Source organism: Pseudorasbora parva, chromosome 13, assembly GCF_024679245.1.
Source record: "Pseudorasbora parva isolate DD20220531a chromosome 13, ASM2467924v1, whole genome shotgun sequence".
Classification (NCBI taxonomy): domain Eukaryota; kingdom Metazoa; phylum Chordata; class Actinopteri; order Cypriniformes; family Gobionidae; genus Pseudorasbora; species Pseudorasbora parva.
Window position 1 is genome coordinate 7,182,066 of NC_090184.1, and position 123,891 is coordinate 7,305,956.

A 123,891-nucleotide genomic window follows, 5' to 3' on the forward strand; every position below is an offset into this window, starting at 1 on the left:
CTAATTAAATAAGTTAATATAATTTTTTTTTCACAACATTTACCTGTATCACTTTGCATCTGTAAATTTCCTATGAAAATGATATATATTTTATTACTCATTTTGAGACGCCTATGACATCCAAATGTGCATTTTTTTCTTTTAAAACTGACATTTTAAACAATATTTTTTTGGCACTTTGACAAATTGTTCATTTTTATTTTTCTAGATTATTCCATGCTGATGGACTGCAGGTCCTATCTCAGAGGTCCTATGTAACGGTACGTATGTAAAATCTCAAACATGCACTAGTACCATTCAAAAGTTTGGGGTTATGTTTTTTTTAATAGTTATTTATATAGCGCTTTACTGGGTACTTAAAGTGCTTTACATATGGAAGGGGGGAATCTCCTCCACCACTAATGTGCATCATCCACCTTGATGACACGACAACAGCCACATTGAACCAGAACACCCCAGCTTATTGTTGGAGAGGAGACAATCAGTTCTCTTTGTCAAAATAGTATTTGTTGATGTTTTGCTCTGGAAGCAGTCTCGTGCTAATATAATTACAGATCCTGCAACATCCATTTTTGGATTAAATCAATGCTTTGTTTATAATGAGGAGGATGTTTTAAGCTATGAAACTTGCAGAATGCAACAAATAACTTAATCACAACTACCTCAAGTGGCCACTGACTAATCCAACATTTATCTTCTTTCTTGTTTCAGATGCTGCCATAGAACGGCATGAGAAGGCAACGGTTTGATAGAACTGAGGTTCCAATATAAGAGTATGCACATGATGTCCCAGTAGACGGCGTGTAACTGTATTACACCAACTGAGTGGCAAAAACACTGAGTGGCAGGATTGGTGTTCAGCGTGAATGCTGCAAAAACAGCGCAACACCCAAAACACATCTGGGAAAGGGTTAGGTACAAATAGATACAGTTGATTGCACATTCAACAATAAATCAGAGCAATCTTTGTACAACCTTCCGAAAGCTACAGAAAGACAAACAAATAAATTGCTGCTATTCTCAGAAACAACCTGAATCCAGACATTTTATGTTAGATATGTAAAATTTTGGGCTAAAATCATATACTAGGTCATATACTGTATTGACAACTCACCAATTAAATATTTATATTTTTGTTAGCGTTTATTAAAAAATATCCATTGTAATGAGCATTGTGTTCTACAAAGGTAGATGGTTAAATAGACAAACCCAGTTTTTCTTCGAAAGCTAATGTGTACAGTGCAGAACTCTGTATTTCACCAATAAATCCCAACTAGAAGTATGACCACACATCAAGTCAGATGTTATGTCTGAAATGCCTTATTGCGTTAACAATTTTTAAGCCTGGGTAATATGACGATTATATAATCATCTGGATTTAGAGCTACCTAAACTGTATTTATTGTATTTGTTTAGCAGATAAAGTGTTCACAGGCTTTGCTTTATATATTTCCCCGGCGTCGGAATCAGGTACATATAAATGTCTGAAAGTCCAATTCCTGGCCAAACACTGGTTCTTTGGCGAGTTGTAATAATCACTGTTGAATCCAAATACATTTAATTTATTTCAGGAAAAAAAGAAGCTTGTTTTGCTCCCATTTCTGCAATTTCTCTTATTAAAGTAAGCCCTGCTCCAGAATGTTTTGCCACTCAGTCCAGCTGAGGGTCGTGTCCCAACGGGAAAGTGACATCAGCGCACACCCTCTATTAAAGAAAAGAGACTGGCCTATTGCAAATCCAAGTTTACATTAAAGCTTTGTATTTTGAGTTAAAGGGTTACTTCAGCGATTAGCATATGGCTTTGTATCAGTAGAAACCCTGGAGTATATTCAAATGATTGTGCTTTCCCCTCTCATATCCCCCTGAGACAAGAGATTTATGCATTTTATTTCTGGAAAAATTCCTCCTATGATGCAAATTGACGATTTTTGCATCATAGGAGGAATGTTTGCCCAAAGGCTAAAGACTACAGCCAGCAGAGGGAGCTATTTCCGCATGTTTTGAATCCGGCATTGGGGGATGGAGATTACACTCAGCTTGCAGGGAGAGCTCAGTTGGCAGCTACAGGATCATTTAAACGGAGCTATGGTGAGCAATGTAAGTCTTTTAACTTCTCAAATTAATTTCTATGAAAGTTAAGCTTGCAAAGGCATGAACTGAAACGCGCCAGACTGAACTCGCGTTGTGAATGTATGCCGCGAGTGTAGATGCGATTACCTCAGCTCTCATCACTCGCGCAGTTAGTGCTGTGATACTCGCGCGGCGACTCACTCCTTATATTGAACACACACGTTCAGTTTTTAATTGTAGTGTCTTCAACTCAGTCACAGTAATCAAGTTGGTGGCGTTAGGAATGGCCTCACAGGGCAGCGAAGCATTCTGGGAATTGTAGTCTTTCATCCCCATGGGACAAAAATACATTTTCTGTCTTTTCTCAGTCTAGAAGACACCAAATTCAAAACTAATTTCACATTTCTACTGCATTGATGACCCAGTTTAAATACAGATTCATCCTCCCAGCGCTGAAGTACCCCTTTAAAGTCTATTTGTGTCTGGATTTGCAAAATTTTATTTTTTGTGCAGTTAAGTTTATACATGCTCTCTGTACTTTTACTTTTTGTTAACATCAATAAAAATCACAACCTATTGTTGTTTAGCATGTGTTCTCTCCAGACAAATTTTGATTTTATCCATTGGGTCAACATTTTTGCATTGTCTGGAAAATATGAAATTTTGACTTTTTCATTACAAATTTAATGATGTTTATAAAATGAAAATATTTACATATGAGGCACACTTATATAAAATATATTAAACTGCTGTATTAATATATAATTCAAAAGATTTACATATATAGAAAACTAATATATTAACATATATTAGAAATTAAAATATGCACATCTATTGCAAATTATTGTATTAACATATGTATAGCTAAACTTATTCACACATAAAGGAAATAAAAAATATTAATAAGGTGCCAATCTATTTTGATTTAAGTCATTTTAATATATGAAAATCTATTATTAAAATATTCCACACGGTGTAACTTCTTTGTGGGTATTTATGTGCTGAAATGCGTATTGCAATAAATGTTTCTATCACTTCTCTTCTTGGTATTTACTGCAAGTCCTCGGGTAGTGTTGCACAGATTTACAGGAGTGAAAATTATTTTCATCCCGTTTGTACACAGATTATAGCATGCACAATGCGAGGGTAGATAAATAAATGGATTTTTTAATATCTAATTTGTCACCAAGCCTGCAGTCTCCCTCTCATTTACTGAAGCTTTCGCGCCTCGATCGCCCCCCGGTGACCGGTCCCAGTATAGCCGCCCCTCTGTGTTTTCTAATGGACGCGAGGCAAACTAAATAATAAAATTACACTTCAAAAATTTTTCCCCAAAGTTAGTTTATGTCACTGAAGGCAGTTATCATCACGATGATTTCATTTCAGGTGTTCGTTTTAAAAATAAGTTTAGTTTGAGTTAGTTATTTATGCTATAAAAACGGGGGGTGTGACGTCATGATTGACAGCTAAGACTGACGGCTTCTCTGAGTGAAGTTGTCACTGAGGCACTAACAGACTTTTTTCGAAATTTTTGGGAGCAGATTAGAGCTTTAGCTTTAATTTCTACATTTCCATAACTGTTTATTTCACACCAACATTATTAATTGTTCTGCATCTGCGAGAGTGTGGGCGGGCTTTTGATATCGCGACTGTACTTCCTGCTCTACTTCCTGCGCTCTACTGCGCAACTCCGGTCCCGAAATCGCTACTGCGCAGACTCGGTCCCAAGATGTCCGCGCCGTGCAAGGCCGCCTGAAAGCTTCAAATCTGCCAAGCGGAAACGGATGATGTCGAGTCGTCCATATTTTTTTACGGTCTATGTTTGTCACATGTTAACCCGTTGACAAGCTATTTAGTCCTACAATAAAATATGAACCTTTAAAACTATAAATTACACATACATAGCCCCACATATTTTATTAACAGGAAAAGACTTTATACCGCTTTAGCACTTTATACAATTGGACAACAATCTCGTTTAAACGATTGATCAGGCTTTAAACTAAAATTAGCCGTTTGTGTTCGGAGGTGTCCAATACTACAGTTAATAATGAATTATCATTTGCCTAAAATCCGGGTTTGTGCTGATCCACCGAACCTGATGAAGAAGCCAAATGTTAAACAGCTCTATTAGCCTTAATTATGCCAGAGGTACCGTCACCAAGCGCTCGTTTTTGCGTTTTGTTTCATTTAAAACAGTATATGAATCTATTCCGTGTGGTTCATTCATAAAATCGCACATTAAGGAATGCGCATGCGCAGGCTTGAAGCGTCTACGCCAATAAGATTTGTTGTATTGTAAACCAATGAAATTGCATGTGGGCGGAGCGACACGTGTCGCCCCGCCCCAATGTGACGCCCCGCCCCATCGTCCAGACTGCACTCTGGGGTACTTGAGAGGTCTTGGCAGGGTAGCAGGAGTAGACGGTAGGCTACATGGAAATCCCTATATGTGAATTGCTTTAACAAAACAAACACAAAACCACTTTTAAACTACAGTATTATTGTTTAATCATGCCCTTACACACTACAAGGTTTTTAATTCAGTAATAAGCCCAGCATTCAAACAAAACAAAACAGTATAAAAAGTAAAATGAAAATATAAAAAAGTAAGAATTGTGTCCAAGATGCAGTGGACCTCAAATATACAACAGAGAACAATACTCAAATTCTTATTCTAATTAAAAACTTATAATTAGTCCACAAATGAAATGACCCATGACCACCCATCTTTTTTAGGAAAGGCGACGGTTGCTTCATGGCAAAATGTTTCACAAACATATCTAAATCTAGTGCTTTTGCACACTGTTTCTCAATACTGAGAACAGCCAGATTTCTCAGACGGTCATCTGCCATGGTTGAGCGCAAGTGAGTTTTTCTCAGAAGAATAAAAGAATAAAAACATGTGGTCCAGGGGGAATTGAAGGTCTACTCTCTTCCTCTCCGTTATCTTCCTCCTCCTGATCACTCCCTACCTCTGTCCCTCTCTCTGAATCTGGAGCCTCCTCTTCATCTCACTGATTCTTCTTTTTCCTCGTCTCCTTCACTTATTTCCTCTTCTCTGTCACTTATTTCATTGTCTCCTTCTGTCTTCTCCTGCTCTGACCCTCCTGGTCTCTCCAGTTTACCTCCTGTATACTTCTTTGGATTTATTTATTTATTTTTTTGTTGCAAAAAAGCTAGTAATAACCTTACTTTTAGCCTTCCTTTTCATGGTTAGGCTCCAGCTTCTTCAACTACTTATCCTCGCCTGCAAAAGTCAATATGTGAAAACCTCTGATTATCCTTGTATTACATTACACTGTAGGGCCATGTAGCTAATAAGTAGCCTATATAACAAATATTAAATCAGAAAGATTTATCACATGCACACACCGATTATGTTTAGACTACTTAATCCTATTGTATTTATTTCCCCAATTCTAACCTGGTTTCATTGCTGTGATATCTGAGAGGAATTGGATTTAATAGGACTGCTTAGCTAAATCAAATGTAAAAAAAAAAAAAAAAAAAAAAAAAAAAATATTAGGTTTAGTTTAGGTTTAGTTGAATTTCGTAATAAGTGACATAATCTGAGAGCTGAGATTTTTTTAAAATATAAAACTCAAAAGTAAGTTAACCTGCTCTCTAGTCTGTCGGTCTCCGGCGCTGATTTTGGCTAACGTAATAGACTCGCTGTTTTTGCTGATGCTGAATCGTCTTTAGCACACAACACATTCATTACAAAAGTAATTTTAAGTTAAACGTGTGTTTAAACTACACCTGGGGAAACTCACTTCACCTTCAGGGGCTCGGTGGCAGCTCAGTCTCTCCAGTGGGTTTGTTGGGCTTTGCATCGCTGCAGACTCGCTGTGTGTGTGTGTGTGTGTGTGTGTGTGTGTGTGTGTGTGTGTGTGTGTGTGTGTGTGTGAGCCAGACTCAGACTGAGCGAACCAACGCCGCTCTGCACGTTTGAATCAGGGACGTATTTGAGGGGCGGGGGAGGGGTATTTTATATATTTTATGTATTTTAATTTTAATACATTTAAAATTAAAAATTAAATGGTTTACTTTTGGTAAATGTATTGGACATACTGGCAGTTCGGGTTGTTTGTTCAAATAGGACAGTTTTTCGAACATCAGAACCATCCACATTGCAGACCTTGAGAACGGTATAACTGTTGGGAACAGCCTACGAACTCCTTGTGAGACTTGAAGCTGGCTTCTGATTTTGAAACTGCGAACTATTCTTAAGTAAATTTTTCTTTTAATTAATTGATATTCTTCATTTCTTCACTACTGGTCCTGGGTCATAAGCTGTTAACCCCTAGTTTATACATACATACATACATACATACATACATACATACATACATACATACATACATACATGCATGAAAATTATATGTTATGTATATATGCAGTGCCTTGCGAAAGTATTCGGCCCTCTTGAACTTTGCGACCTTTTGCCACATTTCAGGCTTCAAACATAAAGATATAAAACTGTATTTTTTTGTGAAGAATCAACAACAAGTGGGACACAAGCCTAGCCTGGTTTTACCAGACTCTCGTACATTTCATTTGTACATACAGGGAGTGCAGAATTATTAGGCAAATGAGTATTTTGACCACATCATCCTCGTTATGCATGTTGTCTTACTCCAAGCTGTATAGGCTGGAAAGCCTACTACCAATTAAGCATATTAGGTGATGTGCATCTCTGTAATGAGAAGGGGTGTGGTCTAATGACATCAACACCCTGTATCAGGTGTGCATAATTATTAGGCAACTTCCTTTCCTTTGGCAAAATGGGTCAAAAGAAGGACTTGACAGGCTCAGAAAAGTCAAAAATAGTGAGATATATTGCAGAGGGATGCAGCAGTCTTAAAATAGCCAAGCTTCTGAAGCGTGATCATCGAACAATCAAGCGTTTCATTCAAAATAGTCAACAGGGTCGCAAGAAGCGTGTGGAAAAACCAAGGCGCAAAATAACTGCCTGTGAACTGAGAAAAGTCAAGCGTGCAGCTGCCAAGATGCCACTTGCCACCAGTTTGGCCATATTTCAGAGCTGCAACATCACTAGAGTGCCCAAAAGCACAAGGTGTGCAATACTCAGAGACATGGCCAAGGTAAGAAAGGCAGAAATTGGACCACCACTGAACAAGACACACAAGCTGAAACGCCAAGACTGGGCCAAGAAATATCTCAAGACTGATTTTTCTAAGGTTTTATGGACTGATGAAATGAGAGTGAGTCTTGATGGGCCCGTGGCTGGATTGGTAAAGGGCAGAGAGCTCCAGTCCGACTCAGACGCCAGCAAGGTGGAGGTGGAGTACTGGTTTGGGCTGGTATCATCAAAGATGAGCTTGTGGGGCCTTTTCGGGTTGAGGATGGAGTCAAGCTCAACTCCCAGTCCTACTGCAGTTTCTGGAAGACACCTTCTTCAAGCAGTGGTACGGGAAGAAGTCTGCATCCTTCAAGAAAAACATGATTTTCATGCAGGACAATGCTCCATCACACGCGTCCAAGTACTCCACAGCGTGGCTGGCAAGAAAGGGTATAAAAGAAGAAAATCTAATAATATGGCCTCCTTGTTCAGCTGATCTGAACCCCATTGAGAACCTGTGGTCCATCATCAAATGTGCGATTTACAAGGAGGGAAAACAGTACACCTCTCTGAACAGTGTCTGGTAGGCTGTGGTTGCTGCTGCACGCAATGTTGATGGTGAACAGATCAACACACTGACAGAATCCAAGGATGGCAGGCTTTTGAGTGTCCTTGCAAAGAAAGGTGGCTATATTGGTCACTGATTTGTTTTTGTTTGTTTTTTGAATGTCAGAAATGTATATTTGTGAATGTTGAGATGTTATATTGGTTTCACTGGTAAAAATAAATAATTGAAATGGGTATAAATTTGTTTTTTGTTAAGTTGCCTAATAATTATGCACAGTAATAGTCACCTGCACACACAGATATCCCCCTAAAATAGCTAAAACTAAAAACTAAAACTTCCAAAAATATTCCGCTTTGATATTAATGAGTTTTTTGTGTTCATTGAGAACATGGTTGTTGTTCAATAATAAAATGAATCCTCAAAAATACAACTTGCCTAATAATTCTGCACTCCCTGTAGAGTCTGGCCACTCTCCATTGACAAGGGTTTATTTCCGCGAAGGCGGGCACCCTGTTGAGGTTTAAAACTATTAGATCTGCCCTGAGCCACTCTGGATCCGCCATAACCAATAGCTAACGTTTGGTCGTGACGTATGTCATGCGCCCTTCGCCTGTTTCACTCATGGAAATCTGACAAAATAAAAGTGCACATGTGCATGCCACTTCAGTAATAAAACTATAGGATAAAACCTAAAACTCGTGCATTCGGATTGTGATTTATTCACGTCACGTTGGAGAGGAGAGTTCTATGATCGGGAACGTGGTGCTCACGTGGTCCGTAACATCATTGTATGCTGTAAATAAAATGTCGTATGCTTGGTATGATAATGAATGCTGCTATAAATAACAGACCAGTTCAAATGTTTAACTGCTTTTATTTTAATTTGTTTGAGCGGTGATGAAATATATTGCTCTTCTAAATACTTGCCAGCATTTTAAGGAAATACAAGTCTATAAATGCATCCTAATAACAGAAAAAGCAATCGTATGGTGTTCTGCAGTGGTCAAAAATGATTACAAACAGTGAATTTTGAAGTGATATATTGTTGAAAACTCAGAGATGTGGATTCGGACAGCTGTTACATCAACACGACCTTCCGTTTGTCAAAAGCAGTCGGTAACTCGGCGGGGGATTTTTCCGCGGGTGGTGAGAGACGGACGGCAATAAAATAACTGACCAGTCCCTGTAACTTAAATGATGGCAATACCTTCCGACCTGTGGGATTACAAATTTATAAATTGTTATATCAAGGTTCCAATGTAATAGTATACTAACAGTTTGTTATGTACATAATGCTTTACAGTTTGGAGGTTACAGACTGACTACATTCTAGGGAGATCAAGCTAATCAGTCTTTTGTCTTTATGCACTTCCTGATCTATAAGCAACATTGTCAGTGTGATCACATTTGCATCTATTCGTCTGATTGGTACTGTTATGCTGATAGGATTTGGATTGGTGGTCTGATTGGCACTGTTATGCTGATAGGATTAGGACTGGTGACCTGGAAATGTATGGGGTGTGTCCCTTTTACCTAAACAACATGTGCATTCCTTTGTTTAGATTGTCTCCTCCTCTACTGTGTAAATCCCTCCCCCTGAAATGTGGATAAATTACAATGTATACTGTTTAGAATTAGACTTGGACGACTGCAGCCACAGACGGCACGTGTGTTTCTCAATAAAGAGGAACGCCTGCCCGAAAGATTTACCCAAGCTCTCCTGGTATTCACTTCTGAGTTTCCAACAGTTTTGGTGCCGTGACCCGGATGGAGATCCTCACCTGAATCCAGCTCAACAAAGATTCTGACTTCGTTCCACCTGAATCCAGCTCAACAAAGATTCTGACCACGTTCCAGACTGAATCCAGCTCAGCAAAGATTCTGACTTCGTTCAAGACTGAATCCAGCTCAGCAAAGATTCTGACTTCGTTCCAGACTGAATCCAGCTGAATTGTTCTGTACAACCAAGGGTTGGTGAGTCACTCTATCCAAAAGAACCATTAAGACCAGTACAAATTTGTTATCCTCTGCACAGCCAGAGAAGAGTTATCAGACAACTGTAGGGTTTGATTAACTAAGTTATCCTCTAAAAAATGTGTTTTAGAGATGAAAGTTATCCTCTGTTTTCCAGGCAGGGAAGGTTAGCATCACAAGCTAATAGTTTGTAAGCCTCTGTTTCGGCAGGGAAGAATAGTTTATAAGCCTCTGTTTCGGCAGGGAAGAATAGTTTATAAGCCTCTGTTTCAGGCAGGGAAGAATTGGTTTGCCTCTGTTCCAGACAGGGAAGAATTAGCATCACCAGCTAATAGTTGTTCAGCCTCTGTTTTTCAGCAGGGAAGATTAGCATTGCAGGCTAATATTTGTGTTGTCCTCTGTTTTACCAAGGAAGGTTAACAGTAGTTGATCTATGTTAACAAGTATACCCTCTGTTAACTAGAGTTTTAGTGTTTTGATTGTATGGTTACAAAGAAACATGTTAAGAAAGAATGCTAGACTGTTCTCCACAATTGAAAAAGGTGGTCTTGCGACGCCTTTGTGGTCAGATAGTGAATTTAAGTCATTGTTAGGAGAGCACATGGACTCAATTGTGACTGAGTCAGTCAGATTGTATTTGACAAAGAAATATGAGATCCATCCAGACAAGACTTGGTCAATTGATGAATGTAAAAAAGTTTTAGGAGCATGTATTCGCAAGAACAATGTGAAAGGCATTATTTGTTGTCACCGAGAATTTGGTTTAGCACTAGCTAGACAACAGTCTCAGCGTATCTCAGAGCTAGAGAAACAGAACAAAGAGTTCAGTGCTAGGGTAGCATCTTTGACAAAGAAATTGAACCGCAACAAAGCTGCAGAGAAAACTGATGTGATGAAAGTTAGTCAGACTGATAACACTTATCCTGACTTACAAACTTTGTTTGAAACAGATGTAGCTATCCAAACAGTAACTGATGTGCCTGTCGATTCAGTGAAGGTATGTGGTGCAAGGAAAAGATCTGGGATTGAAAGTGTTCCTAATAACTCTGTTGAACAAGTACAAACTGTAGCTAAAGGACTAGCACCTAAAGACATAGAAAGATTATCCCAGAGCTTACCCTCAGCACGCACACATTTTTCTGATTTTAGAAGGACATTGTTATGCAAAATGCGTCTCTACGACATGTCGTTAACAGAAGTCACACAGCTGATGTCACAAATTCTAACTGAATCTGAATTCAACAGTTTTGAGTCTGCTGTTACTTCTGAACTACAACATGTCAGTAAAGGTGATATGAGAGAAGGTGTTTTGAAAATTCTAAAGAATATCATGGGACCCAAAGTAGACTGGTCCAAAATCACTAACTGTGTGCAAAGGAAAGAAGAAACTGTCAGCGAATACACTGAAAGATTTTGCCAGTCAGCTGTAACTTACAGTGGAATAGTTGATGACTCTGAATGTGTTTTAGTTGACCAGGGAGCTTTTGTTCGCATCTGGTCAGATGGTCTTTTAGCCGAGTACAGAAAAGCATTGCCATTCCTAGATCTAACTTGGTCTAACAATACTCTCAGAAGTAACCTAGAAAGGTTAGCTACATGGGAAAGAGATGCTGATGTTAAGGCAAAAGTAAGAGTAGCAGCAGCTACGTTTAGCACAATAAATCAAGACAACAGATGGCCTAAGAGAAAAGGCAAATGTAACTACTGTGAAAAATCAGGTCACTGGGAGAAAGAGTGTAGGAAGAAGTTGCAAGATAGTAAAAGAAATGCTATGCATAATTCTGTTCCTTCTCAGCCAGCCTACAATCCTGAAGTAGTTCCGCCAGGGTACACTGAAACTTTAGGACAGCTTGCTCAGGCTCTTCTAAAAGCACAAAAAGAACAGGCAAAAAACTAATTGTTGGGGCTGTGAGTGGCTACCTTTCCCCTGTAATCCATCACAATGACAAGAGAATATTTGTGAAAGGTAGCATAAAAGAGAAAGAGATTGACTTTTTGCTTGATACAGGTGCAGAAATTACAGTAATTCCTACAAAATTGGCTAAAGGTTTAAACATTCCGTACAAGAAAACTAAACTTTGTTTAACTGGTGTAATAGGTGAAGATTCGGTTTTGTATGAAACACCATCCATAGAGGTACAGTTCGGCCCAAAGACTCTGACTACAAAATTGCTATGTGCTCCATTAAATACAGGTGCAATTCTAGGCATGGATCTACTCAGACAAGTACATCTAACTTTAGACATGTCCTCAGAATCTACTAGCATAAAAATTTCCTCAGCACAAGTTTCTACCAATGGTTCAACCCCTCCTGATTATGCTTTCTTACAGAATCACCCAATTTGGGCTAAAGATAAGGATGATTGTGGGTTTTTGACAGGCGTAGAACCAGTCAAATTGACAGGAACTCCACCTCCTGTAACCAAAAAATATCCAATCAATAAGGAGGCTATACAGGGAATCAAACCTATTGTAGAAAAGTTGTTGCAGCAAGGAGTGCTAGCTAAAACCAACAGTCCCTGTAACTCACCTGTATGGCCCATAAAAAAATCCAATGGGACATGGAGACTCACCATAGACTACAGAGTAGCCAATAAACATATTGATAAAATCACCCCTCTTGTAGCTGATCCATCTACAATTTGTAATGGCTTACCATTAGATTGTAAAGTTTTTCAGTAATTGATATGTCTAATGGATTCTTTTCTGTACCCTTGCACTCTGACAGCCAGGCATGGTTAGCTTTCACAGTTGACTATGAACAATTCAAGTGGACACGGTTGCCACAGGGATTTCAGAATTCCCCAACCATATACCATCAGGCTGTCAGACGTGATTTGTGTGACCCAGAATGTCCAGTCAAACAGTCCACCATGATTCAATATGTTGATGATATTTTGATTGCCTCCACTGATCACAAGGTACATCAAACTGACTTGAAAGCATTGTTGGACTATTTGCAGAGAAAAGGACACAAATGTAGCTTTCACAAAGCTCAAATTGCTAAAAACCAAGTCACATTTCTGGGTCAAACAATTGGTGCAGGAAATAGATCTATTACACAGGATCGAGCCGCTTCTGTCAAAGCTATACCTCCGCCTAATACTATTAAATCACTCCGATCTTTTTTAGGAACAGCAGGTTACTGTAGACCTTGGATTGAAGAATATGCCTCAATTGCACAACCTCTCTATGACTTGTTGAAAGGCCAAGTTAAAGATTCTGATACTGTTTGTATGGAAGAAATTCAGCTCAAAGCTTTCAATGATTTGAAGAGAGCACTATGTCAAGCACCAGCATTAGGACTTGCCCAATCTGACAGGCCCTTTGTGCTTTATGTCCATGAACACTTAGGCTTCATGACTGCATGTCTAATGCAAGATCATGGGGGCATTTTGCGCCCAATTCATTACTATTCTGGTAAACTGGACATAGTCGCTCAAGGGATGGGCCCTTGTCTTAGAGCAGTGCAGGCAGTCATTTGGCCCTTCAGGCTTCATCAGGAATGGTGTTAGGACAGACTGTAAATGTAAGATGCCCTCATGCAGTGTCCGCACTATTGAATCAAGCAAAAGTCACCTCTGTCACCTCTTCTCGTTGGGGAAATTGGTTAACAACCCTCACAGCCCCGAACATTGTTTTACAGCGTGCACCTGTCACAAACCCATCCTCATGTATGATGTCTGCAATGACTGAAGTTTTGTTAGAGGATGAAGGAGAAATGACTCACGATTGTGTTACGCTTACATACGCAGCTACAAGTGAAATAGCAGAAACTCCCATTGAGAATGCAGATTTGGAGTTGTTTGTTGATGGTTCAGCTCAAGTGATTGTAGGTAACAGAAGAGCAGGTTATGCAGTCACTTGCACCACTGAAGTGGTAGCTTCAGGACGTCTTCCAGATCATTTTTCAGCTCAAGCTGCAGAACTAGTAGCCATAACTAGGGCATGCACGCTAGCTTCAGGATCGGTTGCAAATATCTACACTGATTCCAGGTATGCTTTTGGGGTTGGATTAGTAAAAGATCTAATGTTTGCCATGAAACTTCCAAAGAAATTAGCGGTGATCAAAGTGAAAGCACATCTCACAACTAATACTATGGAAGCTAAAGGTAATGCTCTTGCTGATGTAGCTGCTAAACAAGCTTGTTCCTATGCAACTGTACAAGTATGTTCAGGTAGTACAGCACAGAAGACGATTCTGCCTCCTGAATCAATAATTGACCTGTACAAAGATGTTCCTCTATATGAAGCATGGACATGGTTAGACAAAGGAGCCACAGTGGATTCATCTGGCTGCTGGACCAAGGGGGGAAAGTATGTTGCCCCAGAATCACTGCTTCCATATTTGGCTCAACAAATACACAATTTGGGTCACAGTGGTCCAGCAGCAATGAATCACAGGTTCTCAAATCAATGGTGGAATTCAAAATTCAGAAATGTAGCTAACGAAACAGTCAAAAGATGCGTTACATGTCAGAAAAATAATGATGTGCCAGCAGCAATTACAGCAGCAACACATACCCCAGCTCCACCAGGACCATTTCGTCACCTGCAAGTTGATTACATATCGTTGCCTCCTTGTAAGGGTAAAACTGATGTTTTGGTTGTGATAGACAAGTTCTCAAGATGGATAGAAGCTTATCCAACAGGGCGTGCTACAGCTGCACATACCGCTAAATGTCTTGTCACTGATTTCATTCCTAGATGGGGATTACCAGATTCCATTGACTCAGATCAAGGTACACACTTCACAGGACAGGTAGTCAAGGAAGTGTCTAAAATGTTGAAAGTTAAGTGGAATCTTCACTGCCCCTACAGGCCACAAGCATCAGGACAGGTTGAACATGCCAACAGAACAATCAAAACCAGACTAAGCAAAATGCATCAGGAAGGAGTATCATGGGTTGAGGCGCTGCCAGCAGTTCTGTGTAGTATGAGAGCGTCACCTAACAGATCCGTAGGACTGAGCCCTCATGAGGTTATTACAGGACGGCCAATGCAGATGCCAGGCGTGATTGATCTTAGAAATGCTGATGTTCACATTGCCTCAGATGCCCTGATCACTTACTGTGAAAACCTCACAAAGGCAGTACAGAGTGCCAGAGAGAGAGTTGAGTCATGTTGGCAGACGCCACCAGAAGGTGAACACACGATCATCCCAGGTCAGTGGGTGATGATAAAGTCATTCAAAAACAAGCCCTTAGAGCCTAAGTGGCATGGACCACATCAAGTGATGTTGATTACAGCAGCTGCAGTGTTGTGTCAGGGAAGGAAAGCTTGGACGCATGTGTCACACTGTAAAGTTGTTCCTCCACCGACAGGGATAGGTTAGGACACACGGACCAGTGAGGAGCCCAGGAAAGAACCGAATGCAACAGGCATCGGGGGCCAATCCTGCGGTGAAGATTCCCTCATAGGCTTTCCCCTACCCACTAGTCCATCCTTACCTCACTGTTCTTTAGGTGTCGCAGGAATTAAGACATAGGGAAAGAAGGAACAACAATAGCAGACTCAGATTGAACAGAGGAAACAACCCCAATGTTTGCAGTCTTTTAGAACAAATACTGCTCTGCTGTCTTTTGTTTTCTTTCTTACTCTGTGCAGATACCACTTGATGGCTGTCCCCAGATCGATACACACCGACTTCCTTACCTGCGTATGAAGCCACAACCTCTAGAGGACAACTAGACTCACTACCGAGCCAACTGTCATATAAAAAAAAATACACAACGCAGAGAATCACCTACGGGAACTTCAGTCATCTATCAACATGATCAAGATTGCCTTGCTAATAATCATCATGGACATCGCACAAAGTGTAGACTCCAGAAACAACATATTCTTAGAGCTTATGAATATGTCAAGAAATGCCATGTTTGCTGGAAAGAATGTCTGCATGCCACACCCGCCTTCAGGAGAAGCAAGAATCCCATGGGTGGCACATGATGGGAGGAACTTCTGTCTACAACATCCTACCCAGTCAATTCAACTGCAGGTTCACCCTGGTTTCTACATTATTCAGCTCCAACCACAAACCAGGAAGATGGCTGCATTCAAGGACTCGCTTATGCACAAACATGGTGGTCAAGTACTCTTGAACAAAATCCAACAAGACATTCTTGATCTTTAAGCAAAATTACATCAGATGACTGAAGATAATTCTTCATGGTTCGGAAACCTGTAAGGTTAACAAATGACTCACAAGGACTGTTCCAACCACAAAAGAACATTACCCGTAAGAACTACACGGACCCTAGTGGCATGTTTGTTTCTGTGTCAGCATGTCATTCGTCACTACAGACAATCAACACAGAGCAAGTGATATGTGCCTGTAACTTTTTCAAGTTACATGAATTGAAGATGGGGCTTATGCTAACAAACATAAGCTATAGAATGGACTTATAAAGGTTTAAATTTGTATTATGTGAGAGTTATTAGAACTCTCAAAGGGGGGACTGTGGGATTACAAATTTATAAATTGTTATATCAAGGTTCCAATGTAATAGTATACTAACAGTTTGTTATGTACATAATGCTTTACAGTTTGGAGGTTACAGACTGACTACATTCTAGGGAGATCAAGCTAATCAGTCTTTTGTCTTTATGCACTTCCTGATCTATAAGCAACATTGTCAGTGTGATCACATTTGCATCTATTCGTCTGATTGGTACTGTTATGCTGATAGGATTTGGATTGGTGGTCTGATTGGCACTGTTATGCTGATAGGATTAGGACTGGTGACCTGGAAATGTATGGGGTGTGTCCCTTTTACCTAAACAACATGTGCATTCCTTTGTTTAGATTGTCTCCTCCTCTACTGTGTAAATCCCTCCCCCTGAAATGTGGATAAATTACAATGTATACTGTTTAGAATTAGACTTGGACGACTGCAGACACAGACAGCACGTGTGTTTCTCAATAAAGAGGAACGCCTGCCCGAAAGATATACCCAAGCTCTCCTGGTCTTCACTTCTGAGTTTCCAACAGACCCCACGGGAAACTGTTACCGTCCGAATAGCTTCAGCCAACTCCTTCATCACTAACGGAGCGATCTGGAAAATCAAACTTTTCTCTCGTCTTTACCCTGTTGGATGGCAGCCAACAAACCCCAGCAAAGACTGTTATTGCTCTGGCTTTAACTTCTGGATATTCGGCAGCGGTGCCACAATGCAATGAATGGTTTAGTTTGCATCTTTCTCCGCCGCCATTACTGAACTACATCTCAAACTAGCGCTCGACATCGACGTCATCGTTCTCAGCCACTCCCTCTGTTCGCTGATTGGACCGGTAAAAATTTGTTCGGAGAAAACCTAAGACTACACAGCAGTCCCAGACGTAGTACTGAAGGAAAATGAAAATTGAGCGGAAGTACGTAGGAGGGCAGAGCCAGGCTAACACAAGCCCCTTTCACACTGTGATTCCGGCAAATACACGGATAATGCGACCCGGCATTTGTTCCCGGGCCGCTAGATTTGGTCCATTCACACTGCCAGCGATATATATACCGTAATATGTGCGCTTTCACACACAACGCTTAAAGGTGCACTATGTAGTATTTTTGCAGTAAAATATCCAAAAACCACTAGGCCAGTGTTATATATTTTGTTCAGTTGAGTTCTTACAATATCCCAGATGTTTCCAACTATTTGTAAATTGTGAGAAAATTGCTATTTTAACTAAGGACAGGGACGTTTCAGCATTGCATTTGACGGAGTCGCCTGTCAATTGCGTCATATCTGCGCTACCCTCAGTTTCGGCTTTTATTTGGCAGGAGCGCGTTACTCTTAGCAGTGTGAACAAGTGAAAGCACGGAGTAACGTCATAACATCGTTTTAAACACACTTAAATGTATCTAATATGATAAAAAGAGTTCCATTACTTCAAAATCATAACCGGAAGAGCAGATCAGTGCAAGCGCCCGGCAACTGTCTCCCGTTCCTTCATAATAAAAGTCCCGGTATTCGCGAGGCGGGTATTTGTTTAACAATCGCTCCAGCAGCTGTGCTCAAGTCCACAACACTCGGTCCTGCTCTGCTTTACACTACAGTAACGTTAATTACCGCAGTCCTATTTTCCACCGGCTGTGATGAGAAGACCACATCTCCCAAGATGCTGCGCTCCGACTTGGATCATCAAAGTACGCATTTGTTTTGAATAGGCGCCCTCCAGTGGACGGAAAGCTGCATAGTGCACCTTTAACGGTCCCGGGTCGAGTTGACACGCGACATCCGGATGTGACGTATAATGGTGAGCGATCTCAGCTTCAGCGCGGATAGTAAGGAGCTCTGTGGTCTCGACTTGAGTCCAGTTTGCACACATTTCTGCTTGTTTAATTTTAGTTTCTTTTGTATACGAACACTCTCTGCGTTTAAAACACCGACTAGCTCTTCTGGCACTGCAGGGTTGTATTATTGAAAAAAACAAGCTCTAGCAGTCGCACGATTACTACATACACGTTGCGGCATTAGTTTGGCTTTTGTTCACACAGCGCTTGTCCCGGGTCGAATCCCGCAATATTACTAGGTCCCCGACCCGGGTCGAATTTGGTAATCAATCCCGGGACGTGGTTGCTTTCACACAGAAGGCGACCCGGCAATGTTCCGGGAATATTGCGGGTCAGACGTGCAGTGTGAAAGGGGCTACAATCATGAAGTGGAATTAAATTTATTGGATATTTAAAACTTTTTTAACAAATCAAAAACTGAAAAATTGGGCAAAATTATTCGGCCCCTTTACTTTCAGTGCAGCAAACTCTCTAGAAGTTCAGTGAGGATCTCTGAATGATCCAATGTTGTCCTAAATGACTAATGATGATAAATAGAATCCACCTGTGTGTAATCAAGTCTCCGTATAAATGCACCATAGTCTCAGAGGTCCGTTTAAAGAGCAGAGAACATCATGAAGAACAAGGAACACACCAGGCAGGTCTGAGATACTGCTGTGGAGAAGTTAAAAGCCAGATTTGGATACAAAAAGATTTCCCAAGCTTTAAACATCCCAGAGAGCACTGTGCAAGCGATAATATTGAAATTGAAGGAGTATCAGACCACTGCAAATCTACCAAGACCTGGCCGTCCCTCTAAACTTTCAGCTCATACGAGGAGAAGACTGATCAGAGATCAGCCAAGAGGCCCATGATCTGGATGAACTGCAGAGATCTACAGCTGAGGTGGGAGACTCTGTCCATAGGACAACAGTCAGTCGTATACTGCACAAATCTGGTCTTTCTGGAAGAGTGGCAGGAAGAAAGCCTTTTCTTAAAGATATCCATAAAAAGTGTTGTTTAAAGTTTGCAACAAGCCACTTGGGAGACACACCAAACATGTGGAAGAAGGTGCTCTGGTCAGAAGAAACCAAAATTGAACTTTTTGGCAACAATGCAAAACGTTATGTTTGGCGTAAAAGCAACACAGCTCATCACCCTGAACACACCATCCCCACTGTCAAACATGGTGGTGGCAGCATCATGGTTTGGGCCTGCTTTTCTTCAGCAGGGAAGATGGCTAAAATTGATGGGAAGATGGATGGAGCCAAATACAGGACCATTCTGGAAGAAAACCTGATGGAGTCTGCAAAAGACCTGAGACTGGGACGGAGATTTGTCTTCCAACAAGACAATGATCCAAAACATAAGGCAAAATCTACAATGGGATGGTTCAAAAATAAACATATCCAGGTGTTAGAACGGTCAAGTCAAAGTCCAGACCTGAATCCAATCGAGAATCTGTGGAAAGAACTGAAATCTGCTGTTCACAAACGCTCTCCATCCAACCTCACTGAGCTCGAGCTGTTCTGCACGAGGAATGGGCAAAAATTTCACACTAAAGTTTTCAGTGAGGAAACACCCCTTATCACTCTGGTGATTATTTCTCCCCATTTTCAGGTACATTATTTATATAAAACTGAGTTATGTAAATGTAATATTACATGTTAAGAGTGTTGAAGCATTTAGTAACATTTTGAGTAAGTGAGAGTTAAGTTTGCAGAGTGTAAAATGTGCGTGTGTGAACGGAGCTCCCACTCGGTTACGGAGAAAAATAGCTTCGAGAGTAATCGCCATTTTATGTAAATTGTGAATTAACAGACATTCGGTAAACAATCTATTTTGTGATGTTATTTGTATAATGAGTTTCAAGCACTTTTTTTTGACATTCGTGGTAAATGTAGTCATGGTTTGCTGAGCTAAAGTTATATTTAAAAATGAGTATGTTCCAGTGAACAGCTGTTGTGACTTGAATAAGCTCTATTTCCAACAAAGCTACTTCTGTTGATCTGTAAAATGTATTGCTGTAAAAGATATAGATCTGTTGATGTATGAAATGTATTATTGTTGCAAAAATAAATAACACCAAAGTTTTCAGTGAGGAAACACCCATATCACTCTTGTGATTATTTCTCCACTTTTTCAGGGGTGTAACAGACACGACTGAGTAAACCGAGAGAACAAATCCTTATTTCGTGGTATATTTCTCATGTTGTGCATCACATGCTAGCATTATTGTGAGGAAATGGCGTCGAGAACCTCTTATTACATTAATGCAAGAAGTTTTAATGTGTCTTATCTGATTTGGTATATTAGATAGTTATGATGACGTTTCGTTGAGTTCTTTTGATCATTTTTTTTAAACACGCTTTGGTTAATTATGACATTCTGGTCGACAGACTAAACAGCAAACAAATGTAAAACTCACAGACGCTCTGCATGGGCTTGTTTTTATGTTAGAGATGTTTCAGCAGTTTCAAAATTATTTTTCATCATCAAATTAGTAGGGCTGTACTAGAATAATCGAATATTCGAATATTCGTTCGGTGAGGTGGCATTCGATTTTCAGTTTTGAGATTCGAATATTCGTTTTTGTTTTTTTTAAACACGTGACTTCCGTCGCGGACTCATTCTCACTCATGCTTGAAATAATAATAATAAATTTAAAAAAACACCGCAACATGCTTTCAATAAAAGCATCGCGCATTTTAAAGATTTAAATTAACAAAAAGTGAGAATAAGACAAAATAAATCCCTTATATAGAATAAAACTAATTGTAATAGATATTACATTTTGTGTCATTTTAAAAACAATTCATTTATTCTTATTCAACTGTTTATAAGCATGTTACCGTGTTTTTTTTTTATTACAGTTTGTTGAAATCACTGTGTTACTAATTTAATTTCTGTTTTGGGATTCATTTGTTTTAAAGAAAGGTTCGTTATTAATACCTTATTAAAGTTCTTGCTCTCAACAGACTTTGTGTTTTGTATCACTTGTGCACTGTCCGTTTTCGGAGCATAAACCTGCCCGTGTAATGCGTACCGGAAACTGTTCTATTTAAAAGATTATTAAATGTTTATTAATATTTAAAGAATGTGTGCCACCTGATCATATATATTGCAATAAACGCAACACTGTACTCCACTGGGTCTGCCGCAACACATTTACGATGCCGAAGAGTGAAACGTGAAGTCGTGAAAGATGATACAAATGCAAACCGACACTATTATTATATATTTAGCCCCACCCACTGAAGCTTCGAATATTCGATATTGATTGCCACCTAATCTTCGAAGCTCAAAAAATGGCATTCGAAACAGCCCTACAAATTAGTGAAAGTAATGATGTGAATGCAAATATTAATATTAAAATATTTGCTGTTTACTGATTATTGTTTTTTTGTGTCTTTTTTCTTAATTTCAGAATATTTAGCATGTGCATCCAGTCCTTTGTGCATTTGATGTAAATCGGTTGCAAGGGACAGAAGAGAGAGACCAACTCATGTTGTCCTGAAGTCTACTCCGTGGTACAGTTGATTTGGTGGCTTGGTTAAAGGTATAGTTCACCCAAAAATGAAAATGTGATGTTTTTCTGCTTACCCCTAGGGCATCCAAGATATAGGAGACTTCGTTTCTTCAGTTGAACACAAAATAATATGTTTAGCTCCAACCGTTGCAGTCTGTCAGTCATAATGCGTGTGAATGGAAACACTCCATAAGAGTTAATAAAATATGCACAGAGAAATCCATATCAAACACTGCGGCTTGTGATGACACATTGATGTTCTAAGACACAAAACAGGTTTGTGCGAGAAACAAAAAACAAAATTCTGGGGGAAAAAACACTGGATGGATTTTTATCAATATAGGATGGTTGTGTACCGCACTGCCAATACACATTTCCATACAATCAACTTGTAAAAATTTATGTAGCATTATATGACCCCTTAAATATTTATCATAATGCACACAGCATAGAGGAGAATGACAGTCAGCTACTTTTGAGTATCAATTAAGCATTTGGCATTGTCTAAACTAGTGCTGGGAAATGGATTAACTTCATCCAAAATAAAAGTTTATATATTATATATTATATTATATTAATTATATTATGTGTGTACGGTGTATAATTATTATGTATATATACAAACTCAACTCCGAAAATTATCAAAAAGAAACTGTACAAATTGTGAATAAAAACAGAATGCAATGATGTTGGAAGTTTCAAATTTCAATATTTTATTAAGAATACAACATAGATTACAAATCAAATGTTTAAACTGAGAAAATATATAATTTTAAAGGGAAAATAAGTTGTGGCATCCCCTCTTCTTTTTATAACAGTCTGCAAACATCTGGGGACTGAGGAGACAAGTTGCTCAAGTTTAGAAATAGGAATGTTGTCCCATTCTTGTCTAATAAAGGCTACTAGATGCTCAACTGTCTTAGGTCTTCTTTGTCGCATCTTCCTCTTTATGATGTGGCAAATGTTTGCTATGGGTGCTCTAAATCACTTCAAATTTTGATTAGTCTGACCACAGAACAGTTTTCCATTTTGCCACAGTTAATATTAAATGAGCCTTGGCCCAGAGAAAACGCCTGCACTTCTGGATCATGTTTAGATATGGCTTCTCTTTTGACCAATAGTTTTAGCCGGCCACGGCGAATAGCACGGTGGATAGTGTTCACCGAACAATGTTTTCCGGAAGTATACCTGAGCCCAGGTTGTGATTTCCATTACAGTAGCATTCCTGTATGTAATGCAGTGCCGTCTAAGGGCATCCAGTATGGTTTTCCGGCCTTGACCTTTACGTCAAGAGATTGTTCCAGATTCTCTGAATCTTTGGATGATATTATGCACTGTAGATAATGATAACTTCAAACTCTTTGCAATTTTTCTCTGTGAAACTCCATTCTGATATTGCTCCACTATTTTTTGTTGCAGCATTGGGGGAATTGGCAATCCTCTGCCCATCTTGACTTCTGAGAGACGCTGCCACTCTGAGAGGCTCTTTTTATACCCAATCATGTCGCCAATTGACATAATAATTGCAAAAAATGATCCTCCAGCTGTTCCTTATATGTACATTTAACTTTTCTGGCCTCTTATTGCTTTCTGTCCCAACTTTTTTGGAATCGGTTTGTACATAGTTGTATGTATTCAAGAAAAATGTTATTTATATATACATATATACAGTATATGCATGCAAATATTTCTTAAATATATCAACTAAGATGGAGAGAACCCATACTTATACAGGTGCCAAAAACACCCTCCTCCCATGGCATACTTCAAGGGATGCTCCCTCTCTCTTTCTGTCTTTCTTTCCCTCTCTCTTCTCCTCTCTCCTTTGTCGTTACACCTCCTTTACTGTGGAGTATACTAGCACATAGTGCACCCCTTCAACACAGAAACTCACAATCCTGTTACCAGTGTTCATTCATTACTAAATTTTATTTTTTCAAAAAAAAGTTAAACCAGTTTTTTCTCAGTTTTGTTTCGTTCATTTATACAATTATTTAATAAATTAAATTATACAAAATTATAAACTTGAGGCTAGGTACTTGGAAAAAAAAGAAAAAAATATTATATGCTTTTAAAATGGCACAAGTTTGGGTAACCGGTTTGAAAAAAACAACAACACACATTTATCTTCTGCTTAAAAACCTTGTAAAAAATGAAATACAGCTTAAAATGTAAGTCAGTGGCTGTGTTCAAAATCACCCTCATTCACTATTCCCTAGATTACTCCACTAATATATACCACTTGAAGAAATGAGTGCACCGGAAAGGTTGCCATTTTTGCATAATTGAATGCAACACTGAATAAACTTTATACGCACCTTGCCAAACCTGGACCTGATGAGACAGTTAATTCTGAAGCCACTAAAGACAAAATATGCCAGAAAGGTTTTTTTTCTTCTCAAATTTAATACAATATTATCAACCAAACAAAAAAGCATGATTTGAGAATGTTCAGACTAAACCACTGTGAGTCTGTGTATTAACTGAACCATTACAGAATATTAACTTTTTCTGCGCCTGTGATGACAGTTCATGTAAATGAAGTGAGCTCCCGGAAACATGATCTCAGATGATCTTGACTATGGGGAAGTATTTGTGTGCCGAGAAGTCAAATTCAGGGAGGGCCTACAAAGAAGAAACACAAGGTTACAATCACTTTCACAGCATCACATTTCATCTGCAAATGCAAAAAAGGAATACAAGTTAGGCTTTATAAACAGCAACTTGCTTTCTGTTACCACAAGACAAAAATGTGTCTATGGGGCATAACATTCTGAAATTCAAAGAAAAAAATGCATTTGCAGTTATTTGTGGAATTATCATCTTTACGGCGGTTGTGCACCGGCACGGCTCCTCATCGCGGATTAATCTAATGTTTTGAGGAATTTGTGTGGCTGTCAATCATTCACCGCACCGGTGTGGATACTGTACTTCAGGATCACAGATTCTACATCTTGGAGGATAACCAAAATAAGAAGTTTCAATGAAAATGTCATCTGAACAAGTAATTATGTATGCCACTTTTGTTCAGACCAACTGAGAAAAAAAGCATTACAATAAATTAGCGATGTAAGAAAATTTTCCCACCGGTTTCCCCATAGTCATAGTTTAGTTTCGGTTTAGAATTAGCGCCAATTTTGGGGCGGGTTGCTTAAATTGTGGGTTCATTAGCCTATTATACTTAATGAGAAACACAACAACAAAACAGTCCAACGACAAAGTTTAACTCCCTTAAATAGATGCTTTTACATTTCGCTTTGAAACCAAATCTTGCGCGATCATCTCAGTCTGCTCCTCACTCTTGTGATGAATGAGATCTGACTTCTGCTGCTGGTCTGTGCTAGGGGATCATGCTTTATTAAGCAGACATGTTCAGTTTTTATTTGTATTGTCTGTTTTCTAACTAAACTAAATTAATTTATTACTGAAAAAAAAAAAATCAAAGCAACGATGTAGGGGCGGTGCCACAGTGGGCAAGTGATGAAAAATGTGTTATTAATTGAGGTCGCTCCAACCCGCCGACATGGGAAAACAACCCACGGACATGGGAAAACAACCCACGGACATGGAAAACAACCCACGGACATGGGAAAACAACCCACGGACATGGGAAAACAACCCACGGACATGGGAAAACAACCCACGGACATGGGAAAGCAACCCGCGGACATGGGAAAGCAACCCGCGGACATGGGAAAGCAACCCGCGGACATGGGAAAACAACCCGCGGACATGGGAAAACAACCCGCGGACATGGGAAAACAACCCGCGGACATGGGAAAACAACCCGCGGACATGGAAAACAACCCGCGGACATGGAAAACAACCCGCGGACATGGGAAAACAACCCGCGGACATGGGAAAGCAACCCGCGGACATGGGAAAGCAACCCGCGGACATGGGAAAACAACCCGCGGACATGGGAAAACAACCCGCGGACATGGGAAAACAACCCGCGGACATGGAAAACAACCCGCGGACATGGAAAACAACCCGCGGACATGGGAAAGCAACCCGCGGACATGGGAAAGCAACCCGCGGACATGGGAAAACAACCCACGGACATGGGAAAACAACCCACGGACATGGATAACAACCCACGGACATGGATAACAACCCACGGACATGGGAAAACAACCCACGGACATTGGAAAACAACCCACGGACATGGAAAACAACCCACGGACATGGAAAACAACCCACGGACATGGGAAAGCAACCCACGGACATGGGAAAACAACCCACGGACATGGAAAACAACCCACGGACATGGGAAAACAACCCCCGGACATGGAAAACAACCCGCGGACATGGGAAAACAACCCGCGGACATGGGAAAACAACCCGCGGACATGGGAAAACAACCCGCGGACATGGGAAAACAACCCACGGACATGGAAAACAACCCACGGACATGGAAAACAACCCACGGACATGGGAAAGCAACCCACGGACATGGGAAAACAACCCACGGACATGGGAAAACAACCCACGGACATGGAAAACAACCCACGGACATGGGAAAACAACCCACGGACATGGAAAACAACCCACGGACATGGGATAACAACCCACGGACATGGGAAAACAACCCACGGACATGGGAAAACAACCCACGGACATGGAAAACAAACCACGGACATGGAAAACAACCCACGGACATGGGAAAACAACCCACGGACATGGGAAAACAACCCACGGACATGGAAAACAACCCACGGACATGGGAAAACAACCCACGGACATGGGAAAACAACCCACGGACATGGGAAAACAACCAACGGACATGGGAAAACAACCCACGGACATGGGAAAACAACCCACGGACATGGGAAAACAACCCGCGGGAAAAACGCAGAATTGGCAACACAGTGCAGTTGAGTTCTGTTGACATTTGACAACTACCGTTATGCGTCGCTTCATTGCGCTGATTGGTTGTTGGTCTTTCCAATTGATGTCTTTCCTGGTTCGGTTGAAACACGCCTCATAATCACAGCCCAATGGAGCAGTATCAGACTCATATTCTGACTATAATTGAGTATGACCACGTCAGGCTAGTGTAATGACGTAATGTGAGAGAAAATGTAATCAGTAATCATTTAGATCAGATTAAATTGGATACACAAATTTAATGCATGCTAATTAAATGCTAAATTAGAGCCAACTTCAGATTAGGGTGTAACCCAGCACAATCCATTTGTTAAGTCATGATGTAAGGAATGCTGTTTCCGGGTCAAAGCCTCTACTCGTTTTACTTGAGAATACTCAACAGCGGTTTACAAGCATTTAAACTAAGCTTTTAAAAGTGTACAGTGTACACTACACTATTATTATCAGTGACATAAGTGTACTTAGATTGGCCGAACGCATGTAAAACAACGGCAGCTGCCATTTGTAAAAAAAAAAAAAAAACATGTTAACAACACCGTTTGATGGACCGACTCCGAAGTCAATGCCTTTCTCTACCTTAAAGTAAGAAGATTTTGAAGAGACCCAAACAATGTATTCTGTTGCAGACTCTCTCCCAATAAATGTCTCTTTTAATGCCTTACTGAAATCACAATATCATTGTGTAACTGAGAGGCGAGTTAAAATGTTTTGTCCCTGGTAACAGAGGTTCATAAAGCTTAAGTCAAGAATATTCAAATAAACATTTCGCACCTTGGTCTCCTTCTTGTGTCCTCCAGCCAGAAGTTTCATTACAACAATATTGGGTTTGGCCACTTTTAGGATGCGGTTAACCTACAACAAGAAGCAGCATAAAATCAGTCACTTCTTTACACAATAAATGACTAACAATGTAACACTAGAAGTCAATATATTATTTTAAAATAGTCAATACTATTAAGTTATGTAGGCTAAATTCATTTTGGTCCAAAAATAACAAAAAATAGGACTTTATTCAGCATTGTCTTCTCTTCCGTGTTCCTCAAATAAAGATTCAAACGGTCATGAATCATGATTCGAATCGCGTGTCAAACTCCCAAACTGCTGAAATCCCGTGACATTGGCGATATGAATCACAAATCAATCCGCTGATTCATAACCGTTTGAATCTTTATTTGAGGTTTGAAAACCAACGTGGAAGAGAAGACAATGCTGAATAGTCGTATTTTTTATGTTTGGACCAAAATGTATTGTCGACGCTTCAAAAGAGTCTAACTAACCAACTGATGTCACATATGGACTACTTTGATGATGTTTTTATTCCCTTTCTGGACGTGGACTGCAAATGGGCATACACTTACATTCAAAGGACAGAAACGCTGTTGGACTAAATCTAAAATATCTTAAACTGTGTCTGAAGATGAACGGAGGTCTTACGGGTGTGGAACGACATTGGGGTGAGTCATTAATAAAAGAAATTTCATTTTTGGGTGAACTAACCCTTTAATACGATTGGACTGGCTCACAGAGCATTATAAGGACTTTTTGAAATGTACCTCTGCATCGGGACTGGTGACGTTTTCAAGTATGAGTTTGGCCTGCTGGAAATGTTTACTGGCTGCCATATAGAGATCCGCTGAGCGAGGAGGAGGATTGTACTTCTTCAGATCTGACATTTCCTACATTCACACACACACACATTAATCTTTGCACGTGATAGTTGCAGTAAACATCATCTTGAAGTGAGTAAAGCAGTGCTACCTTAAACTGGATGTAGTGCACTGGTGGTGGTGTGACGACACTGTTGAAAGGAGCGAATCGATGCTCGTAGCGAACCTGCTCGCTGTCCAGCTCAAACTGAGGTTTGCGCACCTTTCTGTCCATATCCAAAGCTATCATGGTCTGCAGAAATAAAGACAGGCAGTAGTACCAGGGTTATAAAGGCATGATGCTCATTTTTTCTATGTTTATTTAAAAATAAATTAAAAATGCAACTCACACACATACATTGACTTGAATCCACCCCTTCTATGATGAATATGTTTTTTTAATTGCAACACTTAAATTAGTTTTCATTTAGAACAAAGTCAAAATTGTGATTTAAATGATTTAAAGTTAGGGTAGGGGAGGAAAGCAGGGCAAGGCCAAGAGCTGTGGGAACAAAGGACAGAGGAGCTCCAGGAGGATAAAAGGAGGAGTGACCACAGTGCAGGAAAAGAGAGGACCAGGCCTGGACTTTACGTCGCATTTTGTTTATGTCCAACAGGCGGCAAAGGAGTCAGAGTGCAGTCCACCGAGGGCTATCCACTGCCACCGCCAGACATTACAGAGGAGTTCACCCAGCTGGAGCAGGGATTTTTTTGTCTCTCCCCTTTCTCATCTCTGTCTCTGAGTCTCTGTCCTTCAGTCTCCTTTTCTCTCATCTCTCCTTACCCCCTTTGCCTGTTTTTGATGTGTACGATGCCTCCTGCCAATTAAAGGCCATTAGTAAAGCGATGCCTTTGATTGGCTCTCTTCAGCACACCACATTTACCAATTACATCAATCCACATTGCCGCTGAAAGCTTTAGGCTACAATCTAAGAGTTGCCACCATGGCGAGTGATAAAAGGCATTTCAGTGCTGGAAACTAGAAAAGTAATCAAATGTAATCAGTTACATTACACTAAGTAATTTAAATAGTTACATTACTGATTACATTTTAAATGGGGTAACTTTTAAATTGTAACCTATTACATTTCCAAAATAACCTTCCCAAAACTGGTGGCAAGCAGACCGGGGCTGAGAGCTGGGAACAGAGCGAGTGAATGCTAATGAGCGTCACCTGCGCAGCTCACCGGCCTCAACGACAGTGAAGGACGAGAGAGGAGCAGGTCTGGATTATTTATGTTGTGTTTTAATGTTTTATTATATTTATACTTTAGTTACAGTCCTCGGTACAAACCTTGTTACAGTAGGCAATTTCGCAAAGGCTATAGCAATAGCAAGCTAACTTTGAAAGCATAAGATCCCAGCCTCCCTTCAGAGTACTTTTTTCTCTCTGCAAGGGACATAAACTCACACAGCAAAGTCTGCAAAGCGTCACAAGAGGCAGCGTTGAATTACCTCAAAGGTTCAAAGAACATTACATTACAATAATAATAAACATAAAGGTTGCCACCTCTTACTTATGGTAGTTATGATATGCTGCAAACACAGCATAAACTCATAGCATTTTCAGCAATCTCCTTAGTCAGTTTCACTGCTTGAGGCAGGCCAATAATTTGACCCTTCTGAAACAGACTAACATCTTTTTCACAGCCAAAGGATGCGTCTTCTGACATGGTTGTTTAAGAAATGAGAAGCTAATCACTGAATCAGGGTTAAATAACTTGTAATCACTGCAGTCATTATCCATTGGAAGGCTCTAACTAATTTGCTTAGTTAAATTTCAGGTGGTCAGGCTGTGTAGTTAAAAACACTAAAGCATATAAAAAAGGTGATTTGACCTGTAAAAATATTTTACTTTTGTTTGTATTTAAGATGTGTACAGGCACATGCATTCAATGTGTAAGTAAATTGTAGTCAATAAGACATCTTTTCAACAATTTCTCATTAAAATTGTTGTTGAGTTTCTCACTGAATACACAGTGCATTTTTAGCAACATGGGCTTATCAAATATCAAATCCTGATGATCATGATTTATTTCTGTTCTTTCCATCTGATTATTCTCTGTCACTGAAATATGCTACACTACAAAACTCACGTTGACAGCTTTGTGTGCTGCAGTGTGTGTGTATCAGGAGGCATTACCTTGTACATGCCAGCACACATGTTCTGGTAAGCTTGGCTCATGGTGATCTCTTTACTCAGAGGACGAGCTGAGGAGACAATGGAAACACAATGAGCGAGTCAAACTCAAACATCACAATCCTTCACAGCAAATACATTTGTTGCATGAATGTCGGACTGTGAGAACCTTTCTTCTTCTTCTTGCTCTTCTTGCTGCTTCGTACTTTCAGCTGCTCCTCCAGGATTCTCTCCTCTGCCATCTGAGAGCTGTCCGCTCGACTCAACGTGGACATGAGCCACGCATACAGGAACTCCGACAGATACCTGAACAGACATGGAGAGAAAAATATATCATACATATTTAAACCTTTATCTGCATCTTAGAATTGAACAGGGTGTTTTGCTAATGTCCCATTAAGACTACATATATGCAAATGACCTCTGTTATGATTGGCTAACTTCTTCACATGTGTAATACTAAATCCCACATTAACATAGCACTAGCACTTCTTCTTTCTTCATTTAAGGAATCTTTCAGGGATGCACCAATACTGAATCTGTGGCTGATACCGATAATCCAATAATTACATTAACATATTTACATTTATAAAATATATTTTCAAAGGTTTCTAATTTTGTTTTGTAGTACTCCTACAATAGGTCTAAGGCATCCAAAGTCAAAACACACTTTAGTTTTCTAATAACACACATTGCAGCATCACGTCTTTTTTTCAGTTTCTGAAATGGGTTGATAAAGAATTTAGTCTCTCTAAACCCCTCCTATCAGAAAACCTGCTCTACTCTGATTGGTTAGTCAACTGTTTAAAGTGTGTGTTCGAAACCAAACGGCCATATCTGAATTTCAGCTCCAGAGGCTTACTCAGGGATTGATACAATGCTATACGAACAGTAACAATGACGTAGATTTTACCGCATATATTTGAGTCCTTATCATTTGGAAATTCAGGGGAAAAAAAAGATTAGCTTTGGCAGCGCAGAAAACAGCATCTTTTCGACATGAACAACACAAGCCAAAGTCTTCCAGGCCTCAGCTAAAACTACAGTGTTTGAGGGCGGGTCAAAGTAGACGTTGTTCATCATGAGCAGCCAATAAAAAACATAAATTGGAATTATGCAAATGTGTTACAAAACTTAAAAAACTTAAGTTTGTGCAGGAAGTAGGACTGGAATTACTGATGACTCGTTTCAAACTGTTCAGAATCGATTCTTTCTTTTAGGAGACAATAACTTCATATACTACAGGACTGTTGAATGCTTTATGTGATTGGTTGATGAACATAAGGTGTGCAATCATTTTTAGGGAAACGCACGGCTAAAGTAGTTCCGGGTAGAGACATGTTGATTTCTTGAACGCAATGACCAATCAGATACATTTAAGATAGAATCCACTCACTGCTCAAAACACCAGAGTTTTTGTTCAGGGGTTAGTTCACCCAAAAATGAAAATTCTGTCAATAATTACTTACCCTCATGTTGTTCGACACCCGTAAGACCTCCGTTCATCTTCGGAACACACATTAAGATATTTTTGTTGAAATCCGATGGCTCAGAAAGGCCTTCATTGACACCAATGTCATTTCCTCTCTCAATGACACTCCTTTAATAATCCCTATAAAAGGTACTAAATACGTCGTTACAAAGCCCACCTCACTACAGTGATTCAACAATAATTTTATGAAGCGACGAGAATAGTTTTTGTGCGCAAAAAAAACCCAAAAACGAAATAACGACTTATATAGTGATGGGTCGATTTCAAAACAAAGATTCGGACGGTTATGAATCAGTGTATCGATTCATGATTCAGATCGCCAATGTCACGTGATTTCAGCAGTTTGGCGGTTTGACAGGTGATCCGAATCATGAATCCATACACTGATACATAACCCTTTGAATCTTTGTTTTAAAATCGGCCCATCACTTTATAAGTCGTTATTTCGTTTTTTTTGCGCACAAAAACTATTCTCGTCGCTTCGTTAAATTATTATAGAGCCACTGTAGTGAGATGGGCTTTGTAAAAACGTCTTTAGTACCTTTTATAGGGATTATTAAAGGAGTACGATTTGCACGCATTCTGCCATGCCAAATCATGCACGCAGTAGCCTATGCTTGCATTTATGGTAAATCAACAATGGTTTTTGCATGTTGATGCTTTAATAACAAATAATTTATCAGGAGAGTTTATGCTGGGATGTGCAAGTTGTGGCTAGATGACACGTAACTTGAAACTATTTCATGGAAATTTCATCGACATACAGATAAAAATATATATTTATACTTTAATGTGGGCTTTTGCATGCAGGAACGAAACTACATCAGTTCCAGGTAGGTATTGACTGCATTTAAGTTCCATATCACTTTGCTAAATGATTTCAGTTATTTTAAAGGTCCTTACAACCTACAATAGCAAAAGAACCAAAACAACACTGACCAAGCAAATAAATATAGTAAACAATAGGATAAAAACGACTATTCATTTCCATGCTTTTTTGCCCAAAAAAAAAAAAAAAAAAAAAAAAAACCCACCTTAACTTAAAAGCTACATGGCATTTCTCACTAGCGAGGTAATAACGGCGCTGTTTTTGAAGAAAACACATGTACAGCTTCACTATTAGTAGAGACGCTGCTGCCGAACACTAAGAGAGCAACAGACACAGGGAATTTTATCTCTCTAATAACTGCATTAGTCTGCTATCAATGGCTCAAGCGTCCATTACTAGCTCTAAAATTACATTTTGGAAATAGCAACAGAGGCGTGGGACGAGATGAGCAAGAAATTAGTCATCACTTATTCATTGTTCCTTATTTATTATGCACTTAGATCTTTGAAATAATGCAGACCTTTTACATTCACAAAGCTATAAACACACTAAATAAAAAGGTAATATCCGAAAAAGCATAATAGGGGCACCTTTTAATATGCTATTAAATCTTCTGTATAAGTGGTCATTGGTAGCTATCCCTTTAAATTAGGGCTAAATAACAATGATCTAAATTTTAAAATAGATAGAAATTAATATCAAATATTTGCTGATGGACATCTGATAAGTAAGGAATACACACCAGAGGTGGTAATGTGGTCACAACGAGAAGCGGAGTGGACATTACATTACATTATTTTACTTATAAAATCTTAAGAGCAGCACTGACATTGGCTGCGTCCAAAAACTTAGTCAGCTGACTCGTTGCCTCGCTGCCTTATCACACAATGACTTGTAAGGCAGCGTTTTATGCACGAAGGCACCTCACAAAACTAATTTCGGACAGACTTCTAAGGCAGTGTAACAGTTTAATGATCTACAGCAAAATATAGCGAGCTTTGGTGAGAACTAAACACATATTTAACTACCACATTAGTCATTTCTCGCTAGAAATGACATCAGTAGTGGAAAATATTGGTAAAAAACATACATTTACACACAAACTGACCAGAAAACGAAACTTTCGGAGGCCATCTTTTCCCCCCAGCTCAACTGTCACTGAATGGAAAGCACAGGATTGTGGGATATCAAAGGCAGTGAAGGACACATGTATGCTGCCTTCAGAAATCCATCAGATGAAGGTCTCTCAGGAGACAGGAAGAGAAGCAAACAATAGATTCGGACATGGCTTGATGCCTTCCTGCCTTCAAATGTGTCCTCCAAAGACAGCATTTTCCAGGTTTTGGACGCAGCCAACATGTTTTTGCGTGAGTGTGTGTCTGTACTGTATGTGTGTGCGTGTGTGTGTGTGTATTTGAGTGGGAGAGCACAGAGAGTGGGAGAAAGAGAGTATGTGCTATCTGTACATAATAAATGTAATTTTGTGGCAAAACATGGAAATAATTAGTCGTTTTTATCCTGTTGTTTACTATTTACATTATTTGTTTGGTCAATGTTGCTGTGGGTTGTGGTTATTTTGGTGTTTTGGACTGTAATGACCTTTGAAATCATTTGGCGAAGTGATATTGAACTGTAATGCGGTCAACACCTGCCTGGAACTACATTAGTCGTGTGTTTCCCTGAAAATAATTTGCGCACCTTAAAACATTTGTCAGCCAATCAGATGAAAGCATTCAACAGCCCCATAGTATAACAGTTGATATTAATACATTTTTTAAAAAAAAGAACTATTCTAATTTTCTGTTTTGTGTCTCTGCATTCTGATCCATCTCATTAAAAGCATGTTTGTTTAGCTGTCGTACCAGTAGATGTAATAATACTCATGCATGCTGTAGAGCTCCAGCTCAAAGCCGCTGAGCAGGTACTGGATCATGATGCGCAGGTTGTGATAGAGGATCCAGGTGCCCAAACACGCTAAATGCTGCCTTTGAGGCTCCAGCTTCATCAGAAGCCCGTGAAGAGCAGCGTCCACCTTCTCAGCCTAACAAACAACAAACACTCAATGAGGCTTTACAACTCACATGAGGGCAGCTTTCTGAAACATGTTGGTTGAGTGGACTTTCAATGGATGGACAAAAAAACATTTAAAATATCTTATATTTGGGTTTTGAAGATGGGTTTGAAATGACATAGGGAGTAAATGATGACAGATCTTTCATTTTTGGGTGAACTATCCATTACATTTACATGTATGCATTTAGCAGATGCTTACAAAAGAGGAACAAAGCAATCAATCAAATTTATTAAACACTATACGTTCTTTGTAATAACAAACACTTATGAATCGTAAGGAAATAAGATCAGAGACAATACAAAAAATTTAAAAAAAGATAGTTCACCCAAAAAATGAAAATTCATCAATCATTGTCTCACTTCAAGTTGTATCAAACCTGTTTGATTTTATTTCTTCTGCTAAACACAAAATAAGATATTATGAAGAATACTGGCAACAAACCCTATGGTGACTTCCATACTAGGAAAAAATACTATTGAGGGTCCCATTGATGTTTTCAGCAGAAGACAGAAATACATTGAAACAACTTGAGGGTAAGAAATTAATGACAGAATTTGTGTTTTTCTGTGAACCATCCCTTTAAGAATATATTAGGGTACATTTTTAACTCATGTTGACTTTAACCAATCATAAAACATCTACACACCTCGTCCTGAAGGGTGGCGAACTCCTCCAGTATGTGACCCAGTTTGTCTCGCTGGCGTGCTCTGTTGTGTCCGTGAATCTGGATAAGGCTGCAGAACGGCTGGGACACAAAAGAACACTCTTATTTCATCATATCTAATCAAAAACAATATATCACGGGTTACAATAACATGTCAAACGAAATGAATCACAAACCCGTGCGCAGTGTGTGACAAAGGAGTCAATGTAATCTTTAGCCTGGTGGTTATTGTTCAAACTGCATCTGTGAAAAAACAAGACAGCGTGGGAATAGAGGGGTGCAGGTATGGCATCACTTCGTAGGCAAAAAACACGGAATCGAGTTAGCATTTTAGCACATCTGGTTCCATTGTCCCGAAGTCAAAGGGTTTTTTGAATGGGTGTTACATATGTTTTTTTTCTTTTCTCTGTGTTTTGTTGCACGAGCCTGGTCCCCCATTGGTTCATCCATTTGCACTTGTTTCCGCCAATCGCTGCTTGTCATGTGTGACCAGCCAATCGCACAAGGGGACCTGAGATCACCCAGGGCTATAAAAAACTCAAGATGGCTGTGACACAGGAGAGACCTTTTTTGTACTGCGTGTGGTTTTGTGGTAAAGCTTTTCAGCTTTTTATCCTTTTCAGTTTTTTTTTTCCACTCCCTTTTGACTTTGTAAGGTCCTTGGACCTTTTTTGATGTTTGTTTTATTTTTGAATTGGGAAACAGGTTGGGGTCCTGCACATTTTGCAACATGTAGACCTTAACACTGTCACAGTAACATCAGGTAAGGAGTGTTTGCCACCTGCTGTAAATTTAGTTTCAGTTACAGTCGGGAGATTTACTTTGTTTTGTTTTTATTAAGCTTTTTCATACCTTTAGTTAGTTGGCCTTTTTTTTCTTATTTCTTTTTGTTGGCAACACTTTCCCTGTTCACCTTTTTGTGTTTTTGTTGGACAGTAAATATGTAAACACGTTTAATTATTTTCAGTAAAGTTTACTTATTACCATTCAAGTTTTGTTGTTGGCTTTGGTTTGTTTAAGTCTTCCTCTATTCTCTGCGTACAAGGTTGTTCTAGTTGGTTCGGTTCTAGATTATGTTGATGTCCCTTCGATATCCCTAGACCAATAGGCCCGTAAGAATGGGGTTTTGGTTAAATGGCTGAAATAAGATCTGTGGTGAACACAAGCTCAAGACACTTTTTTCTACGACATAAAATACATCAGTATTACTCCACTTGTGTTTTTGAAGCTGTTACGTGTCTTGAAAAAAGATTGATGCAAACAAGTGGCTAAATGGACTGAGAAGCTGTCGAGGACATTAAACTGTCCACATTAAGCTCAATCGGCTTTTACAGCCTCATTATGTTCAGAATAGTTTATAAGTGCACAATTATAACTCAAACGTTGTGGGAAAATGTTTTGAGATAAAAACTGAAAGAGTTGTTGGAAGCATAGTGATGGTGATGGTGAAGTCAAGGTTTAGTCCGTTTATTGCCTAACTTTAGCTTTTTTATTCTGGCGACTGCAATTAGGCTTCACAATTCATAAAAATTGTGTTCATCTGTGAGAATTATCTTGATGGACAACACGTCTAAGTATCATAAAGTTTTGTTGATCACAGGGCTTGTTTTTAGCGATAATCTAAAAGCCAATGGGAAAATCCTATTGATCCGAACTGCCGGTTGGCCTACAAAGTGACGCTATACCTGCCATCTTAAAAGAGTCCTGAAATGTCAATTTTGTAAGATAAAACTAGGCAGGAGAAATACTAATCACAAGAATAAAAACAACATTAGTTAATCTCTACAGCTGTAATGGTAAAACAAATAATTGGTAAATGTTTTCAAAAGAGTTCATCGTATCATACTTGATGCAAAAATGTTACCCAATCATAGCAGTGGGAATTACTTTGAAATATTAAAGATGCCTCTTTAACTGATGTGTTTAAATCAGAGGGCTAAAATCATGGTAGTAAAAGGGTAACACTATTTTACAGTGTCCTTGTTACACGTTACAAGTAGTTCATAACAGTAACACTTTAAAATAAGGTTCATTAGTTAACATTAGTTAACTACATTAGTTAGCATGAACTATTCATGAACTGGACTTATAAAGCATTTATTATGCTTTGTTAATTAATTTCAACATTTGCTAATAGTTTATTGAAATCTTGTTAACATGCACTGTGAACTAACATGAACAAACCATGGACAGCTGTATTTTTTTTTAACTAACATTAAAAAAGATAAACAGACACAGTAACAATGTATTGCTCATGGTTAGTTCTTGTTAGTTAATACATGAACTAATGCTAACTAATGAAACCTTATTGTAAAGTGTCCCCATAATAACTATAAATTATGCATAATTACACGCAACTAACCTGAAACCAAACCCTAACCCTATAGTAAGTACATGTAATTAATCAATATGTAAATGTACACTTAACACTGCAGCAAGGCAATCTTAAAATAAAATGTAACCAAAAATGGTCTTTATTTCTAATTTATGACAGTTTTTGATAATACAAATACAACCTAACCGGTCCTAATACAACCGTTTAACTTATCCTTGTTTTTTTTTATTTTTTATTGTTACACATGGTATTCTTATTTCTCATCCATATGTTATCACTATTTTAATTTATTTCTTTGTAAAGCAATTGGAATTGCTGTTGGTTATGAAATGTGTTATACAAATAAACTTGCCTTGCCTAATAAGATTATAAATGCACCTCAGGAAACATTATTAATTAAAAAAAACAAATGCAGCGACTTAACGACCCCTTTAAAGATTTGTGTGATTTATAAGCAGCAAATTAATTAATGAGTAAATAATACAGTGTAAAAAAATAATCACTTACTTTGTGGAGAGGACAGGTGGGCTGACAAAATAGCGCAATGCATCTTTAATCATATCCTGCATCAGATGAGTCCCAAACACCTTCCTATTGTCAATCAGAAATGTGGTCTGCATCACACACACACAGACAGACAGACAGACAGACAGACAGACAGACAGACAGACAGACAGACAGACAGACAGACAGACACACACACACACACACACACACACACACACACACACACACACACACACACACACACACACACACACACACACACACACACACACACACACACACACACACACACAGACAGACAGACAGACAGACAGACAGACAGACAGACAGACAGACAGACAGACAGACGTCAGGTGAGTGTTCAGATCATCTACATGCCGAGACTAACCATCATATCATTGTGTCGCAGTGTGTAACATAATTAATCCGGGACCAGGTTTATGTGATATAGTTATATGCTGAATGTGATGATAATTAAGCATTAAAAAATACATATCTTGACCAGAGAAGTTTATTTATTACTTTTAAAGCCATGGCAGCAGCATTTTCATGTTGAAAAAAGAAAAGTGAATAAACCATACAATTAAAAAGAGCCTATCCAAGACATTACGTTACAATTAATAATAGTTATTTTACATTTGATTAGTCATTTCTGTGGTATTTCTTACATGAATACTGTAAGACCCACCTGAAAAACTTATTTTAAACTCATTTGTCTCTTTAGTCTATTGTATTTATTTGTTCTTATTTTATTACTGTTTTTTTTTTTTTTTTGTAAATGTAGTTCAACCATTCAAAATTACCCAAAATTACCTAATTTTTCAAAACATGATGAGATAATAACAACTGATCTGTATGGCCATATATATATATGGCAGTTTTCCTTGTGGTATTGAAAATGGTATTGAATATTGATATTTTTGGAAGTTGGAAATTCCAGGATCGTGACAACACTATGACCTAAAGGCCAGCAGAAAAAGAAAATTGACCTTTTTCTTGTGTAAAAGATCTAATTTAGATAAGATATTTATGGGGTGGTCAGACTTTACAGATTCTTCGAAGTACTTCAAGGCAAGACTGAGTCTAAAGATTTATTTCTCCATTTTTTTTGTTTATTCCAGATCTATGAATAAAGCGCAAGCTTCAGCTGTAAAGATCTGTAGAGAGCACTTAGTCCTCCAGACCAGAGAAGAGATTTCTAATGTCAGATGAAGCTGGTCTTACCTGTAGCAGAGATCTAGACAGCACACATGGAGACTGCTCACTGAATTCACAGAAGAAATCCTGAAACCGCAAACACACTCAACAGGATTAGTTACATTTCTCTAATACTACTACAGAATGCATGTGTTAACACTGACAGTTCTTTACCAAGATGCTGTGCAGGTTGGTTATGTTGATGACCTCACAGACATTTTTAATTCGCTCAATGAGTTTGCTGAAGTAGTTGACCATCTCTTCTCTCTTAATGATCTTGGCGTAGCGTGGGAAAGTGGGCGGGAGCAGGCGCTGATTAACCAGGGGCTCGAAACCCATCATGATTGGGTGATCTGGAAAAAAGCATGGTGAGTACATTTGTGGATTTACAAAGGTCCACAAGGCTATTTCTCTGAAATAAAAAAAAATGAAAGTAAAATGACATTAAAGGGATAGTTCAATCAAAAAAAATATTTATTTTTATTTAAATTATCCTATGATTTACTCACCCTCAAACCATCCTAGGTGTATATGACATTTTTCTTTCAGATACAATCAGATTTATGTTAAAATGTCCTGGCTAATCCAAGCATTATAATGGCAGCCCAAAATCTATAATAATCCATCCATAATAAACGTACTCTACACGGCTCCGGGGGGTTAAAAAAGGCCTTCTTAAGTAAAACGATGGGTTTGGGTAAGATAAATATCCATATCTTCTGACATTGCCAGAATTTCGTCTAAGGTAAAAATTTACTCTAGTCATTTGAAAGCGATTGCAGTACCAGTTTGGCCACAATCTTACATACACTTCCTTTAAATATGGATATTTTTCTTATAAAACCCCATCGATCCACTTCAAAAGGCCTTTATGAACCCCTAAAGCCATGTGGATTACTTTTATAATGGATCAAATTTTTGGCTGCCATTATAATGCTTGGATTAGCTAGGACATTTTTTTAATATAACTCCGATTGAATTCATCTGAAAGAAGAATGTCATGGCTTGAGGGTGACTAAATTATGGGGTCATTTTCTATTTTGGGTGAACTAACCCTTTAAACATTACCCCGTTTCACAGACACGGCTTAAGCTAGCCCCAGACTAAAATGCATGTTTGAGCTGTTTAAACAGAAAACAACTTGCACTGATAGATCAAAAAATATTCCAGTGCTATTGCTTTGTCTCAAGATGTACATCAGTAATGTTTTTTTTCCAGTAATGTCCCATTCATAAAAGCTACTTAAATGTTCTAATTGATCTAAGGCCTAATCATGGCTTAATCTAAACCCTGTCTGTGAAACCAGACCAACTTTTCACGTATAGGCTGTTACCTCCTTTGGTTGTGTCATTCTGTGACTGTATGCCATACTGTATAGTGGAGTGTATCGCGGGCAGTAAGTCAGCAGCCTGAGTCATCAGCTTCTGTGCCTCGCTTACAGCACTCATCTTAAAAGTCCAATCAACCAATCAAAAGGTCAGACAATGAACTGATCAATCTTTTTGTGAAGCAATACGCTTGAGTGAATTTAATATTGCCATACCTCTTTTTTAGTGAAGGAGATGAGGGCGCTAAGCAACAGACGAGTGAATTTAACACGGCTGAACAGAGCCAGGCATTGCTGATGCTAAAGGCAAAAGAGAAGGATGATAATGATCTGAAGTTCTGTACAGGGCTGTTGTCTGGCTGATATTACACCCCAATTTCACCCAAACCATCCACACTTCTCTTTATCTGAAGTCAAGTACTCAAGTCTTACATCCAGTTCCACCTCAGGATCTCGTTGTTCACCCTGTCGACTACGTGTACTCTGTAAAAAATAAATAAATAAATAAATTTAAAAAATCTTTAAATCTTTCAAAATTTTGAAAAGCTTGGAGATGGAGCCACCATACCTTCACTTTCCTCTGAAGTTCATCCTCAACATCTTTCAGCATTCCTACAGAAATTAACAACAAAATCTTACAAAAATATGTTTCAGTCTATTTTACATTTTGCATAAAAAGTAGCCTAATATTTAGCATCTCTGCATTATTTCTAATGATAACATTTATTTACCCTCAAATTATTTGTACTGTAGTTAATCTAGGTGTTTGACTTTGTGTTAGTTGTACACTATATTTCAAAGGTTTGGGATCGGTACGAATTTTTATTGAAATATTATTACAAATTTTAATTAACTTTTAAATTTCAATAAATGTTAAAATATAATAAATTATAAAAGCTACATTTCTATTACTCCAGTCTTCAGTGCCACATGATCCTGATTTGTTTTAACAGTTTGTTTTTGATAAATTTAAATGCATTCCAGAAAATAATGTTTTTTTGTTGTTGTTGCTGTTTGCATTACAGAAATTAGAATTTGAGAAAAGATATAAATAAATATAAATAAAATACTAAAAAAGCTTAAATATATTTAAGCAAAATATAAATCACAATCAAGAAGGGTCTCTACACTCACCTGTCACTCTCAGATCCGTTACGTTATTTGCCATTTTAAAGCCGTAGGTCATGGCCTGAAAATCCTCCTGTGATTGGAAAACAGAAAAAATCATATTCACTGAATATACCAACAGCAACATTTTACTGCAGAAAATACATTACACTGCGAACAATAAAAATAAATGGCCACACAATAACTATTTCCAATGGTCTTCCAAAGGGATTACTAATCGTTAGTAATCACAGCACAGTCATAATTTAAAGTGCCCCTGCTATGCTTTGTTATATTACCTTTCATGCAGTGTGTTATATAGCTGTTTCTGAATGTAAAATGTCTGTTTTTAAAGAGCAAAGTGCACAATAAATTGAATTAGTGTCTCCAAAAAGAAAAAGAAAAAATTCTGGACTGCCTGAAATGAGTTGTCAGTGATTTGTCTTAATTCCTTCTTGAACCTATGTAGGTTTGTAACAAATTTACAGCCTATGTTCTTCATTGGCTGCTCACCAACATTATGAACAGACACCAACAGCGTCTCTTTTGACCCACCCTCAAACCCTGTAGCAGCTGAGGCGTGAAGATTTCAGTTTGTGTTGTCAACATGTTGAGGCTGTTTTCTACTACCAAAGCAAATCCACCCTGATGCACTTCCAAAGATTGAGGACGAATTGATACGGAAATACCGACTCCGTTGTTACTGTTCGTATCACAGTGTATTAAGTGAAGAGGAAGCCTCTGAAGCTGAAAATTCAGATTTGGTAATGGGTGCTTGGTTTGTGCTGTAAAATGTGCTGTAAGCAGTAGACCAATCACAAAAGACTGGCTCATCTGACCAATCAGAGCAGAACAGGCTCTCGGAAAGGAGGGATTTAGAGAGACTACATTTTTATTGAGCCATTTCAGACAATGTGAGAAAAAAGGTGAAGCAGCATTGTATATTATCAGAAAATGTATGTTTTTTATTTTTATTTTAGGTGCATGCAAACCCATTGAAGGAGACTCCAAAACAAAATGGCGAACCTTTAAAACAGCATAATGGGGGCACTTTAATAAAACAAGACAAGAGCCGAAATAAGACAATAAATGTGTCTTGCCTCCTCAAACACAGCAGCTTTGTTGACTTTCTCACGGGCGATGTCACAGATCTTGAGGATGCCCAGAGCGAAGGCTTTAAGAGCAGGGTCTTGAATAAGATCCGGATTATGAACATATAGACATGTAAACACAGTCTGGGCCAGAGAATGCCCCTCCAGCCATGTGATCTGAGACAGATGAAGACAACACGGAGAGAATATTCAATACAGTCTGTAAACTCAAATGCAGCATTTTCTGGTGGAGGGCAGACAGCAAAACTCATATTAGAGATGAACAGTCAACCAGACACTGCTTTCTTTAGTGTTCACTCCCTAAAGTTTGCTATCTGTCTAAATGTTTGGTGTCTGTACATTTTTTTAAATGCTTTTTGAAAGAAGTCGATTCTGCTCATCAAGGCTGCATTTAAAAAAATGATTTCTTATATGCATTTATGAATGTATATAAAATAGTAATATTTTAAAACATTATTACAATTTTAAATAATAATTTTCTATTTTAATATACATTATTAAAATTATACATTTATTATTTATTACATAGAATTTATTCCTGTGATGCACTGAATTTTATAAAACATTATTACAACAGTTTTCAGTGTCACACGATCCTTCAGAAATCATTCTAATATCATTTTCTTTTTTTCAATTTGCCATTGATACAGAGCTTTATGAAACACAATTTCTGTGTTTGGTGATATCATACTGACCAGACAGCAGAAACATGTGTCCATGATCCCGATGAGCTCAGGAATACTCAGATCCTTCACTCGTATGGCCTCATCCTTTAGAAAAAGAGAAAAACAGAAGGAATAAGAAATTACATTACATGGAGAGAGACAAAAAGAGAGAGTACACTTTCAGTACAGTGTCGTAAATTATAAACCAATGAGCCAGAACATTATGTCCCGACTAATGTGCTGTTAGTTCTCTGCTGCCAGAACAGTGCCAACCCGCTGAGACATTTACATTTATGCAGTTTATTTACATTTATGCATTTGGCAGACGCTTTTATCCAAAGTGACTTACATTGCATTCAAGGTACACATTTTGACATTATTGTCAGTTCTTGCTTTCCCTGGGAATCGAACCCATGACCTTGGTGTTGGTAGCACCACGCTCTACTGGTTGAGCTACAGGAAAGCCATGGACATGGACTCCAAATTCAGAAGGGTTGTGAGGTGTAGCCACTATGGATCGAACTTGTTGTTACAGCACATCCTACAGATGCTCGACTGGATTGAGATCAGGGGAATTTGGAGGCAAGAATTTGGAGTTCAACACCTTGAACTCATCTTGAACTTCATCATGTTCCTCAAATCATTCCTGATCAATGTGTGCAGTGTGGCAGGGTGCTTAATCCTTCCGAAAGAGACCACAGCCACCAGGGAACACCACTGTCATGAAGGAATGTACTTAGTTTGCAGCATTTCGGTAGTGAAATGTGAAATGAATGGCCAGACCCAGGGCTTTCCTTCAGAACATTGCCCAGACCACCAGCTTGACATCTTCCCACACTGCATCCTGGTGCCATCACTTGCCCAGGTATACAGCGCACACATACATGGCCATCCATGTGATAAAAGAAGGTCCTGTTCTAAAGGCTCACACGCCTATTGTAGGTGCTTTCGACGGTGAACAGGGCACTCTGATTGGTCTGCATCAACGCAGCAGAGTGTGATGCACTGTGTTGTGACAAAGTCCTGATTATCATGAACATTTTCTGTGACTTGGGCAGCGTGCCGACATATAGCGCAGTTGCATTCTGTCCGAGATTCGAGTATCGTCCTGTGGACCTTTCCTGACCCCCCCTTCCAACTTCGCTTCCTGTCAACTAATTGTCCTGTCATAATAAAGGCAAAAACACCAAAAAAAATAAATAAATAAATAAATAAAAACCTTCTGTGACTTGTGCAACATTACACCTTCTGTTGGCTCGCACCAGAGGAGAGAGCCTTCATTGCCCTCGTGCATCAATGAGCCTTGGGCGCCCAACACCCTGTTGCCGGTTTGACCCAGTCACCTAGCCATTACAACGTGGCCCTTGTCAATGTCACTCCGATCACTCATTATGAGAATTTATTGTTTGCTTATCTAATCCACCCAGACCTTAATATGTGGCCTTGTTAGAAGAGGATCAATGATAATTGCTTTGCCTGTGAGTGGTCATAATGTTTTGGCTCACCAGTGTATATATTTATACTTAAACACCAAACTATATTCAGGTTCATTATTACTATTACACCTCTACATGAGAAATATCAGGAGCGAGAATTATCTGAAGCCAGCTCTTTCGGGGTGCTACCTTAACAGCTTGTTCAAAGTTGAGGACTTTACGGTTGACTTGGTTTCCGATCATCCCAGCATCCATCTTCGGATCCATCATCTCGATGGCTGACATCGCCTCAAACAGACCAAACCTACAGGAACATGAGCATTGCGTATGCTGAACGAATGCACCAAATGTGGAATCGCATTTAAAAGAAAACGTATATAAATATTCTTACAGTTTGTCATGGAGCAACTCGCCAAGTTTGAGTTCTGCAAAAAGAAACAAATTCAGTTTGGGTTACAGCATTTCACTACAAGATTTATCAACACGTGATCACGACTGATTACACTACAAGTGTCAAAAAAATCTCCTGTTCACAATAACACAGATGTATTCAGGTGACTTATGGCGCAGTGCTTGAGCTGAAGCGTTTGGTCCAGCTTGCATGGGAAAGGAAGTTAATTTTAGACATCTTAGTGACCATAAATGGCAAAACTGACCACATCAGGAAAAGATATGTCTGCAGCCATGCCTCAATGCTCTTTAAGATGATGTATCCACCATGCAATCAACATTTTGGAAACAAAATGTTATTGCAAGACGCAATATCCTTATACTCAGAAACATTAGCTGTATGAGATATAAAGTCTTCATCCTGTTTAGAAATACCTCTATAAATAACTACCAATTGCCGGATACATGGATTTTTTAGCTTGATTTGTAAAAATCTGGTTTGAATATTAATGTAAATGTTACGTAAGACATATTTTTATCCCCGTCTTTCTCAGGGCTTTGTGGAAAATGGCTATTCTGAGAAAAGGCCGTAGTTATCGTTGACAGTGACATCTACTGCAGAGTTCATCTAATAATAACTCACAACTATGTCATGCCAATGGTTCTCTCTCATATAATAAGCCATAATTATGAAATACATACATTCCTGAGGGAAAAAAAATGGCTTAACACTTATCTTTCGATTGTCTTAAAGCTACACTGTGTAACTTTTTTAGTTTTTTCTTAGCTAAAAACACTTTGTTCTTTCAAAAATATATGTGCTCATTAATGTATATTTACTTCTTTCAAGTAATAAAGTATTCTTGTAAGTTTATAATATGCCATTGAAAATACATACAGGTGAGGGGTTCGAATGCCGGTCGCCATGTTGCCCCTCCATCTTGAAAGTACATTAGCCAAAGAGGGACATACCCATAAATTCAAGCTTCGCCTTTAGTGTTTTAACACTCGATAGCACCGTGTTGAATGTGAAGAGGGGGATTGCCATGTTAATCTTGGGCTAAATCGGCCACCGTAGGAGTTAAAACGAAATCAGAATTGAGAGGAACAGAAACTATTATTCATTGGATGGTCATATACCTTTACACCGCTAGATGGGGGGAAATATCACACAGTGGAGCTTTAACCACAAATTATTGGTCAGAATATGGGAAGTTGTTTGTGGAGTGATGAAACACAAATTTCATGGTGATGCTCATAGAGCATCTCAGAAAATCTGCTAAGAAATAAAATAATAAGTGAAGCATGGAGGAAGAGTGCCATTGTGTGGGGAGCCTCTTTATCTGCTGCCATTGTTTTTTAATGCTCATTTAATGCTTTGAAATACAGGAGAATATTGCAGAATGGCTTCCCACACACGTAAAGTTCAACAAAACAATGCTCCTGCCCAAACTGAAAAAACAACCAAGAAGTGGCTTGAGAGCAAGTCCATCAGGCTCATGTTTTGACCTGGTCAGAGTCCAGATTTGACCCCTATAGTGGATATTTGGTCTCACGTTAAAGTCAAATGAACTGGGAGACATTTTAAGCCATCAACATTGAGTGGAACACTGACTCTTCTGTAAAAAACTGCCTGCTAGTTGGGGAAGGCTATTTTGTGCTAAGTTACTTTATCTACAGTATTTGTGCAATTCGTGCTAATTTCCTGACCAGTGATTTGTGATTAAAATGGTCAAAAGACCAATGAATATTTTGGCATTTATGACTTGGCTATTTGTTTTGCCACAGAGTATACACACATAGACACACACCTTTACAGGCTCCTTTAAACTCTTTGGTGACGTCCACCCAGTCAGCATTGTTTCTCATCTTCTCTGGGATCCCAAGACCCCAACCTCCCTCCTCCTCCTCTACTGATGACTTCATCACCATGGAGACAGCTAGAAACATAAAAATATGTGTATTAAAACTATTTTAATTAAAGGGGGGGAAAATCTGTCATTAATTTCTCATGCTGATGTCGTTCCAAACCAGTTAGACTTTCGTTTATATGTGAATAAATTCAATCTATTCATCAAATAAATCGATCAAGTCTCTTCAGAAAATTGAAGACTGAACCGCTCGATTCATATGGATTAATTTTACGATCTCTTTATGAACTTTTTGAAGCGTCAAAGTGGTAGTTGTAAAGCTGTCAATGGAGAGACAAAAAAAGTTCTCAGATTTCATCAAAAAGATCTTCATTTGTGTTCTGAAGATGAACGAAGGTCTTACGAGTTTGGAACGACATGAGGGTGTAGTATTAATTAAATTAATTTAGAAGCACATACTAATATGACAAATTAGGGAATATAAGGGAAATACAGAATATTGAATTAATAACACACATTATAAAGTAAACAATATCAATATTTCAGAATGAGCCTAAGGGGCATTTCGACATTTAGAAATATTATAATGGATTGTTTTTAAATACATGGGATTCAGTCTCAAAATCGAGTTACTTACCAACCTAGACACATTTTGATTTTGGGGCAATATATGCAATGCATCCCTTAATGCTGTCTCAGTAAGCAGTTCACTAATTTGAGCACAACTAAATATGAAATTTGGTATTGCTACAATGCATGACAGACCATAGGTCTGACCACACACTATTAGGACACTTTTCATCTGGTCACTGCAACATCCCTTTGTTGTTTATCTGGTCGACGACGAATCGTCTTTGAATTCAGGTAAGTGTGCGTTTTAATATAATGGGATATTAATTACACGTTCAATTTGGTGAAATTATTTAAATACATAACCAGCATCGATGTGTCAAACTGCACATGAACAAATAGCCAGATGACATTAGCGAAGAGCGATATTTGCTAAGATGTCTAAGATATATCATCATTACTGCTAATTATATGCTTTACAACATTTTAAATACATATTCATTAACAAAAACACATTCAAAGCGTAAATAAACACAATACCTTTAGATTGGCAGTCTCTCTGTGCTGTTGCAAATATTCAGCGCTACCGCAGCGGACGCTAGTGAATGACATCACACTTTGATTTGCATTCTGGGACATGTAGTTCTGAGCTGTTAGCTGCACTTTGCACTTGTAACGATTTTGTAGCCTAAATAATCAGCTAATTTTATTAGTCAAATTTCTAATTATTATGTGTCAGTTTTCTAACAAAAATCCCCTTTTCTCAGTAGTTCTTAAATTATTTTTTACTATTCAAACTAGTAGCCTACTAATAGAAAAACAATCATCTGTGTTCTGTCTTCAAAATCTTTGAATGATACTTTAAATGTATGTTTGTGAGAGTGTTTGTTGCTCCCCTGGCTCCAAAGTGTATGTTGTATTGTTGTTAAAAGGTACACTATGTACCTTTTCTCCACTAGAGGTCGCTCATTCGCGCCTTGATTTCGCGGAACATTTATTCTGCCACAGTCGTAGTTCCGCTTCTTCCACTCATGCGTATGTGGGGAAACACCACTGGTGTAGTCTACGTGATATCAGGTATACGCTGTATACACACTAGGAAAGGCCAAGGATTTCTGTATACCTACTTAAAAAAAGCGTGTAGATACGTAACAATATCGTTTTGTGACTGAACTTTAATTCATAAATTGATGGGCGTAGATTAACGCGGGGGTGGGGGGGGGGGGGTACGTGTCCCCCGTTCTTTTAATACAATTTATTTTCATCCCCCGCACTTTTACTGGGTCTTACCGATCCTAGTCAAACCACTCCGAGTGGGATTCTAACCGGCGTTGCGGGGCGGGCAAGTTAACAGGGACGCTAAAAACAGCTTTCTTTCGGTTGATAGCGCACTTCTTGAAGTCACGGGCAAGTGTATTTACATAGAAACCAATGTATATACATCAAGATTTAAATTCAGAGACATAAAAATTATCAGTGCATGACCTGTCATTTCATTCATATCTAAATATGAGGAGGGCGCTCTCACTGAAAGTCCAAACGCGGATTCGTAGAAACTTACTGTCACGCTGGAGCTGCAGCTGAAGGAAAACGACCATTATTAGCTGAATCGTGACGACGACAATCAGATGATTGCGACAATATATGCTTTATGTGTGTTTTTCAAGCCATCTCAATGTAGGCTTTTTATTGACAATAAGTATATCATATGAAGAATGCAGTGCTAATGGACAGCTTTTTTAATCTTTAGTATCTGCTGCAAGGCTGCATTTATTTAATCAAAAATACAGTTAAAACAGTAATATTGTGAAATATCATTACAAATTCAAACAGCTTTTTTCTATGTATATGTATTTTTTTTCTGTGATCAAAGCTGAATTTATCATCATTACTCCAGTCTTCAGTGTCACATGATCCTTCACTAATCATTCACATATTGAGAGTTCATAATCAAGAAACATTTATGATTATTATCTGTGTTGAAAACAGTTGTGCTGCTTAAAAATGTTGTGGAAACCATGATACATTTTATTTTTCAGGATTCTTTGATGAGAAAGTTCAATGGACAGCATTTATTTGCATTTATTAAATAAATTATAAAATATCCTATTATATATATATATATATATATATATATATATATATATATATATATATATATATATATATATATATATATATATATATATATATATATATATATATATATATATATATAAAATATAATTTTCATATTATAAAATATATTTTGTAATATTAAAAATATCACTTGTGATCAATTTAATGTAGCCTATGTCTGATCAACAAAAGTATTGATTTCTCTCTTTTTTTAATTTTACCTCAAATGTTTGAATAGTATGGTGGTTTCCACAAAAATGAAGCGGCACCATGAGCAGCACAACTGTTTTCAACACTGATAATAATCATAAATGTGTGTTGATCGTCAGATCCTCATCTGAGAATGATTAGTGAAGGATCATGTGACACTGAAGACTGGAGTAATGATGATAAATTCAGCTTTGATAACAGGAATACATTACACTTTACTATATATTCACATAGAGAACAGATGATTTACATCAGAATAAATGTTTATTGTTCACTCTTAAATGTACATTGAAAATTGACAGCTGATAAAACCTGTGCTCCATGGTACCATATCACAAAAGATGATATTTTGCAAAATGTTGGTAATCAGACAGTTGGCAGCACCCATTGACTTTCACAGTAGGAACAAATATAGACTATGAAAGTCAATGGGTGCTGCCAACTGATCTGATTACCAATGTATCATCAAAATATCATCTTTTATGTTAAGCAGAAGTAAGAAACTCATACAGTTTTGGAACAAATTGAGGTTGAGGAAATAACACCATTTTCATTTTTTGGTGAACTACCTTTAAGAGCTACATTTAGCTTGTAATGTTATATGAATATGGTACCTGGAGCACAGGTTTTATCAGCTGACTGTCTTTTGTTGCTTATAATACATTGGAATGTTGATAACACATAAGCAGTCTTTAATAAAGCTCTCAATTACATGTAGATGCATACTTTATGCATTAGTCAGTGTGGTGGTGCCTACGGGGTGTCGCTCTGGGATGGGTGTGTATGAGGCTGGGAGGGGAAAAATCACAGTATACTCACTACAAAAAACCACTGGGTAACACAGCGCTGCTTTATCATACTACACACATTTGAGTGTGTTGAAAGTTATGTAATAATGCTACTCTGTCCATTTACTCACCAACTACAATGAGACACTTGCACACTGCAGTAAGTTAGATTGATATTAGGCATGATTAAACATGGCACTCGCGGAAAAATAAAGAAATTGAGATTTAAACAATAAGACTGACTGTGTTGAGCAGCTGTAGAACAATGATCAGTTTTCTGTCAATGAATAATCCAAACAGTAGCTCAATAATACAAAATTTTGCCTTTTAGGCATAATAAAATGAGATTTGATGTTTATAACGTGTTTTTTCTTCTGGTTAAGTTTTTTTATTGGCCTACTTTTTCAAAATGTTTAATCTATAAAGACATTTAAATAATATTTAAAAGCCTTATTGCACTTTATAATAATTATAATATTTCATGAGGTCTGGCAGTTCAAATCCTGTCAGAATGACAAATTTAAAAAAATGCACTGAAATTGCTCGTTTTGTTCATAAAATATAATCTTGTGTAGAGCTGAGATATGCAAGACCCATTTCCTTATTTACTTCAAACTGTGGAAGCTTGTTTCCAGGTAATTGCAAAATTGTATCTCACAATTTGCACAGACTTTTTTTTCTGGGAAAATGTGAGATGCCTACACAAGTCAACAAACTATATAACATTGTTCTAGAGGTTTTTAGATATTTTAATCCAAAAATCTTACATATTGTGCCTTTTGTTTTATTCTGAAGAGGAAAACAAAGCTTCCACATCAGACCTTTGCAAAACCACACTAAACTCATAAAATAAAATAAAAAAGCCCCATTTGTATAATTTAGTATTTCATATTAGTAAAGTAATAGATTGCCCCCAAAAAGTAAAATAAATAAATATATTAAATAAGAATAAAAACTGAATAAAAATGGCAGGTATACCTATAATTCTGGAGATTTTAAATAAAAATGATATATCAAGATGTTTTTAGAACGTGTATGCAATGTCTAGATTTTTATATGTCGATTATTTTTATATTTTGTTTCGTAAATAAATGACTAATGATTTTAGTGGGTTTTTTTTTTACTCACGTCTGGCGACGTTACGTTACGTTACGTCACGCTAACAGGAAGCCGCGCTGATCTGTACACCATCTGTGCGTCAGACTCTGATGTGACACATGATGTGCAGATCGCGGATTCTGCGCCAGGTCTGCTACTGGACGCGCCCTCACTTCCGAGTGTGTTGGGGGCTAGAGTCAATAATAATAATACCATCAGGGGGCTTGTGTTGTGTCTGTGCTGCCAAGAGAACGCGCTGTGAGGAGTTCAGATGGCGCAGGTCTCGCATGCTTTGAAGGTTGGTATACACGCATGTATTTTTATTTCTGCTCTGGAGAGACCAGCTGTCCTGTTAGCGGATCTGTGCTAACAGTAGAGCTTTCTCTGTAGGACAGGTGGATCTGACATGATTATGAGTGGACATCATACAGGAGGGGTTTTATCAACTTAATATTTAATAATGACATTTAATTAATTATTCATTAGCCCTATCTGAGTCTGACTGTAATGCATGGCCAACTTCCTCTGACAGCCTCATTTAAATATTTGGAGTGGACTGTACTTACACAATTACTGGCCTTGGCTCAAAACCCAATGTGCTCCATATATGGTCAGCTTTTTTGGGAACCTATAATGCCCTAAAATGGCTGTCTAGGTAGAAAGCTCAGTAGGTTTTCATGTCCAAAAATGCTGTCTATGTGGGCTATGATACACAAAAATATTGTTTACATTGGCAGCCTTCTTAAGTTTGATGTCTATGTGGACAGCAGGGCCCAAAATATGATCTCGTTTTGGAGCTCCGTCGATCTCGATGCCCATTGCCCAAGAATGCTCTAAAATAGGCGTTGATACCCTAAATGCTTGAGTAAAGACCACCTAATGCGAGGCCAAGACCAATGTGCGTTAAGACCGAGACCAAGGCAGGTCGAGACCGAGTCAAGGCCAAGACCAATGTGTGTTAAGACCAAGCCTGGGAGAGACCAATGTTTGTTGAGACCAAGGACAGTGTGTGTTGAGACCAAGACAAGATCAAGGCAGGGCGAGACCAAGACCAATGTGTGTTGAGACTAAGACAAGACCAAGACCAATGTGTGTTGAGACTAAGACAAGACCAAGACCAATGTGTGTTGAGACCAAGACAAGACCAAGGCAGGGCGAGACCAAGACCAATGTGTGTTGAATCAAGACAAGACCAAGGCAGGGCGAGACCAAGACCAATGTGTGTTGAATCAAGACAAGACCAAAGCTGGGAGAGACCAATGTCTGTTGAGACCAAGGCAGGGCGAGACCAAGACCAATGTGTGCTTAGACCAAGACCAATGTGTGTTGAGACCAAGACATGGCGAGACCAAGACCAAGACCAATGTGTGTTATGACGAGACCAAGACCAATGTGTGTTGAGACCAAGACCAATGTGTGTTGAGACCAAGACCAATGTGTGTTGAGACCAAGATGAGACTAAGGGTGCTTTCACACCTGCCTCATTCAGTTCGGTTGAATCGTACTAGAATTCGTTTCCCTCTTTAGTGCAGTTCGTTTGGTCAGGTCTGAAAGCAGCAGTCGCATTCGGGTGCGCACCAAAAGCGGACCAAACAAGCGTACCGAGACCTCCTTGAAGAGGTGGTCTCGGCACGCTTTCAAACGAACTCTGGAGCCGTTTTTTTTGTGGTGAGAACGTGATCCGACCTCGAACAGAACCAACTGCAAAAGTACTGAACATTTTTGGACTGAACCAGCTGCCGTAGTTGGCTGCGCTGACATTGTGTGCATGATATTATTACCTGATAGATCGTTGGCAATATTTTCGGAAGATGAGCATGTCAAGAGTTAATAATTAATACACGCCTCCGCTTGAAGTGACGAGCGATGCGCGCTCGCCGTCTGCAGTGCATTAGAGCTTTGTTTTCACGTCGCATCCGCGCTTCATTATAGAATTGTATTTACATACTGTGGTAAATACACACAGTGTAGTAGATTATGGCCAGGGACAAAACCAGCCCGCACAGTCGTTTCTCCATAGTGTTATTATAGTTTGCTGGCTTTGCCTCTTCTGCTGGAATTTTCCCACACGTAAATTCTGACCAATCAAAAAGCAGTTTAGGAAATACGCCATGGCCAATGAGTGATGTGGATGTTGTCACGTGCTTGCGTTTTGGTTCGTTTCAACTGGTTCGGACCAAAGCAATCACAGTGTGGTGTGAAAAGGAACCAAAAAAGCTGAAAAATGCAACAATGTATAATTGTTTGCCCTTGGTTCGGACCAAATGAACCGAACTAGAGATGTGAAAGCACCCTAAGGCAGGGCGAGATCAAGACCAATGTGTGTTGAGACCAAGACTAATGTGGTGTGTTGAGACCAAGACTAATGTGGTGTGTTGAGACCAAGACTAATGTGTTTTTAGACCAAAACTAATGTGTGTTGAGACCAAGACTAATGTGTTTTTAGACCAAAACTAATGTGTGTTGAGACCAAGACTAATGTGTTTTTAGACCAAAACTAATGTGTGTTGAGACCAAGACTAATGTGTGTTGAGACCAAGACTAATGTGTTTTTAGACCAAAACTAATGTGTGTTGAGACCAAGACTAATGTGGTGTGTTGAGACCTAGACTAATGTGTGTTGAGACCAAGACTAATGTGTTTTTAGACCAAAACTAATGTGTGTTGAGACCAAGACTAATGTGTTTTTAGACCAAAACTAATGTGTGTTGAGACCAAGACTAATGTGTTTTTAGACCAAAACTAATGTGTGTTGAGACTAGGGATGGGTATCGTTAAGGTTTTAACGGTATTACTACTCTTAACGATACTGCTTATCGGTCCGGTACTTTAACGGTATTCTTATCGGTACTTTTTGAGATTTACTATATATATATATATCCCATACACACACACACACACACACACAATTAACAAAGATACACATTATATAGGCCTACACAGTGCTTTAATTTCAGGAAGAATTCTAGTAATCAAATGTAAAATAACACTGCATAGTTTATCATAGATAGGATAAATTAATGCTTATTAAAGCTGAAGTTATTCATTCAAGAGCTGCGAGTGATTTTCTCTTTGCATTTGGTTGTTTAATTCGCTGTAATTCATCAGCATGTTTATTTACACTGCTGCCTCTTTAAGAAAGATGTGCAGATCTATAGGCGACTGATAATAGGCAGATGCACTAAATTTTCTCCCGACTATTCATAATAACAACGTCCATTTTAGACACAAACTGTGTTTAAGAGACTCTCCAAGCCGGTCATTTTGACACAGATGTTTGTGTACATTTGATCGTTTAGACGCGAGTGTGAAACCGAAAGTGTAATTTGCTCGTCTCGTTGCGGCTGTTTCGGAGCGCGCGGGAATCTCTTGCGCACATGTTTGTGCTTTTAATCGCTCTTTTTATTATTAAATGCATCCCACAATTTACCAGCAGTTGCTAGACTGTATTTTACAACAATCACCGATCGTGCTGATTCTGTCATTACGTTTGAGTTAAAGGGAGAAATGACAGCGTAGGCTACTGCTGCAAAGGGAATTAAGTTGCGCTAGACATAAATATTAAAATTATATTCTTTGCCAAAATCTAAAGCCAAAATCTTTGCCAAAGAAGCCAAAATCTAAAATAAAATCACATTATCACAATCTAGTGTAAAGTATAACCAGGCTATGTTTGAATGTTTAGTTCTGTTCTGTCCTCCGTCATCTCATTAGGGCTGTCGTTTTGCGCTCTCTCTCTCTCTCTCTCTCTCTCTCTCTCTCTCTCTCTCTCTCTCTCTCTCTCTCTCTCTCTCCACGTGTATTTTCAAAAGTACCGAAAGCAGAACCGATAACGGCCGAGCTTATCGATACAACGGTCTTTCAAAATTCAGCCCCGGGGCCCGTTTAATACCGGGTTTCGGTACCCATCCCTAGTTGAGACCAAGACTAATGTGTTTTTAGACCAAAACTAATGTGTTGAGACCAGAATTAATGTGTGTTGAGACCAAGACTAATGTGGTGTGTTGAGACCTAGACTAATGTGTTTTTAGACCAAAACTAATGTGTTGAGACCAAGACTAATGTGTTTTTAGACCAAAACTAATGTGTTGAGACCAAGACTAATGTGTGTTGAGACCAAGACTAATGTGTTTTTAGACCAAAACTAATGTGTTGAGACCAAGACTAATGTGTGTTGAGACCAAGACTAATGTGTTGAGACCTAGACTAATGTGTGTTGAGACCAAGACTAATGTGTTTTTAGACCAAAACTAATGTGTGTTGAAACCAAGACTAATGTGTGTTGAGACCAAGATGAGACTAAGGCAAGCCGAGACCAAGACCAATGTGTGTTGAAACCAAAACCAAGACCAATCCAGGGCAAGACCGAGTCAAGACCAGACCAGCACCCCTTAAATTCATAAAGATCCACATTACCGCCTGAGAGATGACTGATTTTTAACCAATAAATGTAATTTGAATAAAACACTATATAGAGCTGTTACTAATCAAATTAAATCATTAAGTGAGTTTGACATCAAATCACATTAATAAAGTTTATAAAAAAATCAAACAATGCACCAGCAATTTAGTAATCCTTGCAGTTGTTGTGGTCTTGTAACAAAATCCAGAGTCCTCGAAGTCTGAAAAAGAGACAAGACCAAGACCTTCAAAAATGATCTCAAGACCAAGACCTTCAAAAATGATCTCAAGACCAAGACCGCTCTGGAGTACTATAGCACTACTAAATGCTGTATACTGGAAGCTTTCTAGGCTTTGATGCCTAAAAATAAAGTCTTTATAGGCTAGATGCTGTAATGTCCAGTAATGCTGTCTAGGTAGGAAGCTCAGTAGGGCCTTGTCCACAGGAACACGGGTATTTTCAAAACCGCAGCTTTTTCTACACGGTTACTGAAATTAGACTTTTTTGAAAAACTCTGGCCAGGGTGAAGATTTTTAGAAACTCCGGTTAGAGCGTTGTCGTGTAGATGGTGAAACCGGAGATTTCGGCTTTTTAAGTCGAAGTTCTCTCCTTTGTTTGACGTCAGATTTTCCACGTTATCTCCTTTTGATTTACGTGAGTCGAGTCTATGCGGTGGACTCTACTAACAGCGCTTATCACATGTATAGCCTACAGATACATGTTCAGTTATTTCATTGTATTGCAGAACAAAGGCGCCAGAGTGCAATAATACAAAATAGTAAAGCAAGTGTGTGAAGCTATTGCCGTCCACTTCGGCCCTGCTCCTGTGTATATACAGTTACCTGTCACTGAGTCCAAAATAAAGGAACTTGTAGAAGGGTTTCACTTGAGCCCATGGCATCCCTCAGTTAGTGCAATGTGCATCGGTGCCGTGGATGGGACCCATGTGGAAATCAGGCAGCCAATCATAGCGTAGTTTTGCGTTCTCATGTCTTGTGTGGACGCGATTGTTTTTTATAATGGAGGAGGAAAAACTCTGGTAATAAAAATACCCGTGACCGTATGGACTAGGCCTAGGTCTTGATGCCCAAAAATGCTGTCTATGTGGGCTGATAGACTATGATGCCCAACAATGTTGCCTAGTTTGTCAGCTCAGTAGGATCTGATGCACAAAAGTGTTTTCATCTAGGTAGCTGTATTGGTAGTTTGCTCTCTAATTTTTGAGACACAGCCGTTGATATTGATTCTCGCTGCTGTTTTTGTTTTCCACCCATGAATAAGTAAGATGGTTATGATTGAATTGTATGAAGTAGCCTGTGTTGTTGTATAAGCTCTGACTGATTTTTAATGCATTAGTGTGACTTGATACTCTGTACATTTAATAAAATTTTCTGTATAAATATATTTCTACATTTCCCCCCTCAGAAGTCAGTTTGACGTCTTATTCATTTATGTGAGAAGAAATGAATAAACCCAAAATGGCAGCAGAAAAAAGGTTAGTTAGTCTTTATTTCCAACTTACACACACACACACACACACACACACACACACACACACACACACACACACACAAATTAGCAGCTCTATAATGATGACGACATGCACTTTACATCGTTTTTTTGACTGCCTGAAGCGACCTAAAGAGGTGTGAAACGGTTTCCTGTATTCCCAGTACTTCCCGGGTGCTGATGTTGCTGAGTCAGCTGGAAAGACTGAACGAGGAGCCCAAAGTGTCTGATAAGGATGCCATCCGACAAATCACAGGCAAAATCCTTCACCTCATTCTGACCCAAGGTGACCTAACACACATATACACCAAACCTATGCATTGTGGGATCCACACCTTCAAACATGCACAGGCAATTCCTGGTCGTTTTGTGGAAAATGCAGCCAATAAAAATGTTAAAGTGCCTCTTATATGCTTTTTCCAATACCTTTCATGTGGTATTAGGTTATATTTCATGTAATATTGCTGTTTGTGAATGTAAAAGGTCTTCAACGTTTTAAAGATCAAAGTGCATGATAAATGGAGTTATTGTCTCCTGAAAGAAAGAATAGATTGTGAACTGACTCTCACTTCCGTAACATATCGATGTAATCAAATTAGCATATTTCAAGTCTATGGTCTTCACTGGCTGCCTGCGAACCGCGCTCAAACTCTGTAGTTGTAGCTGAGACTGCAAGAATCTGGTTTGTGTTCTCAACATGTTAAGGAGACGCAAATCCACTTTGCACTTCCAAAGGTTAAGAACTCAGTTAAGTGCATTAATTGATACGGTAAAACCGACACCATTGTTATACTGTTCATGTCACTGTGTGTACAAATTCTGAGGAAGGTCCAGAGCTGAAATTGGGATATGATAACAACCGTTTCACTTCTTATTCTCAGAAAGAATGGGTTTAGAGAGACTGGATCTTTTATAAAAACGCTTCAAACACTAAGAAAAGATTTGATGCAGTAATATTAGAAAATTAAAGTGTTTTTTGACCTTGACCAAAACAAAATAAGCAACTTTAAATATAGCATAATAGGGGCACTTTAATAATTTATTATCAAAATGTATTGACTTCCTATGCCTTCGAAACTTCTGTGTGGTCTATTACTAAGCCAAATACCTATTTAGACATTGTTTTATTGTTCTACTGTTGTATGGAGCTAAAAATACACTTTTGGCAGCAACATAGCAATCTAAATTGCCTGTTACCATGAATGTACTAAAATAATAGCAAATAACTAGATTTGTCAGGTATATCCGTTTCTCCTCAATAGTTATTAGTTAAGGTAATAGGAGTGTAATATAAAACACTCACTTTTTTAAGCATCAATCAATTCCTGGTGGATAAGACCAAGTCCTTGGTGTTGCACAATTCAGAAATATGTATCTTTTTAATGTGTGTTGTGTGTGTGTGTGTGTGTGTGTGTGTGTGTGTGTGTGTGTGTGTGTGTGTGTGTGTGTGTGTGTGTGTGTGTGTGTGTGTGTGTGTGTGTATGGATATACACTGTATTTATCTATATACTGTATGTACGCACTAGCCTGACAAGCCAGACCCACATCAAGATGTTTGGTCTGGAAACTCCCTATTGACAGCTCAATCCGAGGGGGCGGGATAAACGGTTGTCTTTCAAACTTCCTCTGCACGCGATAGGATAGCGCTACAACCAACCAGAGCAACGAAGGTGAAGCAGAGCTCGCTGATAGATTAAACATTCACCGTATCCGGTCGGCTAAACTCCGAACACATCTTCCCTTTTTAAGAATGACTTCAGTGCCGTTCTTTGTTCTTTTCTCAGAGAAAAGCTTAACTCCAAGTCTTCCAGAATCGCAGTCAAAGCTGATTCGAAAGACCGCCGCCGTTCGCCAGTTTCTGTGTTTACTAGAAGCACGCAAACGCAACTCGGCCGTCGACATTATGGCCCCGCCCGCCGACTCTGTACATGATGTGATTGGCCCGTCCATATTGTGAGGAATACAGCTCAGAAGGGTATTGAGAGTTCCTAGACGACACTTGCGAGCAGATTAAATTTGCTGCCGCTAGGGTGCGTCTAGATTTCTAGGTTATGTACGCACAGGAAAGGTGTCAAAATTGTACCCTTAGGAGTACAACAGCTTGTCACTGGGGCAGTACCATTAAAAGGACATACGTTTACCTTTTTTTACCACAAAAAAGTACTTAGCAGTGCCTTAATATGCACCTTTTAGGAGTAAAAAAGTACAAATAGGGACTTTAAGCAACAGCCTCTGATGGAACGGCGACAGCGCTCTGGCGTTCTATTGCGCATGCGCGACTTTAACTGCTACTTCGTGACGTTCTACTGTAACCGTCTACTACGGGAGAACAGCTGATTTGCCGTAGTCATTAATACGTGACAGATTAGATAAGTAAATATAGTTATGTGGCATTTTAATTGTATTTGTTTATAACTTAATGCCAAAAGCAACCATTTCCTTGCTTTTTAAATTACATGTTTCTTTATATTTTGTCAAATGATGTTAAATGATCCATTATGCTGTCTCTTTATTGTTGCTTAGTGATTTTTGCGTTCTTTGGCTACGGCAGTTAACTGTTTACTTCCGGTCGCTGTTGCCGTTCCATCAGTGGTTGTTGTTTAAAGTCCCTACGGTGTCCTTTTAAGGGTACTGACAAGCTGTTACCCCTAAAAGCACAATTTTCACACTGTTTTCCTCTGTGTGCATGCACTATATGTATACTGGTATGTATGCGTGTGTGTGTTACATATAAGCTTTTAATTGGCTCCATTTTAAAGAATTTGGACCATTATGAGAAACAAAGTATTCATGGTCCATAAAATGTATTAAAATATATGGTTGGGCTTTATTTTACAGTATGTGTCGTACACTTTCAGTGTACTTCCCTTAAGAAAGTACTGGTATTATAAGGTAACTAACTACATGGTTCAGGGTTAGTACCTAGTTATTACACAATTATTACTTTAACAAATACAGTATGTACATGAGGAACAGGACTGTAAAATAAAGTGCTACCAAATATATTATATATTAAATAATTAAATAATATTAAACATTTATTATTAAATTTCATCAAATTTTTACCTTGTGTGTATGATAACGAGCTGTACGCCAGTGAAAGCTGTAGTGAAAACGAACAATATTTTTACTTTCTATAATAATTTGTGTACTGCCTATAAAATGTACTCATTTACCACAATTATGAAAAGCCTAATGCTTTTCTCAGCCAGTACTAATATATGTGATTACTTCCGATAAATTTGATTAATCATTGTGCATCCTGTAAATAATTAAAAAATATGTTTAAAAAATCAGATTACTAAAACACAGGTTTAGAGGTAAAGGCTTAGTTCGTCCAAAAATGAAATCTCCAGCGCTCGTTCGCTCTTCCCCCTGACCCTCGCTGACCGTAACCATACACCGCATATGTGTAATGTCTCTACTGTCTGCTCAGTGACCCCCACATGATGCCATCAGCAACTGAGAGAAAATATAGATATGTTCCCACGTCCACGAATGGCCTTGTGCCCTCCCTATCTCCCTCCCTCCCTCCCTCCCTCTCTCAGTTCCCCTTCACATTCTCGGCCATATCCTCGTGACCGTCATTCATCTGTTGTGGGCTTTGCAGGCGTGTGTGTTTTGACTGACAGCACCTGAGCAGTGGGAGGCATCTGCGTCTATGTGAAATATGATTACACCGGTGTAGAATTTCCCCAGTATCAGTGTTATGGATGAAGCTCTGGAGTGCGTTCATGTTATGAGTAGAGGCATTAGAGTGGGTTGGATAATTGGTAGGAATAAAGATGGACTATAGAAGCCATGCCAGAAGGAAGACTACTGGTTTGTGCCGGCCCCCATGCAGCCCTGGTAAGATCAAATCTTCTGACAGCTTCTGAACTTCCCAAACAATGCTTATGATATGTGACGATCAGTTAGTGGAAAAGTTTCACACAGGGATAGTTCAGCCAGAAATTAACAGTGTGTCATCATTTACTCACCTGCAAGTTGTTCCAAACATGTATGAGTTTCTTTTTTCTGTTGAACACAGGAAGATATTTTGAAGAATTTTTTTTATAATCATAGAGTTGACGGCACCCATTGACTTCCATAGTAATTCTGGTTACCAAAATTCTTGAAAATATCTTCTTTTGTGTTCATCTGAAGAAAGAAGCAACTACTGCAAGGATTTCAGATGATGCCAACTTTGAATCAACATGCACCACTGCCAAATATGCTGTATATTGTAATCATTATGTTCACAACTTGTAATAATTACTTTAATGAGCTCATTATTTCTTCTTTAAATTAATACATGATACTCACTGCATGATTTGTATAATCTTAGAACAGTAAATTTCTGAAATATGGACATTACTTTGACTGATTTGAATTGAATTGAACTGAACTGAACTGAACTGAACTGAACTGAATCGAATCGAGTCGAATGGAATTGAATTGAATCGAATTGAATCGAAAGAAACTCGTACAGGTTTGGAACAACTTGAAGATGAGTAAATGATTACAGAATTTTCATTTTTTAGGTGAACTAACCCATTAACTAAGTATTATTGTATCAGCCCCTATAATAAATAATTTTCATCTCTTTTATAATGTAATCAATTTTAATGCCATATAGCAAATCTCAAGTGCACTATAATGTGCTAAATGTGGACAATTGGCACAATACAAATACAATTTATTGAATTTTATAGTAAAAATTATTGATTTGAAATGCGGTTTTAGTACTTTCTCATCCAACTAAACAAATCTGTAGTTATCTCTATAATACATAGTTCAACTATCTCTTAATACATCAGTAAAAATATTGAATTGAATTTTAAAGTAATAATTGTAATATTAATAGTGAATTAGCAGTAAAATTCACTAAAGAATATTAACTGCAAACAAATTGCATTCTACTAAACAAAGAAATAACCCTTAAAATAAATACAATTATTTAATGTATTGTCTTATTGAATGTTGAAGTAAAATTAGTTCCTTTATTATTATTAATATTAGTATTTTTTTAGTAGTAGCGAAGCAAATAAAGAAAGCTAAACTGTACTATAGGTCGTATAAATGTCAAAATGTAATTCATTTATGAAATTCAAACAAAGAATATTTCAGTCTGAAATGTCTTGGCGTGTTCTTACCATTTATTTGTGTGCATGGGGAGAGGGTGATCTTGTTACTCTGCACTTGGATCCGTTTTGAAATGCACTTTTCTCTGATCTTTGCTCGTGTCTCTTGTGTTACTCCGTGCCCATCGGAGAGTTCAGTGATTGAAACCATGCGCCGCGTCAGCCTGACATGTGTACTCTCCAGCCTTCTGCCATGTCATCAGTTTCTGATTTGCGGAGCACTTTTTATTTATGTGTGTGAGTGTGTACATCTACTGTACATCTACTGAGTTAATGCCGTTAATAGTAGATGGAGCGGCTGTGCGATCTTGGCACGCATGATTCAAGCACGCTGATATATTTAACCCTGGCCAAACGTCTTGTTCTTCTCGAGGCGTTGACTTCAGAAGGTCCACTGCCTGCTCGACTGCTTCTTCTTTTTATTGTATTTTTTTTATTTCTCAAGTTACTCTGCGGTCTTTAGACTGTCACTAAAGATGTGATGAGTTGATAGATGCTTCTTTTGTACTCCGTGCTCTAATAATAGAACCTGTCAGCATGCATCATTATTCTGCCAAAGGTTTAGTGTCATGTCTAGTGTGCCGTTTAAAGATTATAAATTAAAGATGATTATTGTGGGGAGGGAGGGGAAATTATTATTAAATATTCAATATCTATGAAAGCTTGATTTGCCACTGAATAAAAAATAAAAAGGTAATTGCAGCTTTTTTTCTCGCAATTGCATGATCTAGAATGCTATTGCTTAGAATTGAGTATAAAGCTGTATTAATTAAAAATTAAAAAAAGTTGTCATAAAAGTCAGAATTGCATGATATAAAGTCACCATTCTGAGAAAAAAGTAAATTGCGAGATAAAAAGTTGCAACTTTTTTTTAGTTTATTCTTAGCTAAAAACACGTTGTTCTTTCAAAAATATATGTGCTCATTAATGTATATTTACTTCTTTCAAGTAATAAACTATTCTCGTAAGTTTATAATATGCCATTGAAAATACATACGGGTGAGGGGTTCGAATGCCGGTCGCCATGTTGCCCCTCCATCTTGAAAGTACATTAGCCAAAGAGGGACATACCCGTAAATTCAAGCTTCGCCTTTAGTGTTTTAACACTCGATGGCACCGTGTCGAATGTGAAGAGAGGGATTGCCATGCTAATCTTGGACTAAATCGGCCACCGTAGGAGTTAAAACGAAATCGGAATTGAGAGGAACAGAAACTAATATTCATTGGATGGTCATATACCTTCACACCGCTAGATGGGGGAAAATATCACACAGTGTAGCTTTAAGCATTTATACACTACCGTTCAAAAGTTTACACCAAAGATTGCATTTATGTGATAAAAATAAGCAATATTGTAAAGTATTTTAAAACTGATTTCTATGTGAATATACTGTAAAATGTAATTTATGTTCAGTATCATTAATCCAGTCTTCAGTATCACATGATCTTCAGAAATCATTCTAATATAATGATTTGCTGCTTGAGAAACCTTTAATATTGATATCAGTGTTAAAACAATTTGTGCTGCTTAATATTTTTATTTCTTTTTTCAGGCTTATTTATTGAGTATGTTTTTTTTCAAAAGATAAATGTCTTATTGAGAAATGTCTCACTTTTGGTCAATTTAATGAATCCTAAAAATCCTAAAAATGAATTTAATTAAAAGAAAATCATAATGACCTCAAACTTTTGAATGGTAATGTATAAAATAAATATATGCATACATACATATATTCCATGACTAGCATAGATTAAGGTAAACAATAAGCATGACATTTCATTTAGTGTAGCTAAACTCCATGTAATCTGAATTAGGCTACTATTCAAAGAAAATAATGCGAAACTATGATTCAGCTGTTACTGAGGCAGATTCTGTCTCTCTCACACACACACACACACACACACACACACACACACACACACACACACACACACACACACACACACACACACACACACACACACACACACACACACACACACACACACACACACACACACACACACACCTCTCTTTTGGCTGAATGCCATATGCCAAAACATCTCAGCCATGCAAGGCCTGTGTCATAATATAGGCCCTTTAACACTTCTGCTCTCAGGCCTCTGCCAAGAAGATATTTATTGAGCGATACAAGGCTCTTAGATTTTAAATGAGTAAAATGCTATGATTTGACAATCGAAAACTTGTTTCAGCATAATATTTTTCAGACGAAAAGGAAAAATAGCATTTCATACCAGTCAAAACGTACCAGTCTTATTGCATTTGAATTGATCTTAAACGGCAACTCCTAGTAGATGGTGGTAGTTTATTTGTCTAGTATGACTCCAGGGTCCGGTGGCATAAACTGCTGCGTTCAGACATTCCTTTAAGACTGTAGTGTTTATAACTGTTTTAAGCCAGTTACATAAAAGTGTAGATCGGTTACTAATTTGATACTAAAAAATAAGACTTATTGCCCCTTGACTAACCGTTAGTTGGTCGTACTCTTAATTAAAAGACAGTCTTAACATAATGGCTATATTTATGCAACTGGTTTAAACCAATAGATAGTCCGTCCTTGAGCGGGGAACGTGTTTAGGTAATAATACAGTTACAAACCACAGACATGTTATGACCAGCCCACATCCAGTTTGGGTCACAAAAATCGTATTAATACAATTTTCCCATATATATTTGTAATTATGTATATGTATATGTACATTTTTTTATTATTTATAATGAGTTTACATTGAACAGCTGGCCTGCATTTTCTAAATGGGGGGTGGCAGTTGAGAGAGTAGAGTTACCATGACAACTGCAGGGCATCCTCAAACAACAGGACCGCTTGAGTAACTGCTAACTCTTGCCTTTCTCTCTCATTTATTGTTAAGGTTAGTTAAATTCATTAAATTTCATATCAATCTGTTATTTACATGCTTTAATGTCTTAACTAATTAGTTTCAATTGATTATTGATTTCATCAGTTTTAAAGGGTAAGTTCACCAAAGGATTAAATCAGGGGGGCTATAACGTTACATTCATATGTAGTGTAGCCTGCCCTACTGTACATAATAAGGACAATTAGTTTGTCCTAGCACTATTTTAGCACTATTTTATGTTTCTTCATCCAAATTATATGTGCTCACGTTCATTAATATGCACTTGTGTGTGCTTATATAAGTATCCTTATTCATTAAAAATATTATGATGCAAGTTATTAATGTTTTAAAATTTCACATTTAAAGAAATTTAGTGTTTCATCATATCTAAATATTTATTAAAATGCAAGACTGCAATACTTTTTGGAGCAACTAGATTAGATACATGTATTTTTATTAAAGAGCCATAAGGCACCTAGGGTAACGTTAATGGCATTAAAAATGAACATTATTATTTTTTAGCCACAAAATGACTCTAATTTGCCTCTTTGAATTGGAATTCTCTATTTTAATCCTTAATTGTAATATAAATAATAAAGATATTAGAAGAAAAATATTTTAAATTGTCATTAATTGACAATAATTATTGCACAAACAGTATTTAGTACCAAAATATCTCCTCAAAATATTCAATAAATATTATTGAACTAAAATATAGAACATTTATTTAATTGAAAAATAGTAACGTGTATGGTCACATTTGTCATCAATGAGTAAAAGTGTGACCAATTAGTGAGAAATAGCCTACCTGAGGGCTAAATACAAGAATAACATTAATGTTAAAAATGTTGAATCTCTATCACTCTCCATAATAAAACGATCCTGTAAATATGGTTGACTTAATAATTAATGCACACTATGCTGTACTGTTTACCAAAACTTGCTGCAAACATCTGTGTAGTGAAACTGTTGTGTATCCGCTTAAGCCATTCAAATGCATTGACACATCGCTGGAAGTATTGAGCGCTCCATGAGCCACGTGACTGCATGCGCCGCCGGGAGACGAGAGCATGTTGCAACTCGCTTTTCAACGCCTCTGGCGTTTAACATTATGCCTCATTAGCGCCAAAACGCATTAAACCTTTAAAAAATAAATAAAGGCTTAGCTTTCTTTAATATAAAAAGCAGGTTTGGCAGTTTGGCGTGAGATTGAGTTGGGCAGAGTGAGAGCGTGTAAGAGACCCTAAAGCGTGTCTCACGCCAAAAGCTTGAGAGTTGGCAACCCTGCTAAATTTCTATGATTTACTAAGCTTTATGTCGTTCCAAACCTGTAAGACTTTTGCTAATTTTTGGAACACAAATAAAGATCTTTTTGATGAAATCTGAGAGATTTCTGTCCCTCCATTGACAGCCATTTTCAAGCCCCAGAAAGGCAGTAAAGACATCATTAAAGTAATCCAATTGACCTTTCCAATTGAATCCAATTGGGGTTTGCACAGAAAAAAGCACTCGTGCCGTTTTATAAAATTGAGGTTTAAACCACTGGAGTCACATTACTTTAATGATGTCTTTACTACCTTTCTGGGGCTTGAAAGTTGGAGTTGCTGTCAATGGAGGGAAAAGAATCTGTCCAGTTTCATCAAAAAACCCTTTACTTGTGTTTCAAAGATTTTCTAAGAGTTTGGAAAGGCATGTAAGTGTAATCTGACAGTGATGACAGAATTTTACTTTATGGGTGAAATAAACCTTTATTTATGTGAATTACATACTTGAGATATTTACCTGAGACAGCGGCTGCGTCTGAAAACCTAGTCAGCTGACTCGTTGCCTCGCTGCCTTATCACACAATGACTTGTAAGGCAGCGTCTCTGCATGAAGGCACCTCACAAAACTAATTTCGGACAGACTTCTAAGGCAGTGTAACAGTTTAATGATCTACAGCAAAATAGAGCGAGCTTTGGTGAGAACTAAACACATATTTAACTACCACATTAGTAATTTCTCGCTAGAAATGACATCAGTAGTGGAAAATATTGGTAAAAAACATACATTTACACACAAACTGACCAGCAAACGCAACTTTCGGACGCTATCTTTCCCCCCCAGCTCAACTGTCACTGAATGGAAAGCACAGGATTGTGGGATATCAAAGGCAGTGAAGGATACATGTATGCTGCCTTCAAAAATCCATCAGATGAAGGTCTCTCAGGAGACAGGAAGAGAAGCAAACAATAGATTCGGACATGGCTTGATGCCTTCCTGCCTTCAAATGTGTCCTCCAAAGACAGCATTTTCCAGGTTTCGGACACAGCCAATGTCCCTTCAAGACAATTAATTTCACTTGGTGGCCATCTTTGAAATGCCTCTCATCCAGGGTTGCCAGGTTTTCACAACAAAACCCACCCAATTGTAACTCAATACTAGGGCCCAAAACAAGAAGGGTTCCCTGATAAAAAATGCATTCTAAAGGGTAAAATATATATTTTTTGGCAGGGTTCCCTGCTACAATTAGCATTTCCGGGGCTAAATATCACATAATTGGGGTCACTTCAACCTGTGGACATGAAATAGCCCGTGGCAACAGTGTTAAAGTAGCCCAATTCCGCGGGAAAACCGTGGACTTGGCAACACTGCTCTCAGCCATGCAAGTGTAGCTCCTATCTCTTTAAATGGGGAAACATCAAATTCTCCAAAACTGTTCGCCAAGCGTACAATTCCATTTCATATTTGAAATCACCAATGAAATCTGACATATTGCCCATTGGACTATAGTGCACCGTCTTCCTTTATATAATGTCTTTGTCTGAGTTCAGCAAGATGTATTTACACAAGTTGAGGATTTGTGTACTTAATAAGTCATTAAAATTGTAATGTACCTGTAAAAGATTGTTTTGATGGGGGAGCAGTAGCATTTGTGTACATATTGTAAGGTTTTCATTCTTTATTTATTTACTTATTTATTATTGATTTTTATTTAAGTATTTATAATAGTTATTTTTAATTTTTATTTATGTATGAATACTGTGACTTTATAAATACAATGTTTATTAAAAGACAATACAGAGGACCACTTGAGTAACCACTAACTCTTGTCTCACTCTCATCTATTATTAAATTAAGTTTTTCACTACTTAAAATCCTCCTGACTGCCCTGGACCTGTAACAATGTACATATGGACTGAGTGCTAAATGCTATATGTTACTTTATGTTAATGTATAGGAGCCAATCAATATGAGAAATCATTAAAACAATTAAATTGTAAGTTAGAAGGGAAAAAACAGGAAAAATAAGCTATAATCACTAATATTATCCCCCATATTATTGGAATTGTATTTATTTATTTTTTATATATATTTTTATTTTTAAGTGTGTTTCTGCCAGGGAATAAAAGAGATAGTTTAAGATTAAAGATAGTTTTAAAGTTCAATCACAATTTGACTGTCCCTCAATTCTGACTTTATAATTCACAATTGTGACTTAATATCACGTGTGTGGCAAGAAGGACGAGGCTGAATTTTTGGGTCTGAAATTCTGAATTTTGAGAGAAAATTACAATTACCTTTTTTATTATTTATTCAGTGGCAGAAAGAAGCTTCCTCTCTTCTTTTATTACATTTTTTAAGAACAACTGTTAAATCATGGGTTGTATGTTAACGTGATGCTTTGTCATGTTTTAGAGAAGACCCGTAAGGAGGTGGTGTCTAAAGGCTCTGGTGGGATGGAGGTCATTCTATCATCTCTCGAGGTACCATCACTCAGAACTGACTGAACTTTACGCATGAAATCACACCCGTTTTATCTGAGCTAAAGTTGAAGTGCTTTTCAGCTGCTAATCCTCATTTCTGTTCAGAGCACGCGGGATTTACAGACCACTCTGAACATCCTGGGTATTTTGAACGAACTGTTGACTGTGGGTGAGTTTCAGTGTTGTTATTGTTATCTACAACTATTAAAAAAGGTAAAATAAAATAACATGCTAACTGATTTCTTTATAGCTTGTTTTCAAGTGCACCTGTTATGCTTTTTCGGATGTTACCTTTCTTGTAGTGTGTTATTACTGTGTGCATAGTCTTCATTGGCTGCTCGTGAGCAACGTCTACTTTTACCCGCCCTCAAACACTGTAGATGGCTTTTCACATTTGATATAGTTAACTCTGGGTCATAACTCTGGGTTATCTTGCTTCATGTTTCACACTGCTAATATTTGCATTGTCAGTGTCATGGGTTGGACGAAGATAGCACACAGCATGTTTACATAAAAGCTCTATCGTCGCACATCCTCATATTGCCGACTGTACTATCAACTTGATGCTGAATGGATGTTTTGGACTATAATAATAAAGAATAACGTTAATAAGGAAATGGTTTATTCTTCACTTAAATTGTTGCTGTTTCTGACAAGGATTTCTCATTTTTCCTCTCAAATGCTGAATTATCTGTTTATATACATTGCATGCGCATTGTTTCTTTGACTGTCTAAAGCACGCAAATATGAGTATGAGCTGGGCTGTCTGTAGCTAGCTGTAACACCACATTGTTTCACACTGTACAGGTTTGGCACCATGAAAGAAGTGCTAACCCAGCTCCAAAGTAAATCAAATTAAGTGCTGCTAATTCTTCTAAATTACTTATTCTAAAATTCTAAGTGTCACAGAGGAAAGTAGACTCTCTGAAAGGAGGGGTTTAGAGTGACTGAATCCTTTATTGAGCCGTTTCAGTGCGATGTACTGTATTACAAGAAAATTAAAGTGTGTTTTGACTTTGGATGCAAGTAAGCCTATTGTAGGTCAAAATAAGGAACCTTTACTACTCTTTTTCTGTTCACAAAGAATGCGTCTTTGCATCTAAAAAAGTGAGACGCAGCACTCAGGAACAGTAAAAAAAGTGAAGCACAGAATGCGAGGGTCTCGACACACTTTTTAAGACATGATGCATTAACGGAAATAACATAAATGGCCAAAAAGCATAATAGATAGCTACTATTTTTGACATGGAAAAAAGAAAAGAAAATCATTGTCACTGCTCTCAGAGATTGACAGGATAGAGAGCTGTTTGGGTTGACCACATCCTCCGATGCCGTTAAATAAAATAAAATAAAATATTTTAAAACACTTGCCCCGCCTCCGGGGTCTTCTGGTTGAGCCACTATTTTGGAACTGACATTGAGCGCTGCTGTACAAGATGCTGCAAAAGATGCAAGACGCGAGTGCAACAGTCATGCACGACCCTATAGGACATTTACATAGAAAAAAAAGTAGCTGTTTGGAATGGAAAAAGCCTGTTCTGTGTGGAACGGCCCCTTAGGGTGAGTTCACACTAGACATCTTTTTTGAAGCTGCCATCATCTGTTTTACGTTATAATCCTAAGTATCCTAAAACACGGAAAAAAGTCGTGAGCGCTTTTTTTAAACACACGTCTTTTTCTGCAGCTCAGAGCGTCTTTTCAAGTTGAGAAGCTTTTTTGACAGCTGACCAATGACAAGCGAGTAGCTAGACCTGACTCGTTTTCATAACGAGAAGAAAAATGGAGAAGGTGTCGGTAGATCGAGTAATTGTGCTAGTGTCAGAGCAAACCGCGCATCATCCAACCAGAGCTCCTGAACTAAATTAATGTAAAGCACCATACTGTTTTCTTCCCCGTATTATGTTGTGCACCCTCAAACGTCGTTGTGATGCGACATTCTCCTTCCTGTAACAGCTGCAACAGTGTTCGGCTGCTATTTGGAACCAAAAGCTTTTACTAAAAGAGATATCTTGTCAACTTTTTCTTGTCAAAAAAGTGTGAACACAGCCTTAGACTTCCATAAAAAGCCCTTTGTGCACAACACTAGGATCAGCTCAGTGAAGCTGTTATCAGAAGGCTTCAGTCAAAACAGTGTTTCTGAAGGACAGAATGGCTTTGTCAGGTCTAGCATGTTTTTTTTTTACTTGCTGTGGTAGGTGGAGGCCGTAGGACCGGGGTGTTTGTGTCTAAGGGAGGAACAGCAATTCTGCTGCAGCTGCTAAATAGCTCCAGCAAAGAACCTCCTGCCAATGAGGAACTGATGCTTCTCATTCATTCTCTACTGGTCAAAGTTGGCCCGAAAGGTACACACAACACCAAATCTTCACTTGTTTTTGCTTTGCTAACCCTGTAAACTAAAATAAGAAAACGCAATATTTTTGTGCAATCCAAACATCTTCTTTTAAGTCTACGTTTATTATTTAACTATTTGAACCTGTTGTAGTTTGATTAAGATGTCAGAAATTGCATTGGACAAATTAACAATATCCAGTGTCATCACTTCCTCTTCAGACAAGAAGTTTGGTGTTAAAGCGCGTCTGAACGGGGCTCTAAATGTGACTGTGAATCTGGTGAAACATAATCTGCACAACCACAAGCTGTTGCTGCCATGCCTGCAGGTGCTTCGGGTCTACTCAGGCAACTGTAAGTTCACTTGCATTACGTGTTGTGCTCTGTAGCAAATTTACAATAAGAAATACCTTTGCAATGTGCTGATAGAAAAAAAAGATACTTTCTGGATCACTACAGTAGGGCATTAGTGAACTTCTGTCTTTTTTTTTGTAGTGGTAAATGCAGTGTCATTGGGAAGGAGTGGCGCGTTGGAGATCATGTTCGATATTATTGGACCCTTTAGTAAAAAGAGCACCACTCTGCTAAAGTATGTATTGTGTATTCTTGTTTACCGAATCTGAGAAAGATGTAATGCACATTCACTATCTGATGGTCTCTGTGATTTTGTGATAAGATACCGACATTAGGGGTTGCTCTTGGGACCTCTGACGTATTCAGAAAAGGCCAATGGAATTGTCCAACCACTCCCCAGACATCCGGGCATAAAAGTGGGCTGGCTTCCTTTGTTCTTCTGAGCAAATCAGCGATCTATCGCTTTCTCTTTCTTCACACAGAAAAGTGTAGATAGTTTTCCTGAACGCATCATTCCAATGCGCTTCTTTGTCAGATTTATGTTACATTCATGTCTCCCTTGGATGGCCACCATCATGGTCTTCAGTATATGGGCGTTGCTCATGCTGTGACGGCTTGATGGTTTGTGTCCTCACTGAGAACATGGCCATGGCATTGGGCACGCTGTGCTTGTGACTCTCATTCTTTTTCAAGAGACCAAGAGTCACCTCAGGTGCTTCCCGTCCTGGTCCTTCTACCTCTGGGTACGAATCCTCTGCGATGTGCCCTGAGGGTGAGTAATGGATGGGAATAGGAGTGTTTCTGTCAGGTGAATCCCCGTGGGCCTCCCATTGCTCTGCATGCTCGTGTCCTCCGGTTGAGTTTCTGGATGAATTTGGTGGCTCGCCCCAGGGTGAGCTTATTTTCTCATTTGGGGCTCACAAGGAAGATTAATCATTGATCGCAGTATTAGAGGGCAGACTTGCATCTTCAGAAGCTGAATACTCACCTGAGCCTCCAACCTTGGGTGTAACGGCTCAGTCTGAGGCAGATGCTCAGTCTGCGGCTGTGCTTTCCTGGGCAGCAGCGAGCATTGGGCTTGAGTGGACTCCTCCACCCTGTAGAAGTTGTAGAAGGCACCTTTAGTTTTTTTTAGCTAGAACATGGTACACCAGCTCCTCTGTCCTCACCACTCTAAGTTTACCTTGTCTCTCGATGGCTTACAACGGCACTAGCCGGGCCCGCCTCCGCCCTGCACGCTATGGTGATCCTGCAAGTCTACCAAGCCAAAGTGTTGAGGGATCTTATGTGGTTCCGATCCAGAGATGATGCAGGGACTGCATTAGGTGCCCGACTAAACCTTACAGGCTAGTCCAGGTGGTCCAGGTGAACCTGACGGAAATGAAAGATGCAGAGAAAGTTTGCTTTCTTGCCCCGTCTCCCAAGAACGACTTTGGAAAGCAGATCTCGGTGGTCAAGAAACAAACAGAGGCAATACAAAACATCTTGCCTCGGCGTGGATCGACTGCCACCTCTGTTCATCGTGAGGAATGCCCTCTGCAGAGGCTGTACTGGCCCTGCCATCATCTGGACTGACTGCCAGGCCAGCACATTGGTCCTTACACACGAATGTGGCACCACTGCTCGTCAACAGGCTACTAAGAATCTTTTGGAATGCTTCAAAGCGAACCTTAGAAAGGGCGACCCAGGGGAGGAGAGGCTGCTTGCATTAGAATTGGGGACAAGCCAAACTTCCGATGGAGGGAAGTGAGGTGAGCAGCATTTTTCCTTGGCCAGATGGCACCAGATGGACTTCTCCTGCATGGTCTGCAAAAAATTAGTTTCCTCCTCCCCCGTGTCGCACACGGTGCTCATGGCTCTCGTTATCACAACGGCCAGACATTGAGCATTTGCACCTGAACCTCAAAGGAGTACTTCAGCGCTGGGAAAGTGAATCTGTATTTAAACTGGATCATTAATGTAGTAGAAATTTGAAAATAAATAAATAAATACTTTAGTGCTTTCTAGACTGAGAAAAGACAGAAAACTTATTTTTGCCTCATGGGGATGAAAGACAACAATTCCCAGAATGCTTTGCTGCCCTACGAGGCCACTCCCAAAGCCACCAGATTACTGAATTACTGATCACTTTCCCACCGCGACCGCGTTCATTTTCATAAAATCAGTTCAGTTAGAGAACAGACACTACAATTAAAAACTGAACGTGTGTTCAATATGTGATTTTGCCTCTGAGGGAGTCTCACAGACCAAAACGCTGCAGGAGTCAGATATTTGACAGTCATGGATGGGCTTGTGATGAGAGCTGAGGTAAACGCGTTGGACATAGATTCACAGCGCATGTTCAGTCTGGCACAATCATTCGAATATACTCCAGGGTTTCTACTGATACAAAGCCATATGATAATCGCTGAAGTAACCCTTTAATGGACTCGGAACCTTCATGAACTCCTTGTATTCTGCTTTTCAGCATGACGAGTTATGACTGGAATAAGTATGAAAATGGCCCACTGGATTGTGGATGCAATTCTCCTGGCCTAACAACCTCTAAGGCTTAGCGTGCCTCTTGGTAGTGAGAGCATTGCAGTCTCTTTGGTTCTGGCGAATGGTGCCTCATTATAATGTGTGCTTCGATGTTCAGGTGAGTTTCTCATGATTGTCAAACCCTGGACCACCCTTTTTCATAGTGTTCCTTCCTCAAGAAAGAGAACGCTTCCCAACTGGTGTGCTTGGCTGCAAAAATAACTAATTTATAGAAAAGGCATCCGCAGCTGAAGTGACCTATTCCCATTGCAATGCAATGTCCGCTAGGGGCAAAGGGGGACTAGGGGTCCGGCTCCCTGGGTGTTGGACAGTTGTGAGTGAGTTAAGTGCACTTGTTACTTGGCATCTGAACTACAGAGGGTCATGACGTTAGTTAGTTAGTTAGTTAGTTAGTTAGTTAGTTAGTTAGTTAGTTAGTTAGTTAGTTAGTTAGTATAGGAACTCCTAGTGTCTGTATTTTAACACATCCAAGAGACCGAGAGATAGGGAACATCCTGGTTACTATTGTAACCCCTATTCCCTGATGGAGGGAATGAAGACATAGTGTCCCTCCTGCCACAACTCTAAACAGCTGCTGAAATGATCGAGATACCATCTTGACTCCTTAGCACAAACCTGAATGAGTGAAGCACGCCAGCCCTCTTTTATACCCGGATATCCGGGGAGTGACTGGACAATTCCATTAAACATTTCTGAATACTTCTGAGGTGTTTGAGGCTTCCAATAGCAACCCCTAGTGTCAATATTCCCTCCACCAGGGAACGGAAGAGGTTACAGTGGTAACCAAGACATCTAAATATTACAAAAATGGCATTGATCATTAATTTTATTAGATTTTTTTCCAACACAGGGTGGCCTTGGACACACTAGCAGCATTACTCAAGTCCGGTAAGATGCCTCCTTGGATGATTAATATTGATTCATATGACGTCAATATTAAATATACATACAGTGTGTATATTTTGCATGACATGATTTGTGTGACTATTCCCTTAATAGTTTTGCACATTTTTATCGCAATTAAAATATACAAGTTAGTTTAATCACAGTTCCGTATTAAAGCACTGTTTTCATTGAAGCTCACACAAGCATACTTCACTCACACACAGAGATCGGCGATCATGCTCTTCACATAGAACGCTACCCAGCAACTTTTATTAATAAAATAGATCCACTACTGTATCACTATTTCTCAGCAACGAGGGGGTAACGTTGTTGGTTTTGAAGTAATTAAACTTACAGCTTTGTTGTTAATAGAGAGAGACACTGAACAGATGCAGGTAATTCACACACGCATCGGCCATCTCTCATATCGCTCTCTCTCTTGATAAGAAATTAAAATAAATGCTATAATGCATTAATTCAAATATAAATATTGTGTTTGCAAACATCAATAACAGTTTTAAGTTGTCAATGCTAACAAATGACCAAGGTATAAGCGGGTTAATCCAAAGCTAGCTGTGCATTATACAAATTAAATACACTTCGCTGCGTGTGAGGCGGTTCTTTGCCTCCGTGTTGTCCATTAAAATATTTTATCCTTTATATAAGGGATTATCCTGATATTTAAATGTTGTGAAATACTTTTACAATTTAAAATAGATGTTTTTTGTTTTACTGTATTCTAGAATTTTTTTTTATCTATTCCTGTGATGCACATTTTCAGTATCATTACTCCAGAAAACTGTTGTGCTTCCTTAATATTCCTGTGGAAACTGATAAAAAATTAAAAGTTGAAGTTGCAAACAGCAATTATTTGGAAATTTTTTTTTAACATTTATAAATGGCTTTTCTGTAACTTTTGACTAATTAATGCAACGTTGCTGAAAAAAGTTCATTATACACACACACACACACACACACACACACACACACACACACACACACACACACACACACACACACACACACACACACACACACACACACACACACACACACACACACATCCAATGCTTTACACATTGTTGCAGAGCTGTTAATGATGTCGATAACAGGTCTCTCTCTCGTGTGTGTGTGTGTTCTTTAGGAATGAATGCCCGTCGGGCGGTGGACAGAGGATATCTTCCCACACTACTTGCAATCTACCAGGACTGGCACCGCAATGACACACGTCACCGCCACGTGGTCATCCGCAAGAGCATCCTGGGATGCATCAAAAACCTCACCAACATTAAGCTTGGCAGGAAGGCCTTCATAGATGCCAGTGGGATGAGGATCCTTTATAACGCATCCACTGTATGAAAGTTTCAGATAAAGTTTTATTTTATTTGTAATATTATTGGAATGTGCCGAACAGTTTCACCACAGTGTAAAGATATATCACTATGGTGTGTTCAGGAGTGCCTGCCTGTCCGGACACTAGATCCACTGGTCAATACCTCCAGCCTAATTATGAGGAAATGCTTTCCAAAGAACCGCCTACCACTGCCTACCATTAAAAGTGTCTTTCTCCACCCGCTGCCACACATACCAGCTGGTGGACCAGTGGCGCAGCTGTACAACCAGCCGCCAGGAGGTAAAACACACTTGCTGGTGCCAGAAGGGTGCATGGTAATTCTCAAGTCAAAATGCACCATATTTACTGTCTTTCCTCTTGTTATTGTAGATGACTTAGAAAAGAATTCTAAATAATTATTTTTCTTGCTCTCCACTCACCTCTTTGAACATTTAATATCAGCTTTAATATCAGCACTGAGTTCAGTATTGTTTGATGTGCGTAGCGCCAGTGGTAAGATATCCCTGTGTCTTCTGTGTTAGTGGATGATGTAGTTGATGAGAGCGACGAGAACGAAGCTACTGAGGTCGACACAGAAAATGAAACGGAAAATGAGGAGGATGAAACTGGCCACAAAACACAGGTAACAAAACGTTAAAGCTTCACTATGATTCTAGTGATCAACCGATGTGGGTCTTTTAATTTCTGATACAAATATTTAGAGAACAGGGTGACTGATTGTGAGTCTTAAAACAAATGTCATGCCAGCCCTAGATATGTATTGCATTTATTTTTTTGTGCAAATTTTTCACCCCAATTTTCATTATTGTAACAATTAAATACAATTTTCTTTAAGTTATTACAATTTTATAAGAATTGTATTTATTTATTTTTCTAATTTTGAGGTAAAAATGTCCCAGCAGTTGTGTGGTTCACTGATACAGTACCAAATGAGATACAATCAATGTTGTTTTAGTATTATTTATATACTATTATAGTATTCATTTGATTTAGCATTTATTTGTATAGTTTTTTTTTTTTCATGTTAATTTTATTTGAGATTCACACTTAATTTATAATTTATAAATAATACATAAATTACATTTTGGGATCATTTTGAAGTTATGCACTATTTTGTTATGCTTTTTTGAGTTTAAATATTTCTATTTATCTTTAATTACTTTATTTCATCAACATTTTTCATCAAATATTTATATATTATTACATATTTATACATTCTTTTCGTCATATCCGGGGTGAACGCTGGCGCTACCTGCTGCCGCTGCTCCTGGATATTTTGACTTTTAGTAGTTGTTTTATTGCTGTTTTAAGCTGTTTTATAGCCATCATCTATCTGTGATCTGCCTGTTACGCTGACTACAGCGAGTTCGGACCACCGCACGCTATCAGCTGATCTGTGTGATACTTCTCGCGGCTGCCGGTTTGCCTGCCGGTTACTGACCTCTGATTCTTCACTCGAGGTGCCTTTGGCGCGGGAAGCAACTATGAAGATCATCGGACTGCTTGTATGGATTAACTACGTCTGGGTCATCCTCTCTGCAATATACCACCCTGCAGTGTTGATCCTTCAATATTCTGCGGCGGAACTTCTCCAGCTCCGCTCCCGTCCTTTTGAACTCCCGTCAGCTTTACATTTCCATCCAGATGTTGCGTATCAACCACGTCGACCGTACAGTCATCGTGGGTCTCGACGAAGTTACACCATCGATGACTCGTGCTCAATACGGTCATTCTGGTCGTCGAATCCACGTCCAGCAAGGAGGTCTACACGCACTGTTGATCATGGTGTACTAACCAATTTGGCCAGATCGGTTGGCAACGATACTGGAAAAAACAATCTCTCCTTTGGATTACTCAACGTACGATCACTCTCCAATAAAGGACCTCTGGTGCATGATATGCTGTCTGACCGTAAGTTTGATTTCCTCTGTTTAACTGAGACTTGGCAGAAACAGGATGATTTTCTCCATCTTAACCAGTCTGTTCCTCCGGGTTATGCCTTTATTTGTAAATCCCGCGCTACTGGACGGGGAGGGGGTTTGGCAATACTTCATAAAGAGAAATGGAAAGTATCCCAGCTAATTGTGCCTACATATTCTTCATTTGAATCGATTGCCCTAAAAATCAATGGGGCTATTCCTACCATTCTCATGTCTATCTACCGCCCCCCTAAGAGCAATCCCTTCTTTTTAACTGAACTTTCTGAGCTTCTGACTTACATATGTCCCATGTCTCCGAATGTTATCATGCTGGGGGACTTTAACATTCATATAGATGAAGTCACCAACACAAGCACAAGAGATTTTCTATCCTGTCTGGATAGTTTTGGTATGCTGCAATTCACTAACTTGCCCACCCATTCTAAAGGGCATATCCTTGATCTAATTTGCTGTTCTGGCATTATTCCGTATAATTGCTCTGTTTTCGACTTGTCCATATCAGACCATCTACTTGTGTCTTTCTGCATCCAACTGACAGTTTTTAAGGTAAATCTGTGTCGTTCTATCCAATTTCGGAACATTAAGAACATTGATGTGTCTTCTTTCTCTGATGAACTTGCCATCTTTTCCAGCAAAGCTGATTTTACTGATGCTGATGTACTGGTTTCTTATTATAACAATGGACTAACTAAGATTTTGGATGATTATGCACCTGTGAAAACCCGGACTGTCTCTTTCATTCATTCTGCTCCATGGTTTACCCCAGAACTTCGTCAACTTAAAACTAAAGGTCGTAGGTTAGAGCGTCTGTATGCCAAATCTGGTCTCACTGTACATAAACAAATGCTTTCTGAACATGTCCAACTTTATAAGGATGCACTCAGTAGCGTACCGTGGGGTTTCAGTCAGGGCCTTCACTAACGATCAACACGCCCCACGCCATAACAACACACACACACACACACACACACGTTTGTTTTTGTGACATATGGGGACATTCCATAGGCGCAATGGTTTTTATACCGTACAAACCGTATTTTCTATCCCCCTACACTGCCCCTGCCCCTAAACCTACCCATCACATGAAACATTCTGCATTTTTACTTTCTAAAAAAAACATCATCCTGTATGATTTATAAGCATTTTGAAAAGTGACATGGCCAATGTCCTCATATTTCACCCTCTCCTGTGTGTCATAATACACACACACACACAAAATACAATAATGCACTGTACGCAATACTACTACGAACTTTGCTTTCATAGTGTACACGCGAGACAAAAAGGCAATTTGACTATTTATTGATGATACTGCACTCACGTGTCGCCGTTTAGGCAAATGGTGAAAAGAATCAAAATCAGCTGGCACAAATACTCTTAAACAAACAAAAATACGGACCAACAGAACATCCAAAGAAACAGAAAAAACACTGCTTGTTAGCTAACATTACCGGCTTGACATCAGGATCGATCATTCGCACGCAGCCTGTCATCCGCGGCGGCCATAGTTTATTTCACACAGAATTCTCACAACCCGCGAAAAGTTCAGACGGCTGATGACATCAGCAGGGGGTAGCACACCGACACATCGCTGGGCCTCTGGGCCGTTCTATCACTACACATCAAATTTTGATTGGCTAATGACCCACGTCAGTCAAAGCTATGGTCCAATGGAAAATAGCAGCTTCAATGGAAGGCAAGCTATTCTACTAGTGCTGGTCCTCGGGGCTGTGATGCGTTTAGATGATGACATATGGAAAATACACCAAAAATAAATACATTCTTTCTGGAAATATAATCGTAACTATATATATATATATATATATATATATATATATATATATATATATATATATATATATATATATATATATAATGATTTTGACAGGGCCAGCAGAGAAGGCCCTGCTGGCCCTGACGGCCCACCACTGGATGCACTGTCTAAAGCTAAATCTGATTATTACTCTATTTTAATTGGAGCCAGAGAAACAAATTCAAGATCTCTTTTTTCTGTGGTAAAAAATATCTTACGACCACCGGATTCTCTGCCATCAGACATGTATTCTACCACACTATGTGACAATTTTATGACTTTTTTTGAGTCTAAGATTAAAAATATTCACCAACAAATACTTGCTAGTAACTTAGGTTATAACTACTGCTGCTCAGTTTTTCAAGTGTCCCCACACTCTGGTCTCTCTTCTTTTTTATTACCAACTGATGCGGAGATACTGCGTCTTATCCGGGAATCCAAGCCTACTACCTGTTGGCTTGATCCTCTGCCAACTCACTTAGTCAAAGCCTGTTTACCATCTTTATCTACATTAATTTCTAAAATTATCCATTGTTCACTTGCTTCTGGCTATGTTCCCTCCTATTTCAAATCTGCTATTATTACTCCAATCCTTAAGAAACCAGGGGCGGATCCATCTAACCTAGATAATTACCGTCCGATTTCTAATTTGCCATTCATCTCTAAAATTCTGGAAAAATGTGTTGCAACACAGGTAAATGATCATCTGTCCAAAAATAACCTGTTTGAGCAGTTTCAATCTGGCTTTCGTCCGCACCACAGTACAGAGACAGCTCTTGTCAAAATCACTAATGACTTGTTGTTGGCAGCTGACTCTGGTTTATTAACCATTCTTGTCCTTCTCGACCTGAGTGCGGCCTTCGACACCATCTCGCACAAAATACTCCTTGACAGGTTAGTTTCTATTGGGATCACTGGCATACCCCTGTCCTGGTTTATATCATATCTCTCTGGCCGTACTCAGTTTGTCCAATTAAAGCACTTCCGATCAAGATCATCGACAGTCACTACTGGTGTTCCTCAGGGCTCTGTTTTGGGTCCACTTTTATTCATTATCTATCTACTTCCACTTGGTCATATTTTCAGGAAATATGGCATTCACTTTCACTGCTATGCCGATGACACCCAGCTATACTTATCTTCCAAAACCTCTGACTTTTTTCCACCACCTCTCCTGTCCCGTTGTTTGGCTGAAATTAAAGACTGGCTCTCAGCTAACTTCCTTAAGCTTAATAGTAGCAAAACCGAGGTCCTACTTGTAGGGACAAAATCCACATTGAAAAACTCTGACTATATACCTGTGGATATTGATCAACATCTCATTTATCCCTCTTCACAGGTTAAGAGTTTGGGTGTAATTCTGGATAGCACACTTTCATTTGAAGCCCATATTAATAATATTACACGTACCGCTTATTTTCATCTGCGTAATATTAATCGCCTTCGTCTATCCCTTTCAATGAACAACACTGCAATTCTCATTAATGCACTAGTTACCTCACGTATTGATTACTGCAACGCTCTTCTTACTGGTCTTCCTTCCAAACTTCTCCATAAACTTCAGTTGGTTCAGAACTCTGCGGCTCGTGTTCTTACTAGAACTCCTTCTACCATGCACATTTCACCAACTCTCCAGCAACTTCACTGGCTTCCAGTGAAATATAGAATTGACTTCAAAATCCTGCTTCTCACATTCAAGGCACTTCACAGTCTAGCTCCTCCCTATCTTACTGATCTTCTTCATATTTACACTCCTTCACGCACTTTACGATCCTCACTATCACTCTCTCTTGTCTTACCACGTATACGCTTAAAGACCATGGGAGCTAGAACTTTTAGCCATGCGGCCCCTCGCTTGTGGAACTCTCTCCCTCTCGATATCCGTAATATTGACAGTCTGCATACTTTTAAATCTCGTCTTAAGACCTACCTTTTTACACAGGCTTTTTTATGATTTACTACTTATTTTTCTGTCTCTATGATGCATGTGTGTTTTAAGTGTGTTGATTTATGTATTTATATTGTTATTGCTGTTTTTCCCTGTAAAGTGACCTTGGGTGTTTTGAAAGGCGCTGTTAAATAAAATGCATTATTATTATTATTATTATTATCATGTGTACACAATCATATTCTATGCATACTTGTTTCTACTTGTTTGCCTAAATTGGGGTCCAGAATATTTGTAAAAGAGCAATCAAAGTTCATAATTTTTGTTATGCACTACAGAATGATGACATAGAGACGGATATCAACAAACTGCGGCCCAGACAGATCAACATGCGTCCGTTTGATGAGCTCAGAGTCTACGAGCATTTCTGTCGGGAATACACAGAGACTTTTGAGGTGAGGACATTTCTGATGAACTGATGAAAGGTCAATAAAAATGCATGTAAATTACAAATGACTTTGACTACGAAATAGCAGACACAAAAATACTTGATACCTAAATGGTTTTAACCTACCTGTAAAGCTACATGACAAAAAGTCTGTTTTAAATGCAAACGTTGTTCATTGAAGGTCATAGAAGATTAATAAAATCTATTTTTGACATTTTTATTTTTTTAAATCCTCCTTTACAGCAGTGTCTGTCTAAAACTTTTCACATTACTGTAGCTTTGCAGGTAGGTTTCTTCAAGAGTCTTGGAAACACTGCCATAGGTCTTCTGGATTTAGTCTGTCGCAGTTTTTTCTGTTTCTATATATAATCCCACATGGACTTGTGAAGGACCGGCTGTTATCAGACTCCTTGTGCATACAAAAATATCTGGATTATTACAATTAATGGCAAAAGTATAGAAGCTTAGAATTCTGAATTGCGAGTTATAAAGTCAGAATTGCAAAGCATAATCTTGGCGGTTATAAAGTTGACTTTATATCTCGCAATTGTGAGTTAATTATGGAATTACCTTTGTCTCAATAAAACTGAACGAAACTTTTTCAGAAGCTATCAAAAATATGCCATTACAAAAGAAGAAAAACACATTGAAAAAAAAAAAAAAAATGAGCTCAGTCACACATATGTAACAGGATATTCAGTATGCTTCATTCTTTGTTAAAGTTTTTCAAAGATTCGTTTTTGCAAATCGTGGATTGTGAATGCATTGCCAAATATTTAGCTTACGTTTCTCAGTTTTTCATTTGCTGTTTTGACACAAACCTCTCGTCGGGGCGGGCTTAACAGAGATCTACTCTGATTGGATGAAGAGCTTTTGATGGACAGGTGCTCTCTGACCTGCCAAGGGGGTAATCTAGCACTCGGAAAGCGTTCCACCCCTAGAGGCGGCCATTGCTAACCAAACCATCACCTGCTGTTAGCATCCCATTGACTCCCATTCATTTTTGAGTCACTTTGACAGTGAATAACTTTACATCTGAGGCGTTTAAAGACACCATTTGTCCATTGTTTATTTCTAAAGAAACACGACAATGTATAAAAGGCTCCATTACATTGTATCTTACACTATCGCCCCGTAGAAGCTGTTTTTGTAAAAAATAGGCTAACGATTGCGTCATAACCAACGCGACTCTGTCGCACAGTTGAGAAATTACCGTATAGACCTGAGGAGACGCTCAGAAACAATCTTTTACTGTCTATGAGGCAGTCGGGGGGACGTGGAAACATAAAGTCTGATAAAGTCTAGGGAGAAGAATGGGGAGAAGCCCATAGTGAGCCAAAAGCAACGGGAGAAAATATTTAAACAACGTGATTTAGATTTCACTTTCCACAACTACTAGAAGACCTACAGCTGTCAGACAGGAGGCTCACGTCACATCTACGTCGTCAAGCTCAGCCTGAGCCTGCGCAGTTCGCTCAGCCATCAGGAAATGAGTGCCTCTGATTGGCCTCATTTTTCCACCGTTGAAGTCAATGGGATAGCTCTGTCCATTTCTTTTACTGTCAATGTGACCTGCGTATATTAGAATGATCACACAGTGCTTTATATTAGTTCGTAAAGATGAGCTCTCGGGAGGGACATGGATCGGCGGCGGCTTTATCTTCATCATCTTCTTCGCCGCTTGTTCTTCAAGGCAGCAGTACGTTTGTGTTATTGAAGTAACCAATAATATCAATAAAAGTTGTATCTATGTACACTCCAAACGATCCTAGTGTGAAAACGTTCCTAATAAACGGAGGATGATCACAGTTTCTGTTTTGTTCTCAGGAGGATGACTTTGAAAGCCCCAGATCTTTCTTTCCTCTATCAAGCGGCAACGCAGAGCTTCATCGTCCCATCATCATTCCCACCACTCCGACATCCACGGGGCCTCAAAACAGATGTTCCCCGCAGGGGGACGTTCTGCCGCCCGGTGGATCACCTCTGGAGCTGGACAGCATCTCTATATCTAAAAGGCCAGACGGCAAATCGGACTGCGATCTGGTTTATAGTTTGGGTCGTCTGGTTCTAGATGGTGGCGTGAATGGAGGCTCTGTGGATGGGCCTCAGGACGAGAGTGGGGAACAAGCCGATCTGGAAGTGCCAGACACAGCGGCACTGCTGCCACTTCATGACCCTGACATCTACTTAGAGATGGTGAAGAGTACACGCTCAGTGCCAGCCTACACAGAGGTGGCATACCCAGATTACTTTGGGCATGTGGCACTCAACCTCCGCGAGCCCATTCTAGAGAGGGTTTATGGTGTCCAGAGGTACTTAACAAAGTTTTATTTTTGCTGTGAAATATAATACTTGGTAAACTTACTAAACAAAACACCAAAGTCGTATTTAATTTAGTGACGATATTCCAAACCTTTTGCTTTTTTCTTCTTCTGTGGAGCACAAAAGGAGATGTTCATGCTGCTCTTTTCCACACAGCAAAAGCCAGGGACTGTCAAGCTTACAAAACATCATAAAAGCACAATCAAAGTGTCTTATGAATTATATTCCAAATCCTCTGAAGATCAAACTGAAAATTTAAGTTAATCAACTTAATCTGAATCACTGAATGTTTTGTGTGGAAGGGAGCGTTCTTCAGAACATCTCATTTTGTGCGGCGAAGTAGAACGAAAGTTACAATTTTAAATGAGTAAATGATGACAGAATTGTATTTTCTTGCTAAGACATTCCTTTTCAACAGAATGAAGATCTTCCAGGACATTGAGAGGCTCATTCACCCCAGTGACATCATCGATAAAGTCGTATATGACTTAGACAATCAGAGGTCAGTGTGCAGTTTTTAAGAAAAGTGAACTGTCTTGCTATGATGAGTTAAACAAATTCAAGTGTTTTTATTACAGTATTCTTAAATATAAAATTTTCATCAGCAAAAATGAACAATACCTTTTTTTTTAAGGAATACTAATACAACTAAATAACAATACAATTTATGAAAGGTTTAACTAAATTAAAGGTATGATAAAATGTTTTTAATGTAAGAATTTTAGATTTTTACATTCATGTAAAATATAAAAATATTAGGTGATAATCCCCTAATAATAATGTTTTTTAGTGTTGTTTTTATTATTATCCTTCCCTTTTATTCTTCCGCCCTTGAGTCTATGGTGCCCATAGTCAAGTCACCTTTATACAGCGCTTTTAGAATGCCGATTGTTTAAAAGCAGCTGCACGGTTAACAGGGAAATATTGCAACAAAATTTGATTCAGCTGTACAGTCGCTCTGGAGAAAACGGTGATGTCATTAGCTCAAATAAAATGATCATATAGTGTCAATCTACAAACTGAGGAAGCCAAAAGCCAAAGGTGACAGTGGCAAGCAACCAAAACTCCCATAGATCTGTTTGTGGGAAAGTGCTGAAATCTGGAGCACAGATAGAGCACATTCTCATCATTAACCACAGCAATTTCTCAATCTCAATCCCCCCCGGGGCCACCAACTAAATTTTCACTTGCGTTTATGCTAATAACTTTTGACCCGTAAGGTCAAATCTTAGAAATCCCTTTTTTTTTTTTTTTTTTTTTATCTGATTCCTTGTCTGAACACATTTCAAACTCGTCCTAGACAATTCATACCATTTTTACAAAAAATGGCTCAGATTATCTTCAGACCATGATGACAAAAAGTTATTAAAAGCTTTTTGATGAACCCAACTGTTCTCGGACAATGTGCATGCAATTCAATAAAGAGAATGCCAAATTGGATGTTAGGCTATATTTCCGCAATGCTTTTGGCTATTGAGAATCTTCAACTTGTCATCTCAAGCATGACCTCAAGCTACATGCATTTCAGCACATCGCCACCTATTGGTCTGGAGATATAAAAAAATACAGTTTTTCCTTAAAGCTACACTGTTGCTGCGTCCCAATTCGCCTACTTATACTACGTCCTAGAAGTATGTCCTCTTTTTGTGAAGAAAAGGTATACACTTTTGAGTGTGTAGCAGAAAAGTATGCAAGCTTTGGGACATACTACTTCACCATCTTTAACGGACTCTGTCGCTTAGTTACGTGCATCCCGTCACCGTTTATCTGCCCTGTCAATCATCGTCAGATTAGTCACAGTTCAAATTCTCCACATTCAGTTTAATCTCCTACCGTATCGCAGAGAAATGTAGGCGCTCGTTGATCTGCCATTTGTGGGTCCGAGACTCTCTTCATGTGTTTGCAGTTTAAATGTAATGATGCATTTAAAAGTTAATGGCCAAACGTGTCATTAAAAAAGTTCATAATGCTGCTGCAGGTGAAATATAATGTGGACAACACTGAATAAATATATTTTGTCAGGTTAAATACTGATAGTCGGTCACTCAAACCCCTTTATCTAAACTTCTCTACTTAACCGTCTAACTCGTACATCCGCCATGTTTGTAGTTTTTTAACGCTTTTTATCCACGTTTGTAGTTCTAATCAAATCCCAGTCCACCTCGCAATGGGTTGTGGGCACTATCAGCTGTTAGAGTGCCCAACGATCCATACTGTGAATTCGGACCGGAAATAGTAAACCATCCGGGAATCTTTGGAATACTCTTTTCAACATACTACAATTTGGGACATACTAATTCTATTTTCGAATACTATTTAGGATGGAAAGTATGCGAATTGGGACGCAGGGTGTGTAACTTTTTTAGTTTATTCTTAGCTTAAACACTTAGTTCTTTCAAAAATATATGTGCTCATTAATGTATATTTACTTCTTTTTAGTAATGAAGTATTCTTGTAAGTTTATAATATGCCACTGAAAATACATACGGGTGAGGGGTTCGAATGCCGGTCGCCATGTTGCCCCTCCATCTTGAAAGTACATTAGCCAAAGAGGGACATATCTGTAAATTCAAGCTTCGCCTTTCGCATTTTAACACTCGATGGCACCGTGTCGAATGTGAAGAGAGGGATAGCCATGTTAATCTTGGACTAAATCGGCCACCGTAGGAGTTAAAACGAAATCGGAATTGAGAGGAGCAGAAACTAATATTCACTGGATGGTCATATACCTTTACACCGCTAGAATATATCACACAGTGCAGCTTTAACTTCTAAATGGTTTTCTCCAAAATCATAAAAGTGGTTTAGTTGGATTCGTTACTGCAGCATGTCAAATTGTATGCGATTTTCCCATGTCAGCCATTTTGGGTGTCAGACTTTTTGAATTTAAAAGTAAAATGCTTTTAATTTTATTTAAATATTTACAAACACATTAACGTATAATTATGAAACACGGTATAGTTCATTGGGATTTCTAAAGTTTCAAGTTTCAAGACAGTGTCACCTTCCGATCAAAACTTGTAATGATATTTCTAAATGTTAATAACTATTGATTAATTTGACCTATTTTAATGAAGCTAGCCGAAACTCAACGGAATCATACTGATAACAGGGATACCATTTATGCCATATTCGGACAAATTTACTGCCATTTTGAATTTCTTTAAAGACCTCTTTTCAAACTCCTCGTATTCTGTCTGTCTGATTCTCATCAAATTCAGCTCAGATAATTTTCAGACCATTCTGGCAAAGAGTTATTAAAAGCTTTTTGACTAACCAAACCGTTCTCGAATAACGCATCAAGAAATTTGATGGCGAGGTGCCAGGCTGATGCTGAGGCTTTATCTCTGCAACACACTGACACCAAACTTTGTCTCCAATATCAATTTGGTAACTATTGGTCGAACACCATAAGCAGTTAAATCATATTACATGTGATTGAAATTATGCATGTACATATATTTTCAGCCAATTTGACTAAAATCATTTAAAAAAATGTTTTTAATTACCCATGTTTATTGTTGGTGTGATGTTAAATGTTAAATTATGTCAAATGTTTTTTTTTTTTTAAATTGTCTTTTCAAAACTTTTCAGTTGTCCAGTTATTGACAACGGGGAGTCTCTCAAGTTCAACTCTAAATTTGAGTCTGGAAACCTACGGAAAGCAATACAAGTCAGAAAGTACGTGCAGAAAAAGCTTTTTGTTGTTGTTGTATAAATGTGTCTTTCATGAAATGAAGAAGCTATTTTTTCTATCGGCAGGTTTGAGTATGACTTGATCTTGAACTCGGATATCAATAGTAATCACTATCACCAGTGGTTCTATTTCGAGGTGGGCAATATGCGTCCTGGAGTTCGTTATCGATTCAATATAATCAACTGTGAGAAGTCTAACAGCCAGTTCAATTATGGTGGGTCATTTCATGCATTAGTCCAGAAACATACTCTACTCAAGCACACAAGCCAGAAGTTCTTGTGTTCACGTACTTGCGTAGAGTATGTTTGGATGTTGTACAGTATTCAGCTCCTTAAATACACTCGGTCAGCCCATCTCGACCCATCAGTGTTTTTTACCTGCTGGTCTTTCCTGTGATGTGACAGGTATGCAGGTGCTCATGTACTCGGTACATGATGCCATCAACGGCAGGCCCCAATGGGTTAGAACAGGATCAGACATCTGCTACTACAAGTAAGTACAAGCCTTTATGTTGTTTATCATTGTATTATAGCTTATCAATTATATTGATTTGTGGGTTGTCACGCACTGACCTCTATTCTTATCATCTAGGAATCATTTCTCACGAAGCTCTATTGCAGCCGGAGGGCAAAAGGGCAAATCATACTTCACCATGACCTTCACTGTGACTTTTCAGCATAAAGATGATGTTTGCTACTTTGCCTATCATTACCCATACACCTACTCGATGCTGAAGGTACTCCTTAAATTGATGTGCAGTAATACCTGAGTGTGTCTTATCAAGAAGCACGTTAGTTTGATATAGTATGCCAGTTTGGGTGCAAAAAACTAAATATTAAATACAGTGACGTGCTGTAACAAAATGTACGTTATGAAATTAACATTCATAACATTTACATACTGTTGCCGCTGTGGACTAGTGGTTTAGTGCACAACACATGCCACAGCTCTTTTATTATGCCAATTAGGGATGCAACAATACAGTTAGTCCACAGTTCAATACATACCTCGGTTTTTAACCATGGTTTTCAGTTCGGTTTTTTGCTATTCTATTCTTAGGTGACAGGAACAGAAAGAGGTTAAGGAGAAAATGTTTTTATTGTAATACTCTTTCTTTATTTTACTTAAAAGACTTGAAAAATGTATTATATATATATATATATATATATATATATATATATATATATATATATATATATATATATATATATATATATATATATATATATATATATTAGGGGTGTAACGATATGCGTATTCGTATTGAACCGTTCGGTACGAGGCTTTCGGTTCGGTACGCATCATGTACCGAACGGTTCTTGGACTAATTCATTAGATTTGGAAAATAAAAAAAGTGTGTGAAATATAATAATATGCGTTCAACAAGGTAGCCCAATAACCAAAACGACATAACAGCCAATGCCCCTGACACCGCCGAAGTGAAAAAAAAAAAAAACACCAAATATGTTTTAGGCTGCTCAGTCAGGTGCTCGCTTACTCAGTAGGCTACGCGCTGAATGCTCGTGGCAAAATGGCTATTGCGTTTAACAAACCAGAAATAGAAGATCCTCCAATAACCAACAGGTCTGGTGTTTGGGTGAACTTTTGATTCTTTGTAAGCTATGATGGTGTTGGCAAGAGCGATGGATTAAAAAACAACGGTATGTCGCATTTGCTGATGGTACAGCAGCGGGAATAATTCATGTCATGTCAATCAACTCATTTACGCCGACAACAAGACGATGAACAGGAGAAACAGCCACAAACTATCCCACAAACTATCCCCGCAGCATTTAGACAGACATTTCCAACTTATTCAAATGGCAAAAGACATCACCGCGGCGAGTGGTCCATTTATAGCCGCGGATATGAGACCTTACGCCCGTTTCACACATACTCCGTCTGCGTTGCGTTTTTTCCCGTACCCATGTTAACGGATTACAGTTTTCACACTGCACGCGGATGCTGTCCGTCAGTCTGTTCCAGGAGCGGTGCGTCTGCAGCAGTGCACGGATCGTTTTCGTACCGAGTCTATTTTTTGCTGTGCTGCGTTGCTGCATTAAAGTGGTAGAACATTGTTCGCATTAAAATAAACATGTACTGACGCGAAAATCTACCACAGATGCATATCATGTAAAATATACTCTTGTTTCAAAGTCAACACATGGCTTTTTTTCTCTCAAGTAAAGCAACAAAACCACACTTTACCTGGCATTTAGGTTAAAAAAAAATGTGCCATAATGGATAGCACTTTCTTGGAGGTGAAAAGCAAAGTTCTTTTTGACCTGCAGGATTTCTTTTAAAAGGGTGTAAAAACGAAAGATAAGACGAGAGTCGGCTGTTTTTGGATATACTATTGTAAGTTTCTAATTTAAAATGTTTGTGATTTAAGGCTATAAACTGTGTTTAAATGTTTTGCCACTTGTGTGAGCTAAATCTAAAGTATATAAATATGAATAAATGAATTTAATAAAATGTTGTTTAAATGTAGTAGGCTACGTAACCTGACTTCTATTAAAGAGTAAACAACGATAATTGGAATTCTGACGAGGCATGTTCAGTAAAAACCTTTGGATTTTAAATAAAAAATAATAAATCAATGCTGTGTTTGTGGTATGCAACAGCGGATTAGTTGCGGACTGCAAACGCAGTATATGTGAAAGCACTACAGGGTGTGGGGCTCCTGCAACGCACACCGCACACGCTAATGTAAAGAGCTAATGTCTTGTTCCTTTCAACTACACAGAAGATGGGTAAAATATAGCTCCATCATTGTTCAATGTAAAAAAAAAAAAAAATCATACTTTGTTAGTTTTAATAAAAAAAATAATAAAAAAAGGTAATTTATCTGCCAATTTTTTCTTTTTGCTGTATCTAAAACATACCGAACCGTACCGTACCGAACCGTGACACCAGTGTATCGTATCGAACCGAACCGTGAATTTTGTGAACCGTTACACCCCTAATATATATATATATATATATGTATATATATGTATATAGCTCAGAGATCTACAGTAGCATTTAAGTATGAAATTGAATGAATAAATGTAGGCTAAAATTAAAACTACATAGTCTTCAGTATACAATATACATTGATCGAAAGCTACTGTATTGTGAATTTATTCGAGCAGTGAGTGATTTTTTTTCTTTTTCTTTTGTTGTTTTATTAACATAATTTTAGAGGTGAACTGTCCCTTTAAGGACAAGCGTTCACAATCACTAGGCTACACTGCTGAGACCTGCTCGCATCTCATATACAGACACACGTTATTTTACTTTCACTTTAGACAAAACTGTCTGTGTTTATATTAAATTAATAAAATGCAAAACCGAACCGAAAAAAAAAACACAATTCACAAGCGCGTATTGAACCTTGAACCCGTACCGAACGGTTCACTATTGAGTATTGTGTGAGTATTGTGGCATCCCTAATGCCAATATCAGCCAAGGAAGCATGCATACTTTAGAAATATAACAGAAAATGGATGGATGCAATCAGGGGACTATGGCATGATATTTTTAATATACCTTGATTTTTACTGGCTTCATCCTGATCTTGTGTGCTAAGTAGTATTCATTGATTTTGTTCCTCGTTCGTTTAGATGCATCTGCAAAAGTTGAGTGCTTTGGGTACTGATAAGATATACTACAGACAGGAGGATCTGTGTGAAACGCTGGGAGGAAACGGCTGTCCCCTGCTCACCATCACAGCCATGCCAGAATCCTCCAGCAATGACCATATCAGTCAGTTCAGTATGTATACACACACACACACACACACACACACACACACACACACACACACACACACACACACACACACACACACACACACACACACACACACACGGGGTGTTTCCATGTTTTATGGGGACTTTCCATAGGCGTATGGTTTTTATACTGTACAAACCGTATTTTCTATCCCCCTACACTGCCCCTGCCCCTAAACCTACCCATCACAGGAAACATTCAACATTTTTACTTTCTCAAAAAAACTCCTTCTGTGTGATTTATAAGATGTTTTCCTCATTGTCCCCATAATGTAGTGATTACCATCACACACACACACACACACACACACACACACACACACACACACACACACACACACACACTGAAACATCACTGATAAGAATACAGCCATAGCAATCAGTTTAGTTCAGGGGTGCCAAATTCAGTTCCTGGAGGGCCACAGCCCGGCAGAGTTTAGTTCAACCGTAATTAAACGCACTTGATCCGGCTAATCAAGTTCTGCTCCTCCAGGAGCTGAGTTTTGCACCCCTGGTTTAGTGGGTAAGAAACAGAATGCACTCCTTAATGCACGCTCACATGCACTCTCTCTAATGAACGCAATCACCCACATGCTTGAACACTCTTCTAATATACATTCTCATACATGATGATTTACACACACTCTCACAAACGCTGCCATGCACTTTTGCATGCTTGCTGTACACAATACATGCACACACTAATAATTCATAATACTAATACATTTGTAGACACCAGTACACATTGTACGATTTTAGGCTGTCCTAGACGAAAGATCAACAATTGTGGCAATTTCTGTGGTCGTGGCTTCTAAATGGTAAAGAGAGAGAGGTTCAAAAACGGCCGTTATCACAATGTGTTTGCTGCTACGACCTACAATACTTACCAGCCAATAAAAATGCAACATGAAATGGCGTATTGATCAACGAGACATGGCTCTAGAACATAAAATGACTAACCTTAATGTAATTTTACCATCCGCTACGGGACACAGTCGCCGGTGCCATTTTTGCTTTTCTGGTCACGAGTATGAGTTAACACTAGCCTAGAAATCTAGACGCACCCTAGCGGCAGCAAATTTAATTTGCCCGCAAGTGTGGTCTAGCAACTCTCAATACCCTTCTGAGCTGTATTCCTCAGAATCTGGACGGCCCAATCACATCGTGTAGGCTATAGAGTCGGCGGGCGGGGCCATAATGACGACGGCCGTGTTGCGTTTGCGTGCTTCTAGTAACACAGAAACTGGCGAACGGCGGCGGTCTTTCGAATCAGCTCTGCCCGCGCCTCCGGAAGACTTGGAGTTAAGCTTTTCTCTGAGAAAAGAACAAAGAGCGGCACTGAAGTCATTCTTAAAAAGGGAAGATGTGTTCGGAGTTTAGCCGACCGGATACGGCGAATGTTTAATCAGTCAGCGAGCTCCCCTTCACCGTCGTTGCTCCGGTTGGTGTAGCGCTATCCTATCGCGTGCAGAGGGAGTTTGAAAGACAACCGTTTATCCGCCCCTCGGATTGAGCCCTGTCTATGGTGAGTTTCCAGACCAAACATCTTGATGTGGGTCTGGCTTGTCAGGCTAAGTTAACACAGCTCTGTTTATCATATTATATACTTTTGACTGTTTAAAATGATGTTATGACGTAACTCTGTGCGTTCGCTCGGTGGCTGCTGACACTTGTTCACACTGCTAAGAGTAAAGCGCTTCTGCAGAATAAAACCAGTAACCGAGGATAACGCAGATATGATGCCATTGACAGACGACTCCCTCAGATGCTATGCTCAGACGTCCCGGCTCCTTGGTTAAAATAGCAATTTTCTAACAATTTACAAATAGTTGGAAACATTTCGGATATTGTAAGAACTCAACCGAACTAAATATATGACACTGGCCTGGTGGTTTTTGGATATTTTACTGCAAAAATACTACATAGTTCACCTTTAAGCTACAATTACACAATTGGCATGCCAAGTTGGCCCTTTTTTCCCTAGCTAAGACTTCATCCATATTCTCATCTTTTGCTTCCTTCTCTCTTTTTCAGCCATATAAAAAACACATTTGCCAAAGTGCATTTTCATTTTGCTCTATTTATTTACGACTAGCACACATTGATGATGTTTTTTCTCTATACTAACTTAAACGTCATCCTTGTACAGTCTACGCACATGTCATACCCAAGTTTATTAGATCCATTTTGTACAGTGTGATTTCTAATGACCTTATAGGATTAGTAAAAACTCACTTAATTTTGATATTTTCAACAAAACAAGAAAAATGATCTTATGTCATTTAATGCAGTGGCGTAGCCATCTTTTCAGAAGTGAGGGGGACAGAAATGTCGTAATACCGTTTTTTTTTTGGCCGATATAAATTTATCACATCTCTTGCTTTTAATTCGGTAATATATCAAATACACAGCTGAACAATAACCACTAATATCTATAATTTTTTTCTCCTATATTTTATGCCAATTTTATGATTGGTTTATGTAGCATACTTCAAACACTTGTGCATTGTCTCCATAGAATTTATGCAATGTAAAAAAAAATGTTATTCAGAAATATTATTCTGATGTAAATCATCTGTTCTCTATGTGAATATATAGTAAAGTGTAATTTATTCCTGTGATCAAAGCTGGATTTATCATCATTACTCCAGTCTTCAGTTTCACATGATCCTTCACTAATCATTCTCAGATGAGGATCTGACGATTAACACACATTTATGATTATTAGTGTTGAAAACAGTTGTGCTGCTCATGGTACATTTTTGTGGAAACCACCATACCATTCAAACATTTGTGGTAAAATTTAAAAAAGAGTGAAATTAATACTTTTATTGATCAGACATGCATTAAACTGATCACAAGTGATATTTTTAATATTACAAAAGATAATAATATATTTAAATCAGCACTAGGTAACTTTTCAACCTTCATAATATATTTTTTAAGACTCTTGTGATGATAAATCGACTTACAATAGGTTGAATGACACGTCTGCCATAGCCTGATGGGGTCTGTATCGTTTTTAATCGTACTTTTAAACTTCGGGTTTCGGGTAGTAACCCGAGAAAAAAAAAGAACTACAAAATCCGACTGCTTTACGGCATATACGTCACTTCCACCAACACACACACTTCCTTACATTCGGACGTGCGAGCCCAACTTTGTTCGTCGGATAATATAGTCATGTCCGAAGCAGCAGAGACAAATAAGAAAGAAAAGGTTTTGTTGGAGGAAAGCAATAAGAGGAAATGAAAAAGTGATGGGATTAAATGCAGGACGAGGACCAACATGTGACCAGCGTTTGCTCGTCGGAGTGAGCTGAAGGAGGCGTGCCCGACCGATGCTGTCATGCTTGTTACGGTGATTACCTACCACTCAAACATTGAACTGAAGTATCATATAGATTCTGTAAAACAGTAACTAATAGACTACTATAATGACGCTGGCTTGTAAACGTGAGCATCGTGATTATTTGGCGTTTGAAAAAAATAAAACCCATGAAATTATATTCATATGACATGCTGAAGCATATGCCACTGACTGTAACGTTACCTGGGATGAAGACATTTCACACACGCCGCCAGAAGAACTGTTCAGGGGAACTGTTAGTGCTGCACCGACCCGCGGGACGCTTTTATGAAGTTATTTGGCCCGCACCGCACCACTGTATATATTTTTACAACCCGCCGCGCACCTGCGACCATTAAATAGACATACGGGGTCCGCGGGTTATGAGACGACCCGCACATAACTAGTTCAGGGCTATCAGGGTTGTCATGTCAACAAATGCACGCGCGATGGCATCCCCTGTTGTAGGATGACAGCTCTTATGACAGTAGTTGAGGACATTTTTTTTCCAAACTGTAGGGGGACCCAGAGAGCAAAAGTAGCCAAGTGCGGCTTTAATAAGTGCAAATAAATGCTGTCCATTAAAATTTCTATTCATCAAAGAATCCTGAAAAATAAAATGTATCATGGTTTCCACAACATTTTTAAGCAGCACACAGATAATAATCATAAATGTTTCTTGATTATAAAATCATCATCATATGAGAATGATAAGTGAAGGATCACTGAAGACTGGAGTAATGATGATAAACTCATCTTTGATCACAGGAATAAATTACACTAGGCCTACTATATAGTCACATAGAAAAAAAATATGTTTTTAATTTGTAATAATATTTTACAATTACTGTTTTAACTGTATTTTTGATCAAATAAATGCAGCCTTGGTGAGCAGAAGATACTAAAGATTAAAAAAGTTGGCCATAAGCACTTTATTATTCATATGATATACTTTATTGTCAATAAATAGCCTACATTGAGATGGCTTGAAAAACACACATAAAGCATATTGTCGCAATCGTCTGATTGTCGTCGTCACGATTCATCACTCATATCGGTTCTACGAATCCACTTTTGGACTTTCTGTGAGAGCGCCCTCCTCATATTTAGATACGAATAAAATCGTGGGCCGTGACCTCAGAAGTGCACTATCAACAGAGGTTAGAGAAAGCTGTTTTTAGCCTCCCTGTTAACTTGCCCGCTCCGTAACGCCGGTTCAAATCCCGCTCGGAGCAGGTCGACTAGGATCGGTGAGACCCAGTAAAAGTGCGGGGGATTAAAATACATTTTATTAAAAGTGCGGGGGGCACTTAAATTTCACTGTAATTTCAGCCTTCGTGAATGAGTGTGGCTCGCTCAGCTATGCTGTAACGTGTGTGTGTTTGTAGGAAGCCGTCCAGTGGTGTTTCTGTCTGCGCGGGTGCATCCTGGAGAGACTAACTCTAGCTGGGTGATGAAGGGCACTCTGGAGTTTCTCATGAGCTGCAGTCCTCAAGCCCAAAGTCTACGAGAGAGCTACATCTTCAAAATCATCCCCATGCTCAACCCTGACGGGGTCATCAATGGAAAGTATGTCAACAAACAACAACAATCACCTCCACATTCCACACTGGTTCTGCAAATCAACAGAAGCTGTTGACACTGTAGATGACACTGCTTTAAAAAAAAGTCATCATTAGAGTGCAGCACAAACCTAGGATTTTTAGCTGTTTTATACATGTATGAAATGGGCAGGAATATATAGTGCATATTAAAAAGTATGCAGATATTGTTTAACACTTAAAGGGTTAGTTCACCCAAAATGAAATTGATGTCATTAATGACTAATGTCGTTCCACACCCGTAAGACCTCGGTTCATCATCAGAACACAGTTTAAGATATTTTATATTTAGTCCGACAGCGTATCCAAGTGTATACACACTATACTGTCCATGTCCAGAAAGGGAATAAAAACATCATCAAAGTAGTCCATATGAGACATCAGTTAGTTCATTAGAATCTCTTGAAGCATCGAAAATACATTTTGCTCCAAAAATAACAAAAACTACAAATTTATTCAGCATTGTCTTCTCTTCCGTGTTTGTTTTCAACCCTCACATAAAGATTCAAACGGTTGTGAATCAGTGTATTGATTCATGATTCGGATCACGTGTCAAACTGCTGAAATCACGTGACACTAGCGATCTGAATCATTGATCGATTCACTGATTCACAACCATTTGAATCTTTATTTGAGGATTGAACACGAACGTGGAAGAGAAGACAATGCTGAATAAAGTCGTAGTTTTTGTTATTTTTGGACCAAAATGTATTTTCGATGCTTCAAGAGATTCTAATTAACCCACTGATGTCACATATGGACTACTTTGATTATGTTTTTTTTCCCTTTCTGGACATGGACTGTATAGTGTGCATACACTTAGAAATGCTGTCGGACTAAATATAAAATATCTTAAACTGTGTTCTGAAGATGAATGGAGGTCTTACTTGTGTTGAACGACATTAGGGTGAGTCATTAATGACATCAATTTCATTTTTGGGTGAACTAACCCTTTAATGAAAGTTATTACGCAGTGCTACAGATATTAGTAAGGGCAATACTTCTACATGAATTTGATCTGTAAACTAATCACATATTTCCACTCTTCTTTATTCTCACGCTGCAGTCATCGTTGTTCTCTGAGTGGGGAGGATCTGAACAGACAGTGGCAAAAGCCCAACCCAGAGCTGCACCCCACCATCTACCACGCCAAGAGTCTCCTGCAGTACCTCAGAGCTACAGGAAAAACTCCACTGGTGAGAGAGCAGCATGCTGTGTGTGAGAGAACTCGGTTTAAACTGTTTAAATCACACCAGCAGTGTGTCTATCTGTTAACTGTGTGTGTTTAGGTGTTCTGCGATTATCACGGCCATTCACGGAAGAAGAATGTCTTCATGTACGGCTGTAGTATTAAGGAGACGGTGTGGCAGACCAACGTCAACACCAGCACCTGTGACCTACACGAGGACCTGGGATACAGGGTAACACAACTGCACGCTCATCTTTTATTGGCCTCTTTTTGGCAAGTTTGATGAATTTAGATTAAATTTGACATTCACAACACACAGCTCCTCAGTCCATTCATACCAACTAACATACAAAATTGAGCTATTCATATTTAATGCATACATTGACATATTAAAGGAATCACACAAAAATAGAAAATTGGAAATGCTTGTGCACAACTCAAAAGAAGATTTTGGATTATTGTTTCAGATGTTTTTGTATTGATTAAATGAATGCTACCTTTGTGTAATTTTTGGTGCTTAGAAGTTTTGGGCCCCATTAAAATTCATATATAATATGGACAAAAACAACTGCACAGTCTTTTTTTTTTTACAGAATAAGGAAAGGAATACATTTTTCAAATCACATTAAGGCGAGTAAAAAACAGAATTGTCATTTTTTGGGAGATTTATTCTTTCAAAGAGGACCTATTATGCTCTTTTACAAAGTCTTGATTTAGTTTTTAGGGTCTACTAGAATAGGTCTTCATGCTTCAAAAACACCATCACATTTTTTGACATTTTTGCAGGTCCTCTCTTCTTAGTCTACCAGTAACACTCTATTTAGTTCCTGTTTCTTTGAAGCCCCTCCTTCCGAAAAGCACAATGTGCTCTGATTGGTTACCTGGACCAGTGTGTTTTGATTGGTCAACCTTTTTGACCATGGTATGGAAGTGTCACATCAGGTTGAAAAAAATAGTGTCTGTGTCCGAAATTGCCCCCAATACCCTTAAAAATGACAATATTTGAAGGGACAGCCATTTGTAGCAGTGTCCGAAACCATAGTGGATGATATCGAGTGCACCCATTCAGTCTCACAATGCACCGCAATAACAAGTTTAAAACGGATGTATGCTTAACGGCTAGAAAATGCCAATGTGATGGTTGCAACAAATTAATTCCTGCATCTGACCAGAAGATGGCGCCCGCACCTGAATCATCCATTTGAATTGATTATTAAATTAAGGTTTTTTCATGGTAGTTTCCATTATAGAGATAAATCTTTTCATTACTACTGGTACTGCCAGTTTTCTAAACACTACGCAAAAGCGGCAGCCCTTCAGTGTCTGAATTCACTCACTCCTTTTCATTCACTTCTTCAAGTGGATTATGCTAAAGGGTTAGTTCACCCAAAAATGACAATTCTCTCATTAATGACTCACCCTAATGTCGTTTGACACTCGTAAGACTTTCGTTCATCTTCAGAAACAAATGAAGAGATTTTTTGTTGAAATCCGATGGCTCAGAAAGGCCTTCATTGACACCAATGTCATTTCCTCTCTCAAGACCCATAAAAGGTACTAAAGATGTCATTACAAAGCCCATCTCACTACAGTGGCTCTATAATAAATTTATGAATAGTTTTTGAGGTCTTACGGGTGTCGAACGACATTAGAGAATGTAATTATTGACAGAATTTTAATTTTTGGGTGAACTAACCCTTTAAAGGGGGGGTGAAACACTCAGTTTCAGTCAATCTCATGTCAATCTTGATTACCTATAGAGTAGTATTGCATCCTTCATATCTCCAAAAAGTCTTTAGTTTTATTATCTTTATAAAATAAATATAGGCTGTACCGAGTCTTTCCGGAAAAAACCGAGCGCCTGGAGGCGTATCGTGTGGGCGGAGCTAAAGAATGACGATCGCGAACAAAGCGCTAACGTCCTCAAGCGTGGAGAAACCCATGGCTATCTCAGCTAATACAGATAATGATCCAGAATCAAATCTGAGGCTGAAATAAATTGAACAGGAGAAACAGCAACGGCAGGACGTCCGTCTCTGTGGTATGTACTGTATTTAGTGGTCTGTCAACATTTGTGTGTCTTTACTCGCAGTTTATGAGGACATGATTCGGTTTATGGACTATTGTATGCGACTAAACCTTAGCAGTAGCAAGCAAAACGGTTTTGCACGTCAGACTAGTGTAACGTTATACAGAACAACAATGGACTAACCGTTAGCGCATTTGAATGACGAAGCACGCGATCGTGTCGTTTACTGATGTTTACTCACGCAACGATAGCCGACAGCACAGACATTTGAAGCAGTTTAATTCACGGGCTGCTTCCAAAGCAGGACCGAACCTTTATCGCTGGGACCGCTCCGTCAAAAACACACTTCTTTGATATGATTTGGTGAAGTCCTGTGACAGCAGTGAACGGTGGAGATCCACTTTTGCGACGCGACTGAAGCGATGTTGTGAAGCTTCCCGTCATTTCTGCGTTCAAATCGGTTCAAATGCAGCGCTGCCTTCCCGGAATGCTGTGCTGAAGCGTTGAAGTCGCTCGACGTCACCCATAGGAATAAAGTGGAGCGCGGCGCCTGGATCGACTGGATCTGCAGCTGAGAGTGTTTATGGGCGTGCATTTCCTCTCTCGCTCTGGTCACGCGTGCGCGCACCATACCGGGAGAAGAGCCCGTACGGCCCATGCAAGGACCTTCTGCTCTATTAACGTCAACCCGAGCCATACTCGAAAAAAACTCTCCGAAACTTGTGAGAAACCGGAAGGAGTATTTTTAACACAGAAATACTCCATCAAACGTCCAACATTAGTTTTTGAAACTTTGTCTATGTTTAGGATGGGAATCCAAGTCTTTAACAGTGTAAAAAGCTCAGTATGCATGAAACAGCATTTCACCCCCCCTTTAATGGAGTAATGTAGGGAATAGGGAATGAGGGTATGAGGGTGATTTCAAACACAGCCAGTGTCTCTTGGACATGACAACAACACACTATTAACCAGACCTTGCCCCCTTTATTTTGCTTATGCCTTAGACGGGAATTATTTAAATGAGGAATATTGCGACATGTTCAGTCCTGGAACAAAACTCAAGACTACAATCAAGGCGTTTCAGAAACTGCGCACTGAAATAGAGCAGTGTTTCCCAACCCTGGAGGAACACCAACACTGCACATATTGGATGTCTTCCTTATTCGACCCATATATTGTATTATATTATTGTATTATATATTGGAGTCTCTACTAATGAGCTGATGAGTTGAATTAGCCGTGTTTGAGTTTGAAAATGTCTTGGTGTGCCTCCAGGAACAGGATTGGGAAACACTGATATAGAGAATAACTCCTTTTGGAGTAACTTTTTGCTTTGGAACTTTGTAGAATCTTTTCATGCTCAAAGAGCAACATTAATTCAAGTTTAAAATGTAAAAATTAAAATGATAGTATCTCTTTTAAAGGCGGCATAAACAGTTTTATTCTAAGAGAGAGTGGAAAATAATCATGTAAAAGTTTTCTCTTCATCAGCGTTGATCTTGTCATGTAAATAAGCTAAAGCCACTTCTCATGTGCTCCGTGTGTTTCAGACTCTGCCGAAGCTGCTCTCTCAGATGGCTCCAGCGTTCAGCCTGTCCAGCTGCAGTTTTGTAGTTGAGCGCTCCAAAGAGGCCACGGCGCGTGTGGTGGTCTGGAGAGAGATCGGAGTGGAGCGCAGTTACACCATGGAGAGCACCCTGTGTGGCTGTGACCAGGGCAAATACAAGGTGAGCGCGGGGTATTTATACACTAACTTTAACCTTAATATAACCGCATATTTTTAAAACCTCTAAATGTCATTTTGCTGAAAATTACCAAGAATATCAGATAACACCTGATAAAGAACAAAAGTTCACACGGGATATAAATTTCCATTTGGTTCTTGTTATCCAATTATTTCTGGATCAGAGAAGGGGCAGGAAACAATTGACCGTAACAAACAGGGTTCTTACGTCATGCGTGCCATGAGAAAACAGTGCAGGGATCAGTGATTGGCCAGGCTCCGTGACAGAGTTTCTGTCCTATTTATTAAATTCAGTATTGATCATTTTTAATGTGTTTTGATGCCTTGCAAACTTAAAAATGTGGTTTTCTGTGAGGCGTTGAACACTGTTGCACATTCTGTTCATTTAAATGTTCAATTTATGTTTGTTGAAATATTGAGAATAAATTGGAGGCGTCAGCTAGAATGAGTTGGAAAATTATAAACAAATAACAGAATGTCATGTCAGTTTTTTTTTATTTTAGTTTTTTTCATAATAAAAATTTGTTTAATGAAACAAGAACATATGATTGTATAAAACTGTACAAAAATTATGAAAATACATTAATCATTTTATTTAGTTTTTAGTTTTCACCTAACCCCGATTCATTAAGGCCATATATTATATTATATTATATTATATTATATTATATTATATTATATTATATTATATTATATTATATTATATATTATATTATATTATATTATATTATATTATATTATATTATATTATATTATATTATATTATATTATATATATTATATTATATTATATTATATTAATTATATTATATTATATTATGTGAACAAAAAGACAAGAAACTTTTTAAATATATTATATGTATTATATTTAATATATATATAATTCTCAAAATCTCACAGGGTGTGAGAATAGTAAACAAAGAGATATGAACCTTTCGAAATATAACACCCAGTAACTTCACATGAATGCTGTGGAAACCAAAAAAAACATGACAAAAATATCAATGACTAACACCGGATCAGTTTGAACAGTAATGTGGTCTGTATGTGGGGTGCAAATAAATGTTGGTCAGTCTGACATCAAGGTTCTTGGCTTTCTTTGTGGGTGAGATTAAACTATCTAATGATATGACAAGGTCTTGGCAGGGCGGTTCTCAGCTGGAATGAACAACGGCTTCGTTTGTGATCAAATTCAGCCTTCTGAGATGCCACGCTTTAACCCGTGCTCGCAATTCTTACTGTACTCATTTGACACTGTAGTTCAGAGTTGCTGGGCCTCAGAACTCAAGGTTAACATTTTTTATTATGTTTATAGCTCTGCATTAACTCTTCCTTTGATGAGGGACCTTTTCACCAGTTATTTTGTTCTAGAAGAATGCTTTTTGCAATCCTGCAAGTCAAAACATCTTTAATGTTTTCACTTCATGAACTGGACTTGATTATTCTCATAGCCTGTCCAAAATCAACTTGGTGTCGAGAATGACGGGAAATAAGTTTGACCGCATCTACTCAGTCTTTTGACTATTTTCTTCGTTTTCACCAAATGTCTACAAACTTTCTAGAAACATTCTTGAAGTTGAGCTGGGGAATTTTGTAAATATATATATATTTAATTATTATTATTCTGATCTCAGTGACCAGGTTCCTCATTTATAAAATATTGCTGCGTGCGTGTGATTTAGGAATGTGTAGGTTAGCAAGTGAATTTGTATTCAATCTGGTTGTTTTACTCAAGATTATGCTGCTAGCTGTTTCTTTTTTTTATTATTTGTTTTACATTTAAGTTCCTTATTATAGCTAACCTGCAATTTTACAAATTTCCAGTTTGTTCCCATTTAAATCCTGTTAATTCCCATATAAGTTTCCAACTTTAAAAATTCTCAGGATCTTGCAACCCTAGAAATAGCACAACTGCAATTTTGTTGTTTGTCTAGATTCAGCTCTGCTTACTCTGGACTCTCAATCAGTGCTTGAAGTTGAAAAAATAAAGTGGTGGCTTTATTTTTTTATAATTAAAATGTATTATATTGTTTATATATCAGGGTAGGCAAGAACGATACATACAATAGGTTCTACACTACCTCACAAGTGCTGTCACTGCACTGTTAACAAATATTTTCATGATTTTTTACACCTTTCACAAATCTTTTGAAAAATCAGCTTAGATTCACAAACGTTGTTCAGAACACATTCATATTTTGAGTTTCTGTTGATAATTGTGACTCCCCTGGTACCGCCAACATGTGAGAGTGCCCACTTCGAGCACTGCTCTCAATCACCTCATACGCTTTTTCATCCAAATTGAAAGGACAATGCTATTTTGTTCTGTGTACTTTTGCGTCCATTCATTTTTCGATGTTTAAACCAAAAAATGAGATACAGAAGATGTGGTTCTTCATTAATAGTTCTTCTAACACTGACAAACTGTATATTGTATTTTATTGAAAATCATAGAAATAATATACAACTTATTATATATATATTATATATATATTATATACACCGATCAGACATAACATTATGACCACTGACAGGTGATGTGAATAACACTGATTATCTCTTCATCACAGCACATGTTAGTCGGTGGAATATGTTAGACAGCAAGTGAACATTTTGTCTTTAAAGTTGATGTGTTAGAAGCAGGAAAAATGGCCAAGCGTAAGGATTTGAGCGAGTTTGACAAGGGCCAAATTGTGATGGCTAGACGACTGGGTCAGATCATCTCCAAAACTGCTCTTGTGGGGTGTTCCCGGTTTGCAGTGGTCAGATCTATCAAAAGTGCTCCAAGGAAGGAACAGTGGAGAACTGACAACAGGGTCAGGACACGTGGGGAGCGAAGGCTGGCCCGCGTGGGCCGATCAAACAAATGAGCTACTGAAGCTTAAATTGCTCAAGAAGTTAATGCCAAAAGCGCCAACAGTGAGCATGTGAGCATCAGAACTGGACCAAAGATGAATGGAAGAAAGTGGCCTGGTCTGATGAATCACTTCTTCTTTTACATCACATGGAGGGGTCTAGTGGAGTCCATGCCTCGACAGATCAAGGCTGTTTTGGCAGCAAAAGGGGGACCAACTCAAAATTAGGTCATAATGTTATGCCTGATCAGTGTATAGTATGTTTTGTTTTTGTAAAGAATTCGTCACTGTGTGCTTTTGGTGTCAGTGAGCACATTTCTCTTGGACATGTGGCAGTGTGGGGTGCCTTGGGGGTGAGAACGGATTGACTTTTAAAAGGAGCAAGAGAGGAACAACTGATCACGATGTAGAAAACAGGTGCTCTGCAATCTTCCTTTTAAAATGAAGTTACCTCTCTGGTTCAGAGATATGGCTGTAATTCAAAAGTGCAGGAGAAACAATTTCTAATTTGGCCAAAGAGAACTAGTCAAATCGACAATGTTTTATATTATTTTGTGTATTTTAAATATTTCATAAAGATGAGCAGTCATAAAATTCTTCAAAGATCTCAGTATTTTATTTTGTGCAAAGCATGTACGATTTTAAATTCTGTTTTGATATTTAATTGTTCTTTTTACTTTTCTCAGCATGGCTAACAAAGGAAAAAGAATGTAAAAGTAGACAGAGCAACTTCTAATGATTTTTGTAGAAGAAGCACTAGCATTTTGTAATGACACAAATGAACAAATGACACTAATAAAGATGTCATCCATTAGAGAAAATCTGTAACAAATGTTGTGTCTTGTATGCATATATACTGTCACATGAGAGCTAAACAGATTTTTCATTTGTTAAAGGCAATGACCACTGCTTGTCCTGTCCTGATGAATAAATGTTAAATGTCATTGACAGGTTTTCATGATGAATGTGAACAGTAGATGGCGCTACAGACCAGCTGTGAAAGATGCAGTAGTCTCAGGCCTCTGATAGTGACTCACAGTCTTCTGTCTGTAGGACACATAATGGCGTCTCTGTGAGTTCAAATAACATGGCTGAAGCTTCTTTCTGTCCAGCATGACCAAATGAAAATGACAGTAATTAGATTAGTGCTGGAGTACATTATCCTGAATAGAACCTAAAGCAGCAGCATGAGCACTGTATTCTATAGGTAGTTTTCCGTCCACTATAAAAATGTGCGAATACCTGTGATGGAGCTGTCACCTAGCGGTTACGTTCTCTAACACACGTCATACTCACCACTGTCCTGCAGCGTTTCGCTCCAACCAGCTCCAAAACACCTGCCTGGAAGTTTTCAGTAATCCTGAAGACCTTGATTAGCTGGTTCATGTGTGTTTTATTGAGTTTGACATCTATTGGTTTACCAGTAGCACATGCTGGTGAGGTTTTATTCTTCTATACTAACTTGCGTTGTAGCCTACGATTCAATAGGTGTGATCATCGTACAGTCTACAATTCTACCCAAGTTTATTAGATCCATGGCATACTGTGTGGCAAAAAAAAAACATGTAAATACTGGCTTAGCAGTCTCTGTGAACATTTGTACAAAAGACAACAGCAAATTTTGTGTAAATATTGTAATCTAAATTTCTTTCTATGCAAAAGCGATTCATTAAGTGCTATTTACTTCACAGACAAAACCCAGAAAACAAAGCTGCTTCGTGGATGTGTAGTTTACTTGCTTCTGAATGTTTAGATCTTGGCAGCCATTGACTACCATAGTATTTTTCCCCCACTATGGAAGTCAATGGCTGCCAAGATCTGATTAGTTACAAATATTCTTCCAAATATCTTCATTTGTGTTCAGCAGAACAAAGACATTTATACAGGTTTGGAACAAGGAAGGGTAAATGATTACAGAATTTTAATTTTTGGGGCGAACCATCCCTTTAATCACAAACTTTGATAAATCCGATTAATTTTTCCTCAGAACCGCTTAGTGTATCAACCCAGTGCATTGTCAACACGCTACTTGGCTTCTAGGAAGACTGATAGAAACCACCTGTGAGCCCTTCCTTGAGGAAGCTGTGTACAGCCCGTCAATCAGATTAGATTTCACCAGATTGAGAAAGAACTTTTCAGATTTGTGCAATATGAATCAGAGATCAGACGATTAGTGCACAGACTCTTTTAGTTAGTTCCACAGATGCATCAGATTATTCCTGGTTGACTACAAAAAAAAAAAATGATGACTTATTTTTTGTTAGGTAATTTTCATATTGTTTATAAACTGTTAATTTAATATTAAAGAATTTGTTTCTGCCACAGAAAAACCCCCACAATGGAATCCTTTTGACCTCATACAATATTTTTGCTCTCGCAATTTTAAGTTTATATTAATTTATTTAGTTTATATATTGTTATCAATTTATATCACAGTTCTGAAAAAAAAAGATCTGAATTGTGAGAGATATACAATATTGCCAAAAGTATTGGGACACCCCTCCATATCATTGAATTCAGGTGTTCCAATCACTTCCATGGCCACAGGTGCATAAATCAAGCACTAGGCATGCAGACGCTTCTACAAACATTTGTGAAAGAATGAGTCGCTCTCAGGAGCTCAGTGAACTCAAGCGTGGTGCCGTGATAGGTTGACATCTGTGCAATAAGTCTATTCGTGAAATTTCCACTACTTAATATTCCACGGTCAACTGTTAGTGGTGTTCTAACAAAGTGGAAGCAATTGGGAACCTCAGCAATGAAGTGGTAGGCCATGTAAAATCACAGAGCGGGGTCAGCACATGCTGAGGTGCACAGAAGTCGCCAAATTTCTGCAGAAATTCCTTCAGATCAAGAACAGTGTGTAGAGAGCTTCATGGAATAGGTTCCCATGGCCAAGCAGCTGCATCTAAGCCTTTCATCAGAATATTCAATGCAAAGTGTCGGATGCAGTGGTGTAAAGAATACCGCCACTAGACTCGAGAGCAGTGGAGACGTGTTCTCTGGAGTGACCAATCACACTTCTCCGTCTTGTAATCCGATGGACGAGTGTTGGTTTGGCGGTTGCCAGGACTTGCCTGACTGCGTTGTGTCAAGTGTAAAGTTTGGTGGAGGGGGGATTATAGTGTGGGGATGTTTTTTCTGGGGTTGGGTTAGGCACTTCTTAATTCTTCAGCATACCAAGACAGGTGAGAAGAGTTTGGGGATGGCCCCTTTCTGTTCCATTATGACTGAGCACCAGTGCACAAAAGTGTCGGTCCATGAAGACATGGTTGAGTAAGTTTGGTGTGGAGGAACTTGACTCGCCTTAAGTCCTAAGCTCAACCCGATAGAACAGCTTAGGGATGAATTAGAGCAGAGACTGTGAGCCAGGCCTTCTCGTCCAACATCAGTGCCTGACCTCACAAATGAGCTTCTAGAAGAATGGTCAAAAATTCCCATAAACACACTCCTAAACCTTGTGGAAAGCCTTCCCAGAAGAGTTAAAGCTGTTATATCTGCAAAGGGTGGGCTAACTCCATATTAAACCCTATGGATTAAGAATGGGATGTCATTAAAGTTCATGTGCATGTAAAGGCAGGTGTCCTAAACTTTTGGTATATGATGTAATTGCAAAAAAGGCAGACTTGTGAAATTAAAAGTTTAAATGTCTTTTTGGTTTTTTTATTCTGTGGTAAAATAATTAAATATATAATTTTGAGGAAAAAAGGTATAAACTCTCAGTTGTGAGGAAAGTGTTAATTTTAGTTTTGTGCATAACCCTACTGACCAATTGTATTATTAAATGTAAAGTTATGCTTTTTGTTGCGCTGTCTGGTGCATATTCATTTTTGGATTCAACCAACATAAAATCAATCAACATAAAATTCTAGCATGATGTTGATTTCAACAAAAAATCATTTTAATATTTGTCTTTTCTTTATTTGAAAATAAGCTGTGGGATACGGTATTGCTTTTACAGTAGAAGTGAATGGGGCCAATTCATAAATAAATGAATACTGTGTTCTGATAGTATAGGCACAGGACATAAACAATATGCTTGTAAACATGATTTTACTGTGACAGAATCCCTTGTATACATTTTATGTGTAAAGATATTTCCAATTCTACTTTATTGCCATGGTAAAATAGCAGCTTAATCCTACAGTGTCAATCAAATGGATGTTGAAAATTTACAGCTCAAAGAATACCCAAGATTTTAAGTCATTTATAATATCTTAAGCTTCACATTTCTGCATATAAGCCTTCCAGAAATTGGTTTCCACTTCCATTGTAAGTGCCAGACTGCAATTTGCTTTTATTATTATTAAAGAGGAGGGATGAGTTAAAATAATAAATAAAAAAAAAAGTTCAATAATCTTTTGTAAAAACAGGTTGTGGTTTTCACCCCAAAGGTTTTTTGTTTTTGTATTTGTTTTTTTCAAGATCAAGGTAAATTGTACTTGATTTATCTTCTGGGAAACATGTAAGGATCTTCTGTTGCTTCCAAAGGACAGAACTTAATGAAAGAAATTTTTTTAAACAAAATAAGAAAAATTGGACATCTTCAGCCTATTCAAAAAGGCTCTTACAGTGTCGTGTTTCCTTCCTTCCCTTAATTTTATGTACACAATGCTTAATTGATATAATTCATCATGTCTCACATCCATTTTAGTCAAATCTACAGAGAACCCATACTGTCTGTATCAGCACATTTAAATCTCAGATGTCACCTGGTAATGAATGTAACCCAGATGTCATTTTGCAAACTAATCCTGTACAAATAGTGCTTGTAACAGGTGATCTGTGTGTGTGTTTGCAGGGTCTCCAGATCGGCACAAATGAGTTGGAGGAAATGGGAGCTCAGTTTTGTTTGGCTCTGCTCAGGCTAAGACGCTTCACGTCCCCCTTGGAGCTCCACAACCACAACTCTCATCTACTGGACATGGAGAACGACCTGATAGACACACGCAGCATCCCCAACATCACCAGGTAAACCACACACACACACACCCCAGTACAATGATCATATCCAGCTCAGGGACGTCCTGTTATTGTGCTGCCACATGAACCGGCACAAACCGTTTGAAGACGCAACAGCTGCCCTATCGAATTTCAATACAACATTAAGCAGCTCGGAGCTCACAATGTTCAGAACAATAATAGCCCTGATGTCCATGATGTCAGAAGCTTCCAGATTCTAGAAGCTTCTTGGGAACGTACTTCAGCCCCTCCCAACTTGTGTATTTCTGTAATGGATAAAAACATACACACACACACACATATGATCTTGCAGCCCTCTTCTAATGGCCGGCACCACTTGAGGAGATGTCGGTCACATGGGGCTCGGCGCACTTGAGTGAAGAGAGAAGCACTCTGCTCATTATAGTCATCTAATCACCTGATCAAAACGCCCGCTAATCCACTTTGAGTCTGCCCCCCCTCCCCTTGGCTGTCTCGCACGGATCCAGTTTCTTCCCCCTCACACCATTAAAACCATTAAAAACCCACTAAAACCAGCCAAACCACCAGACCACACATTAAACCATTTAACTGCTTAACAAGAGGGCCATAAAACCATCATCACTCTTAGTAAGGTTATTGTGTTAGGAGAGAGAGATACGGAGCAAGAGGGATGCAGAGAAATTCCTCCTCTGCCGCCACATGAGGTTTTCGACCGCTACCCTACAGGAGTCGTTTGTTGGTTTTGTTGTATTGACCGGTCATTTATTATAGCTCAAACTTTAGGTTAGGGGGTTGTCCAAATCTCTAACCCTAAGTATTAAACGGTGGCTCGTCCCACACTGTTTGTGCTACAAACGTGAATGATGCCTCAAATTGTGTGGCTTGTTGAGGAGAGGCGGGAAATCCCATAGACTTTTATTGAAAGGGTCCCGACTCCTGAGCTATATATAGAGGGCCAAATAAACAATGGATACTTGTGGGTGGGCTCTGTTTTCTTGGTCCACAATGCACCAATGATCATGGAAAATTAGGAAATATCTGGTCATTTTTAAATTGTAATTTCTGAGCTTAAGCTATACAGTTAGGTCTATATACCCACCTACAGGATTATTAGGAACACCTGTTCAATTTCTCATTATAATGCAATTATCTAATCAACCAATCACATGGCAGTTGCTTCTTAGGGGTGTGGTCCTGGTCAAGACAATCTCCTGAACTCCAAACTGAATGTCAGAATGGGAAAGAAAGGTGATTTAGGCAATAATTAATCTAACCATTTCTAGGGTTTACAAAGAATGGTGTGAAAAGGGAAAAACATCCAGTATGCGGCAGTCCTGTGGGCGAAAATGCCTTGTTGATGCTAGAGGTCAAAGGAGAATGGGCCGACTGATTTAAACTGATAGAAGAGCAACTTTGACTGAAATAACCACTCGTTACAACCAAGGTATGCAGCAATGCATTTGTGAAGCCACAACACACACACAACGTTGAGGCGGATGGGCTACAACAGCAAAAGACCCCACCGGGTACCACTCATCTCCACTACAAATAGGAAAAAGAGGCTACAATTTGCACAAGCTCATCAAAATTGGACAGTTGAAGACTGTAAAAAATGTTGCCTGGTCTGATGAGTCTTGATTTCTGAGACATTCAGATGGAGAAATGTCAGATTCAGAGTCAGAATTTGGCATAAACAGAATGAGAACATGGATCCATCATGCCTCGTTTCACTGTGCAGCCTGGTGGTGGTGGTGTAATGGTGTGGGGGATGTTTTCTTGGCACACTTTAGGCCCCTTAGTGCCAATTGGGCATCGTTTAAATGCCACGGCGTACCTGAGCATTGTTTCTGACCATGTCCATCCCTTTATGACCACCATGTACCCATCCTCTGATGGCTACTTTCAGCAGGATAATGCACCATGTCACAAAGCTCGAACCATTTCAAACTGGTTTCTTGAACATGACAATGAGTTCACTGTACTAAAATGGCCCCCACAGTCACCGGATCTCAACCCAATAGAGCATCTTTGGGATGTGGTGGAACAGGAGCTTCGTGCCCTGGATGTGCATCCCACAAATCTCCATCAACTGCAAGATGCTATCCTATCAATATGGGCCAACATTTCTAAAGAATGCTTTCAGCACCTTGTTGAATCAATGCCACGTAGAATTAAGGCAGTTCTGAAGGCGAAAGGGGGTCAAACACAGTATTAGGTCTATATACCTGAGGATGGGTTTTTGTACTACATTGTAAAGCGACCTTGGGTTCCTGAAAGGCCCTATAAAAAATAAAAATATTATTATTTTATTATTATTAGTATGGTGTTCCTAATAATCCTTTAGGTGTGTACATATTTGGACACAAGCACAACTTTTTTTTTTAACCTGTTTACCAAGTACAGTTATATAATGAGTACAGGCTTAAAGTGCACACACTCAGCTTTAATTTGGTATTCACATCCAAACTGGAGGAAGGGTTTAGGAATTACCATGACCCCCAGGTGTGGGCTATTCCTTCATAATGTTTACATCAATTATGCCGTGTGTCCAACCAAAGTGTTTTAGCTAGCTGAAAATGCCCTGCTGTCAGCGCTTTGGTAGCGCAGCAGTATTTTTTTCAGTTAAGACTCATTGCTTGCTATGATACAGAATATCCGTGGAAGTGTTACTAGTATCTCATTTCACAGATAATTGGTTTCTGTATTGAGTCTATATAAAAATGCTGATACAATGTAAAGTATTCGCTCTGGCTCTTGTTTTAAATTTTGTTCCTTTATATGCTCCCTATTGTTGTCATCTGTTGATGTTATAAAAGCAGTATGTGGGGGTTGGTTGGTGTGGTATTGGTCCCGCCCCACCTCTGATGTGATTGGACAGCTAGGTGAACAGTGACAGTGATGAGCACTGCATTTTACCTAAAGTTGAACATTCTTTAACTCTCGGCGACTGGTAAAAACAGCGAGCACTCCCATTGAAAACAATTGGATACGCCAGCCAGCCGCATGAAAAACCGCTTTGGTGGACACGCGGCCTTAAGCAGGTAAAAGGGCTGTGTTCGGAATCGCCCCTATACCCTCATTCTCTATTCCCTACATTTCTTCACTAATATAGTCCACTAGAAGGAGTGAATGAAAAGGAGTGAGTGAATTCGGACACTGGTGGAAGGGCTGTTTAATAATAATTTGACTCAGTCATGGAAACTAGCATGTATAAACTTTAATTAAACAATTTTAATAATCAAAGTAATAAGGCATTTAAACCTGTATGGCATTATGCTGTAGCCACATTAGCGGTTTTGGAAAATGGATGAATCAGCTGTGGGCTCCATATTCTGGTCAGACGCGGGAATTAACTGGATTGAGTGTACATCAGTTGGTTGAAGCGCTATCCAATTGCATGCAGAGGGAATTTGAAAGATATCCGTTTATCACGCCCCTTGAATTGAGCCCTGCCAATAGTGAGTTCCCAGACTCAGCATCGTGATGTGGGTCTGGCTTTTTCAGGCCAAGCTTGATTGAGTGCACTCGATAGCGTCCAGTGTGGTTTACCAATACTACACCACTACAAACGGTTGTCCCTTCAAATAGTGCCATATTTAAGGGTATAGAGGGGCGATTTCAGTCACAGCCCGGAATTGATACTAAGTGTGGCATGTGCACCCACATCATGTGGTCAGAGGAGCTGTCCAACCAAGTGAAACCAAGTCTCCATTGGAGAGATAGCAGGAACATTAGGAGTAGCCAAATCAAACATTTTGGTACATTTCTGAGTAGTAAAGAACACACTGGAGAGCTCAGCAATGTGAAAAGACCTTGACATACAATCAAGAGCAGATTTCACAAGAGATGGTTAACCACATGGTGTAAACCATTCATAAGCCTCAAGAATAGAAAGCCACATTATACTTTGCCAAAAACCATCTAATAAGTAAAGAAGTTGACTATTCTGCAATAGCCGATCGAGCATGCATTTCACTTGCTGAAGACAAAACTAAAGGAGGAAAGACCCTGTGAAGAGAGTCAAAGCCTGGCGAAGCAACACAAAGGAGCAAACCCAGGCTTTGGTGATGTCCATGGGTTCCAGACTTCAGGCTAATTACTAAACGTTTCACATTTATGTGCTTGTTCAGCCGCTTGAATTAAAGCTAAAAGTCTGCACTTAAATATCCTCTTGATTGTTTTATTTTAATTCTATTCTGGTGGCATACAGAGCCAAAATTATGAAAATTGTGTCAATGTCCAAATATATTTGGCCTAACTGTATATAACGGGTGTAACAGTCCACAGAAGTCATGCTTCTGTACATCCCTCGGTTTTAGGGTCACGGTTAGATACAACAGGAAAAGTAACAAATCCCCAATGATATGTTTTCATTTAGTCCCCCCTGAGGTAGTTGGTACAGTACAGCCTCTTTTAGTGTATTAAGCACTTAAGCAGACAGTAGTTTTCTGCACTCCTGTAGTCTTTCTGTAAGCCCCAGTGATTGGCCCATCTGGATGATGTTGCATTATTAAAGGGATAGTTCACCCTAAAAGGAAAATGATCCCATAATTTACTCACGCTCAAACCATCCTAGGTGTATATGAATGACATTCTTCTTTCAGATGAATACAATCGGAGTTGTTGTCCGTAACTTTTTTTTGTGTTCAAGATTTTAAAAAATTATATAATGAGAATGTACAACATGAATCCATTTTCCAAATCGTGTTTTTGTCTTACCCTGAATCATTATGGTACACTTATAATAAGTATTTATATTGGAACTATTTCAGGCCAGACTGGTAGGTACCGCTGCGGAAGAGCACAGTCCCTGCGTGATCCGCCATAGACATAAACAGAGAGAAGTAGCTCCGGCTGCAGTGTTCTTCCGCAAGACGCATGCAGTTCTGTTTATTAACCACTAGAGTGCAAAAAGTTACGACTGCAGCTTTAAAAATGTCCTGGCTAATCCAAGCTTTATAGACCCTTTTACTGTTTGTATACAATGATGACGTAGCAACGTATGCGCGCGCATTTTGGCAACAAACTTTGGCAAGAATCAGCAGCAAGTCAAGCTACGTGAGCGGATTAAGCAACACAAACCGAGAAAGTTATTTTAAAAAGTTGACTTTATCAAATGGTATTCGGCTACCAGATCCGCGTACTATAGTGGAGTGGATAGAAGATGTTAGCAGATGGCCAGATATAACTTAGTGGTCGGATATATACGTATTTAGTTGAGAAACCGAGCGTGTACACCCGAGACAAGCATATAAATCACTGGATGCTTATGAATACGCTGTCTGTGGGCATGTAAGTTGCAGAATGTCCAATACAATTTTCTACATTTATTCTTATCCTTCACACAGACATACATTTATCATTTTCCTTTCATTTTATGTTATTGATTCGTGTCGACACTTCTGTTTAAAGTTTAATTTTGTAATGCTATAACGTTAGTACTTTAATAGCAACTATGTTGCTTGCATACATTTCTCAGATGGTTATTTTGCAATTAAACTATTAATAAAATCATTACAAATGAAGTTGATAAGTACTGTGATTATTGATATGATAATCTGGGGGTGGGGGTACATTATACACACCAGTGGCAGCCAATGTTGGGAGGTTTATTATAAATAATTAAGTTTCAAGTGCAGTAAATGTTTTACAAATGATTTTTTTATGCAAGCATTTTTATGTCTTCGTTCCAATCAATGCATTTAATCGCCTGCGTACCGCCGGTTCTTCTGAAACGGCCGTGATCCTGTCAGAATTCTATAAAACTTAAGCCCATTGGTGGAATAGCGATTAGAGCAACCAAAAACGCAACAGCCAGATGCTGGGAATACATTTTGATGCTGGGAAACCGTTTTGATAAACTTTCGGAGTTGCTCACACGTTAGAACCACTAGGGAACAACACCACTTCCGTTGCCAAAATGCGCGCGCAACTCTTTGATCACGTGGGCTGTAAAAGGGTCTATAGTGGCAGGCCAAAATCTGAAACCCAAAAAAGTGCATTCATCCATTATAAAAGTAATCCACACAACGGTTAATATAGGCTTTCTGAAGTGAATCGATGGGTTTGTGTTAGAATAATATAAATATTAAAAACTTTAAAGTAAAGTATCTAGCTTCTCGCAGACCATCTTCCAGATTCAGAAAGTGTAAGGCCTCTCGCAGTTCAAGCTTAAGTCGTCATCGTTGCAGCAATTGTGCTTTTTACGTAAGTTAAATACAAAAGAAAGTCTGCCGGAAGCTAGATAAAAAAAAATATATAAAAAAAACATTATGCTTTTGTAAAATAAAGCAAACAGGTTGTCGCTTTGTGCCATCCCAGTTTCCTTTCCGTGAAGTTTGTGGAGCGCATCAAAAAAAATAATGTACACTTCGTGTATAGGCAAGCTCTCGCATGCCTTCTGAACTCCTGTTTTGAGGTGCATAAATCGTCTTTTCTTCTGCTCTTTTTTTCCTGATGTGTCAGTTAGCAAACAGTGTTGCATTACCGCGTGTGCCCCCTTCTGGATTGGAGTGTGGATCACCTGTGACTGACTGTATTCGTTCTGTGATGGTTGGGGACGAATACATGTACCGTTACACGCCTAGTATATAATAATAAATTATTATTGCTTTTATAATTGTTTTTCTAATTGTGCTGAACATCACTACTTTTATTTTCTATAAATACTTTTACCGGCAATTACCTAGAACTCCTTAGTAACAACACCTCCCCTAATGTCACCCAAACAGCACTTACAGAAAAGATCAAATCTCATGTGTTAAGGTGGTGTTCATAGAAATGAGGTAAGCTGTTTGTGACTTATGGGAATGAACTGTTCTGTTGTGTCTGTTTCTGTCTGAAGATATAATCTCACCTCTCATATACTCATCTTAGCTGACATAATAAATGACAGCTGCGTGTGTGTGTGTTTTTCTGCAGTAACACCACATATGTGTTGGATGAGGACGAGCCAGCCTTCCTGGAGGAAGTGGACTACAGTGCAGAAAGCAATGACGAGAATGACCCGGATCTCGAACCCGATCTCCAGGACAACCATGCCCTCCCGGACCCCAATTCTGACTCCGAGTTGAGCCACCAAGACTCTCTTAACTAAAACCCCACCAGGCTCACTTTAATATAAGGCTTTAGCTGAACTCACTGGTCTTTGCCTGTGTTATACGTCACCTGCGTTCGCCTAATTGCCTACTTCAATAGAACTTGTTCACAAGACTTGCCTCAATTAGTATAACCAAACCAGAAGATCTGCTTTCTGACAGCAAACATCACATAACATAATGCAGAAAGTTGTTTTGAGACCAAAACGAATATAGATGCTTTGCAAGCTATAGCACTCAAAGTAGTTACATAGAAATCAATCTCGAACACTTAAATCATCTATATGTCATTCCAAACCTGTTTGACTTTCATTCTTCCGTGGAACACAAAAGGAGATGTTGTGAAGAATGTTCACGCTGCTCTTTTCCGTGCAATGAAAGCATACTGAAACCAGGTGCTGTCAAGCTTAAAAAAAACACTATAAAAGCAGATTTGTGTGCTCCAGTCCAGATCTTCTGAAATGTAACACGTTCCACAGGGGGGAAGTCATACAGATTTGGAATGATAAGAAGTTGAGTAAATGACAGAAACTTATTTAATAATAAAGAAATTATTAAATTATTTATGCTCAAACTAAATTGAAGTGTTATGTGCTAAACCGAAATGATAAAAGGTCATGACCATTTAATGTTTCCTGAAACACCAGATTTGCATCTCTTTAAGAACCGATGGTGCGGCTGTAATCCTGATACTGAATGACGTATGGTCATCTCGAAAACCACAGTCACCCAACTTCACCATGAGGACAGAATCCACACCTCGCAGTAAAACAATGCAATCTAATGAATGTAACATCACTCTTATTCTCACGAGAACGCTCACCTGTGCTTCCTGTGGCGTCCCGATAGGATCACCATGAGGTCGCAGCGCTAGATCCGTGTTGTATTCGTGTGAGCGCGTTCACGGCACATTTTGTGGCTGTAATTGCTTTTTAAGTGAGAGAGCTTCTGTAATTTTAATTTAGATGTTAATATTTCTTTGTTGCATTTGTATAATTAGTGCATGTTTTTTTGAAAGTTGCCTTTTAATTTATTTTATTAGTTTTATTTGTTTATTGGGAGAACAGAAGGGTAAAACTCTATTTCGACAGTGTGTTAGTGTGCTTGTGTGTATTAGTGTTTGTTTGATGTCAGCAGTTGGCCAAAGTATGTATGTGTGGGGTAAAGAATATAGTTTGGTTGTGTTTGAGTGTTTGTCAGTCTTTGATTGAAATGATGGGTAATAAACAACTAAATTAAGCTGATCTGTCGCTGTGGCACTTAACTTGTATTTAAATGACTGAATGTTTGCCTCCCACAGAATATTAAAAAAAGTTTGGGGTCAAAAAGATTTTTGCTTTAATTAATACTTATATTTGGCAAGGACACATTACATTGATCTAGAGTGACAGTAAAGGCATTTATAATGTTACAAAAGATTTCTGTTTCAAATAAATGCTGTTCTTTTTAACTTTTTATTCATAAAAGAAAAGAACAAAAGTATTAAGAAGCACAACTGTTTTCAACATAGATTTTAATAAGAAGTGTTTCTTGAGCACCAAATCAGCAACACTGAAGTCTGGTGTAATTCATTATTTTAATTTGTAATAATATTCCTTTTTTATTGTATTTTTATATGCAAATACATGCAGCCCTAAACATAAGAAACTTGCTTGAAGGTATACTAGCTAGTTTATTGCTCTATCTTCTTTATTGAACATGGTATTAACAAGTATAAAAGTAATGAACTTAATGTATTTAAAGACATCGCCAATGTCACGGGATTTCGGCAGTTTGGAAGTTTGACACGCGATCCAAATCATGAATCAATACGGTGATTCACAATCGCTCTAATCTTTGTTTGAGGATTGAAAACAAACCCGAAAGAGAAGACAATGTTGAATAAAGTCGTAGTTTTGTTTTTTTTTTTGGACCAAAATGTATTTTTGACGCTTTAAGAGATTCTAATTAACCCACTGATGTCACATATGGACTACTTTGATGATGTTTTTATTCCCTTTCTGGACATGGACAGTATAGTGTGCATACACTTTCATTGAAGGAACAGAAAAGCTCTCGGATTAAATCTAAAATATCTTAAACTGTGTTCTGAAATTTTGCTGCCAAAACAGCCCTGACCCGTTTAGTCATGGACTCCACTAGACCCCTGAAGGTGTGCTGTGCTATCTGGCACCATGATGGTAGCAGCAGATCCTTTTAGTCCTGTAAGTTCTGAGGTGGGGCCTCCATGGATCAGACTTGTTTGTTCAGCACATCCCACTGACGCTCGACTGGATTGAGATCTGGGGAGTTTGGAGGCCAAGTCAACACCTCAAACTCATTGTTGTGCTTCTCAAACTATTCCTAAACCGTTTTGCTTTGTGTCAGGAGCATTATCCTGCTGAAAGAGCCACAGCCACCAAGGAATACTGTTTCCATGAAAGGGTGAAACATGGTCTGCAACAATGCTTAGGTAGGGGGTACGTGTCAAAGTAGCGTCCACATGGCTTGCCTTCTTCCCATAGTGCATCCTGGTGCCATGGGTTCCCCAGGTAAGCGATACACACACTCGGCCATCCACGTGATGTAAAAAAAAATATGATTCATCAGACCAGGCCACCTTCTTCCATTGTGCCGTGGTTCTATTCTGATGCTCACGTTGGAGCTTTTGGCCCCGTACGCAACAAACTGAGACACACTGTGTATTCTGACACCTTTCTAACAGAACCAGCATGAGCAATTTGAGCTACAATAGCTTGTCTGTTTGATCGGACCACACGGGCCAGTATTCGCTCCTCACGTGCATCAATGAGCCTTGGCTGCCCATAACCCTGTCTACGGTTCTCCACTGTTCCTTCCTTAGAGCACTTTTGATAGACACTGACCACTGCAGACCGGGAACAGCCCACAAGGGCTGCAGTTTGGAGATGATCTGACCCAGTCGTCTAGCCATCAAAATTAGGCCCTTGTCAAACTCGCTCAAATCCTTACACTTGCCCATTTTTCCTGCTTCTAACATATCAACTTTGAGGAAAAAATGTTCACTTGCTGCCTAATAAATCCCACCCACTAACATGCGCTGTGATGAAGAGATAATCAGTGTTATTCAGTTCACATAATATCATAATGTTATGCCTGAACGGTGTATATTATATTAAATGTGTATATTATATATACAATTAAACCTGTTAATGTCAAGCCCTGGTGCTAAAGCATTTCATAAAAGCAAACAGGAACTTGGTCAAGTTTTTTATTTAACAACAGGTATAATCAGAATGTAACAGCCTCTCCTACATTAACTAACTAGACTTTACATAGTGAAAAACCATGTCATTACATTTATAACACATTTATTACAGAAGTTTATCTGCACAGAAAAGAGCCCTACTGCTAAAAGGATGACTGTGATAGCATTACAGCTCAAATAACACATACAATTGTATGGAAGAATTAATACAATCGCTTTAATAAAATGAGCTTCACATTTAGGTTTTTAAACCCTCCTAAATGCCTTGGCCATAGGCTTCCTTTGTACTTGCATTACTGCAATTGCTATTTTAGCTTGTTTTTACGAACTGGGCCATGACAACATTCCACAAATGCTGCCCATAAAGCTTAACTCATTATGACTCAGAACACTGTGGACAAGTGGATGGTCAGACAGGAAGGAGTAAAATGAGTGAATGAATAAGTGGAGCAGGAGACACATGTCTTAAGCAGCGGAAGAATGCTAATCCACAGCCGGCATGCCAAACGAAAGCTCCCGTCTTTTCAGCTCCATCACTTCCTCTTTCTTTTCAGCATCCCTTCATTTTCCACCGTGCAGAAACAAAAGACTCAATCCCAGCTGGCCCTCAAAGACAGCTGTATTCTCATCAGACCCCTAATTAACCACACCAATACATTTGACATGCACATGGTCAACACAATCTGATGCTCTCCTGACTATTCATTTAAAAACCATTCATTGGCTTTCATGTAACTCATTCATTGTGCAGATCTTTATCAATGTTTTTCATGAGACTGAGGTCGTGAAAGCCTCTCTCTCTCTCTCTCTCTCTCTCTCTCTCTCTCTCTCTCTCTCTTTCTCTTTCTCTTTCTCTTTCTCTCTCTCTCTCTCTCTCTCTCTCTCTCTCTCTCTCTCTCTCTCTCTCTCTCTCTCTCTCTCTCTCTCTCTCTCTCTCTCTCTCTCTCTCTCTCTCTCTCTCTCTCTCTCTCTCTCTCTCTGTGTGTGTACATGCCAAATATTCTCATACAAAGAACAATCACACACATGGCTTTTACCATTTGCAAAAACAGAATTTGTGTGACTTAGGTTGTTGCTCTACTACATAAATAAACCAGAGCCATAGGTCGCCATGTTGATGCATTCATTCTTAGGTCAAACATACAGCATTAAGCCAACATTTTCACCATTAGTCAAGTATTCTTCTAGTGCAACACTTAAAAAGGAATGTTGTAAAGATTGCCTCAAGTCTCTGCTATCGCTTTTAGTCTGTCACTCACAACCCAAATTAATTCTCAGAAAGTAGGGCCAAGGTATTATCCTCTTCCTAATCCAACACACCTGATTTTACTCATCGGCTCATTAGTAGAGACTCTGAGATCTGAAATGAATGGGACAAATAAAGGAGACATCTAAAATGTGTACGTTTAGTATGCTTCCAAGAACAGGGTTGGGACACTTATGGCATGGTTCTCTCTTTAGGTGCGAGAGGTTGTGGGTTCAAATCCCGGACAAGCCCCCAATTTATGAGTGAGTTCTTATTGGTGAGAATCCCCATGCCCTACTTACTCTGAAGGGCTGAGCCATTGGAACTCTGGAGGGAGCAAGACAATTGTTAAATAATGTGGCCATTTGAGCTCACTTGGTGAAGGGACCTATGAAAGACATTGCCTTCTTGTAGCGACCTTCAAGGGCATAAAAAGTTGTTTTGAAATTGCTCTGTTTTACAATTCAAAGTATTTCTCTGAAGGTGCTAGAGTAGGGCTATTCTCCATCTGTCCTGAAGAGTTCAGCTCCAACCCTGATCAAATACACACAGACAAGCCCATCAAGGTCTTAGGGGTTACTATATATATATACAGTCTTGTTCAAAATAATAGCAGTACAATGTGACTAACCAGAATAGTCAAGGTTTTTAGTATATTTTTTATTGCTACGTGGCAAACAAGTTACCAGTAGGTTCAGTAGATTGTCAGAAAACAAACAAGACCCAGCATTCATGATATGCACGCTCTTAAGGCTGTGCAATTGGGCAATTAGTTGAAAGGGTGTGTTCAAAAAAAATAGCAGTGTCTACCTTTGACTGTACAAACTCAAAACTATTTTGTACAAACATTTTTTTTCTTCTGGGATTTAGCAATCCTGTGAATCACTAAACTAATATTTAGTTGTATGACCACAGTTTTTTAAAACTGCTTGACATCTGTGTGGCATGGAGTCAACCAACTTGTGGCACCTCTCAGCTGTTATTCCACTCCATGATTATTTAACAACATTCCACAATTAATTCACATTTCTTGGTTTTGCTTCAGAAACAGCATTTTTGATATCACCCCACAAGTTCTCAATTGGATTAAGGTCTGGAGATTGGGCTGGCCACTCCATAACATTAATTTTGTTGGTTTGGAACCAAGACTTTGCCCGTTTACTAGTGTGTTTTGGGTCATTGTCTTGTTGAAACAACCGTTTCAAGGGCATGTCCTCTTCAGCATAGGGCAACATGACCTCTTCAAGTATTTTAACATATGCAAACTGATCCATGATCCCTGGTATGCGATAAATAGGCCCAACACCATAGTAGGAGAAACATGCCCATATCATGATGCTTGCACCTCCATGCTTCACTGTCTTCACTGTGTACTGTGGCTTGAATTCAGAGTTTGGGGGTCGTCTCACAAACTGCCTGTGGCCCTTGGACCCAAAAAGAACAATTTTACTCTCATCAGTCCACAAAATGTTCCTCCATTTCTCTTTAGGCCAGTTGATGTGTTCTTTGGCAAATTGTAACCTCTTCTGCACATGCCTTTTTTTTAACAGAGGGACTTTGCGGGGGATTCTTGAAAATAGATTAGCTTCACACAGACGTCTTCTAACTGTCACAGTACTTACAGGTAACTCCAGACTGTCTTTGATCATCCTGGAGGTGATCATTGGCTGA

The 123,891-nt window shown here is 38.7% G+C and overlaps 2 protein-coding genes and 1 non-coding gene across 4 annotated transcripts; 1 reads left to right on the forward strand and 2 right to left on the reverse strand.

Annotated features, from left to right (window-relative positions):
- Positions 1-23,404: 23,404 nt before the first annotated feature.
- Positions 23,405-48,380, reverse strand: naa35 (N-alpha-acetyltransferase 35, NatC auxiliary subunit). Its single transcript, XM_067413054.1, has 23 exons — positions 48,287-48,380; positions 47,117-47,245; positions 45,307-45,340; positions 45,105-45,219; positions 43,510-43,584; positions 42,803-42,970; positions 41,730-41,796; positions 41,164-41,207; positions 41,028-41,078; positions 40,812-40,895; positions 40,602-40,716; positions 39,443-39,621; positions 39,296-39,355; positions 38,072-38,178; positions 35,406-35,472; positions 35,212-35,310; positions 34,354-34,532; positions 30,340-30,476; positions 30,174-30,241; positions 28,143-28,283; positions 27,938-28,060; positions 27,156-27,236; positions 23,405-24,119 (listed from the first exon to the last, which is right to left on the reverse strand). The coding sequence occupies exons 2-23, from the start codon at positions 47,235-47,237 to the stop codon at positions 24,060-24,062; spliced, it is 2,175 nt and encodes a 724-aa protein (XP_067269155.1). The 5' UTR covers positions 47,238-47,245; positions 48,287-48,380; the 3' UTR covers positions 23,405-24,059.
- trnag-acc (transfer RNA glycine (anticodon ACC)) lies at positions 43,870-43,944 on the reverse strand. Its single transcript has one exon. It is a non-coding gene; the product is annotated as a tRNA-Gly (tRNA).
- Positions 48,381-52,100: 3,720 nt separating the features above from the next.
- On the forward strand, positions 52,101-119,076 carry agtpbp1 (ATP/GTP binding carboxypeptidase 1). Of its 2 annotated transcripts, none has more exons than XM_067413056.1 (26): positions 52,101-52,258; positions 57,788-57,857; positions 58,036-58,157; positions 69,532-69,599; positions 69,705-69,768; positions 71,795-71,941; positions 72,150-72,281; positions 72,423-72,516; positions 75,673-75,710; positions 76,852-77,060; positions 77,163-77,340; positions 77,583-77,683; positions 83,041-83,157; positions 84,978-85,462; positions 85,891-85,974; positions 89,067-89,153; positions 89,235-89,383; positions 89,574-89,661; positions 89,761-89,905; positions 92,775-92,925; positions 97,679-97,859; positions 98,958-99,087; positions 99,181-99,312; positions 102,660-102,836; positions 110,509-110,678; positions 117,573-119,076. In XM_067413056.1, the coding sequence occupies exons 2-26, from the start codon at positions 57,826-57,828 to the stop codon at positions 117,745-117,747; spliced, it is 3,456 nt and encodes a 1,151-aa protein (XP_067269157.1). In that variant the 5' UTR covers positions 52,101-52,258; positions 57,788-57,825; the 3' UTR covers positions 117,748-119,076. The 2 variants fall into 2 exon arrangements, with proteins under 2 accessions (XP_067269157.1, XP_067269158.1); XM_067413057.1 differs by having other exon boundaries at positions 92,775-92,916.
- Positions 119,077-123,891: the final 4,815 nt, after the last annotated feature.

Excerpts from the sequence above, each read along its gene's own strand:
- agtpbp1 (XM_067413056.1), top strand. The coding sequence starts at position 57,826 with ATGAATAAACCCAAAATGGCAGCAGAAAAAAG. Across the intron at positions 58,158-69,531 it reads TCACCTCATTCTGACCCAAG|AGAAGACCCGTAAGGAGGTG; the intron begins GTGACCTAACAC and ends GTCATGTTTTAG. Across the intron at positions 69,600-69,704 it reads TCATTCTATCATCTCTCGAG|AGCACGCGGGATTTACAGAC; the intron begins GTACCATCACTC and ends ATTTCTGTTCAG.
- naa35 (XM_067413054.1), bottom strand. The coding sequence starts at position 47,237 with ATGGTGATGAAGTCATCAGTAGAGGAGGAGGAGGGAGGTTGGGGTCTT. Across the intron at positions 39,622-40,601 it reads GAATGACACAACCAAAGGAG|ATCACCCAATCATGATGGGT; the intron begins GTAACAGCCTAT and ends GCTTTTTTCCAG. Across the intron at positions 30,477-34,353 it reads GAGTATTATTACATCTACTG|GTATCTGTCGGAGTTCCTGT; the intron begins GTACGACAGCTA and ends ATGTCTGTTCAG.